Below are 142,318 nucleotides of genomic sequence, written 5' to 3' on the forward strand. Positions count from 1 at the left end.
ATCTGTTGCTCTTCACAGCTGACATCCATTCCTCCCCACCCACAAACAGCCGCCCCTTGGCCACTGCCCAGACCTGTAGGCACGCACAACAGCAGTGCCACTGACCCTTGGTACGTGGGCCCAGGGAGAAACTCTGCATATGGTCAAGAAATAGGCTTTGTTCTTTGGACAGTGAATTCTAGTTCCCTGTATCTGGCATAGCCTAGAAAGTTAGGGGGTGACAGTCTCCAGATGGCCATAGCTCCTTGACCTCAAGAACGTTTCATCTGTAGGGAAGAACATGGCTAGAGCCCGGCCACAGTGAGGGCCTCTAAAGCTTTCTTACATGGGCCTAAGAGTGGTGCTCCTAGGAAGCAAGCCTCAAAATCCTGAACTACTGCTCCTGCCATGTCTTTTCTTTGTATTCTATATTTAGATCCCAAAACAACTTAAAATGAATTTTCCCTACATAGGTTACTTTGATCTGTTTGTTACATTGGTTAATTTGTCTCTTCTTAGGCCAAAATCATGCTTCCTTAAACTTTGTACTTACATACTATACAGTGTTGTGCTTACATACTATAACTTTGATAGTCAGATTTTGATAGCTGGCAGTGTTAAGTTCCTCCAACTTTCTTCAAGATCACCTTTGCTATTCTTGGTCCTTTGCATTTCTATATAAATTTTAGAATTACCTTGTCGATTTCCATGAATAGCTCTGCAGAGATTTTGTTTGGGATTATATTGAATCTATGGATAAATTTGACACCTTAACAATTTTGAGTCTCAATCATGAACATGGTACATTCTTTCATTATTTTGTGCTTTTAAAATTTCTCTCAATTTTGCTTTGTAGTTTTCAGTGCAGAGGTTATGCACAGCTTTCATTAGATAGTCCTACTTACTTCACATTTACATTGGTGCTACTGTAAATTGTATCTTTTCAAAATTTCTTTTCCTATTTTTTTGTTGCTGACATATAGAAATACAATTTATATCTGTATATTTACCTTGTATCTAGTAACTTTCCTATGTTCAGTTATTCATTAAAATTGTTTATAAATTCTTCAGGATGCACTATATATTATAGAACCATGTTATATGTGAAAAATGACAGTTTAAAAAAAATGTTCCCTTACCAAATAAGTTATCTGATGGTACTATAAATGAAATTGTTTTCTTAATTTTTTTCTTGGATTGTTTTGGACTGTTTCAAAAGTTTGCTGAATTTGTTTATTAATTCTAACATTTTGTGTATATGTATGTGTGGGTAGTCCTTGGGGGTTTTTTTGGTAGGATTTTCTTCTTATATGTTATCTGTGAATAGACTCAATCTCTTTAATAGGTGTGAAATTATTCAAATTTTGTATTTCCATGTCATTTTCGGTAAACTGAATTTTTCAAGGAAGTAGTCTGTTTTGTCCATCTGTTCAATTCATTTGCAAAAATTGTTTATAGGATCTTATTATTTTTAAAATCTTCAGGATCTCTAGTGATGTTTCTTTTTTCATTCAAAAATTTGTTTGGAATTTTTTTAATCTTCTTGCATCTGACTTTTTCATTTTAACTTTGATTGTTCTTCCTTTCATTTGTTGGTCTTGAATGCTTAACAATTTAAATTGTTTTTCTTAATATACTTCCCTTGCCTTTGTTGATTTCTTTATTGTACATTTATTTTTTACTTTGATTTCTTCCCTTATGATTTATTTCCTTCTACTTACTTTGGTTTTACTTATTATTCTTTTTCTAGTTTCATGAGATGGAAACTCAGATAATAGATTTTCTGTCTTTTTTTAAACACATACGTACTTTAGACTGTAATTTATTTTTTGAGACGGAGTTTCGCTCTTGTTACCCAGGCTGGAGTGCAATAGCGCGATCTCGGCTCACCGCAACCTCCGCCTCCTGGGTTCAGGCGATTCTCCTGCCTCAGCCTCCTGAGGAGCTGGGACTACAGGCACGCGCCACCATGCCCAGCTAATTTTTTGTATTTTTAGTAGAGACGGGGTTTCACCAGGATGACCAGGATGGTCTTGATCTCTTGACCTCGTGATCCACCCACCTCGGCCTCCCAAAGTGCTGGGATTACAGGCGTGAGCCACCGTGCCCGGCAGACTGTAAATTTTTTAATTAAAAACAGCTTTAGCTGTATCCTGCCAGTTTTGAGATGCCATATCTTTATTGTCATTCAGTTGGAAAATATTTCCTCATACTGTTGTGCTTTCTTCACTGACTCATGGGTTATTTAGCATTGCACAGTATCACATAATCTCCATGCAACTTAATTCCACTATTGTCAGAAAAGTGTTTAGAATTATTTCAATCTTATGAAATAATTTCATAAGATTGAAATAATAATTTCAATCTTTTGAAATTGCTGGAGTCTACTTTATAATCCAGAATATAGCCAGTTGTTAAAATGCATGCTATGAATGAAGAGACCCCTAAACAGGCTTTGTATGAGCAACATGGCCGTTTATTCACCTGGGTGCAGACAGGCTGAGGCTGAAAAGAGCATCAACGGAGGGCAGTGGAATAGGAGTTAGTTTTATAGGTTTGGAATGGGCAGTGGAAAGTTACAGAAGTTACAGTTGGTGGCTTCTTACAAGCTGGGAGGGGGTCACAGGTTTGCAAGCTGGGAGGGGGTCGTAGGGTGTGGAGTCATGAAGTTGGCTAAAGTCCAATGGCCTTGTCAATTGAGGCTGGAATAAGAAACAATAGAAGAATGTCTCAGGTTAGTTAGGCCCCATAGGGGTTGATCTTTCTTCCAGGATCTCATCTGGGGTGTACATACAGGTCACCGAGATTACCATGCCATTCATGGAGCAGTCAGACCTTACACCAGTTTGGGCAAATTCCTTACTTTTTTTTTTTTTTCAATATTGCTGCTGACTGTATGTCCTGTCTCCAGCACACACCCAATTCCAAGAAGGCACACCCATATTCTAAGGTCTAAATGAGCAAGTGATATATATCACTGGGTCACATTCTATTGGCAAGAATACATTCACATATCCACATGGCTTAATGCTTAATGCTTAAATACTAGGGGCTTAATACTAGGGTGGAGGGAAAGCTGAAATTTTGGAACAGATTCTCCTCCTGTAAGACAGTAAGAGAGTGGCAAACTGTCCCACAGATAGTGTTCCATCAGGCTGGTCTGATTTGGATCACTTTCCTATGTTTTACCTGTTGCTGTGGCAAAAGGGATGGAAAGTAATTCTCTTGGACCAAGCCCAGATATTCATTTCCTTTATCAATGACAGACACTGTTAATCCCATAAGAGCCACAATAAACAGGTTCCAAGGAGGTCAGGTGCTGTGGCTCATGTCTGTAATCCTAGCACTTCGGGAGATCAAGGTGGACAGATCACTTGAGGTTAGGAGTTTGAGATCAGCCTGGCCAATATGGTGAAACCCCGCCTCTGCTAAAAATATAAAAATTAGCCAGGTATGGTGGCATGTGCCTGTAGTCCTAGCTACTCTAGAGGCTGAGGCAGAGAATCGCTTGAAACCCAGAGGCAGAAGTTGCAATGAGGGGAGATTGCACCACTGTACTCCAGCTCGGGCAACAGAGCAAGGCTCCCCCTCATACAAAAACAAAAACAAAACAAAAAGGTTCCAAAGAGGAAAGACGAGTTACTTTACAAAGAAAAGGGAATAAGCTGGGCGTGGTGGCTCACGCCTGTACTCTCAACACTTTAGGAGGTTGAAGTAGGAGGATGGCTTGAGTTTAGGAGTTCGAGACCAACCTGGGCAATACGGTGAGACTGTCTCAAAAAAAAAAAAAAAAAAAAAAAAGGCGGGGGGTGGGTGTGGGTAGGGAATAAGTAGTACCATACAAAACCTAAACCTAAAACAAACAAAAATAGTGCTCACTACAAAATGTGAGAAAAAGGAAAAAGGTAGCTTCTGGATTTGGAAATGCAAAGGTCACTGGTGTTCCTAGTGAGATCCACAGTTGTGGAGTGACAGAGAGAAGCCACCTGTGGCGCAGGAGTCGGAGTGGGTGGGGAGGAATGGATGTAGCATGGTGAAAGTGGACGTCACTTTCAAGGTGGTCAACTGTGAAGAGCGGCAGATACAGCGTCCTGGCTGAGTTCCCCAAAAAGAGAACAAGAATTTGAGCTCAAGTTCAGTTTCTTGGGAGGTGATCCCAAGAAACATCGGTAGAAGATTGGGGTGGTGAGTCTGGGAAAGAAAAGAAGCCAACAGAAGGTGCCTTTAGGCGCAAGCTACAGGTGTGGACAACTGCAGCTCCACCCTACAAATAATGACCACAATACCCCTAGGAAACATGCCTTCCCGCAGGGTATGTGCGGAGGGCAAGGGAGCCAGGGCATTCTCGACCAACTTCGTCCTTTGTGGAGGGAGAGCAGCTGAGAGGGAATCCAAGCACCCAGCGCTTCTGCGCCTGCCCATTTCTGCTCTAAGCAAGCTCTCTACAGCAAGCGAATGCCTCCACGTGGAGGCGGTACGCAGGACCGGCAAGTGCGTGCCTGGAGGCCCTGTGGAATTTGGGCAATGATGGGAGAGAGAAGGGCGCTTTTACCATATGCTCGGTAGATACCGTGAGCACCGGGAAACAGGAAGGGGAGAGGGGTTCTTTCTCTAAAGAAGAGTAAAAGATGCGAGGCGCAGGGCTGATACGGGTAATTTATGATGGAGTGTAGGAAGTTTGTGGGAACTCTGATGATCATTGTCCTCTTTGTCCATCAAACGCAGCAACACGGTCTAAAAGGAAGTTAGAGTGGCAACCAGAACCGAAAGAACTTTTAAGAGCCACTGCCCGCCGCTCACAGGGGGAAATCGAGGTCCGGAGAAGGGAAATCAAGTGGCCGAATGCCGGTAAAGGGCAGGAAGAGAGCGGAGCCCAGGGGTCCAGGGGGCCGGTTCAGGACCATCCCCTTGGCCATGCGCCACCCAGGTCTCGGCGGAAGGAAGGAGCACTCGACCCAACCAAACGGACGCCCTGAGTCTCCGTAGTCCGTTAAGCAAAGAAGGGGAAAAGCATCTTCACTAGGCCACAGGACCAGGCCTTAGAACTTTGGGGTTTTATCCATAAAAGGTCCTTAGGAAACAGAAGAAAAACCCAGATCGAGCCCTGCAAAAAGGGATCTTCCACCGGCACCGCCTCCCGGCTGCGACCTAGGCTCGGGAGGAACCGGCCCAGGACCCCGGCACCGGCTCTACAGCACAGTCCGCGCGCGGCGGTAAAGCCGCGCCCACGCAGCGAGCCCCCAACCCTGCTCCCCGGCCGCCGCCGCCCCGGGGAGGGTGCGGAGAGGGCGCGCCGCGGCCCACGGACCCCTGCAGAGCGCGGCGGACCTGGCCGCGCGGAATCACGGGCCGGAGGCGGGGCCGCGCCGGGGTGGGCGGGCGGCCGTGCCGGCGTGCGGGCGGTGCTCTCCACTCCAGGAGACGCGCGGGCGCCCAGGCGCAGCGCCGCCGGCACCGGAGAGGCGCGGCTGCCGGCGCGGGCAGCGGGAGCCGGGCCGCGGCGGGCGCCCGGGCGGGGTCGCGGGCGCTGCCGCCTCGGCCGGCTGGTCCCTGCGGCGGCTGCCCGGAGGCCCGGGCGCGCGTCCCTTCGCCATGTACACCTTCGTGGTGCGCGACGAGAACAGCAGCGTCTACGCCGAGGTCTCCCGGCTGCTCCTCGCCACCGGCTACTGGAAGAGGCTGCGGCGAGACAACCCCAGGTTCAACTTGATGTTGGGAGAGAGGAACCGGCTGCCCTTCGGGAGACTGGGTGAGCCCTTCCCCATTTCCCGCCTGCCCTCCCCGGAGCGGCCCTGCGCGCCGCCCGCGGCCCGTTAGAACCAGCGCTTTTGTTTTTAAAGGTCGCACATCTTCCCTTCTGTCGCTTCTCGGGCATATCAGAACAGATCCAGAAAGATCGAAACCTGTCGTTTTTAATGCTTTCTTGCCTCCTAACTTGGATTTAGAGTCGGAGTCGTGGTGCGGACACTCAGGGCTACAGCTGCCTCCTGACAATGACCGGCCCTTGCAGCCCGGCAGACGTCGGCCGCTGGGGCTGGGATCTGAGGCGCGCGTATCGCGGCTCCCGGATCTGACGCCCCCAAATCGGGCAGGTCCGCCTGGGCGGGGCGCGGCTCCGCAGAGCCGGAGGCTGGTGTCGGCTGGAGTCATCTTGCAGCTTTTCTGCACTGAGGATTTCTGCCTGCTTGGCGTGGGCGCAGGAGGGAGAGCTGTAGGTGTTGAAACCCCTAAGGCTTCTGCCACCCAAAGGCGCGGAGGAACGGTGAGGGGGTTTGGAAAAGACCTCTGGATATCAAAAGCAGGAGCTGCAGAAGAGACCCTAGCCCAGGGAAAAGATGTCTGATTTTAAGCCTTTCCTTAGTTTCACCAAAGAACATGTTTTCGCAGTTCTACATTGGATTAAGGTCTTACACAAGGCTGGGTTCACCCTCCCTGTCTTCCCTGCTGTCCCCGAGGGGGAATCACCTTCATTCACAGGGTTGAAGCTGGCTGGGCACCACTGTACCCACTTGTCCGCGGGTAGGAAGGTGCAGGAGATAGGAGGGGACTAAATGCTCTTTTGTAAATGATGTCATCCAGAAGTTGGCCAGGTCGGTTCAACTCACATCCCATTGACCTGAGCATAGTCTCATGGCCTCCCCTCACTCCACAGTCATCTGGGAAGTGCAGCTTCTCTGGGGAGCCATGTTCCCTGCCAGAGTTCACCAGAGGTGGGGGCCAGTTGTATTCCAAAGACAGGGAGAGAATTGATACGGAGGAAGAGTCACTTCTGTCTTGGAGGGCAACCCAGAGAGCAGTGTTCTATGTCCAGAAGAGGAAACAGTTTTTAGAACTAGGTGTGGTCCGAGTTCGAATGGGTAAAAACTGAGTATAGGCCATTTGGAATTGACTGGTCATTGGTGAGTTTCCAAAGATAGAGCCTTTGAAAAGGGGGTTGTGTAAAACTCTAATCGTTGGAGGAATGAAGAGTTGCAGTGTAAAGTTACTGAATTTTTTTATTTTGAATAGTAGCTGGGACAACTCTTCGTTTGTATACAAGTTTATGATGTAGAATGGTGACTCCATGGAAGGGCCCATTTGAACACCCAGAAATCTCAGAATATGGACTGTGCCTGGAGAGTCCCTTTTTTTAACTGGTCTCAGGAAGACCTTAGCAAAGGGAATACATGACCTGAAAGGAGGGGAAGAATTGCTTATAGTTCAGAACAATTATTTCTTCCTTGCGTTGTCCACTTCCCTTCCAGACTTCCTGACTTCCCTCTGTATTCTTGGCAGTGCCTGGCTGTGAAAGCTTAGGTGGAATCCTAATATTAAAAACAAACGTGGCTCCGCCCAGGCGGAGACAGGAGTGACTGGCATTATTACACAGGTGCTTAAGCCTAGGAATGAGAAGCAGAAGCCTACAGAATTTGAATCCTAAACAGGTACCGCAGATTCAGCAGATGATTATTAAACATTTGTTTTGTTTTTGTTTTTAAGACAGACTCACTCTCTGTCACCCAGACTGGAGTGCAGTGGCGCTATCTTGGCTCACTGCAACCTCCACCTCCTGGGTTCAAGCAATCCTCCTGCCTCAGCCTCCCAAGTAGCTGGGATTACAGGCACACACCGCTATGCCCAGCTAATTTTTGTATTTTTAGTAGAGATAGGGTTTCGCCATGTTGGTCAGGCTGGTCTCAAACCCCTGACCTCAGGTGATCTGCCCACCTCAGCTTCCCAGAGTGCTGGGATTACAGATGTGAGTCACCATGCCCAGTATACATTTGGTTTTTATGGGAAAGAAAACAGCATGCTACAATGAAGTTGGTTATACGTCATCACTGTTAAGGGATATTTATCGTTTGCTTAAAGTACACTACATGAAAGCCAAGGAGAAGATTTATGGAGCTAGGTAAAGGCTTAGGAAGGCTGGTGCCCTGTGGATAAGAAGGTAGGTAGTTCAGGTGGGAACCGGGCCTGTCTGTCCAAGGGAACCAGTGAGAGCCAGCTAATGCTACTTGAAACTTTTGATTTGACTATATGCCATTCTCAGATAAATTATTCTTACTTTTGGCATTTTCAACTGAAAATTCCTTTGTTTGGGCTTACTTTGATTTCTGTTACTGGAAATGCAATGCATTTTATTAATATTTGAAACAAAATGCTTTTTATTTTATTATTATTTTTTGAGATGAAGTCTCATTCTACTGCCCAGACTGCAGTGCAGTGGTACGATCTCGGCTCACTGCAACCTCTGCCTCCTGGGTTCAAGCGATCTTGTGCTTCAGCCTCCCAAGTAGCTAGAGTTGCAGGCGTGTGCCACCATGCCCAGCTAATTTTTATGTTTATAGTGAAGATGGGGTTTTGCCATGTTGGCCTGGCTGGTCTTGAACTCCTGACCTCAGGTGATCCACCCGCCTCAGCTTCCCAGAGTGCTGAAATTACAGGCATGAGCCACCGTACCCGGCTGAAAACACTTTTCATTTTAAATAAAAATTTGTTGCCGGGCGCAGTGGCTCAAGCCTGTAATCCCAGCACTTTGGGAGGCCGAGGCGGGTGGATCACGAGGTCAAGAGATCGAGACCATCCTGGTCAACATGGTGAAACCCCGTCTCTACTAAAAATACTAAAAATTAGCTGGGCATGGTGGCACGTGCCTGTAATCCCAGCTACGCAGGAGGCTGAGGCAGGAGAATTGCCTGAACCCAGGAGGCGGAGGTTGCGGTGAGCCGAGATCGCGCCATTGCACTCCAGCCTGGGTAACAAGAGTGAAACTCCGTCTCAAAAAAAAAAAAAAAAAAAAAAAAAAAAAAACAAATAAAAATTTGTTTTACTTCGTACCCTTTCTGCTCTAATTTTATTTTAAAAGGCCACATGTAATAAGAGCTGTTGAAAATGAGTTTTCCCGTGGAATGAGGCACAGAAGAAAGCTGTCATGGCTTCAGATTTTATAGACGTGGCCTCTCCACTACCTTCATTCACCTCCTAGAAGCTTGCAGAGATAGACTTGCTTGAGAGCAGCATCATTCTAGTTCTCCGTCCTTCCTGATGTAGAAAGCCAGGTTATGGATGCAGAAAGCATGACTCTATTAAAGTAGCCTTACTGTACAGAGTGACAAGTCTATATGTGTTAAGCCAGGAGGGGAATGCAGTGTGCAGTCAGGGAGAGGTGAAATGAAAATTACCCTCAATACCCTCCACCCTAACAAGGAAAAACAAAGGTAGCAGCAGTTTTGGCAGACCTATGATGCTGACGTTATGATATCCACTGTGGGGAGACTGAAGGTTGCCAGCAGGATACCAGGCGAAAGAGGGTCCTCAGGGACAGAGAAACAAAACTGTTCCATTTTCTAACAGCCAGTCCTGAGATGAGAGAAAGAAAAGCTGGGCATGACACGGCTGTCCTCTCTCCTGCTTGCTGGTGCTGACATTGTCATTCCCTAGTTATCCTGTGTCCCTTCTGACCCTCCTCTTTCCTTCCTAGGTCACGAACCCGGGCTGGTACAGTTGGTGAATTACTACAGGGGTGCTGACAAACTGTGTCGCAAAGCTTCTTTAGTGAAGTAAGTGTTCTTTAAGACCGCCGTTTTCCAGTTTTTACTTAAATAAAAAACTTAAGACAAAAATGTTGGGTTATTTAAAAGGCAAACACGTTTTTATTTTAAAAGCCAACAAATACCAGTTGAGAAGCTTCCTCTAAGCCACTTGGGTTGCAGTCCAAAACATGTTGCATGATAAAGCCTGTCTGTCTCTGACGTGAGCCTCCTAGAAGCAGAACCTGACTCAGGGTTTCCTGTGTAAGTGATTTCCTGGGGTAGGGTTCTTAAGAGATAACATCGGGAAGTGGCTGGGCATGGTGGCTCACACCTGTAATCGTAGCGCTTTGGGAGGCTGAGGCGGGCAGATCACCTGAGGTCAGGAGTTCAAGACCAGCCTGGCCAACATGGAGAAACACTATCTCTAGTAAAAAACACAAAATGAACTGGGTGTGGGGGCGGATGCCTGTAATCCCAGCTACTCAGGAGGCTAAGATAGGAGACTTGCTTGAGCCAGGAGGCGGAAGTTGCGGTGAGCTGAGATTGTGTCATTGCACTCCAGCCTGGGCAATAAGAGCAAAACTCCGTCTCAAAAAAAAAGGAAGCAAGGGCACAGCAGGGCAGGGGGAGAACCCAAGTAAAGAGGTGGTTTCAGCCGACGTCTTGCCTCTCCTGACTCCAAGGAGCACTGAAGCGAATGGCACGTCAGAGTTGTCACATTTTGAGCAAGGGGACCAGGCCTCTGTGCCCCAGTATCAGTCAGCCATCAGCTGTGGGAAGAGATGGAAGGAGTAGTTTCCCAGGCATTTCTGGGCATAGGCTGGTCCCTGGAGAAGGGCATATGTAGCCCTTAGCATCCATCTCTCATATTAGCAAGGGGTCCCTCAGAAAGAATATCTGGGCAGGGTATAAGAGCATTCACTCCACTGCCCATCTCTGAACAGCTGGATTATGGCCAGGTATCACCACAGTATCACAAAGTGGAAGGTGACTATGTTATACAGTGATTAAGATCTAGGGTCAAAAGTGTAGGTTTTCATCCCAGCTCTTCCTGTCACTAGCTTGGGCAGATCCCCTCATCCCTCTAAGCCTCAGTGCCTCTCTCATAAGGCTGTTATGAGAATTAAATAAGGTGATGCACGTAAAGTTCATATAGCACAGTGGCCTGGTACATAATGAGTATTTGACGCTGCCTTAATTTTCTTGGCTGTAAGTTGGGGAAATAGTAACTACCCTAGGTTGTTATGAGGATTAATTGAGCTAATTTAGCTAAGGACTTTGAATAGTGCCTGTCTTGTCGTTCACACTGTATTAAGTGAAAGCACACCTTGGTATTATTATTGCTATTAGTATAGTTGTCACTGCTATTATTGTTATTTCAGTAGGGAAACACTAGGTCAGGCCGCTAAAATCAGGGCTGTCATAGGTGTCCAGTATTCTTTCCACCATGACTATTGAACATGTATGTGTAGCCAGATACTGGGAGATATGACCCAATGCAAAATGCTCTTTTCCCACTAACATTTCTTTCTGGATGCTAGATATTTACTAGATTGGGTGCTCACAGGAACATTTCTGCTTTGTTTACTCATTGGCCTTGGTAACTTATGTATCCACTCCTCTCTGCGATGGGTTTTCATGATTCATCCCACTCCTGAAGGAGAGTGAGGCTTCTTGAAGTCATCTTGTGACATATTTATATGTTTAGAATGCAAATAACTGTTTCACTAGAATCAGGAATAGAAGTGGAACATGTTTGTTTATTCAGATTTTTCACTTAGAAATTCTTTTTTTTTAAATTTTCTTTTTGTAGTAACTCCTCTGAGCTAATCACTTAGAAATTCTTATTAAATATTTATTAAACCTTTTCTGCTATGATTTTTTTCCCTGAAGACAAAGGTAAAAGTTTGCTTTTATAAGTAGGAAGCAGAGGATGCTATAAAAAAAAAAATGGTCTCCATATTTGAATGTTTTGCAGTTCTAGTGAAGCAGAGTGAGTACATGGCTGGAGTCATGACCAAGTGCGATAAATATCTGTGACCTTGGAGAACACCACTCAGAATCCTAGTGTTTCATCTGTAAAATGGGGATGGATAATGGTGACAATACCTGCTCGTTGCCTTTCGGAAGCATGCAGTGTAACCCCTGATAGCACCTTGTAACGCTGACATGACCTCTGCAGGCTGGAGGTTGCATCATCCTCATCAGCTTCCATCTTTGTCTCAGGTGTCATGTGAGGGGCTTGTAGTAATTCCAGGATATGATGGTTCCCTTTATCCATTTGTCTCTCTCCCATGATTTTGTATGGCTTGAAAGGACTCCAGAGAGTTAGAAATATAGTCTCCTTCATTTTATAGGACAAAATGGCAGCTTAGAGAGGACAGCCAGGTTTGCCCATGGCCATAGTAGTTCCTGTTAAGCCGGGACAGTTTTAATCTGCACAAATGGTACCCCTGGCCATTGTGACTGTGCACCCTCGGGAGGCTTCCCAGAGCCTTGGTGGTGTTCAGTGCAGGACCCTGTCCAGCCCAATCCTTCCTCCTGTCACTTCAGGGAGTGTTAGAAATTCATTAAGGCCTCAAGGCTGAAGTCTTAGAACCCTGAGGGGCTTTTCTTCTCCTGGTACAGATCAGAGGCTTTCTTTTCCTCTCCTGAGCATTAATGTTTTATAGATGTAAATAAATCTCCATTTCTAATTATTTCCCAAATGGCCCCATGAGGAAACTGGACAAAAGCAAAGGACTTCCTGCAGAGTCTAGTCTTGGTTCTGTACAGGAAATGGTTCTGTACAAACCAATCTACAGACCTGCACTGTCCAACAGAAATAGGATGCAAGTCACACAAGTAATTTTAAACTGCCCAGCAGCCACATTAAAATAAGTGCAAAGAAACAGCTGCAGGCCAGGCATGGTGGCTCATCACTTTGGGAGAGGTGGGTGGATCACCTGAGGTCAGGAGTTCGAGACCAGCCTGGCCAACATAGTGAAACCCCATCTCTACTAAAAATACAAAAATTAGCCAGGTACGGTGGTGGGTGCCTGTAATCCCAGCTACTTGGGAGGCTGAGGCAGTAGAATCAGTTGAACCTGGGAGGTGGAGGCATTCTTCAGATTTCTGTTAGTTTTTACAGCCAATTTTCATAACGCTATTACAATTAACATTTTTTTGCATACTGAGTCATGTTATAAAAATATGTGAAATTGTTGTTATCAACTTGTATTATGAAGTTGGAACATAAATTCTCACACCTGTCTGGCTAAATCACAAATAAGGTCTTCTTTTCCCTTCCTTGGAGCTTTAAATTTAGCTTGTTCATATGCAGTATGAAGATAGATGAGAAGATGCAAATGGCAGTATTTTTTTTTTTTTTTTTTGAGGCAGAGTTTCGCACTAGTTGCCTAGGCTGGAGTGCAGTGGTGCGATCTTGGCTCACTGCAACCTCCACCTCCTGGGTTCAAGCGATTCTCCTGCCTCAGCCTTTTGAGTAGCTAGGATTACAGGCATGAGCCAGCATGCATGGCTAATTTTGTATTTTTAGTAGAGACAGGGTTTCTCCATATTGGTCAGGCTGTTCTCAAACTCCTGACCTAAGGTGATCCATTCACCTCAGCCTCCCAAAGTGCTAGGATTACAGGTGTGAGCTAATGTTCTTTTTTTTGTGACAGAGTCTCGCTGTCTCCCAGGCTGGAGTGCAGTGGTATGATCTTGATTATTCAATGATAATCACAGTTATTGAAATAATGAATTATTGAGTGAAAATAGTGATTTGACAAATAGTCCTTTTATTTTCAAGAAAATCTGAATTGGAATCGAAAAGTAAATCTTTATTTAAAAAAATAAAAAACCTGTCTCTCTCTCAATGAGTGAACATTGGCAGAGAACACAGTATCATTAAATTCATTGTCTTCTGTTTCCACAACTGGGGAATCATCGAGTATATAAAGAAGCATTTCAACAACTGTATCCATGACACTTAGAGTCTGCTTCAGAAAACCTGACACAAGGCTGGGTGCCAGGGCTCATGTCTGTAATCCCAGCACTTTGGGAAGGCGAGGCAGGTGGATCATTTGAGGTCAGGACTTTGAGACCAGCCTGGCCAACATGGCAAAGTCCCATCTCTACCATAAATACAAAAAATAAATTAGCTGGGCATGGTGGTGCATGCCTGTAGTCCCATCTACTTGGGAGGCTAAGGCATGAGAATCGCTTGATCCCACGAGGCAGAGTTTGCAGGGAGCTGAGATTGCGCCACTGCACTCCAGCCTGGGCGACAGAGTTAGACCCTGCCTCAGAAAAACAAACAAACAAAAAGAAAACCTCACACAAATGTTTTCGATATGTATCACATAATGCAATGAAACCAAAATTTCCAATATGTAGCATACAATAAAATGAAGTAGTAAAGGAAACATTAGTCTACTAAAATCTTAGTAAATCCATATTTTAATAAACCTAACTGAAGTCTTATCTGTCATGATAGAAGGTAATTTTTGGCATGTAGGTAAAATTCTCTGACAGATGTAAAAGATTAAAAAATATCTATACTATGAGTTTGATATTTTTTTAAGCTGCAATTTGCTGGCATTTTTTCATGTATTTGGAAATTTTTTGAGGCAAAACACCCAAAGTATTAATTGGACAGTATCTACAGTTCACCTAAAGCTAAAGAAAAATACTTAATATTTTTCAAATTTTGAGTCACTAGTTGATATTGTTAGAAAGGTTTTATAGTCTGTGGGCAATTGTGACTCAACTGAAGATTGTTCATTTTTGTAAATTATATTTTTAAATCTTTCCTTAAAAAAGTTTTTTAGAACCACATTTGCATCTAAAACAGTTTTCTTTTTGTGTAAGTATCCAAGCCATTTTGTAGTCGCCCAGAGTTAATTAAACTCAGACCCTGTTAAACATTTGTTTAAAAATGTGTTGGATATTGTGATTTCAGCCACTAGTTTTATTAATTATTTTTGAGTATTGAGAGGAAAATACTTATCAAGTTTATTATATACTTGCTAAAAATATCTCCTTTACACAGTTGTTTTTTCAGTTTACTTTGACCATAGCCTATTGCAGTCACCACTTGTGAATCTGTGGCATACTTCCTTTCAGATGGAGTCTCGCTCTGTCACCCAGGCTGGACTACAGTAGTACGATCTTGGCTCACTGCAACCTCCACCTCCTGGGTTCAGACATTTCTCTGCCTTAGCCTCCTGAGTAGCTGGGATTGCAGGTGCCCACACCACGCCCAGATAATCTTTTTTCGTGTGTGTATTTTTAGTAGAGACGGGGTTTCACCATCTCGGCCAGGCTGGTCTTGAACTCCTGATTTAGTGATCCACCCACCTTGGCCTCCCAAAGTGCTGGGATTACAGGTGTGAGCCACCACACCCAGCCATTTTTTTTTTGTAAATCTGTTACTGTCCTTGTCGTAGTTCTAGCTTCTGTGTTCCTGCTCAATTCCACATCAGTAGTATGCCTTTGTTTTAATTTAAAATGTTGTCCAAACTTTTTTTAACTAGAAAAAAATTCTATTTCACCTTTGTTACCAATTGTGGTATATGTAGCTAACACTGTAACTCATGCTCTCCGCATAGTAAACATATCATGTTTCAGTGCCCAGAAAGAAATCACTTGAACTGAATCAATCTATTGTCCTTCAGTAGAATAGCGATGTGTTTGTGTGTGATACTAGAAATGACACATGGCCCTGACGTGCATGCTGCAATACAACCACCAAGTGAAGTGTTACCCTACCACATCAATAAAGCTGAGATTCATGGAAAAATATTTTATAATACATTTATTTTTAAATTAAAGGCAAATTAAACTTTAGGCCAGGCATAGTGCCCACACCTGTAATCCCAGCACTTTGGGAGGCCAAGGCCAGTGGATCACCTGAGATCAGGAGTTTGAGACCAGCTTGGTCAACATGGTGAAACCTATCTCTACTAAAAATACAAAAATTAGCTGGGCGTGCTGGTGGGCACCTGTAATCCAGCTACTTGGAAGGCTGAGGTGGGAGAATCATTTGAACCCAGGAGGTGGAGGTTGCAGTGAGCCTAGATCATGCCATTGCACTCCAGCCTGGGTGACACAGTGAGACTCCATCTCAAAAAAAAAAAAAGATAAACTTTAAATTCAGTTCCTGAGTCACACTGACCAACATTTCAAATGATCAGTAGCCACATGTTACTGGCTAGTGGCCACTGGGTGGGATAATACAGATAAGGAGCTGAACTTGCAGTGAGTTAAGAATTTATTTTGTTCCTTCAAGTTTAAGTAGCTTTTCAGTTATTCCCCTTACACTTTAAAATAGCTTTATTTTTAATCTCAATCTAAAACGTCATTATTTCCACCATTTGCTCACAGACTGGGTTTTGCGGGTGAATCTTAATATGGAAGTGGCATTAACAGTTCTGTTCTAAACAGAAGAGGGAGCACAGCTCATGGAAGGCCAGCGCATGTCTGTAGGCAGGTTCCTTCCTGGCTCTGATTCCTGGGGAGTAAGAGCAGGTTTCCATTTAAGACTGGGGGTTTTGGAGTAGCTTGAGCTGTTAAAAAAAAAAAAGACTTGGGATGTTGGGGCTTGCATCTTGGCTGGTCCTCACTACCTTTATGATCTTAGGAAGTTTACTTCTCTGTGACCCAGTGCCTAATTTGTGAAATGTGATGCCAGTGCCTCTAGCTTCAGGGGTCTGATTGCAGAGTAGATGCTGTGGGAAGCCCCTGTGTGCTAAGTGCCTTGCCTGACTTTATCTTCTGTGGTGTTATGGTATTTGAGGAGCAGGAGGTATATTTCACTATGACCACTGGTGTTCTGTGTCCCATTAGAAAGATACCTTTTTTATTCTGTCACCGAAGCCAGCCTATGCTAAAAGCAAGAAAAGAAGGGCTTTAAAAAGTCTTTAGATAATTCAGATTCCTACATAAGCTTCTCTCCCATAGGGAGTTGGGCCAGGATAGTCTTTTTGCTACTTAAATTTTCCTCTCTTCTCCATTTCATTTTTTAGTATGGGTCTGGCTCAACAACCTATTTGTTGAAAAGGTATTGGCTCAGAATTATGTCCAGTTAAGTTTCCTTAGAGATGCATTTTAAAAAGAGCAAAAGTGTTGGACATTAAGCCTTTTGAATTAACTAGAGTATGCCTTTAAAGTTGCATCTAACAGCTGTGTGCTGCCCAATAATGCATTTGGGCTTTGTCCAGAGAGACCAAGAGCAAACAGAGGTGTTAGGAGATTGGGTCATGCTTTGCCTCCCTGAAAATCTCTGCGGGAAAGCAGTGGGCTTTCTGAACGGAGTGACGAAGTGCACTAAGAAGGGAGGCTGACCTTCTTATGTCATCTGCCAGGCTAATCAAGACAAGCCCAGAACTGGCTGAGTCCTGCACATGGTTCCCTGAGTCCTATGTGATTTATCCAACCAATCTCAAGACCCCAGTTGCTCCAGCACAGAATGGAATTCAGCCACTGATCAATAACTCAAGGACAGATGAAAGAGAATTCTTCCTCTCTTCTTATAACAGGAAGAAAGAGGATGGGGAGGGCAACGTTTGGATTGCAAAGTCATCAGCTGGTGCCAAAGGTGAGTTGACACTGCTGTCCCCTTCTCTACTCCTGGTAAGTTCCTATTGTGATGTATTTAGATGCATGACCCTATTCTAATCTTAATCATTGAAGTTAGAGACCACGTCTAGTTACACAGTTATAAACACCCACCTATGTACTGATGCCTTCTAAACGTGTATCTCCAGTATAGGTCTTTTCCTTTAAGCTCTAGATGCATTGACACCCTCACCATCTCTAAAAGGTGTCTGCAACTGAATACGTCTGATACAGAACTTTTTATTTCCTTCCCAACTTTGCCCACGCCAGCCTGCTCCTCCTTCACGCTTTCCACTTAGTATATGATCCCACTGTTCACTCAGTCTCTGAAGCTTAAAACCTAGGATTCATCCTTGACTACTCTACTCTTTACTATCTACTCCTAATGCATTAGCAATTCTTGCTAGCTCTACCTTCAATGTACATTCTGAATAGACTATTTCTTGCTATTTCCACTGCTCCCTATCTAAATCAAAGCCCCCATTCTGTTTAGTGTGTGTAACTGCAGAGTCTGTTCTCAATCAGTTCTCCTTCCAGACAATGTTTTAAAAACATAAATCGAATCATGTTACTTCCTAGTTGAGACTTACCAGCTGCCTTCCTAATGCAATCAGAATGAACTCCAGATTCCTAAAGGCAGCCTGCACCATATGACATTTGCCCATGTCTCTGATCTCATCTCTTTCTATCCTCAGCTTTGCTCTTTGCACCGTAGACACAAAGACTGCCTAGTATCTCTCAAATACTCCAAACTTGTCTCTCTACCTAGAATGTGCTTACATGGATTGTTTTCTGTTTCTCTCAGCTCAGACGCTGGCTCCTCAGGGAAGGCTTTTCTCATCTAAAATAGCCTCTGTTTCCATTGTTTTCTTTCCCGTTTCCCTGCTTCATTTACCTCCTGGCATTAACATCTTCCTGGCACTCTACTACTTACCTGTCCATCTCTCATGTTATGCTGTAGGCTTCACACAAACACAGACTTTCTGTCTTATTCATCCTTGTACGTTCCTCATAGGTACTCAACAAATATATGTTGAACAAATGTGTAGAAGGGGTGAGGTTTATCATACTAACTCAGGCTGAAAATAGAAGCAGTTCAGTAACTCAGTTTATGTGTAATGAACACATAAACGGTCTTGGTCTATGACTGCCCTCCTATGCTCTTTATAAAACCATTCCCTTTTGAACTCACTTCTTCTTGTGTTGCCTTGGAAGACATCTGGCCATTGGTACTCCTTTCTGTTCCAAGTCAAAGGGACATCACCTTCTTTTCCACCAGCCATAAGACAGGAGGCCTCTCTGGTATCCCTGAAAGGGGGAAAGTTGTACTCTTGCCACAAACCAGGTACCTCACCTACTTTTCTATCCCTTCTTATGACCTTTTCTCAAGTACTGCCCCCCAGTGTGGTTCCAATGGTAAATGGCAGAATTGGAGGAGGAAATAGCATGGTACTCCAGAATCCTGTGGGTTTGGGATTGGAGTCAGAATGGCCATCCTGAGGACACGTGGGTGATCCCTGGACCCTCACCAGGATAAGACTCAGAGGGACACCAAGCAGCAGGAGGAAGTCAAGAATAAAATGCCAAACAAAGACTTTTTGCTTTAGGAGTTGAGGAGATAAGTTTTTGTTTTCTTATTTTGTAGGTATTATGTTTGGGAACTATAAAATGGAACCAATAGGATTAATTTTATTCTTTTATTCTTATTAAACAAGTGTTTATTTGGTACCTACTACATGCTTTGTATAGTTGGCTCAAACTTTAAGCTCTATCCATTATGAAGCCACTGTTCAGCATGTCCGTTAGCCATCATCTTTAAACTGAGCCACCTTTACCTCTCACCTGGAGCACAGGAACACACTACATCTGTAATAGCAAATTACTGTTTAGAAACAACCCTGTTGTCCCACTGCTATTAGAGATATCAGTAGTAAATGTTTTTGCTATAAATCATGCTTGTTTCTTTTTCAATTTTAATTGTGTGTGTGTGTGTGTGTGTGTGTGTGTGTGTATGTGTATGTGTGTTGTTTTTTTTTTTTGAACACCGTCTTGCTTTGTTGCCCAGGCTGGAGTACGGTGGCATGATCTCAGTTCACTACAGCCTCAACTTCCCCGGCTCAAGCGATCCTCTTACGTCAGCCTCTTGAGTAGCTGGGACTACAGCCATGCACCACCACACCCTGTTAATTTTTTGATTTTTAGTAGAGATGAGTTCTCACTATGTTACCCAGGCTGGACTTGAACTCCTGAGCTCAAGTGATCTTCCCACCTTTGGGATTACAGGCATGAGCCATCACACCCGGCCTCAACTCTTCTTTTTTCTTAAATATTTCATTATAGTAAGTTTGAAAAATGAGATGACTTGCTCAAATGACATGAAGCCTTTATGGCTTTTGTTCTGTGTTATCCTATTGCTTTTTCAAAGACCTGTGAGCTAACAGGGAGCAGTTCATGACAAACTTTCACTAATAGTGTCATCATTTTTGTTTTCTCATTTTGTAGATATAAAATGATACATAAAATTTAAATTGAGTTGGAAGGATAATCCTGGGTGCTCTTGAGGGGAGAAGGGAGCATGTGAGAGACTTGAGTAAGGGAGGGAAAAAGAAGGTGATCAGGGCAATGAAAGCCTCCTGTGGGTTTTTGCTGTTCATATTTCCTTTCTGCCTTTATAGAAAGCTTTTGATTTGAATTGAACTGGTTTCTCTTTTGCTTTTTCCCTGTTAGGTGAAGGCATTCTCATCTCCTCAGAGGCTTCAGAGCTTCTCGATTTCATAGACAACCAGGGCCAAGTGCACGTAATACAGAAGTATCTTGAGCACCCTCTGCTGCTTGAGCCAGGTCATCGCAAGTTTGACATTCGGTAATGCGTTCATATCTGTAGCTTTGGTTTTATTCATCTGAAAAAACTGCCATGGTATATGGTGGGGAGGGGGACATGGAATATGGGAAAGTGTTTGACCATGTTACCAAAATTGAGCACAGCTGAATGGAACTGAGCTTCTGTACCTAATTTTCTATTTTTCTTTCAATACTTTTTTCTGTCTAGAAAAGATTACTAAGATTATAGATTTTCTTTTTTAAAAAATACTCTCCTCTGGCCAGGCTTAGTGGCTCATGCCTCTAATCCCAGCACTTTGGGAGGCCAAGACTGGTGGATTACCTGAGGTCAGGAGTTCGAGACCAGCCTGGCCAACATGGCAAAACCCCATCTCTAGTAAAAATATAAAAATTAGCTGGTCATGGCAGCAGATGCCTATAATCCCAGCTACTCAGGAGGCTGAGGAAGGAGAATCACTTGAACTTGGGAAGGAAGGTTGCAGTGAGCCGAGATTGTGCCATTGAACTCCAGCCTCGGCCACAGAGCAAGACTCTACTCTTTCCCTGCCCCCTCCCCCGCCAAAAAATTCTCTTCTATGAAAATGACTTGTGGATCCAAACAAATGAGTATAAATGTATGCTTGTGGAATAAGCTGAGAGATGTCCATGGATCACATAATTCAGGCACAACAGGTTGTGCAACCTTGCCAAATAATTTCTCCTTACTTCATTATTTGTGTCCCACTCTTTATGGGTTTTATGACCATATCTCAGGGGATTTTAAATTTCTGAGCAAAGGGCTTGGCATGGAGAAAGAGGTTGTGTGGTGCATTCTGAAGTTAAACAACCCTACCTATCCAGCTTACCCTTGGCCTTGATGTCAGCTCCTTGATTGCTTCATGATGTTCATTTGTCACTTCTTGAACATCAGCCCTATGTCAAATCATCTTCAGGAGGAACACTCTTAAGATTACTACAAGAGCAGACATGACAAATGGAGGTTTCATAGGTTAACCTTAAAAACCAGCCCATCTAGGGTGAGGTGTGGTGGCTCACATCTATAATCCCAGCACTTTGGGAGGCCAAGGCAGGTGGATCACCTGATGTCAGGAGTTCGAGACCAATCTGGCTAACTTAGTGAAACCCTGTCTCTACAAAAAAATATGAAAATCAGCCGAGTGCAGTGGCATGCACCTGTAATCCCAGCTACTCAGGAGGCTGAGGCAGGAGAATTGCTTGAACCCAGGAGGCGGAGGTTGCAGTGAGCTGAGGTTGCATCATTGCACTCCAGCCTGGGCAACAAGAGCAAAACTCCGTCTCAAAAAAACAAAACAAAACAAAACAAAACCCATCTGGATCTCTTCAAAATGCTTTGTCTTTTGATCAGTCTCCTTGTTATTTATGGTAAAATGTTTTGTCTCATTGTAGTGATAACTGACTATCTTAGCTAAATCATAGTGTGCATCTTACAGTTTTAGAAACTTCCTCCTTCCCTAGTTGCCTCCCACTCCTCACCTACCTCCTGAAAGAAGTCAAGATGTGGGGATTGATGTATCTACTATGCAGAAACTTTGGTGACTTGAGTAAAGCAGTGTTTCTGTTGAATTGCAGAAGCTGGGTCTTGGTGGATCATCAGTATAATATCTACCTCTATAGAGAGGGTGTGCTTCGGACTGCCTCAGAACCGTATCATGTTGATAATTTCCAAGACAAAACCTGCCATTTGACCAACCACTGCATTCAAAAAGAGTACTCAAAGAACTATGGGAAGTATGAAGAAGGAAATGAAATGTTCTTCAAGGAGTTCAATCAGTACCTAACAAGTGCTTTGAACATTACCCTAGAAAGTACCATCTTACTACAAATCAAACATATAATAAGGTAACTTAATTGTATCTTTTTTTTTTTGAGTGGGGCTTACATGTTTCTTCTTGAAGGAGCTTTGGGTGTCTTTGACTTTCAGAATTGTTTCATATAAATTGTCTAATTTATGGGCAAAAATTTTTTTGTAATTTTTAAAAATTTTTCTTTCAATGTCTGTAGGTTCTGTAATGATGTCTCCTCTTTCATTTCTGATCATAATGATTTATATTTTCTTTCTCTTTTGCTTGGACAGATTGACTACATGTTTATCAATTTTTATCTATTCAAAAAATTAGCTTTTGGTTTTATTGGTTTTCTCTATTTTTCTTTTTGGCTTCTTTGATTTATGCACTTTATTATTTTCTTCCTTTTGGTTTTTGGAGGATATAATTTACTCTTAATTTTCTAGTTGTGGTTTTTGTTTGTTTGTTTTTTAAGAGATGGTGTCTAATTTTATCGGCCAGGTTGGAGTACAGTGGTGTGTTCATAGTTCACTGCTGCCTCAAACTTTTAGGCTTAAAGGAACCTTCCTGTCTCAGCCTCCCAAGTAGCTGGGACTACAGGTGTGTACCACTGTGCCTGGCTAATTTTTTAATTTTTTATAGAGTTGGATATCACTGTCTTGCCCAGGCTGGTCTCGAGCTCCTGGGCTCAAGCCAGTCCTCCCACCTTGGTCTCCCAGAGTGCTGGGATTATTGGTGTCATTATAGGTGTGAGCCACCATGCCCAGCCTATTCCAGTTTTTAAGGTGGAAGGTTAAATAATTGATTTGAGATATTTCTTTTTTTAAAAAAAATATGCATGTCTCAGTTTCCCTCTAAATATTGCATCAGCTGAATCCCACAGATTTTGCTATTAACATAGTTTTCATTTCCATTTTATTAAAATATTTTCTAATTTCCCTTATGATTTTATCTTTAATTAATGTGATTTAAAAATTTTTGTTTAATATCCAAATATTACATCAGGAAGATACTTGGTTTGGTTTCATCTTTAAAAGTTGCCAAGGTTTGTTCCATAGCCCAGAATGTGGTCTTTTAGTAATGTTCCGTGTACATTAAAAGAATGTGTATTTGGCTGTCGTTGGGCAGAGTGTTCTTTTTCACTTTTATTTTTTATTTTGAGGCAAGGTCTTACTTTGTTTCCCAGGCTGGAATGCAGTGGCACAAACATGGTTTGCTGCAGCCTTAACCTCCTGGGCTCAAACGACACTCCTGCCTCAGCCCTCTAAGTAGCTGGGACTACAGGTATATGCCACCATACCCACCTAATTTTTGTACATTTTTTGTAGAGACAGGGTTTTGCCATGTTGCCCAAGCTGGTCTTGAACTCCTGGGCTCAAGCATTTCTCCCATCTTGGCCTCCCAAAGTGCTAGGATTACAAACATGACCCACTGCACCTGGCCTTGTTCTGCTTGTTCTATTTATTACTTTCTTAGCCAGAAGGCTGAGAAGCGATGCTTGTTCTGTTTATTATTGAAAAGAGAGGCATTGAAGTCTCCCTTAGGTAATTAATGGATTTGTGTATGTCTTCTTTCAGTTTTATCTGTTTTTGCTTCATGTCTTTTGATGATCTTTTGTTAGATGCATTTATATTTAGGATTGTTATTTCTTCTTTGGGAATTGACCCTTTTATCATTATGCAATTTGTCTTTATCTCTGGTAGTATTTTTTTTCTTTGTCTTTTTTGTTTGTTTGTTTGAGATGGTCTGGCTCTGTTGCCCAGGCTGGAGTACAGTGGCATGATCTTGGCAAACTGCAACCTCTGCCTCCCAGGCTCAAGCCATCCTCCCACCTCAGCCTCCTGAGCTACTGGGACTGCAGGCACAGGGTGTCATGCCCAGCTAATTTTTGTATTTTTTTGTAGAGACAGGGTTTCACCATATTGCTGGTCTTGAACTCCTGGCTTCAAGCAATCTACGCACCTCAGCCTCCCAAAGTGCTAGGCCTGAGCCACCATGCCCAGCCAGTATTTCTTATTTATTTATCTAATTTTTATATAACCAATCTGGCTTTCTTTTGATTAATGTTTCAATTGTTTGGTTGAGTGTTTGGCTCCCTGTCTTTTTTTTTCTTTTCTTTTTTTAGTGCTTGCTCTAGGCATTACAATATACATATATCAATTATTTCACAGCTTTCTTTAGAGTTAGTAATTTACCACTTAAAATAAAATGCAAAAACCTATAACACAGTTCACTAAATCTTCCCCTCTATGTTATAGTTATATGTATATGTCTACACATTGACATCATTACCACATATTATTTTTGCCATCAAATATATATATATTTGCACAGGTATGATAGATTATCAGGTTGGATTCTTTTTAAACTATAAAACCAAACTCTATATTGTCTGTAAGAAACCCACTTTATAAAAGGAGAAAAATATTCTTTTATATTTACCCAGTTACTACTTTTGTTCTTCCAAAGTTCTGAGTTTCACTCTGGTATCATTTCCCTTCAAACTTAAGCATTTCTTTTAGAGCTTTTATATTTACCCATATACTTCCTTAAATTTTAAAGTCCTGAGTCTCTCTGTTAAAGCATTTCTTTTAAAACAGTTTTGCTGCTGATAAATCTTTTTAATTTTCTCCCATCTGAGAATATGTTTATTTCACCGTCTTCCTGAAGGGTATTTTCACTGGATTGATACAAATCTATGGCATTGTGTATCATTTTATCTCTCCATGGTTGTACTCATTCTTTTCTTCTGATATCTTTGTTTGCTAATCCTTTCTTCGTCTATTAAAACCTGTTAGACATTTTTATTTATTTTTATTTTATTTTATTTTTTGGCAGATAGGAGACAGCATCTATTAGACATTTTTAAAGGGTAAAAGCTTTTAAGCTGCTGTTAAACTCACCTATTGAGTTCTTTATTTTAGTTAGTGTGCTTTTTAGTTCTGAAACTTCCATTTGTTTCTTTTTTTCTTTTTTTAACTTAACATTCTTGGAGTATATCTTTTTTTCATATTATAGTTGTCTTATGAAATTCTCCCACTTGCCTCATATTTTCTTGAACATAATGGCAGTTCTTTAACGTCCGTATCTGATAACTCCAAAATCTGGATTACGAATGGCAGAGTAACTGCTAATCTAGAAATCTATTTCCAGAGCACATGTCCTTAAAAAACAAAGACAAAATATATACATTTTTGAGACAGAATCTCCCTCTATCACCGAGGCCGGAGTGCAGTGGCACGATCTCAGCTCATTGCAACCTCCACCTCCCCAAGTTCTACTTGAGAGGCTGAGGCAGGAGAATTGCTTGAACCCAGGAGGTGGAGATTACAGTGAACCGAGATCACATCACTACACTCCAGCCTGGGCAACAGAGCAAGACTCCATCTTGGAAATCAATCAATCAGTCAATCATGTGGCCGTTTATGTGAGGGTCTGTTCCTAGGATCTCCAGTCTGTCCCATTGTTCTACCATCCACCATGTCAGTGCTATCCTGTCACAATGAGTGAGACTTTTTCCTTGCTATATTCTCACATAGAGCCAAGCAGAATGACTACAGGGCTTGGAGTCCCATTTCTGCAGGAAGTATAGGTGGTTGGAATTCTGACACCAGATAAACCAAGTTTGCTGGAAAAAGAATTCCTATTTCAGGCAAAAGCTTCATTGGAAGTTTGCGGCACCCCCTCCACATTGTTCAGTGCTGTTCAGAGTGTTGCTGCTGTGGTGCTATAAATGTTCCTGGCAGCTTTCAGGTTTTCTTTCTTTCCAGCTAGCCTCCCCCTAACTTCCCACTCCAGCCAAAAAAAAAGATGTACTGTAAAAAGTCTCTGATGATGGATAAAAATCCTTTAAAGTGAATTATTAATCTTGAGCTTTCAGGAAATAAAAAAAATTAAGTTTTGATTTGGTTCTGATTCTGAGTTTTTCCTTTGTATATTGGAATGTAATGCTTCTTTCAATTTTATTTTATTTTGTTTTTTTGAGACAGAGTCTTACTGAAATGCAGTGACGTGATCTCAGATCACTGCAACCTTCACCTCCCAGGTTCGAGTGATTCTCCTGCCTCAGCCTTTTGGCTAGCTGGGCCTACAGGCATGTGCCACCATGCCCCACTAATTTTTTGTATTTTTAGTAGAGACGGGGTTTCACCATGCTGGCCAGGCTGGTTTTGAACTCCTGACCTCAAGTGATTTGCCCACCTAAGCCTCCCAAAGTGCTAGGATTACAGGCATGAGCCACCACACTCGGCCTCAATTTTATATTTTAGTTTTTTTTTTTTTTTTTTTCCTCTATCTCTCTTTTTTACCATGAGCATCTGTTAAACTTTTTAATCTTCCTTAATTGTAATATTTTAAAGAATATTTTAATTAAAACAGGCTGGGTGGCCGGGCGCGGTGGCTCAAGCCTGTAATCCCAGCACTTTGGGAGGCCGAGGCGGGTGGATCACGAGGTCAAGAGATCGAGACCAACCTGGTCAACATGGTGAAACTCCGTCTCTACTAAAAATACAAAAAATTAGCTGGGCATGGTGGCGCGTGCCTGTAATCTCAGCTACTCAGGAGGCTGAGGCAGGAGAATTGCCTGAACCCAGGAGGCGGAAGTTGCGGTGAGCCGAGATCGCGCCATTGCACTCCAGCCTGGGTAACAAGAGCGAAACTCCATCTCAAAAAAAAAAAAAAAACAAAAAAAAAACAGGCTGGGTGTAGCAGCTCATGCCTATAATCCCAGCACTTTGGCAGGCTGAGGCAGGTGGATTACTTGAGCCCAGGAGTTCAAGACCAGCCTGGGCAATGTGATGAAACTCTGTCTCTACAAGATACAAAAAAAATTAGCCAGGTGTGGTGGTACATGCCTGTAGTCCCAGCTATTCAGTAGGCCAAGACCAGAGGATCGCTTGAGCTTGAGGTGGTCAAGGCTGACTGCAGTGAGCCATGATTGGGCCACTGCACTTCAGCCTGGGCAACAGAGAGACGGGGCCCTGCTTGTTTTTGGAGATAGGGTCTCGCTCTGTTTTTCAGGCTGGAGTGCAATGGTGTGATCTCTGCTCAGTGCAACCTCCACTCCCAGGTTCAAGCGATTCTCCTGCCTCAGCCTCCTGAGTTGCTGTGATTACAGGCATGTGCCACCATGCCCAACTAATTTTTTTAAGTGGAGAGTCAGGGTTTCACCAGGTTGTCCAGGCTGGTCTCAAACATCTGACCTGCCTCGGCCTCCCAAATGTGCTGGGATTGCAGGTGTGAGCCACTTCTCCTAGCCAAGAACATTTTAATTGAAGCAAAAGTTAAGGATATTCTTGTGTAGAACAGAGATTTTTTTTTTTTAATGTGATGTGTTCTTGTTGATGCAGGTTGAATATGAATGGGAGAAGACATTTTTTTTTTTTTTGAGACGGGATCTCGCTATGCTGCCCAGGCTGGAGTGCAGTGGCTATTCACAGGTGCGATGCCACTACTGATCAGCACGGATTCACTTAGTTCGCAGTGCCAAACTTAGTGCAGATACCTGATTGGCATAGTGCACTACAGCCCAGGACTCCTGAGCTCAAGCAATCCTCCCACCTCAGCCTCCCCAGTAGTTGGGACTACAGGCATGTGACCAGCAAGAGAAGAATTTTTATTATAATTAGTTTTTAAATGGCTTATCTTAAAAGAAGCATTTAAACCAAAATAGTTTTTAAAGGTTTAAATGTATCTATTAAAATATTTTTCTTTTTAGGAAAAAAGAAAAGGAGATTGAAGTTTGTTGGGGGGCTGAGGGAGGATTGACCTTGGCTCCAAGTTCACAAAGGCCTCAGTTCTTTATTAAAGTCAGGAGTCAAAACCTACATCTAGAGCTACATCTTAGCATCTTAGAATTAGTCACATGTATGCCAGTTCCCTGTATCTTTGTCTTTGTTTTTTTGTTTTGTTTTGTTTTGGTTTTTGGTTTTGTTTTGAGACAGAGTTTTGCTCTTTTGCCCAGGCTAGAGTGAAGTGGCCCAATCTCGCCTCACTGCTGCTGCAACCTCCGCCCCCTGTATTCAAGCGATTCTCCTGCCTCAGCCTCCAGACTAGCTGGCATTATAGGTGCCCGCCACCAGGCCTGGCTAATTTTTGTGTTTTTAGTAAAGACAGAGTTTCACCACGTTGGCCAGGCTGCTAACTCCTGACCTCAGGTGATCCACCCGCCTTGGCATCCCAAAGAACTATGATTATAGGCATGAGCCACTATGCCCAGTCGGCCCCTGTATCTTTTTCCTTCCAAATATACAGCTGTGTAGGACAGTTATCTCTGGTAACCCTAGAGTCATTGTAGCACATTTTATTTACTGAGATAAATGTTTTGCCCCAGGATTCAGTTGGGTGAAAAATCAGGGAAGATCTTTATAAAACAGAAATGGCATAGGTTTTCTGGAATGGTTGTAGATAAGAGGTATTTATTATTTCTAAAAATAGATGTATGGTGCCGGGTGCGGTGGCTCAAGCCTGTAATCCCAGCACTTTGGGAGGCCAAGGCAGGTGGATCACGAGGTCGAGAGATCGAGACCAACCTGGTCAACATGGTGAAACCCTGTCTCTACTAAAAATGCAAAAAATTAGCTGGGCATGGTGGTGCGTGCCTGTAATCCCAGCTACTCAGGAGGCTGAGGCAGGAGAATTGCCTGAATCCAGGAGGCGGAGGTTGCGGTGAGCCGAGATCGCGCCATTGCACTCCAGCTTGGGTAACAAGAGTGAAACTCCGTCTCAAAAAAAAAAAAAAATAGATGTATGGTTATCATAATGAAATATACTTGTTCATAAGATTAACATTTATTAAATGCTTTTTAGGTTCCAGGAGTTATGACAAGTTCCTTATGTAATTATCTCATTGAACAATCACTTGTCTAAGATTTTGGGCTGACCTGAGACATTATCTACTTATTCATTATATTTCTGAGATTCACTTTCAACTTTTTTCTGTGTCACTAAAATCCCGCCATTTTTCCATTCATTGATGCTAATAATACATTTCAACATTTAGTTTCAACATGCATGGCTCTTAAATCGTGATAATCAGCAATAATTTGGCATTAGAACTGGAACTAGTGAAATCATGAGGTCAGCTTTTTTTTTTTTTTTTTTTTTTTTGCAAATCCTGCCCTTCACCAAATGGCAGTCCATTCTTTACATGGCAAAGATACATGGAAATGTTTTATGTGTTATAAACAAACATGGCAGCAGCCCAGCTGTTGGAGGAATCTTCATTTATAGAGACCACGGTGACTCGGCACTCTGCTGCTTCTTGAGACATAGGAAAGCAGCTTTTGCCTGAAGAACATGAGTGGCTGCAGAGTTTTCTAACAAAGGCTTGTTAACTAACCTTCTCTTGAATAACCTATTGGTAATAAGTTGAAAAGAGAGAAGTCAAAGCTGATATTTGTATTCATCTCATGTAAAATCTGTCAAGCTCACCTCATGTCTTCCTTTTTTGGCCACCCTGTTCTAATGAGCATTCCCCCCGCCCCATCTCACAGGAACTGCCTCCTGAGCGTGGAACCTGCCATTAGCACCAAGCACCTCCCTTACCAGAGCTTCCAGCTCTTTGGCTTTGACTTCATGGTGGATGAGGAGCTGAAGGTGTGGCTTATTGAGGTCAACGGTGCCCCTGCTTGTGCTCAGTAAGCCTGCACGTCATTGTGTTTTCACAAGTGGGAAGTTGGTTCTGCAGTTGGGATAGTCTGTGGGTGTAAGTGCAGATGCTTTAACTGCTGTGAGGGAGGATGCCATGGTGATAGGAGACCCTTGTTGAGGACTCTGTCTGGCAGGGGGCTTTGCTGAGTCAATTTCCTTTCCCATTTTTCCATGTATTGTCAGCAGATAGGATAGTGCAGTGGCTCATGCCTGTAATCCCAGCACTTTGGAAGGTTGGCAGGTAGATTGTCTGAGCCCAGGAGTTCAAGAACAGCCTGGTCAACAGGGCAAAACCACCATCTCTACAAAAAAATACAAATTAGTTAGGCATGTTGGTGTGTGCGTATAGTCCCAGCTGCTCAGGAAGCTGAGATGGGAGGATCACTTGAGCCTGGGAGGTCGAGGCTGCAAGGAGCCATGATCATGCCACTGCACTGCAGCCTGGGCAACAGGGCAAGACCCTGTCTCAAAAGAAAACAGTAACTAAGCAGATAGCCTGTGCTCAGGTGGGTGGAGATACCATGAGAGTGTTAAAGCTCATTACTGTCAGAGAGACCCGTGTGACAGGCGGAGTCAGCAGGATCCTGTGACGTGGCGACCCAGAAGTTCAGTGGCCCCGGAGGCAGGAAGGAGTCTGAGAAGGCATCTTAGACATGGTGGATCTGGAGCTGGGGTGCAAGAAGAGGGCTTAGCTGCACCAAAGGGCAGTAGGGAGAGAGTTCTGAAAGGGGTGCAGTGTCCTACAGTCCTCGCCCTGTCCTGGGCTCTGGGCAGGTCTGGGAGATGCCCAGAATAAGAAGCTCCTGAGAACCTGCCCTCTGGAACTTCTGCTCCTCTTGGGAGAAGCCTGGCTGTAGCATGAGTGTCACAGAGTCATGAAGGAGTAAGGAAGTTAAGTGGGGACCTTCTGTGGAAGGCCTTATGTGTCAGGGAAAGTCACTCAGACTCAATTTTCTTGTGCTGCGGGTTCTCCTGAAGATCCACGTTTATCATGTCAAGACCCTTTTGTGGTTCCCATCTACATCTTGAAGAAATTGAGTGATTTTTCAAAATGTTTGAGAGAGAGTCCTGTACCTGCAAGAGACAGCGTCAACGCACAAGTTGTTCTTTGGTTAGAAGCTAGGCCTTTGCCATTGCCTGATGGTTGTGACAGGCATGATTCGTCTTGTTCATTGGTCTTGTTCATTGGTCTCTGTAGCTGATAAGTGCTTATTAGGTGCTGCCTCCCTGGCCAGGCTCTGTACAAGGCCGTGAGTTCACAGTGGGGGGCAAAGAGACACAGTCCCTACCCTTCATGGGGAGAGACTGGGCAGACAGAGACCAGGTAGATGTCAATTACAAACACGGACAAGTGCTTTAATAGAGAAGAATAAAGGATGTTGAGAGTTAATGTAACCGAGCCAAGGGCACATGATGGGAAGTGAGGTTGGACTGAGATCTGAAGGCGGAATGCAAGTTAGATGAACTAAGGGCGGAAGAAGGCAGGGCTCTGCACCTTCCCTCACCGCATTGACAGTGCCCAGTCTCACCTGCTGTCCTTTCCATCAGGGATTTGGCCCTCCATGGTGCTCTAGACCTTACCCTCCTCCCGCTCCTGTCCTCTCATCTGGCTCATTTACATTGTCACCTTTTTCCCTCTCTGCTGCATAGTTCCCATCAGCATATGCATTCCCAGTGGATTTTCCCAACTATTCAAAACGATGTCCTCCCCTGATGCCACATCCTGTCCTAATGATCACGCCTTCTCCAGTTCCCTTTGCAGCCAAGCCCTGTAGAGCAGCTTCTGCACAAGCTCTCTTCTGTTCCTCTGTTTCCATCCATGCTCTGGTCCATTCCAGGCTGGCTTCCATCCTGACTGCCCCACAGAAACTGTTCTTTGCAGGTCCCCAGCCAAGTCCTTATTGCCACCTCCAGCAGTCTCTTTCTGTCCCCACCTCCTTGGACCCATCAGCAGCATTCGAGTCAGCTGACAGCCCTCGCTGAGCTGCTGTCCTGTCGTGGCTGGGCACTTAGTGCTGGGCAGACTTGCCTCGGGAGGTGTGGGCAAGCTGGGCTCTGTCTTCCTCATCCAGTGCCTCTGGTCTTGGGCCTGGGTGTTCAGCTCCTCTCTCTCTATGTGATCTTATTGAACTTGATGATTTTAAAATTACCAGATTACATCACAGCCCAGAGATGCAGACTAGTATCCGCACCTGCCTTCCCTGCCAGAATGTTCCCCTACCTACCTCCTAGGCTTGTTGATCTCAGTGGCCACCCGCTGTTCCCCCTAGAGCCTAAGCTGCAACTTGACAGTGATCCTGCCTCTGCCTTCCCTTCCCCTCGGGTCCTGTCCATCAGGGCCCCGTGGGTTCTGCCTCCAGCCTCTGGAGTCCTCTGCCCTCCATTTGCACTGCCATCACCCTTGCACAGGTCATCTTCCACCACAGCAAAGGCTTTGGCACAGAGCCTCCTAACTGGGGTCCACTTCTGCTCTTGTCCCAGTGAAATCCATCCCCCCAGAGCAGCCAGTGTATAAAGTGGACACCAGACCATGCCATTCTCCAGACTTCCCATTACACCTGGGACACAAACCAGACTCCTCTCTCCACCTGCAAGGCCAGTGCCTTACCCACCTCTCCAGCTTCACCCTAAGCCACCATTTCCCTTGATTGCTCTTGCAGTGGACCTTTGTGATTTCTGTTACCTGTCTGTGGAATCCCCACTACCACCAGTCTTACCATGGTTGGCTTCTGCTTTACCAAAACATCTTGAGGAAGCTTCCCCTGAACAGTCCTCTCTCTGATTTTCTCTGGCCAGAGCCTTTGCAGTTTCCTTCATTACACTAACTGCCATCAAACTAACTCATCAGAAGAAACTTTGTGTGTCTGTGTGTGTGTATGTATTTCTACCCCGTCATCCATTCTCTGTCTGCCTTCTATTCATCCCTGGGTCTTGGCTTAGCTGTCACTGAAGAGTCTTCCCCCGTTGCTGGGGAGTCTTCTTCAGTGTCCCTTCAATTATGCTGAGTTGCTCCTTTCCCTGGGTAGGGCCTGCCCCTCTGTGTAATGTAGGATGGTTCTTACATGCTCTCGAAGTTGCCTGCCTTCCCTGCCAGTTGTCTTGTCTTATTCACCTGCAAGGCCTTTCATCAGTATTTGCCGAGGGAATATTTTATCTTCATGCAAAGCCTTCTGTAGCATTTGTATATACAGTGGCAACCAGTTTTAGAAATGTGGTCATGAAATAGACTTTCTAAGGTAGATCTTGGTAAAAAACAAAAACAGGAAAAACTCCCAAGTGAATTAGCTTAAGCCTATAATCCCAGCACTTTGGGAGGCCGAGATGAGAGGGTTGCTTAAGCTTAGTATTTCAAGAGCAGCATGGACAACATAGCAAGACCCCATCTCTACAAAAAGTTAAAAAATTAGCTGGGCATGGTAGTGCACACCTGTAGTGCCAGCTACTTGGGAGGCTTAGGTGGGAGGATCCCTTGAGCCCAGGAATTTGAGGCTGCAGTGAGCCATGATTGCACCACTGCACACCAACTTGGGAGACAGAGCAAAACCTTGTTTCAAAAACAAACAAAAAACATTGATTTCTTTTTTTGCTTGCACTTTGATGAAAGTCTTCAATGATGATTTTTAAAACACATTTCAGGAAGCTCTATGCGGAACTGTGCCAGGGCATCGTGGACATAGCCATTTCCAGTGTCTTCCCACCCCCAGACGTGGAGCAGCCGCAGGCCCAGCCAGCTGCCTTCATCAAGCTGTGACGCAGGGGCACTCCCAGCTGCCTTGGAAAAAGCACGGGGTCCTGCTCCAGGGGATGGTGAAATGACTGGATTGCTCTTTATCCAGCCACAGCAGGGGAAAGAAAGGCAACTCGCAAAGATGGGATGGAAGAAGGCATGTGAGCAGAGGAGGCAACTCTCAAAGAGGGGTTTGCTTAGGGGGCTTCCCGGGTGGAGCTCTCGGCGATGCTGTTGAGACTTCTGAAAACTGAAGCAAATGTCTCTGAGAAGAGAACAAAATTTTCTTCTTCGGGGGGAAAGCAGGGATTTGTCTTTTTAAGTTCTCATCCTTTAAAACAACTTTGTACACAAAGGCAGCCTTGTGAGCACAGCCCCTTCCCCTCTCCCCGGGAACAGCAGGGCACTGGGACCTCTGGTCGGTGCCTCCCACCCACTGCAGCCCTAGTGCCTTAGCTCCATGCCCGGCTGCAGCCCCGCTGCTCTGGGCCATGGATTGGACTTCAGAGCATTTTGGAAGTTGCCTGTGTGTTCCCTGCCCATCCCTTTCATAACACTCTGCCACACCAAGCTCTGGACAAGCATGCACCAACAGTCCTTAGTTTTGTGCTGGGCGCTGGCCTCTCGGCGAAGGTGGTCCCTCATCACCTTCCTGGTGGCATTTGGTCAGTCACCTGTCAGGGTTTGCGCGGGTTGGGCCCCAAACAGCATATGCTGCTCTAAGTCTGCTCTCTGCATGTTTTAGAAACAAAGTGGCAAGTCTGCTCTGAAGCTGTAAGCATCAAATAAGCATGAGAGAGAAAAAAAATGATATATTGCTTTACTTGATAGGTTGAATGTGGTAGGTCTTTCAAAATATGATGATTCAATTTTTTCTTTTATTTAACCAGAATTCTAGATGCAAGTTTGCCGAGTTCCCTTTTTTTTAAACCTTTGTAAAAACCTCTCTGAGGATCAGGAGACAGTAAAATTCCACTCCCCAAGTGGCCCTGCTCCAGACGCAGGTTGCTTTCCCTCTTTTTGTTCTTCTTGTGCCCCAGGCACTTTCTGCAGTAGCTAGAGGGGCAGGTTTCCTTCCAGGAAGGATTCTGAGTTCCTGTGCCTGTAGGCACCAGGAGAATATATAGCCTGCCTGAATGGGAAAGTCCTCTAGAATGGGAAAAAAGTGGTTTCAGCTCCACACAGGGTCTTGTGAGTCTCAACAAATGTGTACTGTTAGAAGTGGCTTCCACTTACTCGATTAATACTTTGTAGGCTTTTCAGGAGGCCACGTCACTAGCAGTAGGAAGAACAAGATGTCATTTGTGTTCAGTGTGAGCTGAGTCATCAGGCCTTTCCTAGAGTGTTCTGGAAATCATAGCGACCCATTGAAAACTGCACTCCTCCCCAGAACGTGGCATGTCCTTTCTTCATGCCTGTGTGCACTCCATTCGTCGTTTCTACTTGGCTCACGAAAATGTTTCTGCAGTCAGGTGAGACTTTTACAAAAGAGGAGAAAATGAATGCCTCCTTGAACATGATAAGATATGAGAGCCTACAATGAAAAGGCAATGATGATAGAAGTTCTTTCATAGGTGCAGCACTAGTTGATAGGATGTGAGGGTGTTACCTTGGGGTGAAGTGGAGAGGGTCCCAAGTGAATGGGCTCTCATGGGAATTGGGAATTACAGAATAAATGTCCTGAGGATTACCCAGAGTACAGATTTAAAAGTCTGCCTGTAGAGCAAAATGAAACAGTCAGTTGTAATTATTAATCCTTGAGACCCAATGCAGCTGATGGGTTGGTGTTTGGGAACTTCTGAAAAGGGAGTGAAGTCTGATCAGATCCTGGGAAGATGTATACCCAGTTAGAACATATAGGGTGCTGGGTTCCTGGCAAGTCTAGAGGGTGCTGGTGACAGGGAAAGCCCGGACATTTTTGTAATGCTGTCACATGCTAACACAGGTTTGTAATTATCTTTTGGACCCAAATTACAGTGACAAGAGATAAGAATTCAGATGTTAGGAAGTCTGTGAATCTTGATGGATTTTCTAAGAAACCTGAATCAGGCCGGGCGCGGTGGCTCAAGCTTGTAATCCCAGCACTTTGGGAGGCCGAGGCGGGAGGATCACGAGGTCAAGAGATCGAGACCATCCTGGTCAACATGGCGAAACCCCTGTCTCTACTAAAAATACAAAAAATTAGCTGGGCATGGTGGCACATGCCTGTAATCCCAGCTACTCAGGAGGCTGAGGCAGGAGAATCACCTGAACCCAGGAGGCGGAGGTTGCGGTGAGCCGAGATCGTGCCATTGCACTCCAGCCTGGGTAACAAGAGTGAAACTCCGTCTCAAAAAAAAAAAAAAAAGAAACCTGAATCAATGGCATATATGTTAGAGAAGTAAGACTTTAAGAAAAGAAGTAGTTATTCCTCATGTGGCTTCCAATAAGTATCTTATACACTTCTTTTTTTAAAAATATTAAAACATTTTTTTAAATTACATTATTTTTTATAGAGATGTGGTCTCGCTATGTTGTCCAGGCTGGATTACAGTGGCTATTTGCAGTTGCAATCATAGCACACTGCAGCCTCTAATTTCTGGGCTTGAGTGATTCTCCCGTCTCAGCCTCCTGGGTAGCTGGGACTATGGGTGCATACCACCAAGCCTGGCTTTATTTATTTCTGGTCATGTGGAATGGCTGGTTCTGAACTGTTCCATTCCCTTCCATGATGTCCTTGACACAGAAGGTCATGCCTGGCTCCCAGTCAGGCTTCATAACTTTTGGTCCATGTAAGTGCTGCCCATTGCTGGGGGAGGAGCTATTGTTTATCTGGAAATGTCAGTTGCAATCATGGTTCTGTCATTTGACTGCACAGTATCAGAGGAGCCTGTTAACCTCTCTGTGCCTTAGTTTCTTAGCCCATGAAAGAGATCATTGCCTGACCCAGGGACTACCTCAAGGGCTTTTGATGAAGACAAATGACAGTAGGAAGATGCAAAGCCTTTAGTACCAAGGTTCTCAACACTGACTACATGCTGGAATGACTTGTGAAGTTTTAAAAAAAAGTTGGTGCCCAAAAAAAAAAAAAAAAAAAACCAAAAAAGTGATGTTGGTGCCCACTCTTCCCTGTTCCTCCTGGCCAATTAAATCAGAACCTCAAACAGCAACATCCTTTGAGATGCCTTGAACCACTGCTTGAGAAGGAAGGACACACACATTATTACCTTGGAAGAATTGGATAAAGCTTATGACTTTAAAAAAAATTCTGCTTGGAAACACAAGCATTTCTTTAAGAATGACCAGATATTGCCATATGTATTTCTGGTGCAAGCAAATGTTGTCTAAGCAGTTTCTCTGTTTGCTTGTCATAGCAGCATTTGCAAACTCGAACATGCATTCATTAATGTAAACAGCTTATGAAGCTTTGACGACAAATGTAAACAGATATGAAATTATAAATCTGCTAAATATGTATTGCGGTTATTAATTATTGAAAGTCCCTTTGCCCCACACTCAACTCCTATGGCAATTATGAACTCCATTTTACCAAGAACATTTAAGTGCCTCAGCATCTGTATGATATAGTGGAGCAGGTGCTGGCATAGGTACCAGCTGACATGTGTGTCACTAGCTCTGTGGGATTGTTGCCACATACATGGAACACCTGGGAGTGCTGGAAATGTACTGGGACCGAAGCTACAAAGTGTGTTTTCATTCGCAGTGGAGGCTGTGGCAAGCAGGAGGAGGTCCAGCCCTCTTGCAGGTGTGGTGAGAGGCTCTACTAGCAAAGACATGGGTGCCAGATTGGGTACCATGTAGCATGTGGGTGCTGTATAGAAAATTCAATGATGTACATGACTCTGATCCTGGACACAAAATCTGTACTGGAGAGGAAATGACTGCTGAAATAAGGCAATTGTATGAATATTTAAAATGCCTGAAACACTAAAGTAAAGTAATGATATTTCAAGTGTTTCTGTGCCCTTTGGTTCTTGTTGACTGTCCTAGGATATCACTGGTCATTTAAATTCACCACACAATTAGCCAGGTGTGGTGGCGCATGCCTGTGGTCCCAGCTACTCCAGAGGCTGATGTGGGAGGATCACTTGAGGCTGTGGTGTGAGGCTGCAGTGAGCCATGTTGACACCACTGTACTCTAGCATGGGAAACAGAGCGAGACCGTGTCTCAAAAATAAATAAATAAATAAAAATCCATGATGCCATTACTCAGGGGTAAACAGACTTGCTGTAAAAGACCAGATAGTAAACCTGCTAGGCTTTGTAAGCCAATATAGGGTCTCTGTTGTGTACTTTTTTTCCTCCGACTCTTAAAAAAAATACAAAAACTCTTCTTAGCTTTTAGGCCACATAAAAGCAGGCCAAATGTGGCAGTAATTTGCTGACCCCAGGACGTTACCTGAAACATAAGCGAACAGATTGTCCTTCAAACCTGACGAGCTGCTCAGTGAAGCACTGAGACAGTTTCAGCTGCCAGAGTCCCAGCCCATCGTTTCTCATGTGTCTTGTGTATTGTCTGCATCATGATACAATTTGTTAAGTGAGGCCTGTGGTTCTAAAAGAGAGTTGTGTGTGCATCACACATGGGGTGGAGCTGCAAAGGCTTCTGAAGTCAGGCTACTTCATATAGCCAGACAGCCAAGAAGTTCTTACAAAGCTTTTCACCAAGGCCAGGTTTTTAAATATCTACAAACCTCACACACATCAGGTGCTTAGTCTTGTGGATAGAAAGAGTTTCCTTAATACAAACTGTCATTAACTTGTAACTTCTTGTGCAATAAGGCTGAATGCTTTGGACATCTTCCCCTTGTATGGCCGGCCTGCCTTCTGTGGCTGCTTCTACTTCATAAATATACCTCTGGCACAGAGGAGGTTTCCATGCCAGAAGGCCTGGTATAGGCACCTCACTCTGAACAGGTTTCACATACAGCATGACAAATTCCCACTGGACCCGGCAGAGACTGCATGGGCAGGGTGCAGTGGGCAAGCAGACATGGACTTAGGCAGGCAGCTACTTAGAAGCCTGAGGGTGGACAGGTCCAAAGCCTTTGGAGGACTTCTCTTAAAGACTGGCCCCACCTGCTGTCAGTAACTGTACCTTCTTAAGTTCTCCCACAGCCCAGAGGTGTAGTAATATTTTAAAGGTGTTTTCCCCAAAGCATCCCTCCATATCTTAGTCTATTTTGTATTGCCGTAATAGAATGCTACAGAGAAGTGTATTTGGCTCACAGTTCTAGAGGAGGAGAAGTCCGATACTAAGGGGTCATATCTGGTGAGGGCCTTCTTGCTGCCTCATAGCATGGCAGAAGGCATCACATGGCAAGACAGAAAGGGAGTCTAACTCATCTTTCACCAGCAGCCCACTCCTGTGATCGCTCACTCACTCCTGGGATAACATCATTAATTTATTAATGAGAGGAGCACTCTCATGACCTAATAATCTCCTCTTACAAGTCCCACCTCTCAACACTATTGTAATAGAGATTAACTTTCCAACACATTTACTTTGGGGAACACATTCAAATCATAGCAATCCCTAAAGGTAAAGGAAAATGAACCCCTGTCCAATGCAATACATAGTAGCACAACTTAAAGACTGTTGCAAGCATAATTCCTTTTAAAACTTAGGAGAGCACATCAGTAGGAATAATAAAGTAAGAGCCTCTGAAAACCCTTTCTTCCTTAAAGCAATGAGAACACTAGCAAAACTGTCTAGACATTAACCAGAGGCTTGCAGCCATCCATTTATTCAAGAAAAGGGTTGCATGTGGGTAAGAAGAGGTTTCTGACATTTTAAGAGACTCTATTCCCACTCCCCCTTTCCCAAGCTCCGTAACAGCCTTGGCCACACAATCATGGTGACATCCGGCAGCCAAGCCACCACTGTAGGGCTCAAAAGGGGATTGGAGCTCCTCCAAAGCCTCATTACCAGGGAATTGCCATTTGATCTTTTTGGTAGTTCCAGGTAAGTGTCAACTCCTAGGTCTGTCTTGTCTTTATTTGATGTGACTAAGAGGTTACCCAGTGTGAACAACCTTTTCCCTGGGTGTATTTGTCAGAAAAAATCAACAGCAATTCTTTAACATCTCAACTTCCTAAGGTGGCTGGAAGTAACAGTCGGAACAAACAAACTGACCAAAAGACTTAGAAGGAAAAGCTGGGAATGAGATGTTAATAAGATGTTTTGAGAAGCTTCAACCTATTCCTAAGAATACAGAAGGCCACACGTGTGTATGGCTGTGCACATGCCCAAAGAGACCTGAGAATTGTCTAGCTCTTAACATCTGTCTGACCTTAAGGGTCTGCACAAGCAGAAAGAGAGGACAGAGGCAGAGGGAGGGAGGGAGGGAAGAAGGAAAAGTAGGAAGAAGCAAAAGAGAGAGAGGAGGAAGGAAAGAAAGAAAGGCAGGCAGAAAGAGGGAAAGGGAGAGAAAGATGGAGGGAGGAAGGGAGTGAAGGAAGGGAGGGAGGGGAGAAAGGAAGGAAGAGAAGGAGGGAGAGAGGGAAGGCTGGAAGTTTATAAAATAGAATCAAGTAGGAATTTTGAAGTTGCAGAGTACAAAAATATGAATGAAAAATTTACTTGAGAATTTTAAAAAAGGTTTGAACTGCAGTGACTTAGAAGTTATTTGAGATGATCCTGAGGAACAGAAAAAAAAACAGCAAAGAAAAACGATCAGTACTTCAGAGACCTGTCAGACACCATCGAACATACTAATGTACACATAATAGGAGTTGTAGAATAGAGAAGTGAGAGAGAGGGGAGGGGATAAAACATATTGGAAGAAATAGTGACCAAAACCTTTTCCATTTTGATGAAAAACACTAAAGTGAATCCAAGAAGCTCAACAAATTCTAAGTAGGAAAAGACTCAGAGTCCACCTCAAGACACAGCAGCCACTAAGAAAATAATTTTAAATATGTAGTAAAAAAAAGACAAACTGAAATATTACACTAAAAAAAAAATTAAGAAAAAAGAAGTAATGAAAAATGGAGAAAAAAAGAGGCACAGGAAACAGTAAAATGGTAGATAAATCCTGCCTTATCAGTAATTTCATTAAATGCAGATGAATTCGGCACTCCAATCAGAAGGTAGAGATTGGCAAATTGTTTTTTTTAAAAATCATAATCCAACTATATGCTAGCTACAAAAAAACACACATCATTTTATTTTTATTATTTGGAGACAGAGTCTTGCTCGGTTGCCTAGTTGGAGTGCAGTGGTATAATGACAGCTCCCTGTAGCCTCAAACTTCTGGGTTCAACTAATGAACTTCAGCCACCCAAGTAGCTGGAACTACGGGTGCTTGCCACCATACTTGGCTAATTTAAAGCAATTTTTTTTTTTTTAAGAGATAGGGCCTGGCTTATTTCAAAACTTGCCTGGCTAATTTCATTTCACATAATAATCTCCAGTTCCATCCATAGTTGTTGCAAGTGACAGGATCTCATTCTTTTTATGGTTGAACAGTACTCCACTGTGTATAAGCACTATATATTTTTTTGGCCATTCGTCTGCTGATGGACACTTAGATTGCTTCCAACTCTTGGGTATTGTAAACAAGACTGCAATCAACATGGGAGTGCAGATATCTCTTTAAAAAAAAAATTTTTTTTTTTTTTTTTTGAGATGGAGTTTCGCTCTTGTTACCCAGGCTGGAGTGCAATGGCACAATCTCGGCTCACCGCAGCCTCCGCCTCCTGGGTTCAGGCAATTCTCCTGCCTCAGCCTCCTGAGTAGCTGAGACTACAGGTGTGTGCCACCATGCCCAGCTAATTTTTGTATTTTTAGTAGAGACGGGTTTCACCATGTTGGCTAGGCTGGTCTCGAACTCCTGACCTCAGATGATCTACCCACCTCACCCTCTCAAAGTGCGAGAATTACAGGTGTGAGCCCCTGTGCCCAGCTGCTCCATTTTAAATTCTTTGAGAAATCTCCATACTTCTTTCCACAGTGGCTCAACCAATTTACATTCCTACCAGCAGTGTATTAAGCATTCTCTTTTTTCCCACAGCCTCTTCAACATCTGTTATTTTTTTTACTTTTTGATAACAGCTATTCTGACTGGTGTGAGAAGATACCTCCTGGTTTGATTTGCATTTCTCTGATGATTAGTGGTGATGAACATTTTTTCATCTGTTTCTTGTCCACTTGTATGTCAAGGACATTTTAGATCGATAAAGGGATCAATCCATTAGGAAAATACGACAGTGATAAACATATACACCAAGCAATACACCCTAAAGATACATGAAGTAGGCTGGGCGCGGTGGCTCAAGCTTGTAATCCCAGCACTTTGGGAGGCCGAGGCGGGTGGATCATGAGGTCGAGAGATCGAGACCATCCTGGTCAACATGGTGAAACCCCGTCTCTACTAAAAATACAAAAAATTAGCTGGGCATGGTGGCACATGCCTGTAATCCCAGCTACTCCGGAGGCTGAGGCAGGAGAATTGCCTGAACCCAGAAGGCGGAGGTTGTGGTGAGCCGAGATCGTGCCATTGCACTCCAGCCTGGGTAACAAGAGCGAAACTCCGTCTCAAAAAAAAAAAAAAAAAAAGATACATGAAGTAAAAACTGAGAGACCTGAAGGAAGAAACAGACAATTTAACTACAATAGTTGGAATCCTCAAAACTCCATTTCAGTAATAGCTGGAGAAACTAGGCAGAAGATCAACAAGAAAATAGAAAAACACAATAAACCAACTAGACTTGACAAATACCTGCAAGGCACTCCACCCAACAGCAGCAAAATACACATCCTTCTCAAGTGCACATGGAACATTCTCTGGGGTAGATCACATGCTAGGCCATAAAACAAGTCTCAGTAAATTTAAAAGAATTGAAGTCATACTACATGTGTTCTCTATGTTGGAATAAAATCAGAAATCAATAACAAATTTTGTTAATTTCTGTATTAATGAAGAAATATACAAGTAAAGAGGTTGGACTAATAATTCCTTTTTTTTCTTTTTTATCTACAAAGCATGAATTTTTTTTTTTTTTTTTTTTTTTTTTTTCTGAGACAGAGTCTCGCTCTGTCACCCAGGCTGGAGTACAGTGGCACAATCTCAGCTCACTGCAACCTCCGCCTCCCAGGTTCAAGTGATTCTCCTGCCTCAGCCTCCCGAGTAGCTGGGACTACGGTGTGCACCACCATGCCTGGCTAATTTTTTTGTATTTTTAGTAGAGATGGGGTTTCACCGTGTTAGCCAGGACAGTCTCGATCTCCTGACCTCGTGATCCTCTCACCTCGGTCTCCCAAAGTGTTGGGATTACAGGTGTGAGCCACTGAGCCCGGCCCGACTAATAACAATTCTTTTAAAGCTTCCCACAGGGAAAAGCCCAGGACCAGATGGCAACACAGATGGTAAGGAATTAACACCAATATGTCACAGATTCTCCTAAAAAATAGAAGAGAAGGAAATACTCCTCAGCTAACTTTATGAGGTCACTCTTAATACTCTGATACCGAAACCAGACAAAGATGTCACAAGAAAAGTAAATAGCAGACCAATAATCTCTTAGGAATACAAATGGAAAAAATCTTCAGCAAAATACTAGTCAACCAAATCCAGCAACATAGAAAAAGGATTATACATTATGACTAAGTAGGACTTATCCTAAGATTACAATGTTTGGAATAACACATGTTCTCTTATAAGTGGGAGCTAGGCTGGGGGTGGTGGCTCATGCTGTAATCTCAATACTTGAGGAAGCCAAGGTGGGCAGATCACATGAGGCCAGGAGTTTATGGAGTCCAGCGTGGGCAACATGGTTAAATCTCGTCTTTACTAAAAATACAAGAATTAGCCGGCCATGGTGGTGCATGCCTGTAATCCCAGCTACTCTGATGGCTGAGGCACAAGAATCACTTGAACCTGAGGAAAGGAGGTTGCAGTGAGCCAAGATCACATCATTGCTCTCCAACCTGGGTGGCAGAGCAAGACCTTGTCTCAAAAAAAATTAAATTAAAAAGTGGAAGCTAACCATTGGGTACACATGGACATACAGATGGGAACAGCAGACACTGGGGGCTACTAGAGCAGGGGGAGAAGGAGGGGAGCAAAGGTTTAAAACTGCTTATTGGATACAAAACTACCTATTGGAACCTGGGTGGCAGGCTGAACCGCATCCCAGACCTCAGCATCACGCAATATACCTTTGTAACAAACTTGCACATGTACCCCCGATTCTAAAATAAACGCTGAGAAGGGGAAAAAAGAATGCAAAGCTTGTTTAACTTACAAAATTGACTTAATATATCACTTTAGTAGAAAAAAGGGGCAAAAAGCACATGATCATTTCAATCTACACTGAAAAAGCATTTGGCAATACGCAACACTCTTGGGGAAAAAAAACCTCTCAACAAGCTAGAAATAAATTACTTTCTCAACTTGATAAAGAGCATCTTTGGAAAACTCACAGCCTACATCATATTAATGGTGATGTGAACGCTCCAGTTGGGAGCTTTCTTCCAGTATCAGGCACAAACCAAGTATGTTTATTCTTGTCACTTCAACATCGTACTAAATGTTGGACGCCCCCCCGCCCCAGCCTCTCCATCCGAGACCGCCCGACCCCTACCCCACCTCCTCCCCGGGCCTCCCCCAGGACTCCAGTCCAGAAGATGCGGGGAGGTTAGCGGGGCCCGACCACTGCTTGGCCTTCCAGGGGTGAGCCTCGCGAGTTAGGAGTTGGGTAAAGAGTCAGCCCGGGATCCGGCATCCGATTTTTCGTTGAAGCAACGACTTTGCCGGGATGGCTCCCCAGGGTCGGCATCAGCGTGGGACTGGGAACAGGTTAAGGGAAATAGATGGGAACCTGAGAAGACCGCTCTCGTCCAATCCTAATTGACTGAGCTAATGAGAGCCGAAGAGAGCCAAAGAGGTCACATGCTCAACCGGGCGAGGAGTGGGTTTCCACCTTCGGCATCTTTAGCAGAGGAGGGAGATGCGTGGGGCGGAAGATGGGAGAAGGGGCGAACCTGCCACGCTCTGGCTGGATACAGCTTTAACCGGCCCGTTCACTCGACGGTTTTGGTTCCACGTCGACCCCATAAAACCGTAGGGCCTAAGCCGGGCGGAACAAGAGGGAACTACATTTCCCAGCAGGCTGCGGAAGCGGGACTCCGGCCACTCCTTCCGGCGCGTACTGAGCGACCGGCGTTAGGTGTGCAAGTAGCCACATGGATCCCTGCAGCCGGTGGCGAAACCTCCCCAATGGGCCTAGCCTAAAACACCTGACCGAGCCGTCTTATGGAATCCCGCGGGAACAGCAAAAGGCCGCGCTACAGGAGCTGACGCGGGCGCATGTGGAGTCCTTCAACTATGCTGTGCACGAAGGTCTCGGCCTCGCGGTGCAGGTGAGTGCGGCATCCGCTGGCGCCCTTGCCGCAGCGAGGCCAAGCTCGAGGCTGGCGGGCGAGAGGGGCCAGGCGGGGCTGGAGGAGGGAGGGGCGGGGGTGGGGGGACAGGGTCCCAGAGAAATGGCTGAGAGGCCACAGTGTGACCCCAAATGCGTGTGCTCCTTGATCCTGACAGGCTCAGTGGGTAAGCAGGAGAGCACAACGTGTTGAACAAGACGCAGAGCTGCGCCTCGTGGAACTTGTATTCGAGTCGTCTAAGAGATGTATTCGTGATTTCTGGATTGAAAAGGGATTGCGAACCATAGTTTCTTGTTGGATAGTTTCTGGGTTCTGTGAGAGTGAGGAAGTGGCTTATTGGGGGCGTGCTTCCCAGCCATTCACAATGCACATGCTTTTGTATCACTTGAAGACACCTCTCCAAAACGTACCTCAAAAAATTCTGAACTTATTTGTAGGTACAGTGTATTGTACAAGGTTATCCTTCAGTTTCCTTCTCTTAGAGCTTTAAAGAGATAAACTACTCATTTGTACTGAATTAAGTAGGTGCTAAAAAAGGTATAAATGAGTCGTAAAGGCAAGATTGAATCGAAAAGTGTAATAGCATTGCTAGCATAGGGTAATGGTAGCAGAATTTAGGTGAGGATGGTGGGGGAAAGTTTCGTTTAGTAAGCATCCGCAGTGTCTCTAGGCACTAGGCTCTGACGATGTGGAGGCAGTCCCGTGTAAGAGGCAGTTCATACATTTAAGTGCTCCCTGTCGTGTTTTGGGGTTGAAGGAGTGAAGATAGGAACGCAGTCCATGCCAATACTCGAGCACTGCTCTGTCAAGGGATTGTATGGGCTACTGTGGGAGCATGTGGGCAGCGCAGCTAATCCAGGAGTTTCAGAAAGGGCAGGATTAGATGAGTTCAAGAGGTGAGAAACATGCATTCCGTCCAGGGTAAGAGTAGAGCAGAGTCACATGCTTAGGGGACCCTACCTGTGGTTTTGTTGCCTAAGATTTGTGTTGTGAGAGATACGGGTAGAGATAATGTGAAGAGCTTTGATTGCCAGTCTGATACTTGAACTCTATTCCGCAAATAATACGGGAGACATTAAAATTTATTTTTTGGTAAGACAAGAGTGGTGGGATATTTGTATATAATGTGCCTTTATTCTTAGAGTATCATGTCTGTGAGAAAAAATACCTACTTAAAAGTTAATTGGACCAGGTACAGTGGCTCACACCTGTAATCCCAGGACTTTGGGAGGCCGAGGCAGAAGGATGGCTTGAGCCCAGGATTTCAAGACCAGCTTGGGTAACATAGTGAAAACTCGTCCCCTATAAAAGTTAAAAGATAGCAGGGTATGGTGGTGCGCACATGTGGTCCCAGCTACTTAGGAGGCTGAGGTGGGAGGCTAACCTGAGCCCAGGAACTCAAGGCTGCAATGAGCTATGATTGTGCCACTGCACTCCAGCCAGGGTAACAGAGTAAGACCTTGTTTTTTTGTTTTTTGTTTTTTGTTTTTTTAAATCAAATTGAGAAATTTTAGAAAAGCACTAATTCATTTAAAAATAAACCAATTGATTGGGTGTGGTGGCTCTTGCCTGTAATCCCAGCACTTTAGGAGGCTGAGGTGGGCGGATCACTTGAGGTCAGGAGTTCCAGACCAGCCTGGCCAACATAGTGAAACCCTGTCTCTACTAAAAATACAAAAATTAGCTGGGCATTGTGGCACATGTCTGTATTCCCAGCTACTTGGGAGGCCGAAGCATGAGAACCACTTGAACCCTGGAAGTGGAGGTTGCAGTAGGCCAAGATTGCACCACTGCACTACAGCCTGGGCAACAGAGCAAGACTGCATCTCAAAAATAAATAAATAAACAAATAAAAATAAACCAATTATATGTTAACATTTATGAAAAACATTTTTCAAAGCAAAAAAGAAAGATGAATTGCATTATTAAAAATCTTTTTAATGTCTGGCTTAATGAAAAGAGAGCTGGATTCTCATGTCTGCTTCTGCATTCAGTTCCTTGTGATATATTGTTTTGGTTGAAGTAGATGAAGAAAATTTGGCCCTACATAGAAAATGATGTCACAACTTAGGACTGTAATAATAACATATTTGAAAATGTTCTGTAAAACACAGTAAAGTAAATGATTAATATTTATAAAGCCAAGGGAAAAAATAGTTTTATCATATTTTTATTTACTTACAAAATGTAATTTTGCCTACTTTCTTTGGAGTGAATTCCTCCTGTGAGTAAGAATTTATTTGTCTGTCTTTTCAAAATACAATTGATTTTTATTGCGTGGGGAGTCTATATTTGCAAATTCACCCACTCACTAAAATTTACTTGTACTGCAAAAGCACCATGCCCAGAAGCAGTGAAAAAGTTGAGTTGTTCAGTATCCATTTTTCCAGCTGAGATCCAACAAGGTGATGCTTGGCCTTCTTGTTTTAAGTTTATAAACTATAAACAGGGGTCATCTTCACTATCTATTTAGTGCCGTGTTTGTGCTTTTTGTTGGGGATTTTATTGTTTAAAATGGCCCCCAAGCAAAGAATTAAAGTTCTGTATAAAGTTCCTAAGCACAAGAAGGCTGGGCTGTGCCTTTTGAGGGTACTATTAATACATGCATTTAACATAGGCTTTGTTCAAGCATGAGTTAGGGACTCAGTAATATTTATTAAATAAGCTGCCTTTAAACAGAAACACACGTAATGCGAGACTGTGTATTGATCAGTTGATGAAATGTGACCAGAGGCTTGCAGGAAGCTAACCATGTATTTACCCTAGGAGCAGTGGTTCAGTATTGGCTAATTCAGTGTTTATGGCAACTGTATGAAACATAACTATTGTGAATAACAACAATTTACTGTATTTAGATCTAAATAGTGCAGCTGTGTCTTGAGAAAGCAAATCTTCTAATCTTTCTTTTTTTTAACTAATGCTCCATTCTTTTTTTTTGAGACAGGATCTACTTTTTCACCCAGGCTGGAATGCAGTGGCATGATTATAGTGTGGCATGATTATAGCTCACTGCAGCCTCGACCTTCCAGACTGAAGTGATCCTCCCACCTCAACCTCTCAAGTAGCTGGGACCACAGGCACACACCACTATGGCCAGCTAATTTTTTTACTTTTATTTTTTGTAGAGACAAGGTCTCCCGATGTGGCCCAGGCTTGTCTCGAACTCCTGGGCTCAAGTAGTCCTCCTGCCTCGGTCTCCCAAATATTGGGATTGCAGGTGTGAGCCACTGCACCTGGCTTTTATTATTGTTTATTTATTTTGTTTGTTTGTTTGTTTTTCTTTTTTTTCTATTTTGGCTTTTATTTTTAAATAAAATATGAAATTCTAAAATAATACCAGCTTTAGATAAAATTTAAAAATTTAGAAAAGGTCAGTTAACTCACGTGAAGGTGGAGAACCTCATTGGTATTCTTTCTTGACTCCATGTTTTTCATTCTCTTTATTCTAAGACTAAGACTATGAGGTTGCCTGTGATGAATATGTAGGAGAACTCGGTGACCCCTCTTCTTCAGAACAACAAAGCTTCCCTCACAGAGTGGTGCAAAGAAGTAACTTCTGTGGAAGGGGAAACCCCCGCTGGCCACCATCTTTTCCTTTTCATGGCTCTGGCTTCATTATGAAGTAACCATTGTACATTAAGCATCTAGTTCTAAGTGCTAAAGATTGTTTCCATATCCTTGCTTTATTAGCAGCAGTGCTCATTTGTCTTGCTATGCACATAGACAAGGTAAGAATACACAAGGCTCTTGGTTCAGATAACAGGAGCTTTGTTCTGTTCATAGCTGTATCCCTAGAGCCTGCTACAGTCTCTGACACATAGTAGGCACTCAAAAATCTTGAGCTAATAATACAATGTGGCTTTATGTATTTAGTGAAGTTATAAGTAGAATAGAGGTAGCCTTAACTGTCTTTTTTAGGTGTGTCATGGTGGCATCAGTGTTTGTAGAACACATAAGATTTGGAAGAGTCTTAGCGAAAAAGTACCTTGGAAATACAAGCAGTTTAATACTGTGAATTGCATTTCAGGCTATACCTCCCTTCGAATTTGCTTTCAAAGATCAGCGTATCTCTTTTACTATTCTGGATGCTGTTATCAGTCCACCTACAGTTCCAAAAGGGACCATCTGCAAAGAGGCCAGTGTTTATCCAGCAGAATGCCGGGGCCGAAGGAGTACCTATCGTGGGAAGTTGACAGTGAGTACTCTCACACTGCACATGTTTGGGACTAGGGGAGCTGCCTAATAAAGTTTATGCCAGAAATTGCTTTCATGGTGCTGTTGTCTAAGAGATCCCACCTTCTAAATCTAAGGCGTAAAATCATTTAATTGATCTTCTTCCTCAGTCTTTGAAAATACTCATTTGTTTTCTCAGATGCAGATATGTCTGTTAAGTAATTTTTGCTCTCATTTTTTTTTAGGCCGATATCAACTGGGCAGTGAATGGAATCTCAAAAGGAATCATTAAGCAGTCTCTGGGCTATGTTCCCATCATGGTGAAGTCCAAGCTTTGCAACTTATACAACCTTCCCCCACAAGCCCTCATTGAGCACCATGAGGAGGCAGAGGTAATCACGGGCATCCAGGTGTGAGAAAGTAGAGAAGGCCTGAGTTGGGAGTAGGAAGACAAGAAGTGTGTCAGTGGGTGCCAGATTTTCTTCTCTGTCCCAGTTTCTGGATAGGTGAAAGAGATATCAATATCTTGCCTGCATACAGGGTATGGCTCTGAATGGCTATCAAATTAGACAGTATGAAAAAGTGGCTATAAAATTAGAGAATATTATTGGTTGGGGGGAAGAATTGGTAGGTTTTTCTGAATGATAAAGACATACTTCCATGAAATTAGTTTTTTTCAAGCTGTCTTAACCCACAAAGCTATTGGCAAAAGTTTGTTTAGCTGGGCATGGTGGTGGCATGCACCATTAGTCCCAGCTACTTGGGAGGCTGGGGCAGGAGCATTGCTTGAGCCCAGGAGGCCTGACTGCAGTGAGCCGTGATTGTGCCACTGCACTCCAGCCTGGGAGACAGAGTGGTACCCCATCACTAAAAATAAAATTAAAATGTCTGCTTTGATAATAGTAAGATTCTGTGTGCATGTTTAACAACTCATGCCTTCCCTTCATCATTTCTTTCAGCTGTCTTAGTTGGCGTTGCAGTGTTGAGTTGAGGTAATCAAGACATACAGACTGTGCCTACAGTAGAGGCAGATGGTGTTATGTGGCGGCAAGAGGGTTTTGGTGTCAGAGCTGGATTTGACACACAGCTCTTCAGCTTATCAGTCATGTGGTTAGGGAGGTTAATCTCCCTGAGCCTCAGTTTCCTCTGCTACAAATGGCATAATAGCTATCCCACTCATTGTTATGAGAATTAAGTGTTATGATGACACAGAGCATCTAGTATAATATGCCTGTTTCAGAGCAGGCAATTCTTAAATAGTAGCTCTTTATTACAAAAATGCGATATTGAGTGGAGTTATTAAAAGTTTTTTTTTTTTTTGAGACGGAGTTTCGCTCTTGTTACCCACGCTGGAGTGCAATGGCGCGATCTCGGCTCACCACAACTTCCGCCTCCTGTGTTCAGGCAATTCTCCTGCCTCAGCCTCCTGAGTAGCTGGGATTACAGGCATGCACCACCATGCCCAGCTAATTTTTTTGTATTTTTAGTAGAGACAGGGTTTCACCATGTTGACCAGGATGGTCTTGATCTCTTGACCTCGTGATCCACCCACTTCAGCCTCCCAAAGTGCTGGGATTACAGGCTTGAGCCACCATGCCCAGCTTTAAAAGTATTTTTTTAAACTTATTTGGGAAATCATACTCGAGTATCGAAGCAAAATGGTTACAGTTTTTAATCTTTTGACCCCTCTTTGGAGTAAGTTTTTTTTTGTTTGTTTTTTTTTTTTTTTTTTTTTTTTTTAGTGTTATGTGAAGACTGAAGACGTTTTAGGGGACAGAAAAGCAAGTTTTCTTCCATACTTTTTTCCCATGTCCCTCAGACCTTTGTAATCTACTTGAGAAAACTTAATTCACATAAAGGCAGTGTCTGTGTACTGTGTTCTCAAGGGATCAGTAGTACCTTTCACCTCTGTTCTCCTGTTATGTGTGTTGTACTACCTTGGGCTAGGAATGAGGTTCATGTTTACAGTCAAGTATCTTTGTTTAACAAATTATAATTAATCTCTTTGGCAGGAAATGGGGGGCTATTTTATAATCAATGGCATTGAAAAGGTCATCCGAATGTTGATTATGCCTCGGAGAAATTTTCCCATTGCAATGATAAGACCAAAATGGAAAACCAGAGGGCCTGGTTATACTCAGTATGGTAAGCTCTGGAGATTACTACAATGTTTTTTAAGGAAAATTTAAAACCTTTTTTTTTTTTTTTAAGTAGATGCATTTAAATAGTCTTTGATAATTTTCTTTCTTTTTTTTTTTTTCCTGAGACAGAGTCTCACTCTGGCGCCCAGGCTGGAGTGCAGAGTGGTGTGATCACAGCTCACCATGGCCTTGACCTTCACAGGCTCAGGTGATCCTCCCACCCCAGCCTTCCAAGTAGCTGGGACCACAGGCACTTGCCACCATGACTGGCTAATTTTGTAGAGATGGAGTTTCACCATGTTGCCAGGCTGATCTCGAACTCTTGGGCTCAAGCAGTCCTTCTGCCTCCACCTGCCAAAGTGCTGAGATTACATATGTGAGCCACCATGCCTGGGCTTTCTTTTGTTTTTTGTTTGTTTTTTGTTTTTTTCTATTGAGCATTCCTGTGTTAAGTTTTCATAATGGGGATGGAAGAAGAAATGGAGATTATGTTAGTCAGAGGATACAGACTTGCAGTTACAAGATGAGTAAGTTCTGGGGATCTGATGTACAGCCTGGTGACGATAGTAGTACTGTATTGCTTACTTAAAATTTGATGAGTAAATTTTAGGTGTCTCAACCACACACACGTGCATACATACAAATGATAACTATGGGTGTGATTGATGTTTTCATCAGTTTGATTGTGGAAATCATTACATGTATATGTATATTCAAGGTATTGTTCACTTTGAATATATATGATTTTTATCAATTATTAGCATTTCTAAAATTACAAAAATTTCACAATGGAAAACCTGCACTCTATTATTACCTGTGCAAACCGAAAGAGTATCTGTATTTTTGTTATTGCTTATGAAGATGAAAGCTAGTCTGGCTTGGCCATAGGTGGGTGTGGGTCTTGGATGTCTTCAGGTTCAGGCTACTGTGGCACACCCCTCAGGGTCTCTGTCTGACAGCCACCTGGCCTCTGTTTGAGCACTCTTTGTGACAATGCCTAAGATAGCATGTTGCATTCTTGAGCTGCCTTGAAAGTTAAACAATTTGTCCTGTTAGTTGAACCAAAAATCAGATTTTAATTGTAGTCGTACATACTGTACCTAGAAAAAGAGCATGTCAGAATGTCTAGTCATTTTCTTTTGCCTGAGTTGATAGTGGTGTGTCTTAGCAGTCTTTGCCTGAAACTGAAATAAACTTAAAATCTAAAATTCTGCTTTTCTCCATTGGCACTATTAGATCAAACACCATGTCTTGACCAGACTCCACAGTTTAAGAGGGATATAAACTGCTAAACGACGTGGACTCTGTCCTGTAGGAAAACTTTGAAGTTTGCTTAAATTCGTAGCTTCAGTTATTTTACATTAGTGTTTCACAATCTGGGTAGATTTTGCATGCAGGAGGACATTTGCTAAGTTTTAGAAACATTTTTGATTGCCATTCTTGACTAAACTTAATAATTTGGCTTTAATTGTGTCTAAGGGGGTAAGATTGTTCAGAAAAAAATGATTGAAGCAATTACAGAATCACTGCGTTTCTGATTTTTTTGTTGTTTGGTTCAATAGGAGTTTCAATGCACTGTGTGAGAGAAGAACATTCTGCTGTCAATATGAACCTCCACTACTTGGAAAATGGCACTGTTATGTTGAACTTTATTTACCGGAAAGAACTGTTTTTTCTTCCTTTGGGATTTGCACTTAAGGTATGACTTAATGAATGCATTCTTTTGTTATGAAGAATTCATTGAAGATAGTATCCTGTGCAGATTGGATATATTCTCCTTATTAAAATAATGTTCTAGTTATCTACTGCTCCAAAACAAATTACCTCAAAATTCAATAGCTTAAAACATCAATAAACATTTCTGTCTCACAGTTTCTGTGGGCAGGAGTTTGAGAGTGCTTCGGCTGGACATTTGTGGCCCGGGGTCTCAGGAGGTAGCATTGAGATGTCAGACAGGACGGCAGTCATTTTGAGGACTTCCAAGGTGGCTCACTCACATGGCTGGCAAATCAGTGCTGGTTGTTGGCAGGTGGTCTCCTCAGGGGGTTGCTGTCTACATGGCCCTTTCTGTAGGCTGTTTGAGACAGCTGTCTTCCTCCACGTAGTTAGCTGAGAGAACAGAGAGCAGAAGATGCTGAAGGCAAAAGCTGCAGTGCCCTTTGTGACCTAGCCCTGGGAGTCTCCCATCATCATTTCCACCACATTCTCCTGGTCAAGCAGTCCAGCCTTGATTCAGTATGGGAGGAAACTATACATGTTTGTGAACACCAAGAGGTGAAGACCCTGGAGGCCATATTGCTGTCTGGCTGTCTTACAAAGAATGCTTTATTTTAGAGTTTACTTTGGTTCAGCATTAGCAGGGTGCTAATTTCCTTGGGTATTAAGAAAGAGAAGATAATTGTTACTGAATAGACGAAATATTTTTGTTATTAGTGAGAAATTAAAAAGAAAACCTTTTATTTTCTATTCTAGGCACTTGTCAGCTTTTCTGATTATCAGATCTTTCAGGAGCTCATCAAAGGAAAAGAGGATGATTCTTTCTTTAGAAACTCTGTTTCTCAGATGTTAAGGATTGTAATGGAAGAGGGTTGTTCCACGCAAAAACAGGTCCTTAACTATCTAGGTGAATGCTTCAGAGTAAAGCTCAATGTTCCTGACTGGTACCCAAATGAGCAAGCTGCGGAGTTCCTGTTGAAGTATGTGTGCTTTGCCTGAACTGTTTTTGAAGGGGCAGAGGGCTGTCAGTGGTTCTTTGTATTTGTTGCAGTTTGGGTGGGTGAGTCATCTGCGAATGAGAATGGATCTTGGGGTAGAATTCTGCTCCTTGCTAGCTGGGGGCTGCCTTTGTTTTTTGTGGCTGTTCTCACCTTTATTTTTTTAGTAGTGGTGTTTTATTTTATTGTCCTTTTTAAGTTTTGTTTTGAAATCATTTCTGACTTCCAGCATAATGTCCAAATAGTACATTGGACTCTTATATTCACAAATGGTGAACATTTCCTTAATTTACATTTGCTTTTTTACTTGCTCTGTACACAGATGTACATTTTTCTTTCTGTACTGTTTGAAGGTTGCAGGCCTTATGTCTCTATTTCTTCAAAGCAAGGACTTTCTTATATAACCACAGTCCAATTACTAAAGGAGCCAGCTCCATACCAGTGCTGTCCAGTACGTAGACACACCCCACGTGATGAGCACTTCAATTGTGGCCAGTGTGGGTCAAAAAATGAATGCTTAATTTTATTTAATTAAAGTTAAGTAAGCATGAATTAGGGATCTTGGTTAACAGAGCATTAAGTAGTATTACCAACTAGATTGTTTTAAGCTTTTTTTTTTTTTCTATTTTGACAGCCAGTGCATCTGTATCCACTTGAAATCCAATACTGAAAAGTTTTATATGCTTTGTCTCATGACGCGAAAGCTCTTTGCTTTAGCCAAAGGAGAGTGCATGGAGGACAATCCTGATAGTTTAGTGAACCAAGAAGTCCTTACACCGGGTCAGCTCTTCCTTATGTTTCTGAAGGTAAATGTGTACCGCATCCACCCTTGCCCTGTGGTACCGCTTGTGGAATGGTGTGACTGTCCAGCAGTACTATTTTCTGCATATTTATAGTTTCTAGTTTTGGCATCTTGCGTGGCCTCTTTTTTGTTTATTCATTTAGCAGTAAGGGAATCATAAATCCTAGCATACACCAGGTTTGGAAATTTGCTTAATAGTTTTATATTAAGACCCTATCAAATCTTGGTCATAGTGTTAATGATAAAAAGCAAGTGGCCTATATTCAGACATATGGTTGATCCTCATTATTTGTAGGTTCTGTGTGAATTCACTCATTGACTAAAATTTATTTGTAACCCTAATGTCACTACTTGGTGCTTTCATGATTGTTCATACACATGACAGAGCAGTGAAGAATTTGAGTCTCCCGAGGCAAATATTACAACTGAGGTATGGCAGGGTAACACTGCTTACCTGTTTCAGCTCATACTGTAAAGAGGGTCTTTTTTGAGGTGTATTCAGTGCTGTGTTTTTCATATTTCGTACTTTTTATTGGTTACTTTTTTTTTTGAGACAGGATCTCAGCCTCACCTCCCAGGTTCAAGAAATCCTCCCACCTCAGCCTCCCAAGCAGCCAGGACTATAGACATGTGCCACCACACCCTTCTAATTTTTAATTTTTTTGTAGAAACAGGGTCCCACTATGTTGTAAAGGTTGGTCTCAAACTTCTGGGCTCGGCCGGGCGCGGTGGCTCAAGCTTGTAATCCCAGCACTTTGGGAGGCCGAGGCGGGTGGATCACAAGGTCGAGAGATCGAGACCATCCTGGTCAACTTGGTGAAACCCCGTCTCTACTAAAAATACAAAAAATTAGCTGGGTATGGTGGCGTGTGCCTGTAATCCCAGCTACTCAGGAGGCTGAGGCAGGAGAATTGCCTGAACCCAGGAGGCGGAGGTTGTGGTGAGCCGAGATCGCGCCATTGCACTCCAGCCTGGGTAACAAGAGCGAAACTCCGTCTCAAAAAAAAAAAAAAAAAAAACTTCTGGGCTCAAGTGATCCTCCCATTTCAGCCTCCCAAGGTGATAAGATTGCAGATATGAGCCACTGTGCCTGGCCAGTTTTTGCTGTTTATAGTGTTTCCTAAGCATAGCACTGAAGTGCTGTCTAGTGTTCCGTGTTAACGAATTAACAAGGTATATTAAATAAGGTGCCTTTCAACAAAAGCTTGCATTAAACAAGGTTGTATAGTGATCTTTTGACCAGATGTTATGAACGGAGACTTGCAGGAACCCAGCCCTGTATTTCTCCCCAGGAGCAGTGGTTTTATATGTGCTACTGCGGTGTTCGCTAGAACATAACTACTGTGAGTAGTGAAATTTGCCTGCAAATGTATATAGAGAGAAAGTTGGCATGGCACAAAAATGATTTCATAAGAATATTGATTCAATGGCATTTTATATTTTGTATCTTATCCCCCAAAAGATGTAATCTAAGGGGTAATGCAGGGTTATAGACAATGGAGAGAGCTGAGGTAAAAATCTTGTCTTTTTTTTTTTTTTTTTTTTTTTTTTTGAGACAGAGTGTCACTCTATTGCTCAGGCTGGAGTGTGGCGGTACAATCTTAGCTCATTGCAACCTCTGCCTCACAGGTTTAAGTGATTCTCCTGCCTCAGCCTCCCAAATAGCTGGGACCACACGCACCTGCCAACACGCCCAGCTAATTCTTTTTTTCTGTTTTGTTTTGTTTTTGAGATGGAGTTTCGCACTGTTTCCCAGGCTGGAGTTCAGTGGTGCGATTTGGGCTCATTGCAGTCTCTGCCTCCTGGGTTCAAGCGATTCTCCTACCTCAGCCTTCCAAGTAGCTGGGATTACAGGTATGCACCACCAAGCCTAGCTAATCTTTGTATTTTTAGTAGAGACAGATTTTCATCATGTTGGCCAGGCTGGTTTTGAGCTCCTGACCTCTGGTAATCTCCCTGCCTTGGCCTTCCAAAGTGCTGGGATTACAGGTGTGAGCCACTGCCCCTGGCCAATTCTTTATATTTTTAGTAGAGATAAGGTTTCACCATGTCAGCCAGGCTCGTCTCGAACTTCTGCCCTCTGATGATCTGCTCGCCTTGGCCTCCCAAAGTGCTCGGATTACAGGTGTGAGCCACTATGCCTGGCTTCTGATATCTTTTGTTTCTTTCACGATGGAGTCTTGCTCTGTTGCCCATGTTGGAGTGCAGTGCCACAATCTCTGCTCACTGTACCCTCCACCTCCCAGGTTCAAGTGATTCTCCTGCCTCAGCCTGCCAAGTATCTGGGATTACAGGCACGTTCCACCACACCCAGCTAATTTTTGTATTTTTAGTAGAGACAGGGTTTCACTGTGTTGGCCAGGCTGGTCTCGAACTCCTGACCTCAAGTGATCCACCTGCCTTGGCCTCCCAAAGTGCTGGGATTACAGGCATGAGCCACTGTGCCCAGCCATCTAATTTCTTATCTAGGCAGTAATTCTTATTTACATTCTTCTCAAAAGGTAATAATTTTTGTTTCTGTTTGCTCTGTCCATAAAATTAGATGGAAAATTTTTAGCAGCCTGGAATTTTCCTGACAAATACTGAAAGCAGGCAGCAGTTTTCTCTTAATTAATTTAATCTGTTATTAAATTAACCTTTCAAGTAAAGGTTAATTTACATTTCCAGTCTACTGGAAGTGAAGCATAGGTGGACTCATTGTATTCCACACTTAGAAATGTGTCTTCATTTCACATCAATTCCTAATTAGGAAAAGAAAAAGAAATGAGACCAGGGATACAGTGGCTTGTGCCTGTAGTCCCAGCACTTTGGGAGGCCAAGACAGAAGGGTAACTTTAGCCCAAGGAGTCTGAGACCAGCCTGGACAACATAGGGAGATCGCTACAGAAATAATAAAACTATTAGCAGTGGCTCGGCACGGTGGCTCTTGCCTATAATCTCGGCACTTTGAGATGCCAAGGTGGGTGGATCTTCTGAGGTCAGGAGTTCAAGACTAGCCTGGGCAATGTGGCAAAACCCTGTCTCTACAAAAAAATATAAAAATTAGCTGGTTGGGCTGGCATGTGCCTGCAATCTCAGCTACTCAGGAAGCTGAGGCAGGAGAATTTCTTGAGCCTGGGAGGCAGAGGTTACTGTGAGCTGAGATCATGCCACTGCACTCCAGCGTGGGCGACAGAGCAAGACTGTCCCAGAAAAAGCTGTTAGCTGGTCATGGTGGTACCTGACTGTAGTCCCAACCACTTGGGAGGCTGAGGTAGGAGGAACCCTGAGCCCTGGAGATCAAGCCTGCAATAAGATATGATCATGTCACTGCACTCTAGCCTGGGTGACAGAGCAAGACTTTATCTCAAAAAGAAAAAAATGCCTGATGCAGTGGCTTACACCTGTAATCCCAACACTTTGGGAGGCCAACATGGGAGGACCACTTGAGCCCAGGAGTTTGAGACCAACCTGGGCAAATAGCCCAGAGACAAGATCTCGTCTCTACAGATAATAAATTAGCCAGGCCTGGTGGGCCATGTCTGTGGTCCCAGCTACTCAGCAGGCTGAGGTAAGAGGATTGCTTGAGCCCAGGCAACGGAGGCTGCATTGTGCCATGATCACGCCAGTATACTCCAGCCTAAGTGACAGAGCAAGACCCTGTCTCAAAAAAGAAAAGAAATGAGTCTTCTGTAGCAAAGCATTACTAAGGTGACCTGTTTCAGCAATGGTAGAAACAAAGGGAAAATTGGGGCTTTTTCAGAGAATTCATTGCTCAGTATCTGATTTCCTTACTAGCTATGTTAAAGCTTTTAAACCTTTGAGTTTGGACCATGAAAACAATCTTGAGAAGATACATGATCATGACATAAGATGACATATAGACTCTTAAAAATTCATATTTTATTTACATTGAAATAAGCAATATAAAATTAAAAGATGGCAACCATATTTTCTGTATTATTTGTAGATAAACCATAAAACACTTGAGTTAGCTTTTCCAGTTTTGATTTTAAACCCAAATAAGGAAGTAGACATAGTTATGAAAAAAGGCAGAACACAGATAAATCAGTTGTCAAGATCCAGGGCTTCTGATTCGATGTTGACCGTGAAACTGAAGTGTTCAGTGTATACCTGATAAAAATGTTTATGACACAGGAAGATGTAGGCTCAAGAAAGGCATCAAAACAGCAGCCAGCAGAGGTGGAGCAGCAATGCCAGGCTCTTCCATTCAAACTTGATCCTCTAAGTTCACTTGATAAGACCAAACCTACGTTGACACCCTTGTTGGGTGAGCTCACAGTTTTCTTCACTCTCATTCGCTTACCTGTATGTTACAGACTTTTAGCAGTCTACTTACAAATCCTACCAGTGTGTAGTCAGTTGTGAGATTCATTATAACATTTTATAAATGTATTCCTTCTTCCCACACCTCTCCAAAATTTATTCCTTCAAAGTACTGAAAATTTAATATCACTGCATCACAGTGATACTAAGTGCAGTGTCAGTGCCAGAGAATATACGGAAATGAAATGTGACACTTCCAGTGCTGTCTGCTGGAAGAATAGGTCTTCCAAGTATGAGTGTTCAAACATGCGTAGTTTAAACAGGTGGATTATCACTAGTCAATGGCTAATGTGTTGACTCGGGGGCCTGCAGGAAAAGGCATTCAGTGATCAAGTGACCTATGTACATCTTCCAGGTTTTCTTCCAAATATCAGATAATAGAAGAGAAACTATTTCAAACATTCTTTTAGGCGTTTTCAATGATTTCTGAACCCCCCCATAGGAAGTGCTGGTGGTGTATAGTCTTTTTTCTTTTATTTTTATTTATTTATTTTTTTTTGAGACGGAGTTCCGCTCTTGTTACCCAGGCTGGAGTGCAATGGCGCGATCTCGGCTCACCGCAACCTCCGCCTCCTGGGTTCAGGCAATTCTCCTGCCTCAGCCTCCCGAGTAGCTGGGATTACAGGCACGCGCCACCACGCCCAGCTAATTTTTTGTATTTTTAGTAGAGACGGGGTTTCACCATGTTGGCCAGGATGGTCTCGATCTCTGGACCTCGTGATCCACCCACCTCGGCCTCCCAAAGTGCTGGGATTACAGGCTTGAGCCACCGCGCCCGGCCTTTTTTTTTTCTTTTTAAGTGCTGGTGGTGTATAGTCTTTTTTTCTTTTCTTTTTTTCTTTTCTTTTTTTTTTTTTTTTTTGAGACAGAGTTTCGCTCGTTACCCAGGCTGGAGTGCAATGGCGCAATCTCGGCTCACCGCAACCTCCGCCTCCCGGGTTCAGGCAATTCTCCTGCCTCAGCCTCCTGAGTAGCTGGGATTACAGGCATGCGCCACCATGCCCAGCTGATTTTTTGTATTTTTAGTAGAGACGGGGTTTCACTATGTTGACCGGGATGGTCTCGATCTCTTGACCTCGTGATCCACCCGCCTCGGCCTCCCAAAGTGCTGGGATTACAGGCTTGAGCCACCGCGCCCGGCCTTTTCTTTTCTTTTTAGTTGACATGTAATAATTGTACATATTTATGGGGTATACAGTGATATTTCCATATATGTAAATAATGTATAATGATCAAATAAGAGTAATTAACACATTCCACCTCAAACATATGTCATATTTTTGTGTTGTGAACATTGAAAATCCCCTCTTCTAGCTTTTTGAAAATATACAATAGGGTTGGGTGTGGTGGTTCATGGCTGTAATCCCAGCACTTTGGAAGCCAAGGTAAGAGGATTGCTTGAGCCAAGGAGTTTGAGACCAGTCTGGGCAACAAAGTGAGACCCCCATCTCTACAAAAAAAATTTTTAAAGTAGCCAGGCATGGTAGCCTATGGTCCCACCTACTTGGGAGGTTGAGGCAGGAGGAGCCCTTGAACCCAGGAGGTTGAGGCTGCAGTGAGAAAATATACAACAAATATAGTTAACTGTATTCAACCTACAGTGATTCAGAATACCAGAACTTGTTCCTCCAGTGTAGCTGTAATTTTGGAATTGCAACCTTCTTTAGCCATTTCACTGAGTGTTGGCAACATAGATTAAGATGCTCTGTGTTCACGTGATTGGTTTTGGGTGTATAACAAGTATAACAGGTGAAGGAGTCTGTGACATTGAAGAGCTATCCTTTCTGCACCTGCAAAGCTCTCTTTCAGGTTTTTGGTTTTGATGTTTTTCGTATCCATTATATGTTAGTGGACCTTTTTGTTAAAGGTTGTACAGATTACATGGGAATAAATATGAAGTTTGTGATAATTAAAACACATACTATTTTATTGAGATAGGGTCTTACCCTGTTTCCCAGGCTGGAGTACAATGGCACAATCATGGCTTGCTGAAGCCTTAGACTCCTGGACTCAAGCGATCCTTCTGCCTCAGCCTCTCAAGTAGTTGGAACTACAGGCATGCCCCACCCCCTCACCCTGCTCCCTTCTCCCTAATTTTTAAATTGTTTGTAGAGATGGGGTTTTGTTTCACCATTTTGCCCAGTTTCATGTTCTCTTGGTGTCAAGCAGTCCAGCCAGTCCTGGGACTATAGGTGTGACCACCACACCTAGCTCACATGTTATTTTATATTAAAGTTTCTAAAATAAGTTTTTATTAAATGTTTTTTCTTATTTCAGGAAAAACTGGAAGGTTGGTTAGTGTCTATTAAAATAGCTTTTGATAAGAAGGCTCAGAAGACCAATGTGTCCATGAACACTGACAATTTGATGAAGATTTTTACTATGGGACTAGACCTTACAAAACCATTTGAATACCTTCTTGCTACAGGGAATCTGCGTTCTAAAACAGGTGAAATTAAATAGATCGTTTTAGTTATGTTTTTAAAATTGTTTGCTTAATGTAGATTTGCTTGTCCCTAGAAGTTTCTTTTTAAAAGCAAACTAAAAAAAAAAATAGTTCATTTCTCACAACTATGACTTTGACAAATATCAGTCTGAAGGGCTTTAGACAAGGTGTCTGTGTAGCTAAAATTTAATTCAGATAACCAAATACATTCCGTCTGCCTCCTTCTCGGTAATGAAAGACCACTTAGACCTCTGAGGAAGGCTTACCTCTCAGGAATTCTGGATGGGTTACTGTACATTCCCATCTCTAAACCAGTTGCCTTGCCTCAGAGTGACCTGAGGGGCCAGGTGTGGTGGCTCATGCCTGTAATCCCAACACTTTGGGAGGCCAAGGTAGGAGGGTCCCTTGAGCCTAGGAGGTCAAGGCTGCAGTGAGCTATGATTGTACCACTGCACTCCATCCTGATGACAGAGCAAGACCTTGTCTCAACAAAAAAGAGAATGACCCTAGAAACTTTAAAAGTGGTAATTGGGAATCCAGAAATGTTTTTTTCTTTTCATTTTTGAGTCAGGGTCTCACTCTGTCACCCAGTCTAGAGTGCAATGGCAGGATCATGGCTCACTGCAGCCTTGAGCTCCTACGCTCAGGTGATCCTCCCACTTCAGCCCCATGAGTAGCTGTGACTACAGGCATAAGCCACCATACCTGGCTAATTTTTGTATTTTTTGTAGAGATGGGGTTTTGCTATGCTGCTGAGGCTGGTCTGAAACTCTCGAGCTCAGGTGAACTGCCCACCTCAGCCTCCTAAAGTGCTGGGATTATCGCTTGAGCCACTGTGCCCGGCCTGTTTTTTTTTTTTTTTTTTTTTTTAAACACATGTTACTGATGCTGATTCTTTCGTTGTCCTGCTCACTTGCTTGCGTATTTTCTGATCGTCTCAGATGAATTTAATTACTTGCTATTTTATTAACTCATTTAACGTTCTCCCACAAAGGAGGCTCAGAAGTAGTAGAGGAGTTAGGGAACTCATTGGGGCTTAAACAGTTTGTGAAATCTGTGGATTATTTTACGTATTTTTTTTTTTTGTGAACTCTTTCCACTCATCAGAGCTAGGAGAATAAATGTAATAACTCATTCTGTGATCTGTAGAATGCTCTGAGGTTTTGTCATCATAAAGCCTCAAAAATTTCCGTCTTTTAAAAGTTCGGCCCATTTTTTAGTGACTTTTGTTTTATTAAGGTCTTGGCCTCCTTCAAGAATCTGGACTTTGTGTCGTGGCTGACAAGCTGAACTTCATACGCTATCTCTCCCATTTCCGCTGCGTGCACAGAGGGTCTGATTTTGCCAAGATGAGGACCACCACAGTACGCCGACTGCTGCCAGAGTCTTGGGGCTTCCTTTGTCCGGTGCACACCCCAGATGGGGAGCCCTGTGGCCTGATGAACCACCTAACTGCCGTATGTGAGGTTGTCACACAGTTTGTATATACGACATCCATTCCAGCTTTACTCTGCAACTTGGGTATGTAGTGTACAGTGATAAACATCTTATATTTGGTTATGTGGTTTTTAACTGTTAAGTTGTGCAGCTTTTGGAGATTCAGCAGAGACTTTAAGAATTCTTTTGGGGCTGGGCGCAGTGGCTCAAGCCTGTAATCCCAGCACTTTGGGAGGCCGAGGCGGGTGGATCACGAGGTTGAGAGATCGAGACCATCCTGGTCAACATGGTGAAACCCCGTCTCTACTAAAAATACAAAAAACTAGCTGGGCATGGTGGCTCATGCCTGTAATCCCAGCTACTCAGGAGGCTGAGGCAGGAGAATTGCCTGAACCCAGGAGGCGGAGGTTGCGGTGAGCCGAGATTGCACCATTGCACTCCAGCCTGGGTAACAAGAGCGAAACTCCGTCTCAAAAAAAAAAAAAGAATTCTTTTTGGCCGGGCGCGGTGGCTCAAGCCTGTAATCCCAGCACTTTGGGAGGCCGAGGCGGGTGGATCACGAGGTCAAGAGATCGAGACCATCCTGGTCAACATGGTGAAACCCCGTCTCTACTAAATATACAAAAAATTAGCTGGGCATGGTGGTGCGTGCCTGTAATCCCAGCTACTCAGGAGGCTGAGGCAGGAGAATTGCCTGAACCCAGGAGGCGGAGGTTGCGGTGAGCCGAGATCGCGCCATTGCACTCCGGCCTGGGTAACGAGCGAAACTCCATCTCAAAAAAAAAAAGAATTCTTTTTTACTCTTCTGTGTAGGAGTTGGGCTGCTTTCTTGGATCCTCTATAGAAGGCTCAATGTGTTCTTTGAAAGTGAAAACAGGAGAAACTAAGTGTTATAGGTCTGGGGTGTTTTCTTTCAGCAACAACAAAAAAGATAATGGAAGTGAGGATCACTTGAGTCCAGGGGTTCGAGGCTGCAGTGAGCTGTGATTCTGCTGCCACTGCACTTCAGCCTGGGTGACAAAGTGAGACCCTGTCTCCAAAATAAAAAATAAATGAGGCTAGATGCGGTGGTTCGTACCTATAATCCCAGCACTTTGGGAGGCTGAGGTGGGTGGATCATGAAGTCAGGAATTCAAGACCAGCCTGGCCAAGATGGTGAAACTCCATCTCTACTAAAAATATAAAAATTAGCTGGGCATGGTGATGGACACCTGTAAACCGAGCTGCTCGGGAGGCTGAGGCAGAGAATTGGCTTGAACCCGGGAGGCAGAGGTTGCAGTGAGCTGAGATCACGCCACTGCACTCCAGCCTGGGCAACAGAGCGAGACTCCATCTTAAAAAAAAAAAAAAAAAAAAAAAGATCAATAAGAATGATGCCAAAGTGTTTGAAAAAGACTTGTTAATGTTGGAAGTATAGAAGCTATTGAGTAGTTTTTTGGGTCATTCTCCTTGCGTCTCGTGTTGGATCTTTGCATTTCTTTTTTTTTTTTTTTGAGACGGAGTTTCGCTCTTGTTACCCAGGCTGGAGTGCAATGGCGCGATCTCGGCTCACCGCAACCTCTGCCTCCTGGGTTCAGGCAATTCTCCTGCCTCAGCCTCCTGAGTAGCTGGGATTACAGGCACGCGCCACCATGCCCAGCTAATTTTTAGTATTTTTAGTAGAGACGGGGTTTCACCATGTTGACCAGGATGGTCTCGATCTCTTGACCTTGTGATCCACCCGCCTCGGCCTCCCAAAGTGCTGGGATTACAGGCTTGAGCCACCGCGCCCGGCGCATTTCTGTTTTTTTTAAGACGGAGTTTCGCTCTTGTTACCCAGGCTGGAGTGCAATGGCACGATCTCGGCTCACCACAACCTCTGCCTCCTGGGTTCAGGCAATTCTCCTGCCTCAGCCTCCCGAGTAGCTGGGATTACAGGCACGTGCTACCATGCCCAGCTAATTTTTTTGTATTTTTAGTAGAGATGGGGTTTCACCATGTTGACCAGGATGGTCTTGATCTCTTGACCTCGTGATCTGCCCGCCTCAGCCTCCCAAAGTGCTGGGATTACAGGCTTGAGCCACCGCGCCCAGCCAGATCTTTGCATTTCTAAGTAGAAAACAGTGTTGGTTTGCAGGAGTACAGTTTAAAAGGAGGTTTTCCAGTCTACCCTGATGTCATCAGATACATAACCTTTTTTCCTGATAACCTTATAGCTGTTGTCTCTGTCTCTGCTTTGGCTAGAAAGCTATCTAATCCTTGACCTGATGCTTGATTTGAATTTACCTTCATACTTAAAGATGTCAGCCTTCTCTGCAGTCTTCTAGTCCCAGGCTTCTTCATTTGTGATTTAGAGACTAGAAATGTTCTGTCTTCGGTGATCTGTGGACAGGGTCTCCAATGGGAGTAATATTTATGCAGTAAAACTTCCAGTTCAGGTGGATCAGGTGATAGGTATTGTCAAGCAACTAGAAGGGCATTGACTCAAAGTTCTGCTTTAAAAGTATGCTTCCAGTTAGAGGCCGGGCGCGGTGGCTCAAGCCTGTAATCCCAGCACTTTGGGAGGCCGAGGCAGGTGGATCACAAGGTCGAAAGATCGAGACCAACCTGGTCAACATGGTGAAACCCCGTCTCTACTAAAAATACAAAAAATTAGCTGGGCATGGTGGCGTGTGCCTATAATCCCAGCTACTCAGGAGGCTGAGGCAGGAGAATTGCCTGAACCCAGGAGGCGGAGGTTGCGGTGAGCCGAGATCGCGCCATTGCACTCCAGCCTGGGTAACAAGAGCGAAACTCCGTCTCAAAAAAAAAAAAAAAAAGTATGCTTCCAGTTAGAGTGGCCTGACCAGGTGTGGTGGCTCACACCTGTAATCCCAACACTTTGGGAGATCAAGGTGGGCAGATCATTTGAGGTCAAATGTTTGAGATCAGCTTGGCCAACATGGCAAAACCCCATCGCTAGTAAAAATTCAGGCGTGAGGCTCCGTCCAAAAAAAAAAAAAAAACAGCGAGAGTGGCCTGTAAGAAGAGGGCCCCACAGAAAGTAATCAAGAAATACTAAGGATTTAGAAGATGTAATCAGTATAATTTGAAGGATTATCCTCTGTGAGGAAAAGAATTTTGTTACTGGTAATTAAAAATGTCAAAGTTCAGGAGAGAGTAGAAAGGAGAAAAAAATAAAGTGGAGCAGTAGAAAATATATCCACCTGCAGAAAAAAGAGATGGGGAAGGGATTTTTGCCCTGGCGCTGGAGAAGAAGACAGAATTGCTACCTAACTTTTGATAGAGACGTTCACATTGGGAGGACAGATGAAACACAAAGTGGGTATCCTGAGACACTCTAACAAACACTTGATGTCTTCAGAATGCATTTATGGTTCATGGAAGAGTATTCCTTTTTTACTTAATTTCAGGTGATTCTCATTATTTGTAGTACTCATCATCTTTAAAGTCACTAGTGAATATTGAACCACTGTGCCTAGGGGAAGTACAGAGTTAGGTTCCTGAGAGCCTCTGGTTACATTTTTGTCAGCTGATCAGTATGTAGCCTTGTTTTATGTGTGTTTCTGTTGGAAGACACCCTTTGAAAATATATATTATTCATGTGGTAACATTGAATTCTCGACCAACAGTACTGTAACTATAAGCTTATCTAACACACATTTTTTTCTGTTATGCACATCACAGCCTTTTTGCATATGTAAATGCTATGCAATACTTCAGTGCTGCACTTGGAGGCAATTTTTTTTTTTTTTTTGGTAGAGATGAGGTCTTGCTATGTTATCCAGGCTGGTCTCAAACTCCTGGCCTCAAGCATTCCTTCTGCCTTGGCCTCCAAAAGTGCTGGGATTACAGGTGTGAGTCACCATGCCTGGCCTGGAGGCTATTATTAAAACAGTGAAGTTACACCAACAAAAAAAGCCCAAATGCTAAAAACGTGCCACTGATCAGACTGAGCAAAGGATGCTTATATACAGCATGAGCTGACAAGAAGGCATGGCATCGTCTTGTTTGACTTCAGCTATGGGGAGCATTCACATCAGGGGACTCAATTTTTTTTTGCTGCATGTCCTGGAATGACTTTGAAAGCATCCCTGGTATGAATTTTCTGGTTACAGATATAAGGTAGCAAGTAGGCAAATGTGCACAGCATCACATGCTACAGAGAAATCTTTCTTGGAAGGAAGGCTCAATTGGTGTTGTGAACTTCTTTGTTTTATTTTAAGAAATTGTCACCAGGCGCAATGGCTCACGCCTGTAATCCCAGCACTGTGGAATGCCGAGACAGGCAGATCAGCAGAGGATCAACTATAGGATCAACTGTAATTACATTTTGGGGGTTAATGCATTTAATGCCTTTACATGGCTTAGAAATCAAAATATTAAAAAGACATGCAGTGAGATGCTCCCTCCCTTAGGCCCCTGTCCCCTTACTACTCTGCTAAGGACAGAGTTGCTAGTTTCCCGTGTGTCCTTGCTGAAGTGATTTAAACTTCAGCAAATCCTTCAGGCTTTCCCCAGAAATACTGCAGGTTTGGTTCCAGAGCACTGCAATAAAGTGAGTCACATGAATATCTGTTTGCCAGTGCATATAAAAGTTATGGCTTGTGACAATTTCTTTTTTTTTTTTTTACTTTTTTTGGGATGGAATTTCACTCTTGTTGCCGAGGCTAGAGTGCAATGGCATGATCCCAATTCACGGCAACCTCCGCCTCCCGGGTTCAAGCAATTCTCCTGCCTCAGCCTCCCGAGTAGCTTGGATTACAGGAACCGGCATCTCACCCAGCTAATTTTTTATATTTTTAGTAGAGATGGGGTTTCAACATGTTGGCCAGGCTGGTCTGGAACTCCTAACCTCTGGTGATCCACCTGCCTTGGCTTTCCAAAGTACTGAGATTACAGGCGTGAGCCACTGTGCCTGGTGACAATTTCTTAAAATAAAACAAAGAAGTTTGCCACACTAATTGAGTCTTCCTTTCACAAAAGATTTCTCTGTAGCATGTGATGCTGTTTGATAGCATTTTACCCACAGAAGAGACTATTTCCAAGTTGCAGTGAGTCCCCTCAAACCCTGCCTCTGTTTTATCAACTAAGTTTATGGAATAACCTAAATCCTTTTTAAACAAATTTTTTTAAATTTTGTGCCCCTCCCCCATCACCAGTCTGAATCCTTCATTGTCATTTCAACAGTGTTCACAGCATCTTCTCATTTCTTGAGATCCCATCTCAGGAAACCATTTTCTGCTGGGTGCAGTGGCTCAGGCCTGTAATTCCAGCACTTTGGGAGGCCAAGATGAGAGGATTGCTTGAGCCCAGGAGTTCAAGACCAGCCTAGGCAACATAGGAAGACACTGTCTCTACAAAAAATAAAAATAAAAAATTAGCCAAGCGTGGTGGTATGCACCTGCCAGCTACTCAGGAGGCTGAGGTGGGAGGACTGCTTGAGCCCAGGAGCTTGAGGTTGCAGTGAGCTATGATCATGCTACTGCACTGCAGGCTGAACAACAGAGGAAGACCTTGTCTCAAAAACAGAACAACAATTAAAAAAAAACATTTTCTTTGTTTATTCTATAAGAAACAATTACTCACCTGTTGAGTTTGGTTATGGGATTTCAGCAATTCAGTCACAGCTTTAGGCTCTACTTCTAATTCTAGTTGTCTTGCTATTTCTTTCTTTTTTTTTTTTTGAGATGGAGTTTTGCTGTTGTTACCCAGGCTTGAGTGCAATGGCGCGATTTCGACTCACCACAACCTCCACCTCCCAGGTTCAGGCAATTCTCCTGCCTCAGCCTCCTGAGTAGCTGGGATTACAGGCACGTGCCACCATGCCCAGCTAATTTTTTGTATTTTTGGTAGAGACGGGGTTTTACCATGTTGGCCAGGATGGTCTCGATTTGTTGACCTCATGATCTGCCCGCCTCGGCCTCCCAAAGTGCTGGGATTACAGGTGTGAGCCACCGTGCCCAGCCATTTTTTGTGTTTTTAATAAAGATGGGGTTTCACCCTGTTGGCCAGGATGATCTCAATCTCTTGACCTCATAATCCGCCTGCCTCAGCCTTCCAAAGTGCTGAGATTACAGACGTGAGCCACCGCATCTGGTCTTGTCTTGATATTTCTACCACAAATACAGTAGTAACATCAGAGATCATTAATCACAGATCACCATTACAGGTATAATAATAATAAAAATAGTTGAAATACTGCAAGAATTACCAAAATGCCAACACAAAGAAACAAAGGGAACACATGCTGTTGGAAAAATGGCATTGATAAGCCCGCTTTAGATATCTTTGAAGTGCGATTAAAATTTTAGAGACAAGGATAATTTGATATCTGAACTGATCCAGCAGCTGTTGACCCCATCTGGAGGGAATCTGGAATGTTGGATAAAGCATTCTAATGTGATTGTGCTGTTTGTTCCCTTTACCAGGGGTCACTCCTGTTGATGGAGCTCCCCACCGACCGTACAGTGAGTGCTACCCTGTCCTGCTGGACGGCGTCATGGTTGGCTGGGTGGATAAGGAACTTGCTTCAGGCATCGCAGATTCTCTTCGTCATTTTAAGGTGGGCTTGAGCTTTGTGAATTGTCCTATCCCTTGACCTTAGATTTTCAGTTCTTTTCTAGTTTTGGGGTTAACCCTTGGGCAGTCTAGAGTGATCAGGTGGTCAGAGGTCAGAATGTCCAAAATGCCTATGCATTCCCTCTGGTAACAGAGGCTTGCCTTATACTGGTTTCATTGGTTGGGGTCAGTGACAGATATTTTACCCATATACATTCTTTGGTAGTTTCATTGAGGCACCCCAATCTGCTTATCTAACTAATTTTAACCTTTTTTCTCCTTTTTAATACTAGTGGCATCTGAGGGATCTCAAATACAGATATTTCCATAGTATTCAAAATATGCAAGGTAGAAGTTACACTCCATTGCCTCCTAGGTTTTGAAAATATATGTTTAAAAAGTAGACTGACATTCTTTGAATAACTTGTCTTTGGGATTTCCTCCTAGTGACAAGTATTTATTGCTTTGATAATGGCCATTGAAAGAATTGTCCTTTGGCAACATGATGGGTTTGTGGTTTATTTGCTGTTCTGTGTTATTTTTAAAAAATGTTTAAGCTAAATTTTATTTTATTTTATTTTATTTGAGACGGAGTTTCGCTCTTGTTACCCAGGCTGGAGTGCAATGGCGCGATCTCAGCTCACCGCAACCTCTGCCTCCTGGGTTCAGGCAACTCTCCTGCCTCAGCCTCCCGAGCAGCTGGGATTACAGACATGCGCCACCATGCCCAGCTAATTTTTTGTATCCTTAGTAGAGACGGGATTTCACCATGTTGACCAGGATGGTCTCGATCTCTTGACCTCGTGATCTACCTGCCTCGGCCTCCCAAAGTGCTGGGATTACAGGCTTGAGCCACTGCGCCCGGCTAAGCTAAATTTTAGTTTTAGTTTCAGTGCTCTGTTGGTCACTTGGGTCATTTCTACCTTTTGGTCATTGCAAATAACACTGCTGTGAACATGAGTGTACAAATATCTATTTAAGTCCTCGTGTTTTTAATTCTTTTGAGTATATTCTTAGAATTGGAACTCTGTGGCTCATTTGATAGAATTTTACACTTAGAGCAAAGATGTTTGATCGGTACATGGGACCCTCCTGTATACACATTACCCAAATCCACCAGTTACTATGCTTTGCCCCACATGCTTTATCTTCTGTATGCTCTTTATAATTTTTTTCTTTTGAGCCATCTGAGAGCAGTATTCAGACATTGTCCCATTTTCCATAAAGATTTTAGTGTATTTTTTCTAAGAACAAGGACTTTCTCTTCAGTAACCACAGTACATTTCTGAAAATCAGAGAAGGTCATGTGGGTGGGATCCATAGTTGATACTCAAATTCCACCAGTTGTCTCAGTAATATTCTCTTTTTTCTTTTCTTTTTTTTTTTTTTTTTTTTAAGAGATGGGTCTCATTCTGTTGCCTAGGCTAGAGTGCAGTGGCACAATCACAGTTCACTGCAGTCTTGATGTCCCAGGCTTAAGTGATCCTCCTACTTCAGGCTGCCAAGCTGCCTGACCACAGGACTGCACTACCATGCCTGGCCACTCTGGCAACTCCCTGACCCAGTCCTTTGGGTTGTTATGGAGCCTTTATTACGTAGGACGACTGATGGAATTGTTGGCCATTGGTGATTAGCTTAACCTCCAGCCCCTATCCCCTTCATGGAGGTTGAAGGTAAGGCTAAAAGTCCCAGTCCTCTAATCCTGGCTTGGTCTTTCTAGTGACCAATCCTATCCTGAAGCCACCTAGATGCTGCCAACCACCAGTCTTTTGTTTTAATTTTTTGAGTCAGAGTCTTGTGGTTCAGTTTCCTGAGTAGCTGAGACTACAGGTTCGTACCGCCATGTCTGGCTAATTTTTTGTATACTTAGTATAGGTGGGGTTTCACCGTCTGGGACAGACTGGTCTCCTGACCTCAAGCAATCCGTCTGGTTCAAGTGATTTTTGTGCATCTGAATAGCATGCAAAAAGACATCACTTTGGAAAGTGTAAGGATTTTAGGAATTGTATGCCAGGAAACAGGGTGGAAGACCAAATCGATATTTCACAATATTACAGCTCTCCTGTAATTTAGGTTTATGTTTTGCTTCCTCATGATGAGATTCACATTCTCATTTTCAGGAAGCACATGATGTTGATTTGTCCCATTACGGGTCATGTTAACTGATCCCTTCAAGGTTGTGTTCTTTAGGTTAATTCACATAGTTTCTGTTTTCTCTGTAATAAGTAACTTGTGGAGAGATAGTTGAAAGCTATGTGGAGCCCCTTTTCTTCACATTTTCACCCAGTAGTTGATGAATTATTTGCTGAGTTACTATTCCGTTGGTGGTTCTTTGATGAGTTAATATTACTGTGATGGTTACCACATGGTGTTTTCCCCCACCATCATTTGTTCTATCTTTATTAGTTGCTATTCTGTAGAGAGGGCTTTCTTTTCTATTAGTTATTCATTTATTTATGTTACCACAGATTTATAGATGCTTGTTTAATTTTGAGTATTGTTACTACTTATTTTGATGCTCAGAGAGTATGAGATTTGATCAAGTGTATAGTTCAGTCATATTAAGTACATTCATGTTATTGTGCAGTCATCACCATCTTCAGAACTTTCTCACTGTTACAAATGGAGACTCTGTACCCAATCAACAATCATTCAATCATTCCTTTTTTTTTTTTTTTTTTTTTTGAGGCGGAGTATTGTTCTGTCGCCCAGGCTGGAGTGTAGTGGTATGATCTTGGCTCACTGTAGCTTCTGCCTCCCGGGTTCAAGTGATTCTCCTGCCTCAGCCTCCCAAGTAGCTGGGATTACAGGTGCACACCACCATGCCGGGGTAATTTTTGTATTTTTAGTAGAGACGAGGTTTCTCCACATCGTTCCCGCTGGTCTCGAACTCCTGACCTCAAATGATCTGCCTGCCTCATCAGTCTGATTTTATCTTTGTTATAATTTGTGCTTTCTTTTGGTTTACCTTATTCTTTTTTAGCTTTTGCTTAAATAATTTATTTTCATTCTTCTTTTTTTGGTTAGCATTGTGGAGGGTAGAGGGATGAGGACACTTGAGATCTGCTTTTAAATTTCAGGTATGCAATATATTATTCTTAACTATAGTCACAAGCTATACATGAGATCTCCAGAAACTTAATTCTGTTGCATAACTGAAGCTTTATACCCTTTGACCAGTATCTCCCTGTGTCCCCCTCCACCAAACATCTTCTTTTTAATGATAATACATTTAGCCGTGAATTCCCATGAGTTCTGACACATGGTTTTTGTAATTTAGGTTTTTATTTCTCCTTTCACCCAGGAGTTCGTTGGAGTTTTTTTGTTTTGTGTTTGAGACAGGGTCTCACTCTGTCCTGTCACCCAGGCTGGAGTGCAGTGATGTGATCTTGGCTCACTGCAGCCTTAACCTCCTGGGCTCAAGTGCTTCTCCCACCTCAGCCTCCCGGGTAGCTGGGACCACAGGCATGCACCACCACACTCAGCTAATTTTTTAATTTTTTGTAGAGCTGGGGTTTTGCTACGTTGCCCAGGCTGGTCTTGAACTTACCGGCTCAAGTGATCCATCTCGGCCTCCCAAAGTGCTGGGATTACACCATCCCCAGCCCACTCATGAGTTTTTGGTTTATTACATTTAAAAATAAAGCCAATAATCTACTATATTTTAGATCACAAAGGACAGAATTTCCTTTAGTGTGTCTAGACGTGCATTCATGGTGTACCTTATCCTTAGCCTCAGTAGTTAGTGATTTGCCTGCTAGCCAGGCTGAGCACTCAAGGAAGCAGGGCTTTTACCATGCCCGATTGTAGATGAGTGGCATTCCATGGGGCATAAGACTGGCAGCAACAGCCATGACTCTGAGATGCTAGGTTTGTTAAACTCTGTTTTTGTTGAAAACAGGTATTGAGAGAGAAAAGAATTCCTCCCTGGATGGAAGTGGTCCTTATACCCATGACAGGAAAACCAAGTCTGTACCCAGGATTGTTCCTTTTTACCACTCCTTGTAGACTGGTACGGCCTGTGCAGAACTTGGAATTGGGCAAAGAAGAACTAATTGGAACTATGGAACAGGTAAATATATATGTGTGATGGAGGAGTGTATGTGCTTATTTGTATAGTACATAACTTTCAGAGACTTAACTCTTCCTTTTTAAAAGGATTGTTAGTGTTAACAATGACAGTTGGACATTGAAAAGAAAGTCAGACTTTCTACCACCTCTGTGACCGGCACAAAGCAGTTTCCATGTCTGATCTCACTCTGTGGAACCTGAGAGGGCTGGTGGTCACATTTCCTGCCTCCTACCCTGTCTAGCTCCCAGAGCTCTTTAGAACCTGGCTCTGCCTCAGCTGGTGAGGTGAGAACATTCCATTAGATCAGGCATCCCCAAACTATGGCCCGCGGGCCGCATGCGGCCCCCTGAGGCCATTTATCCGGTCCCGCGCCGTACTTCAGGAAGGGGCACCTCTTTCACTGGTGGTCAGTGAGAGGAGCACAGTATGTGGTGGCCCTCCAACGGTCTGAGGGACAGTGAACTGGCCCCCTGTGTAAAAAGTTTGGGGACGCCTGCATTAGATTCACACTCAGTCTTTGCCTGCATATTTGCAATTGCAAAATTATAGGCTTTTTGCTCCTTAAAAATTATTCTTCCTGTTTCCCTTCACAATTAGTCTGGGGTAGATTTAGAGTGAAATATGTAAAGCAAGTGGTATTTCTAACTGGATGCTTCTCTGTGCTTCCCAGTTGACCCATTCAGCACTCATGATGTTGGGTGGGGAAGGTTTTCTTTTGAGTCTTTGAGTATCGAACTCTGAGAAAGGTAAGAGTTAATGTGTAAACAGTCGCAGTTATTTTGTGCCTTGGACATCCACTCTCCCAGATCTTCATGAATGTCGCTATCTATGAGGATGAAGTTTTTGCTGGAGTTACCACACACCAGGAACTCTTTCCACACAGCCTGCTGAGCGTGATCGCCAACTTCATCCCTTTCTCTGATCACAACCAGAGTCCACGGAACATGTACCAGTGCCAGATGGGTAAGGAAGAGGGAGGATGGTGTAGTCAATCAGGAAAGGAAACTTGATACTAGCATACTGTTGCATAGTCCTTATTTATATATGTTGACTAAGTTCCAAAAATATGGTTTATGACAACTTTTATTTTTTCTGTGCCACAAGCAACCAGCCCAGAATCACTCATTGTATTTAGTTGGCATGTCTATTTAGTTTCCTGTAATTTATGACAGATCTTTAAACTTTGTCTTTGACATTGATTTTTTTTTTTTAGACGGAGTTTCGCTCTTTTTACCCGGGCTGGAGTGCAATGGCGCGATCTCGGCTCACCGCAACCTCCGCCTCCTGGGTTCAAGCAATTCTCCTGCCTCAGCCTCCTGAGTAGCTGGGATTACAGGCACACGCCACCATGCCCAGCTAATTTTTTTGTATTTTTAGTAGAGACGGGGTTTCACCATGTTGACCAGGATGGTCTTGATCTCTTGACCTCGTGATCCACCCGCCTCGGCCTCCCAAAGTGCTGGGATTACAGGCTTGAGCCACCGCGCCCGGCGCCTAAAGTTTTCTTTATGTAGTCCTAATTAGAGTTTGCAGTTCTTTTCCAATTTGTCTTCTGTTTCTTTCTCTTTCTCTTTCTTTCTTTCCTTTCTTTTATTTCTTCTCTTTTTTTTTTTTTTTTTTTTTTTTTTGAGATAGAGTTTTGCTCTTGTTGCCCAGGCTGGAGTGCAGTGGCGCGATATTGGCTCACTGCAGCCTCAGCCTTCAGAGTAGCTGGGGATTACAAATGCCTGCCACCACACCTGGCTAATTTTTTGTATTTTTAGTAGAGATGGGGTTTCACTGTGTTGGCCAGGCTGGTCTCGAACTCCTGGCCTCAGGTGACCCACTAGCTTTGGCCTCCCAAAATGTTGGATTACAGGCATGAGCTATCTCTCCCAGCCTCAAATTTGTTTTTTTAAATTTAATTGCTAGTCTTCTGTCATTATTTCTAAAAACATTGCTATATGTTAACCCTTTTGATATTGTTCCATAGACATTACTCAATGTCAAGCCCTTAGGTGGGCTGCTTTGATCTATCCCATGCATGCATGTTCTCTTTTTTCCTTATTTTCTTCAGATTGGATCTTTTTTTTTTTTTTTTTTGAGATGGAGTTTTGCTTTGTTGCCTAGGCTGGGGTGCAGTGGCGTTATCTCAGCTCACTGCAACCTCCGCCTCCTGCATTCAATAAATTCTCCTGCCTCAGCCTCCCGAGTAGCTGGGATTACAGGCACATACCACCATGCCTAGCTAATTTTTGTGATTTGGTAGGGACAGGGTTTCACCATTTTGTCCAGGCTTGCTTCGAACTCCTGATCTCAAGTGATCCACCCGCCTCAGCCTCCCATAATGCGGTGATTACAGGCATGAACCACTGCACTCAGCCCAGATTGGATCATTTTTATTGACCTGTTATTACAGTCACTTTTCATTGTGTCTTCTACCGAATTTTCACTTACAGTCGTGTGTTCTTAACAACAGGAATACATTCTGAGAAGTCATACGTGATTTTGTCGTAGTGTGAACATCGTAGAGTGAACTTACACAAATCTAGATGGCAGAGACTACTACACTGCTAGTATACGGTATAGCCCATTTCTCCTAGGCTACAAACCTGGCTGTCATGTAACTACTGTGCACTGTAGATAGTTGTAAGACAGTGGCAAGGATTTGTGTATCTAAATATAGAAAAAGAAAAATATATTAAAATGTGGGATCACCATAGTATATATGCCATCCTGCATTGACTAAAACATTGTTATGCAGTGAACGACTGTATTTTTCAAGTCCAGAACTTCTACTTGTTTCTTTTTCTTTTTCTTTTTTTTTTTTTTGTTTTGAGACAGGGTCTTGCTCTGTCACCCAGGCTGAAGTGCAGTAGCACAGTCTTGGCTCACTGCAACGTCTGCCTCCCTGGTTCAAGTGATTCTCCTGTCTCTGTCTCTGAGTAGCTGGGATTATAGGCATGTGCCACCATGCCCAGCCAATTTTTTTGTATTTTTAGTAGAGACAGGGTTTTATCATGTTGACCATGCTGGTCTCAAACTCCTGTCCTCAAGTGATCCAGCTGCCTTGGCCTTCCAAATTGCTGGGATTATAGGCATGAGCCATTGTGTCTGGCCTGACTTGTTTAAACGTTTCTTTTTCTTTTTATTTTTATTTTCTTTTTCTTTTTTTTTTGAGATGGAGTTTCGCTCTTGTTGCCCAGGCTGGAGTGCAATTGCGCGTTTTCAGCTCACTGCAACCTCCGCCTCCTGAGTTCAAGTGATTCTCCTGCCTCATCCTCCCAAATAGCTGGGATTATAGGCATGTGCCACCAGGCCCAGCTAATTTTTTGTATTTTTATAGAGACAGGGTTTCACCATGTTGGCCCAGATGGTCTCGATCTCTTGACCTTGTGATCCACCTGTCTTGGCCTCCCAAAGTGCTGGGATTACAGGTGTGAGCCACCCCGCCCGGCCTTGTTTCTTTTTTTATAGTTTCTCTTTTCTCTAAGAATTCTTAATTCATTGTGGGCATGTTTTCCTTTATATTTTGAGCAAAATTATATGATGGGTGTTGTAAAATCATTATCTGTAAATTCCAATGTCTGGGTCATCTCAATATTGCTTTCCTTGAGTATAAGTCAAGTTTCACCATTTCTTTGTATGCCCAGTAACATTGGATTGTATTATGAACATTGTGAGGAATATGTTTTTGTTTTGTTTTTTTTTTTTGAGACGGAGTTTTGCTCTTGTTACCCAGGCTGGAGTGCAATGGCGCGATCTTGGCTCACCGCAACCTCCGCCTCCTGGGTTCAGGCAATTCTCCTGCCTCAGCCTCCTGAGTAGCTGGGATTACAGGTACGCACCACCATGCCCAGCTAGTTTTTTGTATTTTTAGTAGAGACGGGGTTTCACCTTGTTGACCAGGATGGTCTCGATCTCTCGACCTCGTGATCCACCCGCCTCGGCCTCCCAAAGTGCTGGGATTACAGGCTTGAGCCACCACGCCCGGCCGTGAGGAATATGTTTTAAACCTCGGATCTTGTTAGGGTCCTCTGAAGAGGATTGGTTTTGTTTTTATTGTGGCATTTGGCCTTCAATTACATTTTAATTTTTTTTGTTTTACGTCTTTTTAATATGCAGTCCATCACCTTGGTTCGGTGCATGTCACCAAAAATTCTCTAGGAGAAGAGGATTGGCTTTTAGTTTTAACTGGTAGTTAACTTGGTGAACATGGCAGTTGAACTACATTCTTCAGCCTTAGGTGGGCTGCTTTGATCTATCCGGTGCATGCAGAGTTCAGGAGTCTGCCAAAGATTTGGACCCAATTTATATGCTGAATTTAAGGGCCTCCCTTTGTGGTTCTCTCATTTCTGAAATGTTCCCCCTTCCCTTTATTGTCATGCTCAGAACTCTATTTCTTGGTTCTTTAAGCCAGTAAGACTGGGTTTGTAGCTAAGTTGTAGCTGGCACACTGGGCCATAAGGCAAAAATAAATCAATACATAAATATGAAAAACCTGGAAATTGATCCAGTGTGGTTCCTTTTGTCCAAGTAAAAATTCTTCCCAGCTTCTGGCAGCCTTTGGTTCCTGTCCCAAAGCTGTCAGAAGAGTAACCAAAAGTGCTGTATGTGTAGTTGGGGCCTTTTTCTACATCTTACACTTACATGTTGAGGGTGGTCTTGTAAGAGTAGCCCTTACTACTGGAAGCTATAAGTGTATATTTTTTTAAAAATTTAACTTGCACATATTTGAATTTTAAAATTATTTTATTCTGAAATGATGCTCTATACTGTGAGGTAGTACACAGAAGAATCTCACCCTATGCTCCACTACCTAGAATTAACAAATACATGTTCTGCTGTAAGAAAGTAATCTAATTACATAATAATTACAATTCCCTCTTCCTCCTGTAGTGATATCCTGTAATTTGTGTACTTCCTTTCTGTCCCCTTTTAAAGCTTTCATTATATCATACATGTATCCATAAACTAGGTATAGAATTGTGTGGAGTGTGTTGCCAATACACATAAATTGTATCGTATTAATTGTCATTCTGCACTTTCTCCCACTCAGCATGGTTTTTCTGGTCCGGTCACATTGATACATGCAGGTTTACTTCATTTTCACAGCTTATATATTTGTCTATAGTAAGCATAACTACCATGATTATTTATTTATTCATTCTCTGATGAATATTTAGTTGTTTCAGTGATATGTATCACACCTATAATCAAGATGGAAGAAGCAGAAAATGCTCAGATGTTTTTTTCTCCATGTAGGTAAGCAAACTATGGGCTTTCCACTTCTCACTTATCAAGACCGATCAGATAACAAACTGTATCGTCTTCAGACTCCTCAGAGTCCCTTGGTGAGACCCTCCATGTATGATTATTATGACATGGATAACTATCCAATTGGGACCAATGCCATTGTTGCTGTGATTTCTTACACTGGCTATGATATGGAAGATGCCATGGTAAGTTTTACCGGGAATGTTGTCCCAATCATTTTATTTTTTAACTTTTTTGTTTGCTGTGAAATCACTGAAGGAATATTTTTGTGTCCCCAAGTATCTAGTATATGACACACGATCAACGATGTGGAAAATGTGGGGAGAGTTTTAAAATGTGATGCCAGTTATTCTAAACTAAGTATTACAGTATTATAGTCCTACCTAGTTTTATTTTGAAAATCCTTACTTGGCCTCAGCGTTTTAAATTAACAATTCTTTTACTTCACAGATTGTGAATAAGGCCTCTTGGGAACGAGGCTTTGCCCATGGAAGTGTCTACAAGTCTGAGTTCATAGACCTCTCTGAAAAAATTAAACAAGGAGATAGTAGCCTGGTGTTTGGAATCAAACTTGGTGACCCACGGGTTTTGCAGAAGTTAGATGATGATGGACTGCCGTTTATAGGAGCAAAACTGCAGTATGGAGATCCGTATTACAGCTACCTAAACCTCAACACCGGGGAAAGTTTTGTGATGTACTATAAGTAAGTTTGGTTGTCCAAGCTGGTTTGTTTTGTTATTGTTGTTGTTGTTGTTGTTTTGAGATGGGGTCTCACTCTCAGCCAGGCTAGAGTGCAGTGGAGTGATCTCAGCTCACTACAACCTTCACCTCCTGGGCTAAGTAGTCCTCTTGCCTCAGCCTTCGAGTAGCTGGAACTATAGGCACAAAATATCATGCCCAGCCAATTTTTTGTATTTTTAATAGAGTTGGTTTTGCCTTGTTGCCCAGGCTGGTCTCAAACTCCTGAGCTTAAGTGATCCACCTGCCTCAGCCTCCCAGTGTGCTCGGATTACAGATGTGAGCCACTGTGCCGGCCGATTTGTGCTTTTTTTAAAAAACTGTATTATCCAAACTTTCATCTTTTTCATATACAATGTTAGGAATGTGTCCTAGCCAAAATGTTGAGCCCTTATTGGAAATGTCTTCTTTTAGTTTCATTTACAATATAGTTCATTTCAATAGGCCTTCATAATAATTTTTCAGTTGCCTTCGTTGGTAGTTTTCTTTCAGATGAACATAATTCTGTAGTGAATATCACTAGTAGCTCTATTCATACCAACTGTTTGTTGCAGAGTAAAGGTAAGAATGAGTTTTGCAGGCTAGGCACAGTAGTTCACACCTGCAATCCCAACACTTTGGGAGTATCCCTTAAGCCCAGGAGTTCAAGATCAACCTGGGCAATGTAGTAGGACCCTACGTCTACAAAAAAAATTTTAAATTTAGCTAGGCCTAGTGGCGTGTACCTGTAGTCCCAGCTGCTCAGGCAGTTGAGCTGGGAAAGTCAAGGCTGCAGTGAGCTGTAATCACACCACTGCACTCCACTCTGGGCAACAGACTGAAACCCTGTTCCCTGCCCCCCCACCCCCCGCAAAATGTATTTTACAAATATCCTTTATGAAGCACTAATAATATCAATGAAACTTATCTCTGTAAGTTCAAACAAATAAGGTTGATCTTACACGGTTTATTTTTTCCTAGGAGTAAAGAAAATTGCGTTGTGGATAACATCAAAGTGTGCAGTAATGACACTGGGAGTGGAAAATTCAAGTGTGTTTGCATCACTATGAGAGTGCCTCGGAACCCAACTATTGGAGATAAATTTGCCAGTCGTCATGGGCAGAAGGGCATTTTGAGCAGATTGTGGCCTGTTGAGGACATGCCTTTTACTGAGAGTGGGATGGTCCCAGACATTCTGTTCAATCCCCATGGTTTTCCATCCCGCATGACCATTGGGATGTTAATTGAGAGTATGGCTGGGAAGTCTGCAGCTTTGCATGGTCTCTGCCATGATGCTACACCCTTCATCTTCTCAGAGGAGAACTCAGCCTTAGAATACTTTGGTGAGATGTTAAAAGCTGCTGGCTACAATTTCTATGGCACCGAGAGGTTATATAGTGGCATCAGTGGGCTAGAACTGGAAGCAGACATCTTCATAGGAGTGGTTTATTATCAGCGCTTACGCCACATGGTCTCAGACAAGTTTCAAGTAAGGACAACTGGAGCCCGCGACAGAGTCACCAACCAGCCTATTGGTGGAAGAAATGTCCAGGGTGGAATCCGTTTTGGGGAGATGGAACGGGATGCGCTTTTAGCTCATGGTACATCTTTTCTCCTTCATGACCGCCTCTTCAACTGCTCGGATCGGTCGGTAGCCCACGTGTGTGTGAAGTGTGGCAGTTTACTCTCTCCACTGTTGGAGAAGCCACCCCCTTCTTGGTCTGCCATGCGCAATAGAAAATACAACTGTACTCTGTGTCATCGCAGTGACACTATCGATACTGTTTCTGTGCCTTATGTTTTTCGGTATTTTGTAGCTGAACTGGCAGCTATGAACATCAAAGTGAAACTGGATGTTGTTTAACTTGATGTTGGCCTTTTGGATTAGGAGACCTATCAGATTAAAGCAAAATGTAATTTTAGTTCAATGAAGATACTATTACTAGGTTGCTCTTGAGATTTTTCAAAGGTATTAGAACTCTCAACCAAGACCTGAAAACCAAGAATGCAAGGTTTCTGAATCTCTGGTAGATTAACTATTGACAATGGTTTTCTGTATATTCAAAAATTTCATGTGTCTTCCTAAAATAGGAAATATTTAGTCCTGGTGCGGTGACTTAAACCTGTAATTCCAGCACTTTGGGAGGCAGAGGCAGGTGGATCACGAGGTCACGAATTTGAGACCAGCCTGGCCAAGATGGTGAAACCCTGCCTCTACTAAAAATATAAAAATTAGTCAGGTGCGGTGGCGGGTGCCTGTAATCTCAGCTACTGGGGAGGCTAAGGAAGGAGAATTGCTTGAACCCAGGAGGTGGAGGTTGCAGTGAGCCAAGATGGCGCCACTGTACTCCAGCCTGGCCTACAGAGTGAGACTCCATCTTAAAAAAAAAAAAGAAATATTGGCTGAGTGCAGTGGCTCAAGCCTGTAATCCCAGCACTTTGGGAGGCCGAGGTGGGCGGATCACAAGGTCAAGAGATCGAGACCATCCTGGTCAACATGGTGAAACCCCGTCTCTACTAAAAATACTAAAAATTAGCTGGGCATGGTGGCACATGCCTGTAATCCCAGCTACTCAGGAGGCTGAGGCAGGAGAATTGCCTGAACCCGGGAGGCAGAGGTTGCGGTGAGCCGAGATCGCGCCATTGCACTCCAGCCTGGGTAACAAGAGCGAAACTCCGTCTCAAAAAAAAAAAAAAAAGAAAGAAATATTGATAAATGGAAGAGCATACATATAGTGACAAGTCTCCTTTCCAATCCCACGTTTCCTACACCCTGTTCTCAGCAGGCAGTAACTTTCACACACCTGTTAGTCCATTTTGAGCAGGACAGTACTATACAAATAGAATGCAAGCTGTAATATAATGTAGTTTTATATTTTCTTATAGCCACATTGAAATAAAAATAAACAGGTACAGTGTTCTTTTGACCAGCTTTGTAGACCTACAGTTGTTACATATTTAATGTATACAATTTGATGGGTTTGACTGTATGCACACACCTTTGATACCATCACCACAATCAGGGTAGTAAACATATCTGTCATCTTCACGAATTTGCTCCTACCCCTTTGTTTTTTGCTTTTTGGTTGCTGCTGGATTTTTTTTTTCCTGTGATAAGAATACAACTCAAGACCTACCCTCTTAAATCTTTAAGTGTTCAATAAGTTATTGTTAATTATAGGCACCATGTTGTACAACAGCTCTTTAGACCTTGTCTTTTTTTTTTTTTGAGACAGAGTTTCGCTGTTGTTACCCAGGCTGGAGTGCAATGGCGCGATCTCGGCTCACCGCAACCTCTGCCTCCTGGGTTCAGGCAATTCTCCTGCCTCAACCCCCTAAGTAGCTGGGATTACAGGCACACGCCACCATGCCCAGCTAATTTTTAGTATTTTTAGTAGAGACGGGGTTTCACCATGTTGACCAGGATGGTCTCAATCTCTTGACCTCGCGATCCACCCGCCTCGGCCTCCCGAAGTGCTGGGATTACAGGCTTGAGCCACCACGCCCGGCCTAGACCTTACTTGTCTTATGTAACTGAAGCTTTATGTCTGTTGAACAACTCTCCCATTTCCCTGGCCCCTAGCAAGGACTCTTCTACTCTGTTTTTCTTTTCTTTCTTTCTTTCTTTCTTTTCTTTTTTTTTTTTTTTGCATTTGTTTCTATGAGTTGGACTATTATAGATATCTCATATAGTGGGATCATGCAGTATTTGTCCTGTGACTGGCTTATTTCACTTAGCATAGTGAAATAAGATTCATCCATTTTGGAAGCCAGACATGGTGCTCTGCATCTGTAGTCCCTGCTCTTTGGGAGGCTGAGGTGGGAGGATCATTTGAGTGCAGGAGTTCAAGGCCAGCCTGTGTAATATAGGAAGACCCTGTCTTAAAGACCCTGACCTCAAGTGATCCACCTGCCTCGGCCTCCCAAAGTGCTGGGATTACAGGTATGAACCACTGCGCCCAGCCTCCAGTGAGTATTTTTATATTTAGTCTATACTTCTACACTTGGTTTTTTTCTGCATTTATATTGACTTGCTTTCATAGCAGTGTGTAGAGTGCTGGTTACGTTTTCTTTTTTGTGTACAGTATTTTATTGTATGGATATACCATCCCCTGTGTATTTGAGTTGTTCCATTCTTTGGCCATTATAATTGTTTCTGCAGATACTCTGGTGACTTACCTTTGGCCATTGTAAACAGTGTTGATATTAGATCATCTTGTTTATACTTGTGCAATTGTAAGATGCTTTTTGGGCCGGACGAAGTGACTCATGCCTGTAATCCCAGCACTTTGGGAGGCCGAGGCAGGTGGATCACCTCAGGTCAGGTGTTCGAGACCAGCTTGGGTGCCTGTAATCCCAGCTACTCAGGAGGCTGTGGCAGGAGAATCTCTTGAAACTGGGAGGTGGAAGTTGCAGTGAGCTGAGATGGCACCACTGCACTTCAGCTTGGGTGACAAAGAGCAAGACTCCATCTCAAAAAAAAAGAAAAAAAAAATGCTTTGATGACGAAAGCTTTCCTAAGGTAATTCTTTACTGAGTTTGGCTTTAGATGCTCTGTTACTAATTATAAGGCAGACAGGAAAAGACTGAGAAAAAGCTATCATTTCAAGATAGGCTTTACAGGCTGGACGTTGTGGCTTGTGCCTGTAATCCCAACATTTTAGGAGGCTTAGACAGGAGGAATCACTTGAGCCTAGAAGTTCTAGACCAGCCTGGGCTGAGACTTCATCTCGACAGAAAACAAAAAGCAGCAACAAAAAAAAATTAGCTAAGTATGGTGACACACCCCTGTAGTCCCAGCTACTTGGGAGGCTGAGCTGGGAGGATTGCTTAAACTCAGAAGGTTGAGGCTGCAGTGAGCTGAGATTATGCCATTGCACTCCAGCCTGGGTGGCAGAGCAGGACCCTGTCTCTGTTTTATAAATGAAAGGCTGGGTGCAGTGGCTCACACCTGTATTCCCAACACTTTGGTTCAGATTGTGTGAGCCCAGGAATTTGAGACCAGCCTGGGCAACATTAGGGAAACCTCTTCTCTACAAAAAAAAAATTAGCCTGGTGTGGTGGCCCATGCCTGTAGTTCCAGCTACTCAGGAGGCTGAGGTGGAAGAATCTTCTGAGCCTGGAAGTTCCAGGCTGCAGTGGGCCAAGATTTTGCCACCATACTCCAGCCTGGGTGACAGAGTGAGACCTCATCTCAGGAAAAGGCTAAAGAAAAAATTTAATAGAAAAGATAGGCTTTGCTTCAGTAAACTGGTTGAGAAGAATAAGGAAAAACTCCATTCTATCGACTGACAATTCCCCCTGCTGTTAGAATCCCAACTATACGCTTTTGCACACTATTCCAGGCTTTGTCTACTACACGATCCCACAGCTGGGGTCTTTTGTTGTTAGTCCACTTCATTATTAGCAGCACTAAAAACATTTCCCAAAAAATGGTTTTTTTTAGCTTTTTATTTTAAATTGTAGGTTTACCACTAAGAAATTGACACTGGGACAGTCCACAAAGCTTGCTCAAATTTAATCAATTTTACATGCACTCATTTGTGTTGTGTGTGGTACATAGTTCTATTTCATTTTATCACTTGTGTATATTGATGTGACACCAACATAATCAAGATACAGAGCTGTTCTGTCATCACAGAGCTCTGCCATACTGTCCCTTTATAGACATTTCCACATCCGGCCCCCATTTCTAACCCCTGGAAACCACTAATCTGCTCTTCATCTCCACAGTTTTGTTATTTCAAGAATCGTATGTAAATGGAATCATGAAGTATAACCTTTTGAGAATGGCTTTTCACTCAATTCCCTTGAGATACATCCAAGTAGTTGCATGTATCAGTGGCTAATTCCTCCTTATTGCTACGTAGTACTTCATAGTATATATGTACATTGTTTAGCCATTCACCTTGAACATTTTGGTTGTTTCCAATTTGGGGCATTAACAATAAAGCTGATCTAAACAATCACACACAACAGACCCCCTTTGTCCTTGAAGAATATATCCCAAGACTGCCAGTAGGTGTCTGAAACCATGGATAGTATATACACTATCCATATGTGCTATGTATACTATATATCCTATACATATTTTTTCCTATACATACCTTTGATGAAGTTGAATTAGGCACTGTAAGAGACTGACAACAATTAAACAGAACAATTATACTGTAATAAAAGTTACATGAATGTGGCCTCAAAATATACTGTACTCATATTTTCAGACTGTGGGTAACTGAAACTGCAGAAAGCAAAACTGGCCGGGTGTGGTGGCTCACACCTGTAATCCCAGGACTTTGGGAGGCTGCGGTGTGTGGATCACTTGAGATCAGGAATTCGAGACCAGCCTGGCCATCATGGGGAAACCTCAACTCTACTAAAAATACAAAAATCAGCTGGGCTTGGTGGGACATGCCTGTAATCCCAGCTACTTGGGAGGCTGAGGCAGGAGAATCATTTGAACTCAAGAGGTGAAGGTTGCAGTTAGCTGAGATCATGCCACTGCACTCCAACTTGGGCAACAGAGCAAGACTAGAGTCTCAAAAAAAAAAAAAAAAAAAAAGGAAAGCAAAACTGCAGTTAAGGGGGAAAGGGGGACTACTGTACAGGTTTTTGTGTAAACTTTAATTTCCCTGGGACGAGTGTTCACAATTGTGACTGCTAGGTCATTTGGTGGTTGCATATATTGTTTAAGAAACTGCCAGGCCGGGCGTGGTGGCGCATGCTGTAATCTTAGCACTTTGGGAGGCCAAGGCAGGTGGATCACCAGAGATTGGGAGTTTGAGACCAGCCTGACCAACATGGAGAAACCCTGTCTTATTTAAAAAAAAAAAAAGTGTATATATATATAAAGAAACTGCCAAACTTTTCACAGTGACTGTGCCATTTTACATTCCTATCATCAATGTACGAGTGATTCACTTCTTGGCATTCTGACCAACCAGCAGTTGGTGATGTCACCTTTTTTTTTTTTTTTTTTTTTTTTTTTAAGGCCAGTCAAGTGGAGCAGTGGGAGGAGAAAAGGAACAAATAAATCTGTAAATGGTTGTGATCAATTTGTTGCAGCACCACTGCACTTGGACCAGCCCACTATTTCTTATTTTAGCCATTCTGATAGATGAGTAGTGATATCTCATTGTGGCTTTAATTTGCATTTCTCTAATGGCTAAAGATGTTGAACATCTCTTCATGTGTTTATCCGCCATCTGTACATCTTCAGTGAAATGTCAGTCTGGTGTTCATTTTTTAATTGGATTGTTTGTCTTCTTACTGTTGAATTTTAAGACTTCATTATATATTCCAAATATAAAGCCTTTGTCACACAAGTTCTTTGCAAATATTTTCGCCCAGTCCATAGTTTGTCTTTTCATCATCTTCACAGGTACTTTGCAAGAAACAAATTTAAATTTTGATGAAGTCCAATTTACTGGGTTTTGGTATTGTGTCTAAGAACTTATTATCTAGCCCAAAGATTTTCTCATATATTACTTTCTAAAGGTTTTATACCTTTATGCTTTATATTTAAATCTATAATCCATTTTCCACTTACAGTTCATTTTTGTACAATATGTAAGGTTTTTGTTGTTGTTGTTTTGCCAGTAGATATCCAATTGCTCCAGTACTGTAACTTGAAAACTATCCTTTCTCTATTGAATTATTTCTGCACTTCTGTCAAAAATCAGATGGCCATAGGCCGGGCGCAGTGGTTCATGCCTGTAATCCCTACACTTTGAGAGGCTGAGGTTGGATGACTGCTTGAGCCCAGGAGTTTGAGACCAGCCTGGGCAACAGAGCCAGATCCTGTATCTACTAAAAAAAAAAAAAATTGGCCAGGCATGGTGTTGTGAGCCTGTAGTCCCAGCTCCCCAGGAGGCTGAGGTGGAAGGATCATCTGAGCCTGGGAGTTGAGGCTGCAGTGAGCTGTGATTACACCACTACACACCACCCTGAGTGACAGGGTGAAACCCTGTCTCTTAAAAGAAAAAAAAAAATCAGATGGCCATACATGCTTGTGTGGGGCTAATCTATTTTTTATTATTCCATTTTTGTCTCCTTTGTCGGCTTATTATCTCTACCTCCATTTTCATTTGTTGTTGTTTCTTTTAAAATTTCTGGTGTACATCTTTAGACTTGTCACACTTTTATGTAATATTCTATCACTTCACAGCTAGAACAACTTTGCAACAGCACACACTTTCCTGTCTCTTGGCCTTTGTGCTATTTTTGTCATAAGTTGTATTTACTGTTTCTGGAGATCTTTTTTCTTTCTTTTGAGATGGAGTCTCGCTTTGCAGTGCAATGGTGCAATCTTGGCTCACCACAACCTCTGCCTCCCAGCGGAGGATTCTTCTGCCTCAGCCTCCCGAGTAGCTGGGATTACAGGCATGCACCATCACACTCAGCTAATTTTATGTTTTTGGTAGAGACAGGGTTTCTCCTTACTGGTCAGGCTGGTCTCGAACTCCCCATCAGGGATCCACCTGCCTCGGTCTCCCAAAGTGCTGGGATTACAGGCATGAGCCACCACACGCGGCCTTTCTGGAGATCTTGATTTCACACACCAGATTTCCGTTTTCTAAGTTTTCTAAGCTTGCTTAGGTGAGACCAGAGCAGCCATTTAGGGCTAATTTTGCTTCATTGGAGAGGCAGTATCTTTGAGTAATTTACCCAGTGCACAGTGATGTTCTACACTATGGCTGCGTGGGGCAGGGGGTGGGGATGGGGGCGCTGAACATGGACAACTGCAAGCTCCAGGATTGCTCTGCCTGCACCTTCCTGGGTGGTGGTTCCCTTTGGCCTCCAGGAGTGTGTTCACAGGCATGCTGTGGGCTACACGTGCAGGAAACCCTTCGCAGGCCTGTGCACGCTACTCTCTGGTACCCTGCCTTCCAAACTCTTAGCTGCCTTGGCCTCTCTGAATTCTCAATTTTATCTCAACCCAGGGACACCCCTGGGCTATGTAGCCTGGAAACTAACTCTCCCAACATAAGCCGGGCCACTAGTGTCACTTCATTTGTCTGCTTTCTCTTGGGGACCATTGTGCTACAATGCTTATTTCCAATTTCTGAACTCTGCTGTCTCCCATTTTGTCCAGATTTTTTAGTTGTTGGTATTGGAACTACCTATGACATCACCACACCCAGGTAACTTCTGTAGTTTTTGTAGAGGGTTTCGCCATGTTGCCCAGGCTGGTCTCAAACTCCTGGGTGCACGCAATCCACTCACCTTAGTTTCCCAAAGTGCTGGGATTTACAGGCACGAGCCACCGTGCTTGGCCTATGTTTCTAATGCAGAAGCCACCACCGTATGCCATACTTGTGACTCCCGTTATTTGTTGTTGTAAAAGAGGCTGCAGCACATGACACACTGGCAGTACCAACCCTGCCTGGTGGATGACATCTATCCTTAGACTCCAGGGTTGTTGGAAGTCCATCACCATTGTTGACACTTCAGTCCCAGTCCTGTCAGTCAACTCTACACTCCTAGGTAGCTCTTGAATCTACAGCTGACCCTTAAACAATGCAGTAGAAAATCCACATAGAACTTTTGACTCCCCCAAAACTTAACTACTAATAGCCCGTTATTGACCTGAAGTCTTACTGATGATATAAACAGATTAACACATATTTTGTATGTTATATGCATTATATACTGTATGCTTGCAACAGTAAATTAGAATAAAGTGTTATTAAGGAACTCATAAGGAAGAGAAAATATACTATTCAATTAAGTGGAAGTGGATCATCATAAAGGCCTTCATCCTTGTCCTCTTCACATTGAGTAGGCTGAGGAGGAGGAAGAGGGGTTGGTCTTGTTGTCTCAGAGTGGCAGAGGCAGAAGAAAATCCGAGTATAAGCGAACCAGTACAGTTTAAATCCATGTTGTTCAAGGGTCAACTGTAAACTGTTTTACTTAATGGGCAATCCACACACCCAAGTGGTTATAAGTGGTAGTACAAAATGTATTATAAAAATACAGTAGAGTTTTTTTTTTTTTGAAAGAGTAATGCTCTGTCACCCAGGCTGGAGTGCAGTGGTGTGATCTCAGCTCACTACAACCTCCGCAGCAATTCTCGTGCCTCAGCCTCCTGAGTAGCTGGAACTACAGGTTCCTGCCAACATGCCTGGCTAATTTTTTGTGGAGATGGGGTTGTATTTTTTTGTAGCCAGGCTGGTCTCGAACTCCTGACCTTGTGATCCACCCACTTTGGCCTCCTAAAGTGCCAAGATTACAAGCGTGAGCCTCTGCACCCAGCTGAACACAATCCTCACCTTTCATGTACTGACTTGTCTTTGTCTGTAACTCCTGGCCCCCTAGGATGTATAAAACCAAACTGTAATTCTACTGTCTCAGGCACACTTTCTCAGGACCTCTTGAGCCTATGTTCCCTAGGCCGTGATCACTCATACTGGCTCAAAATAAATCTCTTTAAAAAACATTTTACAGTTTTGGTTTTCCTGTTTAAAGGTGGTTGATTTTTCCTAGGTCTTTAATGAGGTCTCTAGAAAGAGGGTTTAAGACAATTGAATTTTTTTTTAAAGATTTCTTGGTTAGATAAGAAAATTCCAGAAACTCCCTCCCTGTGCACCTGTGGGCTACCCCACTCCCACACACGAACAAGACAAGGTTAGACAGACCGTCTGAGGCAGCTTCTAAGGCCCTTTCAGCATATCAAAATGCATCTTTGGTGTATCGCTTTTTGAGTCCCAACAAGGAAATGGGATGGGTTAAGATTTCATTCTCCCAGTAGAGGAAAATCTAGGGATTTAGTCCACATTTGGAGCCAAAAACGGTTATCTGACTCTTTCCAGAGCTTTGAAATGTTGATTTCTTCCCCTCTTCTCCCATCAAACATACAATTGGAAATTTAAGAAGGAAGAATGGAGGGATCTCAAGGTGTAAAGCTTTCTTTACGTGCCCATGGCAGATTCAGTGGCCAGTGCTGGTCCTCGGATGCCAACTGCCAACCAGGGTATCTCATGGTCACAGCCTCCCGTACAGTGCTCACTTATCCAGAACTCCTGAGGCCCCAGGCTCTGTACCCAACTCTTCACTTGCACTATGTCCTCTATGATGTCACTGTCATCATCATCATTTTACAACACATTGAGACTCCACGTGGTCGTTACTAGTTCATAGTCAAGAAGCTCTTGTTCATCTTCAACTCTGATTAACTGCAAAATGTTCTGCTCATTTTGACTAGAATCTTGAAAGCTCTGCAAACTAAACGGCAGGACCAATGCTCAGTTCTGACCATGGGATATCCAGTCTCTTAAGTGGGGAAACTCACGCCTACATCTAACTTCACACTTTTAAGACAGATAAGAAGGGAGGGGGAAATGCTGCTACACTGGGAGGCATGAATTACAAAGACAGGAAATAACTGGCTGTTAGTTTCATGGAGTCAGGATTAAACACCGTGTCTGTCCTGGCCTATGCTAAGGGTTGGAGAACGTCTGGGTCATTCAGGCTAAGCAAATGGGAGGCCCAAGCCGAGTTAGTTCGGCTCTTGGTTTGACTCCCTCTTCCCTCCAGTTCCAAGCGATCAAGTGAAACAGGGTGCCAGGAGGACTATCAGCGTCTGCGCAAGGCCGACGGTGGCAGCGCGGCGTTGGGAATCAGGTCCCCTATCCCTGAGCCCACCAGCCGACCGCCACAGCACCCCACCAAAACGGGAACAGCACGTTGAGACGCTGCAGCAACGGCGGCCGCTCGCCACCAGCTCCAGTCGGGAGATGTGGAGAGCCTGTGTCTGCTGCTCAATCCCGTGCGGTGCCGCGCAGCTCGGCGGTGCATTCTCTTCGGAGCCGAGGCACCACCGTACTTGCCATTGCTTACTTCCGTTGAACCTCGGGCGCTGCCATTGCAAGCCGGAAATAGGGATAAAGCAATTTAGCCAGAAGAGGGAGGAAGTGGTTACTCGAAGCGCCGCCAAGACCAGCCGGAGCCGGAAGAAGACGTAGGGCGCCGCCATGACGGATTAAGCCTAAAGGGAACAGGCTGCTAGTCCAATCGGCTACCGGAAAAAAAAAAAAAAAACCAGGCTGGCCCGGGCGCCGCCATGGCAACCGATACCGGAAGAGGCGGGTCGTTCCTTCCGGACTGACCCACACCGGCAAAGGTCTCGAGATGTGAGTAGTGGGAGCAGCTCTCCCGTACGTGCTGCCGCGCCCCTTTTACCCAGTGATCTAGACCTAGTCTGGGACCTCCAGAATTAGGACCAGTCTCCCTGCTTCTTGGAGAGCCGACCCTCAAGATTCAGCGCCTTCCCTCACAAGCTCCAACCCTCCGCATGCCCAAGCCCCACCTTCTAAGCGTTTAGGCCCTGCCCCTTGTCCTAGCGGCTTAAGAATTCGGTCCAGTCACTCTTCACCCAAGCTCTGCCCGGCCCTTCACACCGAAATCCTAAGACCACAGACTTACTTAGGGACCTCTAGGATTCCTACGCCTGTCCTTAGAGCTCCAGGTTCCTCCCTCTTGATCACCAAACTTTACCCTTTGAAACTTCCAGATTTGCCCAGGACCCTAGTCCTCACCTGTAGGGACCACAGTCTTGTTCCTAGACCGCTCTGACTTTGCCCGGGATTCCCAGAGCACCAGCCTCATCCAGGGCTTCCAGACCTCACGCCCCTGGGGCCTTGAGTCCTACTCCAGGGCCTCGGGTTTCATCTTAAGGAGTCTTTGGCTAAGACACTTTCCCAGGACCGGAGACCCACCTCTTGGACCTCTAAACCTTACTTTAGAACCCCCCAAACCCATTTAGGGGTATCAAGCTCTCACTTTAGAATTCTAGATCTTCTAAGGCCCTGCGTCTTCTCTGCATGATCCCTAGGCCTACTGGGGGATGCCTGGATTTCAAGGCCTGTCTTCTAGGACCCTGAAGGCATTGAAAGCTCTCCTCCTGCTTTACAAGCCCCAGCGCTAGGCCTCACCTTTACACTTCTTTGGCCCTATCTCAGGATCCTTCAGACTCCCACATCTGCCCTGGACACCTAGTCCTACTTCAGACCCAGATTAGAACTACTGCCTTTCTTTGCCAGGCACCATAGTTCATGCCTGTAATCCCGACACTTTGGGAGGTCTAAGCGGGAGGATCGCTTGAGTCCAGGGGTTCGATACCAGCCTGGGAACATAGCAAGACCCTGCCTCTACAAAACGTAAAAAATTATCTGGGCATGGTCTTTCAGCTACTTAGGATGTTGAGGCAGGAAGATCACTTGAATCCAGGAGTTGGAGGCTACAGTGAGCTATGATCATGCCATTGCACTCCAGCCTGGGCCACACAGTGACACCCCTGTCTCTAAAAGAAAAAAAAAATTACTTTCTGGCCTGCTGCCAAGAATGATCCTCACCCCATCCTGTCCCACAGGCAGGCAGCCCTGGAGATCACCGCTCGCTACTGCGGCCGGGAGCTGGAGCAGTACAGCCAGTGTGTGGCCGCCAAGCCTGAATCCTGGCAGCGGGACTGTCACTACCTTAAGATGAGAATTGCCCAATGCACGTCCGCCCAGTGAGTGTGGGCAAGTTTGAGACAGTGTGGAGGGTGGGCAGTGGGGTGGGAATCTCCCAGGGTCCGAACTGCCCTACCCCCACAGCCCAATCATCCGTCAGATCCGCCAGGCCTGTGCTCAGCCTTTCGAGGCCTTTGAAGAGTGTCTTCGGCAGAACGAGGCAGCTATGGGCAACTGTGTGGAGCATATGCGCCGCTTCCTGCAGTGCGCTGAGCAGGTGCAGCTGCCACACTCACCTGCGACCGTGGAGGTAAGAGGGGCTCACCTCAGTTCATCTCATTTCTCCATAACATCCCCTTCATCCTCCTGGTTGTTCTGGGTAAAGACTTCGGAGTCATCCTCAGCCCTACCCCACTACACAGGCCTTTGCCAGGCATCCAGGATACAAAACATCATCACTTCTTGCCCCCTTTCAGCCCCTGCTTTGGTCTCCCACCCCCTCACCCTCCACCTCCAGGATACCTGCCCCAGCCTTCTCCCTGGTCTCTTTTCATCCCTCTTCTCTTGCCTGGTTGAGCAAGCGGCCTGGATGAGCACATAGAACTGAAATCTAGTCTCATTACACCTATGCTTAAAGCTCTTCAGTGGCTTTGCGTCACACTGAGGATAAATTGCAGGTCCTTGCTGGGTTCTCTGTGTTTTTCCCTAGGCTGACTTCATCGACCTCCTCCTTCACCCTCTCTTCTTTCTCACTACTCCTCAGCTGCACTGGAGAGGGGCTGGGCTGAGGTGGCCAACAAAATCTCACTCTTTTAAATGTATGTAGTATGTAAACCAGATATGCAGTATATCTGTGATATGTAAGTCATGGTTGGGCAATTAGAACAAAAGTCTAAAAAGACTCCTTGGGGAGAGGCAGTAATGGAAAAAGGTTGAGAAATGCTCTTTTAGATGTTTACTGCCCCCCTCACTGTGAGCTCCAAAGGTAAAAGTCACATCTTTCCCCAGCCCCTCTCAGCACCCTCTCCTGGGGCCCTCTCTCTGCCCCTGCAGCCCTGTTTTCTCTCTTGGGTCACCTGGCCATCTTTCTCTTAGGTTCCATGTTCCATCTTGAGCTTCCATTCATTCTTGATAATCATCCGAGACTGATCATCTGACCATGTTCTGCTTCTGTCTAGAAACCTTTCCATGCGCTCACTTCCACCAGACCAAGTCTCAACGCCAGCGCAGCCCACAGGGCCCTGTAGGATGCAGCTCCTGTGACCCGTGGCCCCACCTCCCCCAACTTTCCCTCTTAAACTCTGTGTTCCAGCCCCAGTGAACGTGCAGTTACTCAAGTGCATGTCTCTGCTGCTTTTGTCCAGCTGTTTTTGTCTGCCTGCACTGCCCTTCCTAATCCATCTCCTGGCTAATTCCTATTCCAGCTTAGATGGCATCTGTCTCAGAAGACCTCCCTGATGTCCCCACCCACTCCCCGCCCCTGTCTTCAAGTTCCCAAGGGTCTGAGCCCCTCCATCAAAGCTCTCAGCTGAAGATTGGGGTGATGTCCTTTATACCAGGCCCTATAGGCATTCATTCATTTTTGTAAGGCAGGGATAAGTGAATAGTTCAGACCCCAAGGGCAGAAACTACCACCCATGAGAACTGGCAGGAACTTAATTCTCCTCAGGAAACATCTAATGATCACATACTGTTCTCAGTCAGCTGTTGAGGACATTTCTCTCTTTCAAGTTTTTTGGGCATCTGAACAGTGAAGACCCCCCATCCTTCTATCTTAGAGCCATTTGCTGCTTCCCTCTCTGGACCAGCAACCAGCCTCTCCCTATGGCCACCCCTGCCCTGACAGTCTTCTCTTGTCTGGCAGCCAAAGGAGCTTTTAAAAATGGGGATTAGGGCTGGGCACGGTGGCTCATGCCTGTAATCCTAGCACTTTGGGAGACTGAATTGGGTGGATGACCTGAGATCAGGAGTTTGATACCAGCCTGGTCAACATGGCAAAACCCCTTGTCTACTAAAAATACAAAACATTAGCCAGGACTGGTGATGGGTACCTGTAATCCCAGCTACTTGGGAGGCTGAGGCAGGAGAATTGCTTGAACCCAGTAGGCAGAGTTTGCAATGAGCCAAGATTGTGCCATTGCACTCCAACCTGGGCACGGAGAAAGGCTCTGTCTCTCAACAAAGAAAAAAAAGGAATTAGGTCACATCTCTCCCCTTTAAAACCTTCTTGTGACTTTCCAATACACTCACAGTAACTATACTCAGCTCCTCCCCACTGTCTCTTCCTTCCTGGGGATAACATCCCAGTTACAATTTTTCCTTCCTAGCTGGGGGCAGTGAGGTTTGGGCCTCTTACATTCTCTGGTCTACACAATTGCAAACACAAACATTGTCACCTCCTACAGCATGGCATGCCCGTGTTTTTGTGGCTGACAATTGAAGTGGTTCATGTTCCTTCCACTCCACACACACCTCCGCCCTTTACCCTGATTGTTTTCTTCATAGAATTTCTCACAGGTTGGCATATTTATTGTCTGTCTCTCCCTGCTTGAGTCAGAGAGTTTTGCCTGCTGGGCACATGGCACGTGTCCAGTAAATATAGCAGAATGGAGCCTTCCCTGCCTCTCATGACACTTCACCTCAGCTGACTTGTTCACGTGACCCAGGGCCAAGGTCATTGCCCGACACCCTCTCCCTCCACCTGTGGGCTCTGCAAGGTCACCCTCTGTGGTGTCTACACGGGCTCCTGACCTCAGCGGTCCCCAGGCTGGGCACAGAGGAGGTGCTAGTAGATGTTGATGTGCTTTCTCCACAGGCACAGCCACTTCCTGCCTCCTGAGGACTCCTTTGCCTGCATGACTGCAGGAAAACTGGACATGAATGACTGCCCCCTGCACCCCTCCCCTGCAGGGCGGCCAGATGGAGTCCTGAGCCCTGGCTGTGTGCCTGGCTTTCCTGGATATCAGGAAAAAATAAGTAAATAAAGACTATATATACTGGGCATTGATTCCTGCCATCTGTCCTGAGAGGGCCCTAGGAGAGCTGGCTGGGCAGAGTCATGTGTTACCCAGCTTCACCTGGTGTGCCAAGGAAGGGCCAGGGAAGAGCAGGATGCTGCAGCTGTGCCCCAGGGTCAAGACCACCTGCCTCCCTTGTGAACTCTGCCACACAGCCATTTCCTGTCTCCTGCTACATGTGTATGGGGGAAAGGCCCTTGCTCCCTTCCACTCTAGCATTCCTCTGTTATTTTTTAAATATATATATATATATATATATATATATATATATATATATAAAGGACGGTTTTGCTCTGTTGCCCAGGCTGGAGTGCAGTGGTAGGATGATAGCTCACTGCAGCCTCTAACTCCTAGGCTCCAGTGGTCCTCTGCCTCAGCCTCCAGAGTAGCTAGGACTGCAAGCACTTGACACAGCACTGGCTGCATTCTCCAAGTCTGTATTCAGTTTTCTGGAGGCTTGAGGGGATGATAAATAACATACCGCTTTCCCTGCTGATTTCAGAATCAGTTGGGCAGTAGTTTGAGGCATTAGGCAATGGAGGTGAAAATACTGGCTTTATTACTGAAAACAACTATATGGAAGGATGTGTGGCTTAGAAGGCTATGCACTGGATTTCATTTCTTTCCTTTTTTTTTTTTTGAGATGGAGTTTCTCTCTTGTTGCCCAGGCTGGAGTGCAATGGCACGGTCTTGGCTCACTGCACCCTCTGCCTCCTGGGTTTAGTGATTCTCCTGCTTCAGCCTCCCAAGTAGCTGGGATTACAGGTGCCTGCCACCATGCCCAGCTAATTTTTATATTTTTAGTAGAGATGGGATTTCACCATAATGGTCAGGCTGATCTCAAACTCCTGACCTCAGGTGATCTACCTGCCTCAGCCTCCCAAAGTGCTGGGATTACAGGCATGAGTGACCACCTGGCCTATGCGCTGGATTTCTGTTCTCAGTTTCCATTTTTCCAGAAGCCAACTCAGAATTTGAGTGCAGATGGTAGTTTGAGTTTGATTCCATAAACACTGGTAAAGGAATGGAGAAGGGAGATGTAGAGAGGAAGGAGGCCAATAAATGGTGCATTATCAAGCAGGTTACCACTGTGGGCCACTGGGACTCAGTCCCATGGGCAACCTGTGGGAGACTGTACAGAACATACCCAGTTACCCTATGAAGGAGCAAGGGAATTGTGTTTACCAACTTCCCATCTGTCATCAAGGGCTGTTCTCATGGGCATTGACCATCTGGTACTTCTGGCCTGCCCTTCATATGCCAAGTTCCTTTCTGCCATCAGAAAAGAGTCCTAAGCAGAGTATAATGGGATCAGGTAAGCAACCTTAATCATACAGAAGAGATGCTGAGTGGATCTGGGAAGATACCAGCAGTGACTGCTGTGGCTTCTTCATGCTTCTCAGGAATACAGGCTCCATGGGCACAGCTGTTTGATATAGGCTCCCCATAGGAACAGGTCTTAAAGAGCAGAAAGCAGACAGACATGTATGCAGGAGAGAAGGAGACCTCAGAGGGCTGAGCTGAACATAGCCATGGCCTGCACCCACGTTCACCATTCAGATGAGGCTCTCCTCCCTGGAGGTGATCCCAAACTTCTGGAAATTGGAGTAACTGGCCATTTGATATCCAAGGGTTATGCTCTGCTTAGAAGATTGAGCCTGGCCCATGGGAGTCTCTCGTAGGGATTAATCTCCAAGATGAAGTTGCTAATTGGTTTAGGAGCCAGGTAGAAATCCTGTAAGTTCAGGGTTGCAGGATTTTATACCATTTGTCTGAGCTAGGAGGAAACCCAGGAAACTTGAATGGGGTTCTGTGCCATGCAACTAAAAGAAGTGTGATTAAAACAGACAAAATGGAGATCCAGGCTACATTTTAGAACATCTCTGTGTGTCCTGTCTTACAATAGGCTAGACTAGCTTTCTTACATGATGATCTCAGGGGTCCAAGAGAGTGAAAGTGGAAACTTCAGACATTCACTTTTACCACATTCTATTGGTCAAAGAACTCGTAAGCCCAGCTCAGATTAAAGAGGTGGGGAGACTACTTGGTAGCATTTGGCTGCAAAAAAGTTGTGACCATATTTAAACTACTGCAAGAACTTCATGGTGTCTCTTTCTTCTTGTGTCTGTTTTGGTAAAGTAGATTTTTAGCAGTTTCTCACATTGCTATGGTTTGAGTGTGTTCCCTAAATTTCATGTGTTGGAAATACAGTCCTTACATTCATGTTGATGATATTTGAAGGAGATTAGACAAGGCCATCAGGGTGGGGCCACCATGATGGGACTGGTGGTTTTATAAGAAGAGGAAAAAAGACCTGAGCTGGCCTGCTCTTGACCTTTCACCGTGTGTTGCTCTCTGCCATGTTATGATGCAGCACGAAGGCCCTCACCAGATGCAGGCACCATGCTCTTGGACTTCCCAGTCTCTAGAACTGTAAGAAATTTCTTTTTAGTAAATTATAGTATTCTGTTATAGCAACAGAAAATGGACTAAAACATCTACATTTTCAAATTGTCATCAACTTGTTAATAATATTCTCATAATATCTTTTTTTTTTTGAGACGGAGTTTCGCTCTTGTTACCCAGGCTGGAGTGCAATGGCGTGATCTCGGCTCACCGCAACCTCCGCCTCCTGGGTTCAAGCAATTCTCCTGCCTCAGCCTCCCGAGTAGCTGGGACTACAGGCATGCGCCACCATGCCCAGCTAATTTTTGTATTTTTAGTAGAGATGGGGTTTTACCATGTTGACCAGAATGGTCTCGATCTCTTGACCTCGTGATCCACCCGCTTCGGCCTCCCAAAGTGCTGGGATTACAGGTGTGAGCCACTGCGCCTGGCCCTTTTTTTTTTTTTTTTTTAAAGGCTAGTCAAGTGAAGCAGTGGGAGTGGAGAAGGAACAAAGAAATCTGTAACTGGTTGTGATCAATAATTAGTTGTAAACACCACTGCACTTGGACCAGCCTGATAGTGTTTTTTTAAGGTTTGTTAAATCTGTGGTGATAACCCCCTTTTCATTTCTGACATCAGTTATTTGTATGCTCCTCTTTTTTTCTTGATTGATTTTTTTTTTTTTTTTTTGAGACGGAGTTTCACTCTTGTTACCCAGGCTGGAGTGCAATGGCGCGATCTCGGCTCACCGCAACCTCCGCCTCCTGGGTTCAGGCAATTCTCCTGCCTCAGCCTCCTGAGTAGCTGGCATTACAGGCACGCGCCACCATGCCCAGCTAATGTTTTGTATTTTTAGTAGAGACGGGGTTTCACCATGTTGACCAGGATGGTCTCGATCTCTTGACCTTGTGATCCGCCCGCCTCGGCCTCCCAAAGTGCTGGGATTACAGGCTTGAGCCACCGCGCCCGGCTCTTGATTGATTTTGAGAGGGAGTTATCAATTTTATTAGTCTTCACAGAAATTACATTTGGCTTTGTTGACACTTGATTTTGTACGTTTTAACTAGTTCTCTGATTTTCTTCTTTCTTTAGATTTAATTTTCTGTTTCTGTCTTTTTGAAATGAATGTTTAGCTCACTGGTTTTCAGCCTTTTTTCTTTACTAATGCACAAAGTGTGGCTTTGTGGGTTGTTTTCTTTTTTTCAGGATATGTAATTTTACTTGTCCCATAACTGTGAAGAAATAACAAATCATTCTTCAAAACAGAAGATAAAATAACTACAATAACAAAAACCCATGAGTGCATTGCTGTAACTTAGCCAGCAGCCATGTTTCCTTCCTGCCATCTCTGCCGACAGTAGTCCTGCTCGTTGAAGGTCTTTTTCTTTCACTCCTCCTTTTGCTTATTTTCCCTTCTCTACTGTCTTTTGATTTCTCCGTTGACCTCAGATTATTTAGAAGTTTAGAGTCATATTTCTTAATTTCTAAACAGAAGGAGAGGTTTTTTTTTTTTTTTTTTTTTTTTTTTTTTTTTTTTTTTGTTATCTTGCCTAATTGAAGTTGGGTTGGGAACATTTTATATGGTTTTACTCTTTTGAAATGTGTCGAGCCTTTATAGCTTGGCATATGCTCAGCTTTCGTTAATGTGCCATATGTGCTTGAATCATAATCCTTGGTTCATGATGCACTGTCTTAGCTCGGGTTCCCCTAGAAACAGACCCTGGGACAAAGAACTCAGGTTGATCCTAGTAAGCATTATTAGGGCAGTGGGAAGGGAGACAGGGACAGTTGTCTTGTGTAAAATTTTCCTCAGTGTTTTTTTTTTTTGAGATGGAGTTTCGCTCGTTACCCAGGCTGGAGTGCAATGGTGCGATCTCGGCTCACCGCAACCTCTGCCTCCTGGGCTCAGGCAATTCTCCTGCCTCAGCCTCCTAAGTAGCTGGGATTACAGGCACGCGCCACCACGCCCAGCTAATGTTTTGTATTTTTAGTAGAGACGGGGTTTCACCGTGTTGACCAGGATGGTCTCGATCTCTCGACCTTGTGATCCACCCGCCTCAGCCTCCCAAAGTGCTGGGATTATAGGCTTGAGCCACCGCACCCGGCCCAGATAATTTTTTTAATGGCCCTCCACATTTCTACTCTTTTCTTCTTTACATGGACTCTGCAGGTTTCCTCCTACCTCTGGCTATTACTCCACTGTCTCCCACCCAGCCATGACATAATGATTTTCTTCAAGGCATATACCAGACCTCTTCTTATTCCCTACGCTGTGCAGTGATCTCCTTGATGGAGAATATCAGATAAATCATTGGCTCACAGATGGTTATCTCCAGCCCCAGCTTCTGCCTTGGGCTTTCACCTGCTTCATGGACCTTCATATAGATTTCTCAAAGGGAACACTCAGTCCCAAGGTGTCCAGAATTGCAGGCATTATCTTCCCCAGCTTGTCCTTCTCACACCATTTCTTTGCACCCTGTTCCTACAGAAGTCTGGTATTGTTATTGTTGTTGCTGTTCTTTTCCCTAGAAGGCGTCACTCCTTCTTAAGCCTGGGTATACAATTTCCTTTTGTTCACTATTTTATTTATTTAATATTTGTGATGGGGTCTCACCCTGTCACCCAGGCTGGAGTGCAGTGGTGCGATCTTGGCTCACTGCAACCTCCACCTCCTGGGCTCAGATGATCCTCCCACATCAGCTTCCTGAGTAGCTGAGACTACGGGCACCAGTCACCACACCCAGCTAATTTTTGTCTTTTTAGTGGAGACAGGATTTTACCGTGTTGTCCAGGCTAGTCTCTAACTCCTGAGCTCAAGAAATCTGCCTGCCTTGGCCTCCCGAAGTGCTGGGATTACATGAGTGAACCACCATGCCCACCCCCTTTTGTTTATTTTAAAGCTGAAAATCAATTAATTTTGTTGTAGTCTTGTCTGGTGAGGGGCGATTCTTCACCCTTGCTGCCGTCCCTTACTCTTCCTGTTTTCTTTTTCTTTCTTTTTGAGATGGAGTCTTGCTCTGTCACCCAGGCTGTAACCTCTGCCTCCTGGGTTCAAGCGATTCTCCTGCCTCAACCTTCCAAGTAGCTGCGATTACAGGCATACACCACCATACCAAGCTAATTTTTGTATTTTTAGTAGAGACGAGGTTTCAGCATGTTGGCCAGGCTGGTCTTGAACTCCTGACCTCCTGATCCTCCCGCCTCAGCCTCCCAAAGTGCTGGGATTACAGGCATGAGCCACCGCACCCAGCATTCTTCCTGTTTTCTAAATATGCAGTCAGTCATTTAGATCTCGTTACCTGTATGAATAAAAGCCTTTCATGCCAGCTGCATTCTTCAGGCTTTTAACTTCTTGCAGTTCACCAATTACATCTAGTTACATCTGGATTCCTGCATCATTGCAGATGTGAAGCAGGATAAAAGAAGGATTTCCTTTTCATGTTTTTCTTTTTTTTCCTGAGACAGAGTCTCACTGTATGGGCCAGGCTGCAGTGCAGTGGCGTTTTCTCAGCTCACTGCAACCTCCATCTCCCAGGTTCAAGCAGTACTCCTGCCTCAGCCTCCTGAGTAGCTAGGATTACAGATGTGCACCACTACACCCAGCTAATTTTTTTGTATTTTTAGTTGAGACGGGGTTTCACCATATTGGCCAGGCTGGTCTCAAACTCCTGATCTCAAGTGATCCACCCACCTGGGCTTCCCAAAATGCTGGGATTCCAGGCATGCGCCACTGTGCCCGGGCTTCATCTTTGTTTTGAAGGCATTGCCTCCTACCCCTTAAGTTCTGCAGTTCCCAAACTTGACCTGTGCAGCAAAGATGAGAATGGGGGATGGTATAATAAGAGGAGAAAATGCTTGCCAATGTTTTCTAAATTAACCCATTAAATTAAAATTTAACGTTTTCTGTTTTTCCTGACCACAGTCCTATCTTTTACTCAGTTGTGGGCATGCACATTTTATGGATCTTAACTTGATTGTTAAATTTTCCTTGAGAACTTGGGAATTTTATGAAAGCACTTTGCTGGTTTCTTTTAGTGTCCTCTACATCCAAAATTCTCATTAAAGGATGCCATTTCTCATCTCTCAAGAATTTATGAATTCAGCCTGGGCATGTTGGCTCATGACTGCAATCCCAGCACTTTAAAGGGGAGGCCAAGGTGGGCCGATCATTCGAGGTCAGGAGTTCAAGACCAGCCTGACGAACATAGTGAAACCCCATCTGTACTAAAAAAAACAAAAATTAGCTGGGTATGGTGGTGGGTGCCTGTAATTCCAGCTACATGGGAGGTTGAGGCAGTAAGATCTCTTGAGCCTGGGAGGCAGAGGTTGCAGTGAGCCAGAATTACGACACCACTACACTTTAGCCTGGGCATCAGAGTGAGACTCTGTCTCAAAAAAAAAAAAAAGAAAAAAGAAAAAAGAATTTATAAATTTACATTGTGCATAGGAAGAAAATTGTGTGAATGCCTTTCCTAACAGGGAGAGGCCTTCCCTGGCCTTGCTCCGCCTGGGATGCCATCTGCACAGCACTTTCTTAGGTATCAAGGCCATCTCAGTATGGAGAGATGCCAGAAGTGGAAGTGTCAGCCAGACCATGTTTTCATTCTGCTTGTCTATATTTGATCAAAGTCAGAGAGAGAATCTCAGTTCACAGAGGAAACACCTTATAACCTTTGTTCATGGAGGAGAATCACATACCAAGTGGAATCACCTTAGAGTAAGGCTTGTGTGGGGGCACGGTGGCTCATACCTGTAATCCCAGCACTTTGGGAGGCTGAGGTGGGTGGCTCACTTAAGGTCAGGAGTTCAAGACCTGCCTGGCCAATATGGTGAAACCTTAGCTCTACTGAAAATACAAAAATTAGCTGGGCCTGGTGGTACATACCTGTAATCCCAACCACTCGGGAGGCTGAGGCAGGAGAATCACTTGAACTTCGGAGGTGGACTTCACCCTGGGCTACCGAGCAAGACTCCATCTCAAAAATAAATAGATAAATAAATAAATAGGAGTTCGAGATCAGCCCAGCCAACATGGCGAAACCCCATTTCTACTAAAACTACAAACTTAGCCAGGTGTGGTGGCACATGCCTGTAATCCCAGCTACTTGGAAGGCTGAGGTGGAAGAATTGCTTGAACCTGGGAGGCGGTGGTTGCAGTGAGCCGAGATCACCGCACCCCAGTCTGGGTAACAGAGCGAGACTCTGTCCCCCACCCAAAAAAAAAAAAACAAAGGAAAAAAAAAAAAGAAAGAAAAGTGGAACCGTTTAGTAGATAATAATCAAATTCCCAGTTATCCACTCCTTCCCTATGTCAATGTTAAACATTCCCAACTTCATCATATACCCTGTTGGAGGAGGATACTTCCCTGACCCACAGCCAGCACTGGCTGGTGAGACTTGTGTTAGCCAGATGTATGCCACATCTGGGCAGAAGTTTTAAATGGCATGCATCTTGTAGTTTTGCAATTTGTCTTTCCTCTCCATGTTGTGGGAGTAATCTGTCTGAGAGGACGATGCTCATTCAGTCTGGGGCCAGGAATGAGAATAGAAACTGAGCAGAGCTACAGGGCAACCTCAGTCCTCATGTAAAATGATCAAGAACTACATGCTTGTTGTAAGCCACTGAGATACTGTGGTTGTAACAGCAGCAAAACGTCAGTGATACAATAGGAAAAGGCAACTCACAAAAGAGGAAAGCAAAAGTATGCAATCTCTCTAACCATTAAAGAAGTATAGATTCCAATTAGATTTTTGGTCCTTCAGATTGGCAAAAACTAGAGTCTGGTAATATCTAATACTGGCAAGAAAACGTGGAAGTAGGCTGGGCGCAGTGGCTCACCCCTGTAATCCCAGCATGTTGGGAGGCTGAGGTGGCTGGATCACTTGAGGCCAGGAATTTGAGACCAGCCTGACCAACATGGAGAAATCCTGTCTCTACTAAAAATACAAAAATTAGCCAGACGGCCGGGCGCGGTGGCTCAAGCCTGTAATCCCAGCACTTTGGGAGGCCGAGGCGGGTGGATCACGAGGTCAAGAGATCGAGACCATCCTGGTCAACATGGTGAAACCCCGTCTCTACTAAAAATACTAAAAATTAGCTGGGCATGGTGGCGTGTGCCTGTAATCCCAGCTACTCAGGGGGCTGAGGCAGGAGAATTGCCTGAACCCAGGAGACGGAGGTTGCGGTGAGCCGAGATCGCGCCATTGCACTCCAGCCTGGGTAACAAGAGCGAAACTCCGTCTCAAAAAAAAAAAAAAAAAAAAAAAAAAAAAAAAAGCCAGATGTAGTGGTGCATGCCTGGAGGCTGAGGCATAAGAATTGCTTAAATTTGGGAGGTGGAGCCAAGATCATACCACTGCACTCCAGCCTGACCAACATGGTGAAACCCCATCTCTACTAAAAATACAAAATTAGCCAGGCATGGTGGCTCATGCCTGTAATCTCAGCTACTCAGGAGGCTGAGGCAGGAGAATCATGTGAATCTGGGAGGCGGAGATTGCAGTGAGCCGAGATCGTGTCATTGCACTCCAGCCCGGGCAACAAAAGCAAAACGCCATCTCAAAAAAAAAAAAAAAAAAAAAGGAAAAAAGTGTAGAAACAGGGCCAAGCATCCTGACTCCTATCTCTACTCCCAGCACTTTAGGGGGCCAAAGTGGGAGGATAGCTTGAGACCAAGAGTTTGGGACCAGCCTGGGCAACATAGTGAGACCCCATCTCTAAAGAAAAGCAAGTAAAAATAAATAGAAAGTGTAGAAATAGGTAACTCATAAGCCATTGCTCATGGTACACACATTTTGGAGGAAAATTGCTGATACATTTGAAACTGTACATGTATGTTTGTGCCTGAGTCCATTTGGGATTGGTAGAGGAATTGAAATCAAATATTGAAAACAAATATTCAAGGGGTTCTTACACTCTCTTTGTTTTCTCTTTTTTTTTAAATTTTTATTTATTTATTTTTTTGTTTTTTGTTTTTTTCTTACACTGTATTGTTTGAATTTTTGTGACAATTTATTACTTCAACAATTAGTAATATGCTTAATTTTAATAAAGATTCTCAATGGTCAACTTAAGTATTTGTTTGTTTTGAGATGGAATTTCACTCTTGTCACCCAGGCTGGAGGGCAATGGCATGAACTCAGCTCACTGCAACCTCTGCCTCCTGGGTTCAAGCGATTCTCCTCCCTTAGCCTCCCGAGTAGCTGGGATTACAGGCTTGTGCCAGCACCCCCCACTAATGTTTGTATTTTTAGTAGAGATGGGGTTTCATCATGTTGGCCAGGCTGGTCTCGAACTCCTGACCTCAGGTGATCCGCCTGCCTCAGCCTCCCAAAGTACTGGGATTACAGGCATGAGCCACCACGCCTGGCCAAGTGTTTTTTTTGCTTTTATTATTATTTATTCTGAATTACTTTGAATCGTGCTAGTTCATGTGGTCTTTAAAATTTTCTACTCTTTTGGATTTATTTTTATGTGTCAGTCTTGGGTTGATTGACATTTTAATGTTAATTCTTTTGTTGTTATGATTTAGATATTTGTACTTTTCTTTTGAAGTTATACCTATCCTTTACTTAATGACTCAATTCATTTCTAAAAACCTTGCTGCTAAGTGACAAACCTACATATGAAAACAATGTTCCTATTAATTTTAATGAGAAAATTATCTCAATTCAAGAGACCTGAATACTTTTAATGAAAAAAAAATCAACCAAATAAAGAAAACATATTTATGTCAGTAGTGAACAACAAGTTTAATGTAAATAAATATTTGGTGCATAGAACTTCGTGTAATGTAGATATGTTAGCCTCCCCAAAAGAAGAACTCAGGACTTGACCATGGGGGAAGGTGCATTTTGCATTTTGCACCATTGCCCTCACCAATTTTTCAGTCTTTTGGGAGCTCATCATTGCACTGCCCTCAAACTTCACAGAAAATAAACTTATAGCACCCCAAATACCTTTGAAACAAAATTGAGGCTAAACAAGGGCGTTTCCTAGCGTGGAAGCCTGGATAGAATTAAGATGCCGTCTCTGCCACCGGCCAGGAGGTGGCGCTGTCTCACACAGACCAGAGGCAGCTGCTCCCACGTGAGGCCTCCGGCAGGGAACTGTGTGCGGAGATTTTGGGGTGTTTTTGCTGGAAACTCTAAGGTCAAGTATTACTTCTTACAGTGTACTTACTTAGTGTGTTTTTGGGCAGTCACTATATTGTAAAAAGGGAAGTCATTACAAAAAGTGGTGTAACTTTAGTTATTAACTGAATTGTGCTATGTACAGGTAAGTCCATAGCCCTGTATTTTATTTTATTATTATTATTATTATTATTATTATTATTGAGATGGAGTCCCACTCTGTCACTCAGTGGCGCCATCTCTGCTCACTGCAATCTCGACCTCCTGGGTTCAAGCAATCTTCCTGCCTCAGCCTCCCAAGTAGCTGGGATTACAGGCACCCACCACCACACCCAGCTAATTTTTGTATTTTTAGTAGAGACAGAAGTCTCACCATGTTGGCCAGGCTGGTCTTGAACTCCTGACCTCAAATGATCTGCCTGCTTCCGCCTCCCAAAGTGCTAGGATTACAGGCGTGAACCACCATGCCTGGCCTATAGCCTTGTTTTAAAAGTACATAGTTTATTCTTTCTACTTCTTAGGTTGGACAAATGTTTATTATATTATTTTTAAAAACACAAAAGAAATAAAAGCAGACTATGTATAGAATGGTGATGAGACTGTATCATGAAAAAAAATTTTGATCTGTCTAAGTCTGAACTCTTGAGGTACAAAAATTAGAAAGAAGGAATTGGTAAAATTAAATCATGATGTGAGTAAAACAGGAAATAAAAACAAGGCAAAAAATGAAAGGATTAATCCCAAATTGCTTCTTTCAGGATAAACTATATGCACCCTTCAGGAGCCTGAATAAAGATGTAGTAAAAGGTTAAAAAGAGATGCATTTAGAAATCAGAAAGGAAATGTAATCAGAAGTTGTCTGGAGGCGACTGCATGCCACTCTAGTCAAAATATTTCCTGCTGAACTTCTAAGGATCATATTCGATACAGATTTAGAAAACACGAGTGTCCTAGTTACTGTGGAAAAGTTTGGAAAGGTGATCAAAATGCTTTTTTTTTTTTTTTTGAGATGGAGTCTCACTCTGTCACCCAGGCTGGAGCACAATGGCACGATCTCGGCTCACTGCAACCTCTGTCTCCCAGGTTCAAGTAATTCTCCTGCCTCAGCTTCCTGAGTAGCTGGGATTACAGGCACACATCTCCATACCTGGTTAATTTTTCATATTTTTGGTGGATATGGGGTTTCACCATGTTGGTCTCGAACTCCTAACCTCAAGTGATCGACCCGCCTCAGCCTCCCAAAGTGTTAGAATTACAGGCATGAGCTTCCACTCCCAGCCAGGAGGAGATTTTAAAGGTCTGTCAGTAGAGTCAGGAGGGGTAAGATAGATTGAACCACACAAGGAAATTTTGTTGTTGTTTTTAGGTAGTGGATGGGGATCAGAGAAACCTGTGTCCAGAAAATTAATTTTTTTCTTATGTCTTGGGTAGAGTTTCTCGGCTTTTAAAGTCAGAGGTCCTCAATTTAAGGTCTCTCAATAGGATGGGAGTCATAGTTAGACTGAGGGCAATGGTGATAGCCAGGACAAGGTCACCGAAAGATTCTGAGATGACAGGCCAAGCCAACTCTTCTGTAAGCAAAAGCCAAAGAGATCTGGGGTGTTCTTTCACCACCTTCTGGGCTTTTCATGTTTTTTCATGGCCGTGAGATAGATGTAGCTAGTCCCTGCAGTCCTTACTTGGTCTGATACACACCACAGTTTGTTTGTTTGTTTGTTTTTGGTGCAACTTGTGCCACCTAAATAAACATCTTCCACTCCCTCACATAGTGGGCCATGCCAGCACTACTTTGGGAGTCGTCACTTCACACTCATGATCAATAACATCAACATCTATAATTGCTCAGATCCAGGAAGCACAGCTGGACAGTAAAAGAAGCATCAGCTTAGAGTTTCCCACCCCTTGACTTTTTAGCTACTTGCTAGTTCCAGTAGTTTGGTTTCCCCAGGGGTAAGCATGGGAGGGAAAGGAGAAGTAAGAAGAGTACATTGTGTGGTTTGAGTCTCTTACAGCCAGTCTGAGCCTCCTCCCTGACTCCTCAAACTCACACAGGTTCTATTTAAAAAGGAAGTTCCAGCCGGGCATGGTGGCTCACGCCTGTAATCCCATCACTCTGGGAGGCTGAGGCGGGCGGATCACGAGGTCCAGAAATTAAGACCATGGTGAAACCCTGTCTCTACTAAAAAAATACAAAAATTCGCTGGATGTGGTGGTGCGCGCCTGTGGTCCCAGCTACTCGGGAGGCTGAGGCAGAAGAATTGCTTGAATCCGGGAGCCGGAGGTTGCAGTGAGCCAAGATTGCGCCACTGCATTCCAGCCTGGTGCCTGGCAACAGAGCAAGACTCTGTCTCAAAAAAAAAAAAAAAAAAAAAAAAGGAAGTTCCCTTATTGGGGAATTGGCACATTTAGAATCCATATTGTCTGTTTTAAGTGTGTACTCTATTGAGAATTGAGCTTTGGTCATCTGTGTACCTTTTTTAGCTTCTCCTTTAAGCATCCATCTCTCTCTCTCTCTTTTTTTTTTTTTTTTTTGAAGCAGAGTCCCATTCTGTCACCCAAGCTGGAGTGCAGTGGTTCAATTATGGCTCACTGTAACCTCAACCTCCTGGGCCCCGGTGCTCCTCCCACCTCAGCCTCCCAAGTAGCTGAGACCACAGGCGCATACCACCACGCCTGGCTAATTTTTTTTTTTCATGTAGAGACAGAGTTTCACCATGTTGCCCAGGCTGGTCTCAAGTGATCCACCCACCTCAGCCTCCCAAAGTATTAGGATTACAGGCATGAGCAACCACACCTGGCCTCATTCCATCCTCTAATAGCATTTATTGCCTGTGGGTGATGAGGGTCCCAAGATGTCCTGGGAATGTCCAAGGTGGTTGGCCAGTGTTGGATACTCTTGACTATAAATGCAGCATCATTTGATGAGATATATTCAGGGAATCTCAGTATGTAACACAGATTATCTGCGAGTCCCTCAATTTATGTTACCTATAGCTCATATCTTTGGTGAGGACCTATATTATCATGCCATGCCCAGAAAGATGCCTACTGTAGGCAATGCCTAATTGTATCCCCAAGAGGAGCATTTAGGAGATTATATAGCCTATTTGCCAGGACTGGCTAGATTCTGGTGTCCTGGGTTCATACGTGCCCTAGACTTTTCTTTGCCCCTTGACTGACAGGCTCATTTGCCAGACTTTAGTGGCTTTCTGTGCAGGAGTCATTTATCTTTGCTTTGGGTCCTAGTCCTGCATTGTAGACAGCATGCTGTGGCCTCTGTGATGGTGTATTCACTTGTCCTTACCTGGAAGGCACAAGTCTGATCAGGTTTTGAATTCCACTCATGCTTGTTTTTATGGACGTTCACATCCATAAAACAGAGGATAGTAGTGCAGTACTAATAAAATCTGAGGCTGGGAGTAGTGGCTCACACCTATAATCCCAGCACTTTGGGAGGCTGAGGCAGCGGATCACTTGAGGTCAGGAGTTCGAGACCAGCCTGGCCAACATGGCGAAACCCGATCTCTACTAAAAATTAAAAAAAGAAAAAAAAAAAAAAATCCAGGCATGGTGGTGCATGCCTGTAATCCCAGTTACTTGGGAAGCTGAGGCAGGAAAATCACTTGAACCCAGGAGGTGGAGGCTGCAGTGAGCCGAGATCATGCCACTGCACTCCAGCCTGGGCAACAGAGGAAGACTCCATCTCAAAAAAAGAGAGAGAAATCTAATACCATAATGTTCACTGCTCTAGGGGTTGGGACTTCATCATGTAGTCTAGCTTCCAGGCACAGGCCTGCACTGCCAGCCCATTGGCTACAGTCTCTAAACCAATGAAAAAGCAGCAAGGAATATTTTGGAGGAGTTTTTCAGGGAAACCACCACTGTCCCCAGCTCTGTCCACTGGGTAGTACCTTTTTTTGTGCAAAGTTTTAAACAGCTTTTGTTTTCCCCTGTGGCTGCACAGCTGCAGGGGCCAAGAACATTCCACCAGCTTGTACCTTAGTGGGCTCCATCTATGAACCAGACCCGGGTGTCCTTAGGGACTTGGTGTATCAGTGCCTCCATGAAGGTGGAGGTCCTGGCACAAAATGTTCCTCTGGGATCAAGGGAGGTCCGACCATCTTGTAACGTAGCTGCATGACTCCTTTAATGCCTGGTGACCCTATTCAACATAGTAGCCAGTCACTGGCACTTGTAGCTGAAAAGGATCATTAGAGCTAACTGGTCTGAGCAGAGTGCAGTCTGTACAGCCTGCCGGACACTGTTCTTAAGCACGCTGGCCTCTGAGCTCTTTTCTGCAGTGCAGTGGTCTCTGCTCCACCTGTACTGCTTCACCCACACCACATGGCTGGGCTCAGGGTGCCCAGTGGGTGCTGGATGTGCTCTCAGCCAACTAATGCTGTTCTCATTGTAGCATTTTTCCAGTGGCAACATCACTTGCCATTATGGACAGAAGTACTACGTATCCTTAGAACAGGCTGCGTGTCCCCACATTGGGAAGGGTACATGACCTTGGGTAAGACTATTCCAGTGGGCCAAGGACATTCTTGGAAGAGGTTTCACCAGTGAATCATTAGCAGTTCGTACTCTAGTAGCCTAGGTCCTGATGGGAAATTCTGAGAGGTATCCACAGGTTCACTACACGTTGTAAAGTCTTAAGGCTGCGGCAGGTCTCTCCACCGTTGTGTGAAGCTGCGTGCTGCTAGGAGATGTGGCATGTGGTGAGCAGGAACTCCACAGCCGTGGCCCACTGCCTGACATCTTTTATCATGAAAACGTGTCCCATGGCCAAATAATCAACATGTAAGACATCATTGCAATGGAATAAGCATATGTAAATCTACACGTCGTGGTGCTGGCGGAAGTGCTAGGGCAGGATAAGCACACCCACGACTATGTTTGTGTTAATCCACCTTCATTCCCCACCACCATTTGCCTCCTGCATTGACCAAATAGGTGAGGTAATAGTGGTGTTATGGAAATCACTAGCCCTGCATCTTTCAAATCTTTATGGAAATAATTTCTGCAATGTCCTCGGGCACAGAATTGTTTTAGGTTATTATCTTGCTTGTAGGTGGCCCTTTCAATGACGCTTAACTGGTCATTCCCACCATGACAGACCACATTCCTTGGATAAGGACAGCAAGGCTGGCAAAATAGCCACACAGTGTGCCTGGAATCCCACCTGACCCACTGTGAGTTGGACTCTGGCCAAGACCTATCTATCCCCTGACCCTCTTTAAGCCTCTTTCCAATTGACCATAGAGATTCTGCAGAATAGGCTCAGATAAGTACCACTATCTGCACATGTGGCTTCCAGCAAAATGAGCACAGACTGAGATTACAGAACCCCATTCCTGGCCCTCTCTGTTGCTAAGTGTCTATCAGGCAAGATCCTCCCTAAGCCTGCTTATTCATCTGTAAGTTGGAGCCAAAAATGTTCTTTGGATTGTGTGACATTTGCGCTGATGTGATAAGATTACGCATATCAAATGCTTTACACATTGCCTAATGATCATAAGTGCCATTGACCTTTTCTTCTGCAAAGTGTAAAGAGGAAGAAAAATTATCTAATATGATTTAGCAGTATTTTAATCACTCATATTTTATGCACTTTTAATTTCATTTATTTCCAGAAATTTTTCTTTTTTTTTTTAGCTGCCCATCACTGATTCTTTTTTTTTTTTTTTTTTTTAGAGATAGAGACTTTTAATTTCATTTATTTCCAGATGTTTTTCTTTTCTTTTCTCTTGTTTTTTAATAGATAGAGACTATCTTTGTTGCCCAAGATGAAGTGCAGTGACAATCACAGCTCACTGAAGGCTTGCACCTCTGGGCTCTAGTGATCTTCCTGACTCTGCTTCCCTAGTAGCTGAGCCATGCACCACCATGCCTGGCCCGCTCACTTTCTTTCTTTCTTCTTTCTTTCTTTTTCTCTCTTTCTCTGTCTTTCTTTTCCTCCCTCCCTCCCTTCCTTCTTTTCTTCCTTCCTTCCTTCAAAAAGCTTTATTTCCATTTGGTTCAAGGCTTGTTAGGGTAGTTAGAAAGCTGCCTAGTGCCTGGAGGGAGAAAGTTAGGCAGAATCCCTGTTACTTTGCAAGGGGCCCTTCAGAAATCGCTGAGCTCAGTAGGCTCCTAGTGGTGCTTAAGAGTGGCCTTTTGAGGCCGGGCGCGGAGGCTCAAGCCTGTAATCCCAGCACTTTGGGAGGCTGAGGCGGGTGGATCACGAGGTCAAGAAATCGAAACCATCCTGGTCAACATGGTGAAACCCCATCTCTACTAAAGATACAAAAAATTAGCTGCGCATGGTGGTACGTGCCTGTAATCCCAGCTACTCAGGAGGCTGAGGCAGGAGAATTGCCTGAACCCAGGAGGCGGAGGTTGCAATGAGCCGAGATCGCGCCATTGCTCTCCAGCCTGGGTAACAAGAGCGAAACTCCGTCTCAAAAAAAAAAAAAAAAAAAAAAAAAAAAAATTTGTAGAGATGGGGTCTCTTGCTACCTTGCCTAGGCTCAAATTTTGTCGTCTTTTAAATAGGATTCAGGGATAGGAATTTAGGACTAAGGCAATCTTCTATGAATATTCTTACCTGACAAATTGAATAAGAAGGGCCAGACTCAAATGACTTGATTCTTACTTTCTTTTTCTTTTTCTTTTCTTTTTTTTTTTTTTTTGAGACGGAGTTTCGCTCTTGTTTCCCAGGCTGGAGTGCAATGGCGCGATTTCGGCTCACCGCAACCTCCGCCTCCTGGGTTCAGGCAATTCTCCTGCCTCAGCCTCCTGAGTAGCTGGGATTACAGGCACGTGCCACCATGCCCAGCTAATTTTTGTATTTTTAGTAGAGACAGGGTTTCACTATGTTGACCAGGATGGTCTCGATCTCTTGACCTCGTGATCCACCCGCCTCGGCCTCCCAAAGTGCCGGGATTACAGGCTTGAGCCAGCGCGCCCGGCCTTGATTCTTATTTTCAAATAATTGGGCTGTTAAGATTTACCTGTTGCTTCTTAACATACAATTTGTGCATCTGTCTAAGATTTAACTTGGAAAATATTTTTTCAAAACTTGGTGCGATTATATAAGATGTGTGCTTATGACCACAGCTGGTAGGCATGTGAGATGGTAAGGCATTTCCGCAGAGCAGAGGTTCATAAGTTTTATCATGCATCAGAGCTACCCCGAAGGCTTTTTCAAACAGATTGCTCGGCTGGGTGCAGTAGGGTACACCAGTAGTTCTAGCTACTTGGGAGGCTGAGGCAGAAGAACCTTTTGAACCCAGGAGTTTGAAGCTGCAGGGCGCTATGATTGTGCCTGTAAATAGCCACTGCACTCCAGCCTGGGTGGCATAGCAAGACCCTGTCTCTACAACAGTAACAACAAAAACAAAAACCACATAGATTGCTGGACCCCAACCTAGAGTTTCTGATCCAGTAGTATTGGGGTGGGGGCCTGAGAATTTGCATTTCTGACAAGTCCCCAGATGATACTGATCTTTATTCTCCTGGCCCATAGACCACTTAATTAAAGCCAGCAAAGCAGTCATCCACAGTGACCCAGGATATAAGCTGAAGATGATGAGCAGCCTTGAGGCAGTGAGGGAGGCCTGCCCTCCAGCACCAGGAAGCCAAGTGAAGGGGTGACTCACCAGGGCAGGGCAGGACCCCTGTGTGTGAGAAACCAGAATTGAGATCTGCACCAGCTGTGCGGCCCCAGGTTTCTCAGGGTGTGTAGCGGCAGCCCAGGGGAAAGGCGCTCGGGGCCACGCCCCAACTCACTTACCCTGCGTGTTTTTTCCACTGCACATAGCAACATCTAACATGTCACATATTTGATTTACCTCATTTATTCTCTGACTCCTTGCCTCCTCTAGAGCAAGGATTTTTATATGTTTTATAGAAGAACTTTGCCTGAATCAGCATGTGCTGAAATACTGACTGAATGTACGCCTATACCTATACATATACATATACCTTCATGTATATGTGTTCATGGTATTGTTTCTAGAACGAGTCACAAGAAAATGGCGGCAGACCGTCTCTGGGCAAGGGAAGTGGAGGAATGAGTGGGGTGACTATAACTTTTTACTGACTCTATAGCCCTTTGAATTTTTCTTTTCTTTTTTCTTCTTTCTTTTTTTTTTTATGAAGTCTTGCTGTGTTGCCCAGGCTGGAGTACAGTGGCATGATCTCAGCTCACTGCAACCTCCACCTCCTGGGTTCAAACAATTCTCCTGTCTCAGCCTCCTGTGTAGCTGGGATTACGGGTGTGCATCACCATGCCCAGCTAATTTTTGTAATTTTAGTAGGGACAGAGGTTTCACCATGTTGGACAGGATGGTCTCAAACTCTCGACCTTGTGATCCTCCTGTCTTGGCCTCCCAAAGTGCTGAGATTACAGGCGTGAGCCACTGCACCCTGCCAAATTGTTCCTATGTATTTTATCTAGCTAATCAAAAACAGATCTCTATTGCTGATTAGGAAATATAAGTGGGAAGAGAAATAGGTATAATAGGAAAAAAAAAAAAAACATTTTCCTTCAAATCTAGTGAGATCATTGTATAAGGCTAAGTGAGAATACCTGAAATAGGTTTGAAGAACAGTTCATCTTTGATGGTGCATTCAGCTTAGTCCCACACAGCCCTACCCCAGCCCCAAACTGGCCCTGGCCCTATCCCAGGACAACCCTAGGGGGCCCCAGAGTTCCCTCCTAGAAACCGGAATTTCCCAACCCTTCCGGCTGTCCACCTTACCCCACGGACACGTGTCCATGCGTAACGTAACAACGGCTAATAGTGAAGTGGGGGCAGAAACACCTCTGTGGCTGCTTCTGGAAGGAGATAATCTCTCTAAGTTTAGTGAGCTCAAGGTGGAACGAGAATCCAGATGTTCAAAGGGGAGGTAGAAGGAAATACAGAGAGAAAAGGGAGATTTGTGCTCATCTCAGCAGGAACCTAGGTTGGGGCTAAGGAACTGGAGTAGCCATGCCCTGGGGAGCCCAGAGGAAGATTCCCAGGCTGGAGCACCAGGTTGGAATTGGGAGAGCCAGGCAGAACCCCGAGTAGACACTGGGGGTTTGTGCCTGTGAGGGGAAGTTGAGAAAGAAAAACAATAAAGTTGTCCTCCCAAACAAGATGGGAGCAGGTAACCATTGGACTAGTTATTTATTCAATATATATTTATTAAGCACATCGTTGTGCCAGGTCCTATGTCAGAAAAGGGATTTGGGGGCTGGGCACAGTGGTTCATGCCTATTATCCCAGCACTTTGGGAGGCCGATGCAGGCAGATTACCTGAGGTCAGGAGTTCAAGACCAGCCTGGCCAGCATGGTAAAACCCCGTCTCTACTAGAAATACAAAAATTAGCTGGGCATGTTAGCTAGTGCGTATAGTCCCAGCTACCAGGGAGGCTGAGGCAGGAGAATCACTTGAACCCAGGAGGAAGAGGTTGCAGTGAGCCAAGATCGCACCACTGCACTCCAGCCTGAGCAACAGAGTGAGATTCTGTCTCAAAAAAGAAAGGGATTTTGATTAAACACAGACTTACATGACCTGAGACTACCTTCCTAGAGACCGTGCCTTCTTTGGAAGGTGGCAGGGACGCAGCAGCCCACACCTACGCTGTTTCCACCTCTCGGATGGGGAGAATCTGAGAGAGGGCGCCGCCTCCTTCCCTGTGGGATTTTCTGTGGTCTCAGACCCCACAGCAGCTTCGCTGCTCGCCCAGCAGGGGGCAGGCTGAACTCGGGCACCATCTTGCCAGCACCTGCTTAGGAAATGGGACAGATGGGTACCTAACCCCCTCACTGCCCACAGCAGGGTGGGCATGGTGCCAACTTACTGGCAGCAGCAGCACCAGAGAAACAGGATGCACCAGGAGGCTGTAAAAAATGCTGTTTTGAGTTCTCCCTAAGCCATGTCGATGCTGCCTGGCAGATGTTCGGCCCTGGTACACTGCCACACTCACCCTCTGTAGCATCCCGAGACTAAGGATCATCTCCTTCACATCCTGGTGAAGCCTGCTCACCCTGCTTCTACTCACTGTTTCTCTGAGGCATAGAATCCTGGATCCCAGAGCTGGAAGGGACTCGGTTGCTGCTAGCGCAGGAGTTACCATTTCAAGTAACTTCAAAGGGCAGGCAGGAGGCCTGAATTTGTGAAGCTGACTTAGGGTAAAACAGCAGGAAATGGTAGTGGCTATGCCGAACTGGAGGAAAGAGCCTCATGCCAAGGCACCTAAATTCAATTGTTTTTCTAACTGTAAGAGAAAATGCAGCCATAGGCTGAGCTGGGACATGAGTTGGCTGCCAGTTTCCTTCACGTCCAGTCCACCCCATCACCGTTGGAAAAACTAAGGTCCAGAGAGGGCCCGAGATGGGGCCTGATTCCCTTCCCACCGGAATCCAGTTATTTCGTGCTGTTTGTTCCTTGAGGGCACAGGGCAAATACTAAGCAGAAAGAGTTTGGGGTGGCACGGACATGTAGATCTGCCTCTCCCACAGCTGTTGATCAGACTTGGATTGCTTCATTTCCTTCCTTGGCCACAGAGCTCCTGTTTGGAGAAAGCAGCCTCCTCCAGAATACAGGGCACTCCTTTTCCTCAGAGTGAGTCACAGCCTCCCAGCAGACTTGTGGACAGCTTGACTCCAAGACAGAATTCTCCCCTCCCACTGCTTTTTCCAATGAATACCTCCAGCGGTGCAGCTCCACTGCCTTGGGCCGCCGCCCTAGGACTGTGAACTTTAATTTACTCAGGTTTTTCCCTGCTTAAAATGAGGCCCTACAGAGAAACAACCACGGGTCTTTTGGCTTTGGTTCTTCAGCTCTCATTAAAAACAAAAAACAGCCGGGCGCGGTGGCTCAAGCCTGTAATCCCAGCACTTTGGGAGGCCGAGGCGGGTGGATCACAAGGTCGAGAGATCGAGACCATCCTGGTCAACATGGTGAAACCCCGTCTCTACTAAAAATACAAAAAAATTAGCTGGGCATGGTGGCACGTGCCTGTAATCCCAGCTACTCAGGAGGCTGAGGCAGGAGAATTGCCTGAACCCAGGAGGCAGAGGTTGCGGTGAGCCAAGATCGCGCCATTGCACTCCAGCCTGGGTAACAAGAGCGAAACTCCGTCTCAAAAAAAAAAAAAAAAAAAAAAAAAAAACAAAACAAAACAAAAAAAAAACACAGCAGAAGCATAAAGTGCTGTTTTCTCATAAGGCGTGAAGGTCACAGGAGTGTGGCAGGTACTTGTCGTGGCTCTGCAAGTACCAAGAGTGATTCTTCTGAAATCCAGTCCAGTCTTGTACCTGCATTGTCTCCATCTTCAGGAGAATCAGCAGGCCATGCTGAGCTTGGTGGAGATGCTTCATTAGGCCAGAATCCTGAACCTCAGTCTCCTGGGTGGCAGGAACTGGGTTGTGGCCCCGTTACCAATCATAGAGACACCTTTGGGACCTGGGGTTAAGTATTTATGATACAGCTAGTCACGTGAAGAAAGATGGGAGGATTAGGACACCCCTAAGGCCGTTGTCACAGAGCTCCTGCCCACCGAGCCCCTCCCAGCCTCTCAACCAGCGTGTGCAAAAGATGGCCAGAGTCCTGAAAAACTGGTCTTAAAGGACATTGTCTGGAGTATACCTTTGAGAGGAGGAAATAGAACATTTACCTATTTGTTCATGGAAAAAGAAGCAAAAGGGAAAAAAAACAGAGATGAATGAGATTAGCTACCTGCAGGGCATGGGAGGAACATGATGGAAATAAAGGGAATGAAGGGGGAATGTGACTTCTATGAATACCTCTTTTTGTTTATTTTATTTTATTTTTAGGAGAGATGGGCATTCCTTATGTTGCCCAGCTGGTCTTGAACTCCTGGGCTCAAGCTATCCTTCTGCCTCTGCTTCCCCAAATGTTGGGATTACAGGTGTGAGCTACCAAACCTGACCCTCTTTTTGTTCTGACCTGACTTTTAAAATCATCTTACTATTTCACATCTCAAAAATCAATACAAATAAAACTCACAAGGACAGGGACAACCCTAAAGTTGAATATAAACAAACAAGCAAATAAAAAATGCCCTCTGACTTCTATCATACCACTTCACAGTAAAAATAATTAATCCCAGTAACATGCTAAACATGTTTCTGGTTTCATTTGACCCTTGCAACATCCCTAAATTGTAGGTAGAATGACTAGTCCAGTCTTATAAAAGGGGAGTTGCCCTTTAGGGAGGAGGCAAAGGAAGCTCCCAAGCTCCCAGGGACTTGAACTCAGGTTTTGCACCAGATTTATGTTAGATCTCAATTCTGAAACCCTATTACATCCTCAGCTCTGAGCCGGGCACAGAAGGATGAGTTAGTGTCTCAGAGTTCCAAGAATTTGCAATACTTAACATCTCAGTGACAAACATTTAACATCCTGAGGTTATACATAAGGGAATGAACAATTCCTTTATCATTCATAAAGATCTAAAGACCAAAAATGTTTTAGGAATTCTGGGCACTCTGTTTGGGCTGCTTTCCTGGAGGATATGGGATTTCAGGTGGGTGTAGAAAAGGAGCCAGAGAATTCCAGACAGCAGAAGACACTTGGAGAAAGGGTTGAAAGGGGCTTGGTGTGTAAGAGCAAAGGAGACCAGCTTTTGCATAGGAATGAACAACACAGAAGGACGCCCATCATGCTGTGGGACAATTCATATAAGGGTTCCGGCTGGGCACGATGGCCCACGCCTGTAATCCCAGCACTTTGGGAGGCCGAGGCAGGCGGATCACAAAGTCAGGAGTTCAAGACCAGACTGGCCAACCTGGTGAAACCCCATTTCTACTAAAGAATACAAAAATTAGCTGGGCATGGTGGCTCGTGCCTGTAATCCCAGCTACTTGGGAGGCTAAGGTAGGAGAATTGCTGGAACCGGGACCAGGGAGGCGGAGGTTGCCGTGAGCCGAGATCACACTACTGTACTACTACAGCCTGGGATACAGAGCGAGACTCCATCTCAAAAAAAAAAAAAAAAAAAAAAAAAGTTCCAAGTCAAGGGGAACATCATGGAAGGAAAAAGTCCACAACGAGGCTGGGGTGAGGTTGGTAAATTCCAGTCCCTAACTTTAGCCCTTAGACAGCTACATTTAAATATTGGATATTTGCCACACCTTTTCAATTTACTGGGCTCCGAGAGATTACCTAGGAGAAGGCAGACACTATATTCTGGATCTATGACTAAGAAATGTTTTTGCGTAAAATGTTAGCTCCTTTGGTTGTTTTTGCTTTTCTCTTTTATCTCTACTTTCCAAGCCACTCCCTATGTGCTGAGCTGAAAAGCAAGTTCTCAGCCCTGCTGTCTCTTTCTAAAGCCAGCTTGCCTGCAGCCCTTAGGGGTTAAGGAGAGGTGTTAGAGAAAAACATTTCTCCCCCTCTGTCTCTCTCTGCAGCTGGAGTTAGTGCTCAGTGGGGATAATGAGAAAAAACGGGAAAGCAAGAAGGCTTTGTGGCAAAGGCAGGTGGCCACACATCAACGCTGGGACTAGCTGGAGAGCAAGGAGGAAACACTGCTTCACTGTATCCTGTTTTAATCATGACGAATGTTCAGATAAACCAGAAAAGTCCTTGAAATCAGGACAAATGCAACATGTGGCCCTCAAGTCACTCCCATTGTCATCCCCTTCTGAAACAACAAAAAACATCCCACATTTACGACCAGAACGGCCAACATGGTGAAACCCCGTCTCTCCTAAAAATACAAAAATCAGCCAAGTGTGGTGGCAGGCGCCTGTAATCCCAGCTACTCAGGAGAGGGTGAGGCAGAAGAATTGCTTGAACACAGGAGGCGGAGGTTTCAGTGAGCCATGATGGCACGTGCGCGTGCGTGTATCTCCCACATCTCCCACAGGATAAAGTCAGTATTTGGTTCCCTTTGATCGTTGCCTCCCTGTCATCATTGCCCCTGTGCCCTTCCTGGTACCTCTGCCCAAGCCTTGTTCAGCAGCCCCTTACCCCAGATTCCCACACCAGGCTATAGCTCTCCATCCACACCCCCATCGCCACCAGGATCATGTTTCCTCCTGTAGCCCACTTCAGGACCAGCCCACACACCACTTCCTCCAGGAGCGCTGGGGTCCCTGGAAGGTGGTGGCTCCTCCTCCCGACTCCAGGCACTCTGACACCACTTTGTTAGTGCGGTTTTCACATCCTGTCCTACTGGTGTGTTTGTGTTTTCGCCCTCAGATTCACAGCTTCCTAAGTGAAGGAGCCAAGTCTTGCTCTTTTCTTTACCCTAGAACAAGATACAGTTTCTGATCATACTTAATAATTGATGAATGGATGTCTTCCTTTAAACAATGTTTCTCTTAAACTTTTAAAACCTCAACTCACGGGAGAGGAGGGACAGCAAAACAAACAAACAAACAAACAAACCCTCAACTCACAGTAAGAAATGCAACTTTTTTTTTTTTTTCTGAGACGGAGTTTCGCTCTTGTTGCCCAGGCTGGAGTGCAATGGCGCGATCTCGGCTCACCGCAACCTCCACCTCCTGGGTTCAGGCAATTCTCCTGCCTCAGCCTCCTGAGTAGCTGGGATTACAGGCACGTGCCACCATGCCCAGCTAATTTTTTTGTAATTTTAGTAGAGACGGGGTTTCACCGTGTTGACCAGGATGGTCTCGATCTCTTGATCGCGTGATCCACCCACCTCGGCCTCCCAAAGTGCTGGGATTACAGGCTTGAGCCACTGCGCCTGGCCTTTTAAGAAATGTATCTTACATTGCCACCCAGACGAATACACAAACACACGTCACTGAATCAAAAGTTTATGAAATAATACTCTGTTGGATGCACTCTGATATTTTCTTTAATTTTCATTTGTTTAGAAAGTGCTTGCTGGGACTTGTAGGTGGAAAGCCAAGATCCTAAAGTGTACAGAGAAGCTGTCATTGCTAAAGTGAGACAAGTTTTGCCTCCAAGCTAGGATCAGGTTAGGATTAAACTATAAACAAATGAGGGCTTCCGCTTGCTCTGATTTCCAGACTCAGAGAGTGTGCCCTCATTAAGAAGTAGAAGCTGGGCTGGGCATGGTGGCTCAGGCCTGTAATCCCAGCACTTTGGGAGGCCAAGGTGGGTTAATTACCTGAGGTCAGGAGTTCAAAATCAGCCTGGCCAACAGGATGAAACCCCGTCTCTACTAAAAATACAAAAATTAGCCAGGCACAGTGGCAGGTGCCTGTAATCCCAGCTACTTGGAAGGCTGAGGCAGGAGAATTGCTTAAATCCAGGAGGCAGAGGTTGCAGTGAGCCAAGATTGCGCCACTGCACTCTAGCCTGGGTGACAGAGTAAGACCCTGTCTTAAAAAAAAAAAGTGGAAGTCTGGGAGGGGCTTTCTGACAATGGTGATAGACTTCACACTCCTTGGGCCTGCTCTTTGCAGCCTTCCTGTTTAGTGCCTTATCTTTCCTTCACTGCTTTAACACACCGGTCCCTACACCACTAAGATTCCCAAACTCCACCTGGTGCCCCAGCGATATTTTGTGCACAGCTCGAAGATGGCTCTTGTTGCACTGTACTGTAATGCAAATCTGTTTTAGGTGGCTAGCTCTTCAACTGAGCTGCTGGAGGGCCCTCGGCCAGGGAAATTCCTCTCCTTCCATTCCCAAAAGAGTGTGTGAAGGGGAGAGAGGAATTGTTGCACCTTGGGGTCTAGAGGTGCCCATCTCTTCCCTGTTGTTGCCTGGGCAGGGGTCACCACCAGCTCTGAAGCCACAGCCAGGAGAGGCAGGCCAGGGCATACCTCGGTGGAACAGGAGGGCAGGGAGCAGTGATGGGATTCAATCACAAAGCTCTGTTATCCATTCACCTTGTATAGAAACTTCACCACTTAAGAAATTAAGAAATTAGGCTGGGTGCGGTGGCTCACTCCTGTAATCCTTATACTTTGGGAGGCCAAGGCGGGCAGATCACTTGAGGTCAGGAGTTCGAGACCAGCCGGGCCAACATGGTGAAGTCCCATCTCTACTAAAAATACAAACAATTAGCCGGACGTGGTGGCAAGTGCCTGTATTTCCAGCTACTCAGGAGGCTGAGGCAGGAGAATCGCTTGAACCCAAGAGGCGGAGGTTGCAGTGAGCCAAGATCGTGCCATTGCACTCTAGCCTGGGCAACAACAAAGAGAAACTCCATCTCAAAAAAAAAAAAAAAGAAAAAAAGAAAAAGAAATAAACTTGGGCTTTGCAGGAGAACTTTGGCTCTCAAAAGCAAGTTCTTAGAGCTGGTTGAAGGAGAGCTAATGATCCATTCAGAGGGAATAAGGGCAGGTGGTAACGGATTCAAGTGTGACCCAAGTACTCATCTGTCAGTTTAAGCCAAACTCGCACCCTTCGGGGGATCCCTTTCTCTCCAGCTGTACCTCACCTGCACACAGGGGAGTGGAATCCAGTGGTAGGGGAGGGTAGGCAAGCCTGTGCCTCCATCTTCCATCCCAACATAGCAACATTCCGGGTCTAAGCCATTTTTGTCACTGTCAGAAATGACACAGATCATGAAACATAAACAGTATGTACATCCTCGGCCGGGCGCGGTGGCTCAAGCCTGTAATCCCAGCACTTTGGGAGGCCGAGGCGGGTGGATCACGAGGTCAAGAGATCGAGACCATCCTGGTCAACATGGTGAAACCCCGTCTCTACTAAAAATACAAAAAATTAGCTGGGCATGGTGGCGCGTGCCTGTGATCCCAGCTACTCAGGAGGCTGAGGCAGGAGAATTGCCTGAACCCAGGAGGTGGAGGTTGTGGTGAGCCGAGATCGCGCCATTGCACTCCAGCCTGGGTAACAAGAGCGAAACTCCGTCTCAAAAAAAAAAAACCAAAAAAAAAAACAGTATGTACATCCTGACATTACATGGATCGGGTTTGTCCTGTTTGCAGTAACTGCACATCTTTCAGGAAGAAAGAGATCACAAACACTGTGAGCTCCATTCTGCAGAGTCTGCCACTGCAGAGAGAAACCCCGTGAGCACACGCCAGCCAGGTTCTGCCCGAGTCTGAGCCTCCCTCGTGCTTTGTTCTTTGAACCTTAGCGACCGCCTTCTAGGAGGTCAGTGCTGTGCTGTCTGTTGAGGCAGGGGAAATTTAATTTTTTTTTTTTTTTTTTTTTTTTTGAGACGGAGTTTCGCTCTTGTTACCCAGCCTGGAGTGCAATGGCACGATCTCGGCTCACCGCAACCTCCGCCTCCTGGGTTCAGGCAATTCTCCTGCCTCAGCCTCCTGAGTAGCTGGGATTACAGGCATGCACCACCATGCCCAGCTAATTTTTTGTATTTTTAGTAGAGACGGGGTTTCACCTTGTTGACCAAGGTTGGTCTCGATCTCTTGACCTTGTGATCCACCCGCCTCGGCCTCCCAAAGTGCTGGGATTACAGGGTTGAGCCACCGCGCCCGGCCCGGGAAATTTAATTTTTAAAACAAATTTGCGGAACTCTGTAGACTAAAAAAACAAAATCAGGCCGGGGCCCAGAGCTTTGGTAGGCCGAAGAGGGTGGATCGCTTGAGGTCAGCAGTTTAAGACCAGCCTGGCCTACATGGTGAAACGCTGTCTCTACTAAACATACAAAAATTAGCTGGGCGTGGTGGTGCACACCTGTAGTCCCAGCTACTCAGGAGGCTGAGGCAGGAGATTTGCTTCAACCCAGGAGGTGGAAGCTGCAGTGAGCCAAGATCCACCACTGCATTCCAGCAGGTGACAGAGCCAGACTCCATCTCAACAAAACAAAACAAAAAACCCAGGCCGGGCAAGGTGGCTCACACCTGTAATCCCAACACTTTGGGAGGCTGAGGCGGGCAGATCACTTGAAGTCAGGAGTTTGAGACTAGCCTGGCCAACATGGCAAAAGCCCCTCTCTACTAAAATGTACAAAAATATTCCGGATGTGGTGGCATATGCCTTAAGTCCCAGTGACTTGGGAGGCTGAGGCAGGAGAATCGCTTGAACCTGGGAGGAGGAGGTTGTAGTGAGCAGAGATGGGACCATTACACTCCAGCCTGGTGACTGAGAGTGTCTCAAAAAGAAGAAAGAAGAAGAAACAAAAGAAAAGCAAAGAAAATGCATGACTACTCCTCTTAATTATTTACCTAGCTGTTTTGTTACATATTGTAGTTGTAACCCACGAGCAACAGGTAGAATGTCACTAGATAGAAAGTTTGTGGCCAGGCACGGTGGCTCATGCCTATATTCCCAGCACTTTGGGAGGCTAAGACTGGTGGATCACTTGAGCCCAGGAGCTCAAGACCAGCCTGGGCAATGTGGCAAAATCCCATCTCTACAAAAAAATACAAAAATTAGCCAGGCATGGTGGCATGTGCCTTTGGTCCCAGCTACTTGGGAGGCAGAGGTGGGAGGACTGCTTGAAGCCAGGAGAGAAGGTTGCAGTGAGCAGTGATCATGCCACTGCACTCCAGCCTGGGCGACAGAGTGAGACCCCATCTCAACAACAACAACAACAACAATTTTTTATTTATATTTTTATTTTTTAAGAGACAGGGTCTTGCTATGTTGCCCAGGCTGGAGTGCAGTGGCTATTCAATACTGATCAGCACTGGAGTTTTGACCTGCTCCATTTCCGACCTGGGCCGGTTCACCCCTTCTTAGGCAACCTGGTGGTCCCCCGCTCCCAGGAAGTCACCATATTGATGCTGAACTTAGTGCGGACACCCGATCGGCATAGTGCACTACAGCCCAGAACTCCTGGACTCAAGAGATCCTCCAGCCTCAGCCTCCTGAATAGCTGGGATTACAGGCACACACCACCGCACCGGGCCAAAAATTTTAAATTTAAAAAAAGATTTAAAAAAAAAAAAAACCGCCAGGTGTGGTGGCTCATGTCTGTAATCCCAACACTTTGGGAGGCCGAGGTGGGCAGATCACCTGAGGTTAGGAGTTTGAGACCACCCTAGCCAACATGGTGAAACCCTGTCTCTACTAAAAATACAAAAATTAGTTAGGCGTGGTGGCACACACCTGTCATTCAAGCTACTCAGGAGGCTGAAGCAGGAGAATCACTTGAACCCAAGAGACAGAGGTTGCAGTGAGCTGAGGTTGTGCCACTGCACTCCAGTCTGGCGCCTGGTGACAGAATGAGACTCTGTCTCAAAAAAAAGGGAAAAAAATGTCTCCCTTAAATTCATGTTGATAACTAATTTCCAATGTGATAACATTTGGAGGTGGGGCCTTTGGGAAGTGATGCAGTCATGAGGGTGGAGGCCTCATGAATGGGATTAGAACTCTTATAAAAGAGACCACCAGAGAGCTTCCTCTCCCCTTCTTCCATGTAAGGACACAGCGAGAAGCCGGCTGTCTATGAACCAGAAAGCGGGCCCTCACCACATATTGACTCTGCTGCTGCTTTGATATTGGACTTCCCAGCCTCCCTGTGAGAAATAAATTTCTGTCGCGTACAGGCCACCTGGTTTATAGCAGCAGCCCGAATGAACCAAGACACCCATGTACGCATTGCCAAGCAAAAAAAGTACAGCCTTGCCCAGGCTGCCAGGAGCTTACAGTTTTCTTTTAACTAAGGAAATATGGGAAGACCCTGAACTGTGGAACAAAAAGGGCTTGAGTTGAGACTAGCTCTCCTGCTTGTCTCGCTGTGGTCTTGAGAAGCACTTGACTTCTTCTGAGCCCCTTTCTCCTCATTGTGGAATTAGGGTAACTGTGCTGCCCCTGGCTTGCCGCCAGGAGGACAATGTGGGGACAGACTTGGGAGCTGCTCACATTCTTGAGGAAGTGAACTTTCGAAGGTAGCCACGTGAGGTCACTTGCTTCAGTGCACAGGAGGTGGTGGTGACAAGCTGGACTGGGCAGAGTCCATTTTTCCCGTGGTGAAAGAGTGGAAAATAAAGCTAGACAAGACAGTGGAGGGCCCTGTCATGGAAAGCTCCAGCCAGACAGAATGGTCTGGAGTTAGCCTTGCAGGCAGTGGAAGTGGGGAAGTGATGGTTCAGCTGCTGAGTCTCGCCGCCTGTGAAGGTTGGGTGCGGTGGGTGAGACTGCAGCCTGGGAAGGACCTGAGAGATGTCCAGGGCTGCGGGGTGGACTGAGCCTGGGGCAGCGGGAGGGCGGGAGGGGAAGGCAGGCCACAGGGGTGAAAATGGGGCCCCGGTTTCCAGGGGCTTCTTTCCCCCTGCATCTCGCTCTCTGCCTTTCTCCACTAGTCCTTCTGTCTCCACCCCCTTCCCCACCTCCCAAATGCTTCAGAGCAGAAAGGTGGTGCCCAGTCGAAACCGCCCCCACAAACTCCAGAGAAACTTGTTCTGGCCAGCTTTGAGTGGGTCATGAGTGGAGGAGGGGCAGGCCCACTCTTTCCTTAGTATGTGAGAAAAGCGACTGCTGATTAGACCTCACAGGAAGCCAGAGCCACGTGGCAGCACCTGACTTCAGGTGCAGCACAGCCTGCGGGGTGAGAAGAGAAGCCGACTGCTCTGGGCCTGCTGAGGCAGGCTGCTCTTTCTACACTGGGCCAGGGAAATCAGGTCAACCCCCCCACCAACAGTCTGCCAGACGCTGAGGACTGACTGCTGCCTCTGGGGTATCAACTACAAAGGATTCATGGACTCACTGACAGGGTCAGGCAGCAGGCCGAGGATCGCAAACTGGTGTGGCCCATGGGTCCAATCAATCTATAGATGGGTTTTGTGCAGCCAACACTGTCCTTGTCTACCTCCTGTACGTGCCTTCTGCCCTTGCTCCTGAGCTTATGAATTTACCAGCCCCATCTTAGCAGGGCATGAAGAAATGTAAAGGCACTCCAGGAGCTTCTGATTTTGCTGGGAAAAGAAATATACAGCCAAAGAAGGCAGACCATGCCAGACCCAATCCATGGGGCAGGCATCTGTATTTTTGAGTTTGAATTTAGAGAAGAGATCTTCTCCCATAGATGATAAAGGGGTGCATTGAGGTGAAGAGCACACTGGGCCTGGGGCAAGTCAGCCCTGGGATGAGCATGGAGAGGAAGGTTCCCCAGTGGGGACAGATACGAGGGCGTGCACTAAAAAAAATCTGCATGGCTGGGCCCCATTCTACAAACAGAGGGCCCCGAGAGGTGTCCTCATAGGAGTGATGATGAAGGCACATGGGGAGAGTGTACAGGACTGGGCCACCCAAGACTCAATAATCCGGAAAAGGTGGCAGAGTGGGGAGCTCTGATTTGGGAGAAATCTCAGAGGATGTAAAGACTGATGCTGTGTGGAAGTTGGATGCAAAGGACACCAGGCTTGAAGCGTCAGAGTATCTAAGAGAGGAGCAGCTCTGGTTACTGAAGCAGGGGAATCATGAGAGGGCGGCGGCTCAGGGTGGGAGGTGAGAAGCTGAGGCATTTTGTTTTAAATGTTATATTTAACAGAAGAGATAAGCAGCTTGCATTGAGAGCTATGGGCCAGGCGATGGAGGTCTGGTGGCAATGTGCATGGGGAGGTGGTGATTTAGGGCAGGGATGGATTAGGTGAAACCCTCCCCCACAAAATGTGGAGGGACAGGTACTGGGGATGGGGAAGAAGGAGGCTGCTGTGGAATTGGAGAGGTGGGGCATACACAGGTGTCAGGGGAGAAGACAGTCCTAAGGAAGTGCTCTATTAGCATTATCAATTGCAGAGGTTTCAGAAAGAGCGCTGAGAAGAGGCTGGGGCGTCTGAAGCTAAGGGGCAATGGGAGTTTTAGCAGGGGTGCGGAAGGGGGCAATACCTTTTCAGGGGGTAAAGGAGAGCAGGTGGAGGGGAAGGAAGGTGGACTGGTAGAGACTGCTATCTCAGAGAGCAGGCAGTGGAAGTGATGGGTAGGAACAAGAGGGAAGGCACAGATGTTTGGAGGCAAAAGGGAAGGAGACTGTGAGAAGGAAGTACTGAATTTGCTGGGATAAAGGAGACAATGAGACAGAAAAAGGCAGATTAGGTGGACAGGGTAGATAGAGATGCTAATCTTAAGATTTCACAACAGGCTGCATTCCCTCTCCCTCCATTGTGTGCCAGGCCTGCCAGCCTGCTCCTGGCCCCAGTGCCCCGCTGGCTTTGGTCTTCATTCTTGTGGTTAGGCAGTAGTGGAAGTCAAGCAGCTGGCTGGACCAGGCACTCTCTGGGAATGGCCTGGGTGTTCATAGCTCAGGGCTGGGACCCAGCGCACCAGCAATTATTCCTTTTCCCTTTTGCTGCTGACTCTTCTCTTCTTCCTTCATCATAGGGCCCATCAGAGCTGGTGGCTAGAAATCATCCAGAGGGCTGTAAACATTAGTGAGGCTGGGCGGTCCCTGTTTTGGCCCAGGCATAAGCAGACAGACGGGAAGTGAAAGTGGGTAACCACTGGAAGGTGAGGGCGAGGGCTGGTTTCATCATCAGCGCCCTTAGCAGTAAGAGCTCTGAGCCAGCCTTTGCTGAGACGGTGAGTAACTACAGATTAAAAATTCCTAGCAGCAAAGCTGTGTGTCTTCAGGGTTTGGTTATCCACGCTGACCCCATTAACAACCACCATGCCAACAGCAGGGAACATCAACAAGCAAGGAGGTGACCATGAGTATAACCTTGCCACAAAAACAACCATATACTCCACACCCCTGGGGAAGGAGGCACCCACCAGCTGGGCCTTGGGGGGCTGTTCGAGAAAGCACAGGCTGGGAGGAGGATGGATCAAGGAAAGAGGCCAGGGTCTAAATGGAAAGGGCCAGTGAAAGGGAGAGACAGGCTTGCTCATCAATGACCAGTACAGAGCTGGAAAGAGGAGAAAAAGCTGCACTGCTGAGGATCCGAGTCCAGAGGTTTCATTCTACTGAGAGTTAAAGAGATGCCGCCGAGCACGGTAGCTCACATCTGTAATCCCAGCACTTTGGGAGGCTGAGGTGGGCGGATCACCTGAGGTTGGGAGTTCGACACCAGCGTGACCAACATGGAAAAACCCCATCTCTACTAAAAATACAAAATTAGGCCAGGCGCGGTGGCTCACACCTATAATCCCAGCACTTTGGGAGGCCGAAGCAGGTGGATCACAAGGTCAAGAGATGGAGACCATCCTGGCCAACATAGTGCAACTCTGTCTCTATTAAAAATACAAAAATTAGCTGGGTGTAATGGGGTACACCTGTAGTCCCAGCTACTCGGGAGGCTGAGGCAGGAGAATTGCTTGAACCTGGGAGGCTGAGGTTGCAGTGAGGAAAGATCATGTCACTGCACTCCAGCCTGGCGCCTGGCAACAGAGTGAGACTCTGTCTCAAAACAAACAAACAAACAAACAAACAAAAAAACAAAATTAGCTGGGCATGGTGGCACATGCCTGTAATCCCAACTACTTGGGAAGCTGAGGCAGGACAATCGCTTGAACCTGGGAGGCAGAGGTTGTGGTAAGCCAAGATTACACCATTGAACTCCAGCCTGGGCAACAAGAACGAAATTCTGTCTCAAAAAAAAAAAAAGATGCCAAAGCTAGGGTTAATGTTGGCAAAGGAGATGTGGATGGACCATGAGGCCACCAGCCATGTGTAATCAGAAGGAGATCAAAAAACATCCCCACCTTTGAAACTGGCATTTTCTCTTACGTGCTGGGTGGACATTTGGCAATAGCATATAAAATGAAAGCATTTGCATAGCCCATGACCCAGCTAATCACTTGCACAAGGACATGCACATGCTTTATAATGGTCTACTCCACTGCAGTTAATAAAAAAGGCACACAGGGAGATCTCTATGCAGTGACATGCAAAGTTATCAAGACAGTTGCAAAACCTCAAGGCATGATTTCATTTGATTAAAAAGAAAAAAGGTATATACTATATATTATAGTAGAAATGCCTCATATGTGTGTGTATATCACAAGTAATGATTAAAAGTAGGAATGTCGGGGGTTCGACTAGAAAGTTGAGATTCTAAGGAGGAGCACTTTTCACTTGATATTCTTCTCTATGGTATAGTTTTTACCTGAAAATGTCTTATTTTTTTTTTTTTTTTTTTTTTTCGAGACGGAGTTTCGCTCTTGTTACCCAGGCTGGAGTGCAATGGCGCGATCTCGGCTCACCGCAACCTCCGGCTCCTGGGCTCAGGCAATTCTCCTGTCTCAGCCTCCTAAGTAGCGGGGATTACAGGCACGCGCCACCACGCCCAGCTAGTTTTTATTTTGTATTTTTAGTAGAGACGGGGTTTCACCATGTTGACCAGGATGGTCTCGATCTCTCGACCTCGTGATCCACCCGCCTCGGCCTCCCAAAGTGCTGGGATTACAGGCTTGAGCCACCGCGCCCGGCGAAAATGTCTTATTTTTATAATAATTTTTAAAAATCTTGAGCTACTCTTTCCCTAAACTATTTCCCCTATTAGTCTGGTTGTTTCAGGGCCCATATATTGTGAAATAAGGAATACAAGTCTGATAAATATGAATTCGAATGGGGTCAATGGAATAGGGTATTTGAAATTGAAGTCACTGCATGAAATACCCTCTCCTTTGTCCCTTTCTCTCCCTTCTCTGGCCTGAAGTCATTCCTTTGGCTTAAGTGGGGAGTTCACACAGGGTGGTGAGAAAAACAGTAGACTTGGGAGTCTCTCATCCAGAGCCTGCCAGGGTTGCGTGTGCAGGACTCCAGGCCGTACTCTACAACTTGCTATTTGCCTGCCTGTGGGCTCTCAGACCCTCATTTCCCTGTGACAGGGTAAAAATACTTGCTCTGCCTATATCACACAGATGTGAAGATAAAATGAAACAGTGCCTTTGAAGGTACCTGGAAACAGGAGAGTGAGTCCTACACATATATGTAAGGTTTGTACAAATCACCATTAACATTTGATTTTCTTTTTTTTAATTTTTATTTATTTATTTATTTATTTTATTTTGAGATGGAGTTTCGCTCTTGTTACCCAGGCTGGAGTGCAATGGCGTGATCTCGGCTCACCGCAACCTCTGCCTCCTGGGTTCAGGCAATTCTCCTGCCTCAGCCTCCTGAGTAGCTGGGATTACAGGCACGTGCCACCATGCCCAGCTAATTTTTTGTTTTTTTTTTTTTAAGTAGAGACGGGGTTTCACCACGTTGACCAGGATGGTCTCGATCTCTCGACCTCGTGATCCACCTGCCTCGGCCTCCCAAAGTGCTGGGATTACAGGCTTGAGCCACCGCGCCCAGCCCAACATTTGATTTTCATTAAAAATGGAGAGGTAGGCCGGGCGCGGTGGCTCAAGCCTGTAATCCCAGCACTTTGGGAGGCCGAGGCGGGTGGATCACGAGGTCGAGAGATCGAGACCATCCTGGTCAACATGGTGAAACCCCGTCTCTACTAAAAATACAAAAAATTAGCTGGGCATGGTGGCGCGTGCCTGTAGTCCCAGCTACTCAGGAAGCTGAGGCAGGAGAATTGCCTGAACCCAGGAGGCGGAGGTTGCGGTGAGCCGAGATCGCGCCATGGCACTCCAGCCTGGGTAACAAGAGCGAAACTCCGTCTCAAAAAAAAAAAAAAAAAAAAAATGGAGAGGCAAGTGGGTGGAGAGGGAGGAGTTAAAAAACAAAATAAAAGGTAGGGGCAGTATCCCAAGTCACAGTTAAAAAGTTAATTCTCTGTGGGTGGTGGGTGCTGAATGGTTGAATAAGTTGACAGTCCTAAAATGGATATATTTTGGGGCAATATAAGTTACCCCCAGGAAGAAAATCGCTGTTGGAAAATAAAACTGGGAAGAATTTGTGCAAAATGGATGACACCAGCAACAGAAGCACTTCATCCTAAAACATGGTAAAGGTGGTATATACAAAATTAGGCCAGGTGCAGTGAGTTATGGCTGTAATCCCAGCACTTTGGGAGGCCGAAGTGGGTGGATCGCTTGAGCCCTAGAGTTCAAGACCAGCCTGGGCAACATGGTGAAACCCAGTCTACAAAAAGCACAAAAATTAGCCATGCATGGTGGCATGCAACTGTAGTCCCAGATACTGGGGAGGCTGAGGTAGGAGGATTACCTGAGCCTGGGAGGTCAACGCTGCAGTGAGTTGAGACTGTGCCACTGCACTCCAACCTGGGCAACACAGTGAGGCCCTGTCTCAAAAACGAAATAAAACGGGCATGGTGGCTCACGCCTGTAATCCTAACACCTTAGGAGGCTGAGGCGGGTGGATCACTTGAGGTCAGGAGTTTGAGACCAGCCTGGCCAACATGGTGAAACTCTTGGCTCTACTAAAATTACAAAAATTAGCCGAGCGTGGTGGTGGAAGTCTGTAGTCTCAGCTCCTCAAGAGGCTGAGGTGGGAGAATTGCTTGAACCCAGCAGACGGAGGTTGCAGTGAGCCGAGATTTTGCCACTGCACTACAGCCTGAATGACAGAACAAGACTCCGTCTCAAAAAAACAAAACTGGGGGATACCCAAATCCAATTAATATCCAAATAAGTGCTTGCTAAATGCCAGGGATAGTGCTAAGCATTTTACTTAAGTCTCAGAACAACCCTCTTAACTCCACTTTACAGAGGAATGGGAGGCACAGAGAAGTTAAGCAATTTGCCCAACCTCATAGCACGTAAATGGTAGACAAGACTTAATTTCTAACAGTCTGGCCCCAGGGCCCATGTGCTAAACTATTCCTTACCTAGAACAGTAGGAATGCCTGCTCAGAAAAACAGGACTTAAAACAGAAAAAAAAAAAAAAAAAAAAAAAAAAAAAAAAAAAAAAAGTGGTGTTTTTTGAACATCTGATTAAGAAAGAATGTGTTAACATATTGTTTCTAAACTTACCAGGTAACAAGAGTCATTCTTCTTGTAACTGCTTCCCAAACTGTGGCATGCTTATGAACCATATAGGGATCTTGTTAGAATGCAGATTCTCATTCAGCAAGTCTGGGGTGGAGTCAAAGCTCTAGGCAGAGGGCAAGAGGATCCCCATCATTTGGAGATGGACTTCCCCACTGAAAATGAAGAAACTGGGTTCTGCTCAGAACCTGTCTCCCATGAGGCAGTTCCCAATAGCGGAAGCCTCTCTTTGAGTGCCCCGAACAACTGAATTTCTGGACCAGCAAGGCTGAGGTACAGCCCCAGGCTCTAGACCTTCCCTGAAAACTCAGCTTTTTGTGCCCAGCAAGCTCTGTGGGGGTCTTGTTGGGGACCTTTCTCTTACTGAAGGGATCAGATGAGTTAGGGGCACTGACCTGGGAAGAGGGATGCTGGGGAGCAGGAGGCTCTGTAGTGTGGAGTGGACTATGCAGTGAGTGGCCTGGCACAGACTCCTGTGCTCAGATCTGCAGAGAGCAAATGATAAATAAGCATGTACTGGAAGATGAGGTGTGAGGTTCATGTACGGAAGTGGCAGATCTGTTGGGGGAAGGGAGAGGTTGACTTTGCCTCCTTGGCTGTTGTGTTCATGGCCATTCCTCAGTGTAAAACTTAATGCAAGGAGTTTGTGCCCCATGAAGGCATGGGCTGGTCAGTCTTGTTGATCCACTAGATCCATAGCAGGTTGTTGACTGAACAGATGAATGAATGGATGAAAGGCTACAGAAGCCATACAGAGCCCGATGCTGTTACCCTCCACCTCCTCCTGGGATGACTGTGGGGATGACTCACGTCCTGCTGCCCCCTCACTTTCTTAGCCTAAAACCACACATCCTGGACTGTGCGGGCAGCGAGCTGACCTCTTCCTTTTCTGCTGCAGGATCTTCATTACACACAGTTTCTGAGTTTTCAGCAAGTTGCCTTTCTTCCCCGTTTAAGGGATGAGAAAACGGCCTTGGGGAAAATGAGAAGTCCCAGTTTAGGTCTCCAGAGACGTCTCCTAAAGAGGTATTCAGGATGCTGTACTGTTCGGAAGCTGGCTCCTGAGACACCTGGACCATTTCAGGTTCTAAGAACTGTGCTTCCATTCCCTCTGTCTGGCTCCTATACCATATCACACCCAAATATGTGAACTAAAAGCCAAAAAGAAGAGACCAGGCCATGTGCAGCCAGGGTGGAGGCATGTAAAATCTGGAGAGGGTGGACCAACCTCTCATACTCCTGTGTTGGCAGAGAAATGGACCCACCAGTTTGCCTGGCACAACCAAAACTCAGCTCTTTCTTGCTGTGGGATGCTGGTCTGAGGCCAGTCTCAACCAGTCTCCATATCACAGCTTGGTGAAAGCACCCCTCTCCCACCCTGGATCCCAAGCATCCCTTGGACCCTGCCAGGACAGAGCCACAGATGCTGGGGAAATGGGAACTGTCTGGAGACAGAGAGGCCAGCCACATCCAAAGCCAGTGGGAAAGTGGTGGTGGAGACATGTGGTCCTTGCTAGAAACATTATTTTGAAACTTATTTCCTATAGGAATTGACTACAGGTGGGTTTTGTCTTGCAAGATAGGTTTCCTTTCTTGATAAGTCTCAAGAGAACAGTTTTCAGTAACTCTAAGACATGATTAGGTCACTGCAACAACTTTATTTCTGGAGAGAACATGTGCTTTGGCTTCCTGCCTCTTCCTACTCTGGGGAAACTGGGGCCAATCTTGAAGACTGATCTCCTAGAAATGTCCCTTTTCTATTCTAACAGGGTTTGACGCGGCTCAAAATATAGGCTGTAAAAGCAACCGAGTTAATAAAAATGAGGGGGAAAGAAGGAAGTGGATGTGTTAACTTAAGTGCAAATAAGAGTTGGCACCTAGGGCAATCATACTTGCCTCGGCACTTGCTGGCATCTGGGAAAAGGCAGTCTTGAAATTTATTAGGTTCTTCGCAGCTTTAACTGTCACTTCCTTCTCTGTGCCTCCATTTCTCTGTCTATAATGTAAGGGGAAAATATCTCATCCAGGCTTTATTGAGAGCATCACCTGAGACAATCTGTGCAGAGCACCTGAAACAGTACCTGGCACACAGTAAGCATTCAGCTGCATCACAGATATGACCTCATTCATCAGGGGATGGAGGGCATTGGTGTGTGGAAGAGCTGGTTCTCCTTTACCTTCTCTTCTCTGGATGTTCTCGCCTCTGCTTCCATCCAAGTCCTCAGAGATGGCCTCTGAAGCCACCTTTGTTCCTGGTCTGGCTCCACAAGGTTCCTATACCCACTTGAGTTCCCCCTGCTCCAAGCAGACTATTTCCAGGATGCCTACTTCATGCACATTGAACAGTGACCTCAAATGCATTTCCTTGACTGTACCTCTCTGAACTAAAAAGTACGAAAATGGCATTGTCTCCTCCTTTTGTCTGGTCTGGGCTAGGTTGGGATGCGGGGGAGAGTAGCTTTCCTAGCTCTCAGCAGCTTAACTCCACCCAATTAGTGAAAAGACTCCAAACCCACAGTGCCTGGCACAGTGTTCTACAACATGCCACAGGTTGTCTTGTTCTGTCCTCTCTGAAGATGAGGGTGAGGAGGGACCCTCGGCTCACAGAGTTAGTGACGGTGACTCACCAAAGATCCTGTGGGGACTCAGGGTTTGGGCCAGGCCAGTGAGCCCATTTATGTGGCATGAGCCACAACCCTGCTCCTCTTTTTCTGGCAGCAGCCCATTTTGCGTGTCCCCTCACTATGCGCCGTGGGAGAAATTTGAAAGAGCTTGGATGGAAGGGCAGGAGGATGAGGGTGGTCCTGACAACTGACAAGTGCTTCATTTTAAACACGGGCTATGTACGACAGGCCTTTAGCTAGTTATTGAACAAAGAGAGTAAGAGCTCTTTTAGATGGGCTTTACATATATTCATTCACTTGGTCCTCACAACAGCCCTGTGAATTAGAACTCTCAATCTCTCCCTTTTACAGATTAGGAAACTGAGGCAGAGAATTTATTTGCCTATGGTCACAGGACTAGGGAGTAACAGAGCAGGTGGTCTGGTCTTACAGTCTGTGTTTAACCACCCGACCAAACTGCCTCCCTAAGATGCTAGAGGGTGTTTGTGCCAATGCCTGGATTCTAAGAGATTAGATTTTCATTAGGATCTCTGCATTTCCCCAGCATTCAGAGATAAGGCCAGAAACAATGCCATTTATACACAAAAGGATGGTCCTCCTATCTCCTGTTTCTATTTACAAGGCACTGTAACTTCTTCCCAGGGGCAGAGCCCTACCTCTTCTCCCTTAAGGGAGGATGAAGGCATCCCAACCGAGGAAGGTCCGGGTCTCCAAGGGCCATACCCTACTGATCCTGCGGCACAGCAGTGAGGGCCCACCCCAATTCCTCACCTCCCTTTCTACTCTTTGGCAGAGGCATCCTCAGTGTTGGAAAGATAAGGATTTCTTCCTAAAAAAAGAAGAGTTATACTATATCAGAGCCCGAAGATACAGGCAGTTTTGATTTGCAATGCAAGGGAATGCCTTTGAAACTCTACCTTATGATTTCCCTGCAAACCAACCCCAGGGGCCTGGAGAGTGTTCTCTCACTCAGATGAATCTCTCACAGATTGTCCAGCATGTATTTACCAACTTGAAGAGCTACCTCCTATCATAGCCCTACAAAAATATGCCTGTGGACAGATTGCAAAAAAAAAAAAAAAAAAAAAATCGCACACTAGAAGTTCTAGGCAATTTCCTTGCAAATAACTGCTTTGAAAATTGATGTTTTAAATTGGCAGAACACTAAGGACTTTGAACAGATCATCCTTTTTACTCAATGTTTTCATAACCTTGAAGTGAAGGTGGAGGGAACAGTACATTTTAAGGTGCCAGGATTACACTACAGGGTCAGTGCTCCCGGATATGAACTTTCTTTTTCAGACACGACCTTGGGACCTAGAACTTTTTAAGTTACTCATACAACTCCATCAAATGTTCTGGGTAGGTCAGAGGACACTCAGGTTGTTTAAGCCTCTATAAATGACTCAGACAGCAACAATTTACAACGTCTTTGTTTCTGCTATGCAGTGCCCTGCTGTTAGAGATAGCAAAAATGTGGGGAAGGCTTCAGAGCATGCTAAGCCTGGTATTTCTGGCTGGAATTTTTACATCTCCCTACAATTCTGACAAGAAACCACGACCTTAATCTCCCATGGCATGACTGGTTAGACCTGCTTCTAAGCCATATAATCAAACAACCCCCAAATATGCGTAAAGCATCTGAATAATGTCAAAATTACACTATACACCACGCAGGAGACCAGAAATCAATCTTTATCTCAAAAGGATAAGCTTCCAGGATGCAAGAACATCCCCTTCCACCCTTTTCTACATCCTAAAACAAGCATATTCACGGTAACAGCAAAGCGGAAATCAGCTTTTCCTGAACATCTACTGAGTTCTAGCCACATTCACACACGTTAATTCATTTAATTCCAGCCACAAGGTGGGCAGCCACTGTTAACATTTTACAATTGTGAGAACGCGGTCAGAGATCTGGGACTTGCTCAAGGTGACACACTGCAGCAAGGAGTCAGAATTTGAATCCGAAGCAGTGTCCTTCCCCCTCGCCACAGCTGCGGCGCTACAAACACAGGTCGGCCACAGGGAAATTAATGACCCACAGCCATCCTTGCAGATCTGCGCCATAACTGGGTAGACAAGCTGGTTCTCGTGACTCTTCAGTCTTTCTGTTTTCACCCAAGTGCATGACTGCGGGAGCAAAGCGACCACGTGAGCATCCCCCCACTTCCTCCAGGCGAGGGACAGTGCCAGGCCAAGGACAAGTCACAGGTGCAACAACGTGCCAGAACTGGATCCGGAGCCCCAAGGCGCAAGCTCTCCCGCAGCGTCACCGGGCAGACGGGACGGGTGTGGCGACCGGGCGCGGCAGGTCATGCATGCGCTGAAAGTGCGGCTTGAGGCGCTGACCGCTTTCCGGAGCCCCGAGAGAGGAGCTAGGAATGACCTTGGTCGCAGCCTCTGTAACCCCGCATGACGGCCTCCGGGTGCACGGCGAGGTCCCCCCCTTGGTCTCTGGCGGTAACCAGCCGGCGGGGCGAGACAGTACGGGAACTCCGGGATGAGGGCGCCGGGAGGGATGGTCCCGCCCCACGTGGACCGGCTCCCTGCTGGGGGCGTGGCCACCGGCGCGGGCCAAGCCAATGAGCGCCACCGTCGGGCTCACCAGGCCGGGCACGCCGGGCCGGCGGGGGCTGCGTCATGCCGGGGGCGGGGCTCCGGGGCCGGCGCGAGGCGCGGCAGGTCACGCGGGTCGCGGCGCCGGCTATAAGTAGGGGCCGGTGGCGTGCTCCGCTAGAGTGATGGCTGCCGGCCCTGGCTGCGTGCTTCCTCTTCTCGGCTGCTGAGAGGCCCCCCGGCTGCTTCCTGGGTAAGTTGTGAGCCCCGTGGAGCTGTCCCCGGTGCCGCCGACCCGGGCCGTGTGCTCGCCGACCGCAGGCGCGTGTGCCTGTGGCTCCAGCCGCCGCCGCCTCGATCTCCTCGTCTCCCGCTCCGCCCTCCCTTTCCCCTGGTGAGTAGTGGCGCCGCCTCGTAAAGGCTCTTTATTCTTCCCGGGGCTGGGCGCCGATGCCGTGGCGCCAGAGGCGGCCGGCGTGGCTGGTGCGGCTGGCTTCTCGCTTCGCCGCTGGCCGCCTTCACTCCGCCCGCCCGCGGGCCTTTTTGGCGGTCCCCGAGCGGCGCGCGCGGGAACAGCCCTTTTCCGGTTTTCATGCTGAGGGCGCGCGCGCGGGCTGGCAGCGCGGGGGCCGGGCTGGGCGCGCGCGGAGGCCCCGGAGCCACGTGCCCCGCCGTCTCGCGCGTCTGGGGGGAATGGGGTCTGGAGTAGCCTGCAGAGTGCACGGCGGGGTCCCGGGCGCGTGGGTAGAGCGGGTGTCCCACTGGCCCTCCAGGGTCGTGCAGCTATTGTTATTTCCCCCCTTCCCCGCAGGATGAACTTGCGTCCTTTCTCTTCGCCATGGAATTCTGCTCCGTGCTTTTAGCCTTCCTGAGCCAAAGAAACCCCAGACAACAGCTGCCCATACGCAACGTATAGCAGTGACTCCCCAGCTCGGTTTCTGTGCCGTAGTTTACAGTATTTAATTTTATATAATATATATTATTTATTATAGCATTTTTTGATACCTCATATTCTGTTTACACATCTTGAAAGCCGCTTAGTAATTCTCTCATTAAATAACCACTACTCTAGAGAATGGCAACGCCGATTCCCAGTATTACAGCTTCTGGTCCATTGGTGGGCTGCCTATGGATGCTCATCCTGGGCTTCATTATTGCATTTGTCTTGGCATTCTCCGTGGGAGCCAATGATGTAGCAAATTCTTTTGGTACAGCTGTGGGCTCAGGTGTAGTGACCCTGAAGCAAGCCTGCATCCTAGCTAGCATCTTTGAAACAGTGGGCTCGGTCCTACTGGGGGCCAAAGTGAGCGAAACCATCCGGAAGGGCTTGATTGACGTGGAGATGTACAACTCAACCCAAGGGCGGCTGATGGCCGGCTCAGTCAGTGCTATGTTCGGTAAGTTCTTTTTGTTTTGTTCTCTTCGTGGTGGGTGAGCAAATTTGTATCATGGGTGGTTCCATTTTTGTGCTTAACCTTTCAGATTAACGTTTCGGAATGCACCACTTACATAATAGAATTTTGCCATTTACTTAATAAAACTTGACTTTGTTTCAGGTTCTGCTGTGTGGCAACTCGTGGCTTCGTTTTTGAAGCTCCCCATTTCTGGAACCCATTGTATTGTTGGTGCAACCATTGGTTTCTCCCTCGTGGCACAGGGGCAGAAGGGTGTCAAGTGGTCTGAACTGATAAAAATTGGTACGTTTAATTTTCCGAATGGCGTCTTAATTTTTGTTTTTGTCATATGTTACCATGGCATTAGGTTTGGGAGTCTGTGTTCTCATGTGGAGGGACAGACCAAAGAATTTTGAACTCTTAAATATTTAAAGAAGCTTTTGGTTTCTGATTTTCATTATTTGATATTTTTTCGTAATGTGTTCTATTCCAGTGATGTCTTGGTTCGTGTCCCCACTGCTTTCTGGAATTATGTCTGGAATTTTATTCTTTCTAGTTCGCGCGTTCATCCTCCATAAGGTAACTCTCTCCCTTATGAAGACCTTTCATGGATCACACCCAGTTGATTTCAAACCCAGTGGTACTTTTGCAGATGTGATTGGTGTATAGGTATGCGGCCTTGGAAAGTTAAAATAGTTCTTTGTTCTGTGTGCCTCTTGTATGTTGTGGAGTTCTCTGAAAGAAGCAAGTTTTTAATAAGAAGGCAGTCAGGGAGGAAAAATTGAATGCCATGATGTGCCAAGTAATAGGAGAAACTGGGAGCAAAAAAATACGGAAATTTATTTTGGGTGGCTTTGTATAGCTGTATATAGATTGTTTGTTTGAACCACCATTATATATAGGCTAATGCAGTGTATAAGCTTGGAATTCAAGTCAGTATCCCCTGCGGCTTTTTTATTAAGCTGCCAGTTAAATGGGTCTCTACAATGCTGATTATCATAACTAGTTTATAAGCTTCTAGATGTGGACTCTGCCTCCCGTAGTGACTTGATTCCAATTTCTCAGAATAGGTGAAAAGAATCAGTTAAAGGTCGTTTTTGGCCAAAAAAAAAAAAATTTTTTTTTCAGGCAGCCATTTCATTTCCTGTCTGTTTGAAAATCCTTTTTAAGTGACCCAATAGCATTTCTTTTATCAAGAAGTCATGCTGGCTTCAAAATAAATGTAGACAAGGGATTATGTTGGCATAGGACTGAGTTACAGTAAGAATAAATGCATTTTTCTCAGGAAACAAAGTTGTCCTTTTTCTAAGGTGAATGGCTTTTAACAATCCATTGTAAGTTCTTAAAAATGTCCCTAAACTGTAGAAATCTGAGTGAAGGGAGATAGCATAAATTCCAGCTGGTAAGAATGTATTCAGAACCACTTGTCTGGTCTAGTTCTAAGCTTCTCTAGGGAAGGATTTGTCTTCTCCATAGAAATTCTGTGACTAGAAAAGTGATTCACTAATCACTATTTTCCGTAGCCAGAATCTGGCAGAATATAGCAGCTTAACACTTTGAAAACTTGAAATATTTCTAGGTTGGTATAATTTGAGAGTAAACAGTTTATTGATATTTATGAACTCTTAGATTTGGTTCTGTTTCATTCAGCAGACAGGTACGATAAGCACCTGCCTTCCTACACCCTACAATTGTAGTGTATGATACTAAGATGCTTAAATTAGAGGCTCACCAGTAGTCATGGACTGGATTTTTTTTTGAGACGGAGTCTTGCTCTGTCGCTAGGCTGGAGTGCAGTGGCGCAATATTGGCTCACTGCAACCTCCACCTCCTGGCTTGAAGTAATTCTCCTGCTTCAGCCTTCCGAGTAGCTGAGACTACAGGCTTCCGCCACTATGCCCAGCTAATTTTTGTACTTTTAGTAGAGACAAGGTTTCACCATGTTGGCCAGGGTGGTCTTGATCTCTTGACCTCGTGATTTGCCCACCTCAGCCTCCCAAAGTGCTGGGTTTATAGGCGTGAGCCACTGTGCCTGGCTGTCATGGACTGGGTTTTTTTTGGTACTTACATTAGAACCCTATATCCTGCTACTTAGCAGAGTCTCAGAAGCATTAGTTGGATCTCCTGTTGTGAATTCCCACTTTGTCAAGGTTTATACTGGCCCTTTGTTGATGATTAAGTAACAGATCATTTTGTTTTTGGAGATGGTTTGTGTGTTTCACCTCCAGAAAACAAACTTATTTCCCGGAGGGGAAATGGTGGTCCTCTTAGGTGCAAAAAGGAATTCTCAGGTGGCTAGAACCTCTCATCTGAGGAATGCATACCCCCACGCTCTTATATAGTAACTGATTTCTTAACTGTGTGTGTGTGTGTGTGTGTGTGTGTGTATATGGTTTTTTTTTTTTTTTTTTTTTTTTTGAGACGGAGTTTCGCTCTGGTTACCCAGGCTGGAGTGCAATGGCACGATCTCGGCTCACCACAACCTCCGCCTCCTGGATTCAGGCAATTCTCCTGCCTCAGCCTCCTGAGTAGCTGGGATTATAGGCACGCGCCACCATGCCCAGCTAATTTTTTGTGTTTTTAGTAGAGACAGGGTTTCACCATGTTGACCAGGATGGTCTCGATCTCTTGACTTCGTGGTCCACCCGCCTCAGCCTCCCAAAGTGCTGGGATTACAGACTTGAACCACCGCGCTCGGCCCTTTTGGTTTTTTTTTTTTTTTGACATGGAGTCTCGCTCTGTCGCCCACACTGGGGAGCAGCCCAGCTAATTTTTTGTATTAACTGTATATTTTTCATGTGGGTATGGGAATGGGTATGATCAAATGATGAATGATTGGCATAGTGTTTAAAACAATATTGATGAACCAGGTGCGATGGCTCACTCCTGTAATCCCAGCACTTTGG

General features: G+C 44.8%; 4 protein-coding genes across 10 annotated transcripts in view; all 4 read left to right on the top strand.

Annotated features, from left to right (window-relative positions):
• The first annotated feature begins 5,384 nt into the window (after positions 1 to 5,384).
• TTL (tubulin tyrosine ligase) lies at positions 5,385 to 37,071 on the top strand. Of its 2 annotated transcripts, XM_039462126.2 has the most exons (7): positions 5,385 to 5,728; positions 9,443 to 9,521; positions 16,844 to 17,076; positions 19,824 to 19,959; positions 21,528 to 21,797; positions 29,236 to 29,379; positions 33,029 to 37,071. In XM_039462126.2, the coding sequence occupies exons 1-7, from the start codon at positions 5,572 to 5,574 to the stop codon at positions 33,141 to 33,143; spliced, it is 1,134 nt and encodes a 377-aa protein (XP_039318060.1). In that variant the 5' UTR covers positions 5,385 to 5,571; the 3' UTR covers positions 33,144 to 37,071. The 2 variants fall into 2 exon arrangements, with proteins under 2 accessions (XP_039318060.1, XP_074253142.1); XM_074397041.1 differs by lacking the exon at positions 29,236 to 29,379.
• Positions 37,072 to 44,253: 7,182 nt separating this feature from the next.
• POLR1B (RNA polymerase I subunit B) lies at positions 44,254 to 85,332 on the top strand. 4 transcript variants are annotated; one of them, XM_074397043.1, is made up of 17 exons: positions 44,254 to 44,484; positions 48,533 to 48,700; positions 48,924 to 49,070; positions 50,691 to 50,823; positions 52,382 to 52,518; positions 53,292 to 53,515; positions 54,168 to 54,339; positions 60,939 to 61,110; positions 62,347 to 62,628; positions 68,955 to 69,088; positions 69,195 to 69,196; positions 71,779 to 71,914; positions 72,986 to 73,156; positions 73,963 to 74,119; positions 78,401 to 78,597; positions 78,863 to 79,116; positions 80,112 to 85,332. In XM_074397043.1, the coding sequence occupies exons 1-17, from the start codon at positions 44,308 to 44,310 to the stop codon at positions 80,992 to 80,994; spliced, it is 3,546 nt and encodes a 1,181-aa protein (XP_074253144.1). In that variant the 5' UTR covers positions 44,254 to 44,307; the 3' UTR covers positions 80,995 to 85,332. The 4 variants fall into 4 exon arrangements, 3 of the variants coding, with proteins under 3 accessions (XP_074253144.1, XP_003942542.1, XP_074253143.1); XR_012517066.1 differs by lacking the exons at positions 69,195 to 69,196; positions 71,779 to 71,914 and having other exon boundaries at positions 44,255 to 44,484; positions 80,112 to 83,031; positions 83,437 to 85,332; XM_003942493.4 differs by lacking the exons at positions 69,195 to 69,196; positions 71,779 to 71,914 and having other exon boundaries at positions 44,255 to 44,484.
• Positions 85,333 to 91,111: 5,779 nt separating this feature from the next.
• Positions 91,112 to 120,672, top strand: CHCHD5 (coiled-coil-helix-coiled-coil-helix domain containing 5). Of its 2 annotated transcripts, none has more exons than XM_074397044.1 (4): positions 91,112 to 91,261; positions 92,500 to 92,640; positions 92,726 to 92,891; positions 119,532 to 120,672. In XM_074397044.1, coding segments are annotated over exons 1-4 (405 nt in total). In that variant the 5' UTR covers positions 91,112 to 91,259; the 3' UTR covers positions 119,628 to 120,672. The 2 variants fall into 2 exon arrangements, with proteins under 2 accessions (XP_074253145.1, XP_003942545.1); XM_003942496.4 differs by lacking the exon at positions 119,532 to 120,672 and adding an exon at positions 95,397 to 95,582.
• A 17,476-nt stretch (positions 120,673 to 138,148) lies between these two features.
• The window catches only part of SLC20A1 (solute carrier family 20 member 1), a 16,468-nt gene continuing 12,298 nt past the window's right edge, over positions 138,149 to 142,318 (top strand). The window contains exons 1-4 of one of the 2 annotated variants that reach the window (XM_039477740.2): positions 138,149 to 138,412; positions 138,830 to 139,415; positions 139,575 to 139,715; positions 139,906 to 139,991. In XM_039477740.2, coding sequence (XP_039333674.1) covers positions 139,094 to 139,415; positions 139,575 to 139,715; positions 139,906 to 139,991 — 549 coding nt within the window. In that variant the 5' untranslated portion in view covers positions 138,149 to 138,412; positions 138,830 to 139,093. The remainder of the gene's footprint in view (positions 138,413 to 138,829; positions 139,416 to 139,574; positions 139,716 to 139,905; positions 139,992 to 142,318) is intronic. The other variant, XM_074397045.1, reaches the window with a different exon arrangement.

Source organism: Saimiri boliviensis, chromosome 1, assembly GCF_048565385.1.
Source record: "Saimiri boliviensis isolate mSaiBol1 chromosome 1, mSaiBol1.pri, whole genome shotgun sequence".
NCBI classification, from domain to species: domain Eukaryota; kingdom Metazoa; phylum Chordata; class Mammalia; order Primates; family Cebidae; genus Saimiri; species Saimiri boliviensis.

Bases quoted from the DNA above. Each gene is read 5' to 3' on its own strand.
- TTL (XM_039462126.2), top strand. From the start codon at position 5,572: ATGTACACCTTCGTGGTGCGCGACGAGAACAGCAGCGTCTACGCCGAG. The intron at 5,729-9,442 runs GTGAGCCCTTCC...TTTCCTTCCTAG, and splicing joins GCTGCCCTTCGGGAGACTGG to GTCACGAACCCGGGCTGGTA. The intron at 17,077-19,823 runs GTGAGTTGACAC...TTTCCCTGTTAG, and splicing joins GTCATCAGCTGGTGCCAAAG to GTGAAGGCATTCTCATCTCC.
- CHCHD5 (XM_074397044.1), top strand. The intron at 92,641-92,725 runs GTGAGTGTGGGC...CTACCCCCACAG, and splicing joins GCCCAATGCACGTCCGCCCA to CCCAATCATCCGTCAGATCC. The intron at 92,892-119,531 runs GTAAGAGGGGCT...CTCTCTCTGCAG, and splicing joins ACTCACCTGCGACCGTGGAG to CTGGAGTTAGTGCTCAGTGG.
- POLR1B (XM_074397043.1), top strand. From the start codon at position 44,308: ATGGATCCCTGCAGCCGGTGGCGAAACCTCCCCAATGGGCCTAGCCTA. The intron at 53,516-54,167 runs GTATGTGTGCTT...CTATTTTGACAG, and splicing joins GCTGCGGAGTTCCTGTTGAA to CCAGTGCATCTGTATCCACT. The intron at 71,915-72,985 runs GTAATTTTTGTA...TGTTGAAAACAG, and splicing joins GTGCACACCACCATGCCGGG to GTATTGAGAGAGAAAAGAAT.